General features: G+C 44.7%; 19 protein-coding genes and 1 long non-coding RNA gene across 36 annotated transcripts; 8 read left to right on the top strand and 12 right to left on the bottom strand.

Moving 5' to 3' along the window:
- Window positions 1-14496: 14496 nt before the first annotated feature.
- LOC105696764 (SIFamide-related peptide) lies at window positions 14497-16428 on the bottom strand. Of its 2 annotated transcripts, none has more exons than XM_012419484.2 (3): window positions 16341-16428; window positions 15328-15475; window positions 14497-15107 (listed from the first exon to the last, which is right to left on the bottom strand). In XM_012419484.2, the coding sequence occupies exons 2-3, from the start codon at window positions 15458-15460 to the stop codon at window positions 15013-15015; spliced, it is 228 nt and encodes a 75-aa protein (XP_012274907.1). In that variant the 5' UTR covers window positions 15461-15475; window positions 16341-16428; the 3' UTR covers window positions 14497-15012. The 2 variants fall into 2 exon arrangements, with proteins under 2 accessions (XP_012274907.1, XP_012274914.1); XM_012419491.2 differs by having other exon boundaries at window positions 14497-15104.
- A 1254-nt stretch (window positions 16429-17682) lies between these two features.
- LOC105698681 lies at window positions 17683-21501 on the bottom strand. Of its 4 annotated transcripts, none has more exons than XM_012423155.1 (3): window positions 21200-21501; window positions 20914-21092; window positions 17683-20845 (listed from the first exon to the last, which is right to left on the bottom strand). In XM_012423155.1, exons 2-3 carry the CDS (start codon window positions 20968-20970, stop codon window positions 20009-20011), a joined length of 894 nt encoding a protein of 297 aa, XP_012278578.1. In that variant the 5' UTR covers window positions 20971-21092; window positions 21200-21501; the 3' UTR covers window positions 17683-20008. The 4 variants fall into 4 exon arrangements, with proteins under 4 accessions (XP_012278578.1, XP_012278571.1, XP_012278587.1 ...); XM_012423148.1 differs by having other exon boundaries at window positions 21289-21501; XM_012423164.1 differs by having other exon boundaries at window positions 20914-20998; window positions 21289-21501.
- Window positions 21502-25462: 3961 nt separating this feature from the next.
- Window positions 25463-41974, top strand: LOC105697562 (glutamate decarboxylase). 3 transcript variants are annotated; one of them, XM_012420947.1, is made up of 11 exons: window positions 25463-25562; window positions 26223-26308; window positions 26797-26887; window positions 29900-30136; window positions 35039-35355; window positions 35495-35746; window positions 36297-36364; window positions 40036-40114; window positions 41274-41423; window positions 41498-41692; window positions 41767-41974. In XM_012420947.1, the coding sequence occupies exons 2-11, from the start codon at window positions 26252-26254 to the stop codon at window positions 41938-41940; spliced, it is 1620 nt and encodes a 539-aa protein (XP_012276370.1). In that variant the 5' UTR covers window positions 25463-25562; window positions 26223-26251; the 3' UTR covers window positions 41941-41974. The 3 variants fall into 3 exon arrangements, with proteins under 3 accessions (XP_012276370.1, XP_012276381.1, XP_023289185.1); XM_012420958.1 differs by lacking the exon at window positions 26223-26308 and having other exon boundaries at window positions 25477-25562; XM_023433417.1 differs by lacking the exon at window positions 25463-25562 and having other exon boundaries at window positions 25702-26308.
- A 3714-nt stretch (window positions 41975-45688) lies between these two features.
- On the top strand, window positions 45689-48003 carry LOC105697573 (fumarylacetoacetase). The gene is made up of 8 exons (XM_012420997.2): window positions 45689-45875; window positions 46308-46537; window positions 46613-46753; window positions 46836-47089; window positions 47167-47373; window positions 47458-47603; window positions 47668-47785; window positions 47861-48003. The coding sequence occupies exons 1-8, from the start codon at window positions 45792-45794 to the stop codon at window positions 47932-47934; spliced, it is 1254 nt and encodes a 417-aa protein (XP_012276420.1). The 5' UTR covers window positions 45689-45791; the 3' UTR covers window positions 47935-48003.
- Window positions 48004-48071: 68 nt separating this feature from the next.
- On the top strand, window positions 48072-49861 carry LOC105697605 (fas apoptotic inhibitory molecule 1). The gene is made up of 5 exons (XM_012421063.2): window positions 48072-48246; window positions 48314-48546; window positions 48614-48739; window positions 49053-49102; window positions 49167-49861. The coding sequence occupies exons 1-5, from the start codon at window positions 48227-48229 to the stop codon at window positions 49329-49331; spliced, it is 594 nt and encodes a 197-aa protein (XP_012276486.1). The 5' UTR covers window positions 48072-48226; the 3' UTR covers window positions 49332-49861.
- Window positions 49855-52457, top strand: LOC105697564 (coiled-coil domain-containing protein 113). 2 transcript variants are annotated; one of them, XM_012420982.2, is made up of 6 exons: window positions 49855-50207; window positions 50295-50511; window positions 50737-50970; window positions 51036-51268; window positions 51341-51540; window positions 51667-52457. In XM_012420982.2, the coding sequence occupies exons 1-6, from the start codon at window positions 50030-50032 to the stop codon at window positions 51832-51834; spliced, it is 1230 nt and encodes a 409-aa protein (XP_012276405.1). In that variant the 5' UTR covers window positions 49855-50029; the 3' UTR covers window positions 51835-52457. The 2 variants fall into 2 exon arrangements, with proteins under 2 accessions (XP_012276405.1, XP_012276395.1); XM_012420972.2 differs by having other exon boundaries at window positions 51036-51540; window positions 51667-52456.
- Window positions 52398-54904, bottom strand: LOC111674137. The gene is made up of 4 exons (XR_002762290.1): window positions 54793-54904; window positions 54538-54638; window positions 52592-54318; window positions 52398-52486 (listed from the first exon to the last, which is right to left on the bottom strand). It is a non-coding gene; the product is annotated as an uncharacterized LOC111674137 (long non-coding RNA).
- Window positions 53393-56741, top strand: LOC105696476 (angiotensin-converting enzyme-like). The gene is made up of 13 exons (XM_023433418.1): window positions 53393-53476; window positions 53805-53942; window positions 54032-54190; window positions 54263-54362; window positions 54554-54697; window positions 54804-55107; window positions 55180-55332; window positions 55424-55548; window positions 55608-55783; window positions 55884-56044; window positions 56131-56253; window positions 56341-56525; window positions 56609-56741. Exons 1-13 carry the CDS (start codon window positions 53393-53395, stop codon window positions 56722-56724), a joined length of 1968 nt encoding a protein of 655 aa, XP_023289186.1. The 3' UTR covers window positions 56725-56741.
- A 106-nt stretch (window positions 56742-56847) lies between these two features.
- Window positions 56848-58903, bottom strand: LOC105697574. Of its 2 annotated transcripts, none has more exons than XM_012421021.1 (8): window positions 58641-58903; window positions 58306-58566; window positions 58094-58229; window positions 57933-58018; window positions 57645-57860; window positions 57389-57560; window positions 57233-57318; window positions 56848-57152 (listed from the first exon to the last, which is right to left on the bottom strand). In XM_012421021.1, exons 1-8 carry the CDS (start codon window positions 58660-58662, stop codon window positions 56935-56937), a joined length of 1197 nt encoding a protein of 398 aa, XP_012276444.1. In that variant the 5' UTR covers window positions 58663-58903; the 3' UTR covers window positions 56848-56934. The 2 variants fall into 2 exon arrangements, with proteins under 2 accessions (XP_012276444.1, XP_012276435.1); XM_012421012.1 differs by having other exon boundaries at window positions 58306-58549.
- A 136-nt stretch (window positions 58904-59039) lies between these two features.
- Window positions 59040-62726, bottom strand: LOC105697595 (methyltransferase-like 26). 2 transcript variants are annotated; one of them, XM_012421053.2, is made up of 3 exons: window positions 62669-62726; window positions 60047-60135; window positions 59040-59911 (listed from the first exon to the last, which is right to left on the bottom strand). In XM_012421053.2, exons 2-3 carry the CDS (start codon window positions 60079-60081, stop codon window positions 59278-59280), a joined length of 669 nt encoding a protein of 222 aa, XP_012276476.1. In that variant the 5' UTR covers window positions 60082-60135; window positions 62669-62726; the 3' UTR covers window positions 59040-59277. The 2 variants fall into 2 exon arrangements, with proteins under 2 accessions (XP_012276476.1, XP_012276466.1); XM_012421043.2 differs by having other exon boundaries at window positions 62679-62708.
- On the bottom strand, window positions 60152-62673 carry LOC105697555 (dnaJ homolog subfamily C member 21). Its single transcript, XM_012420933.2, has 2 exons — window positions 60807-62673; window positions 60152-60731 (listed from the first exon to the last, which is right to left on the bottom strand). Exons 1-2 carry the CDS (start codon window positions 62335-62337, stop codon window positions 60322-60324), a joined length of 1941 nt encoding a protein of 646 aa, XP_012276356.1. The 5' UTR covers window positions 62338-62673; the 3' UTR covers window positions 60152-60321.
- A 120-nt stretch (window positions 62727-62846) lies between the features above and the next one.
- LOC105697585 (proteasome subunit beta type-7) lies at window positions 62847-64098 on the bottom strand. The gene is made up of 4 exons (XM_012421031.2): window positions 64037-64098; window positions 63678-63857; window positions 63284-63599; window positions 62847-63217 (listed from the first exon to the last, which is right to left on the bottom strand). The coding sequence occupies exons 1-4, from the start codon at window positions 64096-64098 to the stop codon at window positions 62942-62944; spliced, it is 834 nt and encodes a 277-aa protein (XP_012276454.1). The 3' UTR covers window positions 62847-62941.
- A 332-nt stretch (window positions 64099-64430) lies between these two features.
- Window positions 64431-66255, top strand: LOC105697629 (SAGA-associated factor 29). 3 transcript variants are annotated; one of them, XM_012421123.1, is made up of 6 exons: window positions 64431-64610; window positions 64723-64835; window positions 64914-65171; window positions 65229-65390; window positions 65467-65695; window positions 65843-66255. In XM_012421123.1, exons 2-6 carry the CDS (start codon window positions 64797-64799, stop codon window positions 66028-66030), a joined length of 876 nt encoding a protein of 291 aa, XP_012276546.1. In that variant the 5' UTR covers window positions 64431-64610; window positions 64723-64796; the 3' UTR covers window positions 66031-66255. The 3 variants fall into 3 exon arrangements, with proteins under 3 accessions (XP_012276546.1, XP_012276540.1, XP_012276554.1); XM_012421117.1 differs by having other exon boundaries at window positions 64431-64626; window positions 65843-66030; XM_012421131.1 differs by having other exon boundaries at window positions 64431-64637; window positions 65843-66030.
- On the bottom strand, window positions 66127-88759 carry LOC105697615 (liprin-alpha-1). Of its 3 annotated transcripts, none has more exons than XM_012421104.2 (22): window positions 87242-88759; window positions 84500-84601; window positions 83475-83639; window positions 83142-83216; window positions 82894-82989; window positions 81676-81864; window positions 80216-80503; window positions 79801-79944; window positions 78731-78887; window positions 78221-78579; window positions 77876-78118; window positions 77615-77797; window positions 77465-77557; window positions 77229-77386; window positions 77004-77051; window positions 75106-75361; window positions 74891-75036; window positions 74551-74763; window positions 74160-74423; window positions 73926-74082; window positions 73735-73851; window positions 66127-73583 (listed from the first exon to the last, which is right to left on the bottom strand). In XM_012421104.2, exons 1-22 carry the CDS (start codon window positions 87488-87490, stop codon window positions 73494-73496), a joined length of 3792 nt encoding a protein of 1263 aa, XP_012276527.1. In that variant the 5' UTR covers window positions 87491-88759; the 3' UTR covers window positions 66127-73493. The 3 variants fall into 3 exon arrangements, with proteins under 3 accessions (XP_012276527.1, XP_023289197.1, XP_012276517.1); XM_023433429.1 differs by having other exon boundaries at window positions 79819-79944; XM_012421094.1 differs by having other exon boundaries at window positions 75106-75358; window positions 78731-78890; window positions 87242-87490.
- Window positions 88760-89027: 268 nt separating this feature from the next.
- LOC105698805 lies at window positions 89028-92446 on the bottom strand. Its single transcript, XM_012423379.1, has 3 exons — window positions 92363-92446; window positions 90178-90273; window positions 89028-89811 (listed from the first exon to the last, which is right to left on the bottom strand). The coding sequence occupies exons 1-3, from the start codon at window positions 92364-92366 to the stop codon at window positions 89519-89521; spliced, it is 393 nt and encodes a 130-aa protein (XP_012278802.1). The 5' UTR covers window positions 92367-92446; the 3' UTR covers window positions 89028-89518.
- Window positions 90993-93148, bottom strand: LOC105698811 (uncharacterized protein C45G9.7). Its single transcript, XM_012423392.1, has 3 exons — window positions 92808-93148; window positions 92516-92644; window positions 90993-92448 (listed from the first exon to the last, which is right to left on the bottom strand). Exons 1-3 carry the CDS (start codon window positions 92862-92864, stop codon window positions 92260-92262), a joined length of 375 nt encoding a protein of 124 aa, XP_012278815.1. The 5' UTR covers window positions 92865-93148; the 3' UTR covers window positions 90993-92259.
- Window positions 93149-93362: 214 nt separating this feature from the next.
- LOC105698385 (AP-3 complex subunit sigma-2) lies at window positions 93363-96266 on the top strand. 2 transcript variants are annotated; one of them, XR_002762289.1, is made up of 4 exons: window positions 93363-93513; window positions 93643-94026; window positions 94961-95378; window positions 95585-96266. XR_002762289.1 is itself a non-coding variant. In XM_012422607.1 (3 exons), the coding sequence occupies exons 1-3, from the start codon at window positions 93445-93447 to the stop codon at window positions 95081-95083; spliced, it is 576 nt and encodes a 191-aa protein (XP_012278030.1). In that variant the 5' UTR covers window positions 93363-93444; the 3' UTR covers window positions 95084-96266. The 2 variants fall into 2 exon arrangements, 1 of the variants encoding a protein (XP_012278030.1); XM_012422607.1 differs by having other exon boundaries at window positions 94961-96266.
- On the bottom strand, window positions 95956-98832 carry LOC105698372 (GATA zinc finger domain-containing protein 1). Of its 3 annotated transcripts, none has more exons than XM_012422586.2 (4): window positions 98748-98832; window positions 97924-98279; window positions 97523-97773; window positions 95956-97417 (listed from the first exon to the last, which is right to left on the bottom strand). In XM_012422586.2, exons 2-4 carry the CDS (start codon window positions 98200-98202, stop codon window positions 97204-97206), a joined length of 744 nt encoding a protein of 247 aa, XP_012278009.1. In that variant the 5' UTR covers window positions 98203-98279; window positions 98748-98832; the 3' UTR covers window positions 95956-97203. The 3 variants fall into 3 exon arrangements, with proteins under 3 accessions (XP_012278009.1, XP_012277999.1, XP_012278017.1); XM_012422576.2 differs by having other exon boundaries at window positions 98690-98791; XM_012422594.2 differs by having other exon boundaries at window positions 97523-97725; window positions 98690-98786.
- LOC105698393 (peroxisome biogenesis factor 1) lies at window positions 98810-104181 on the top strand. The gene is made up of 15 exons (XM_012422621.1): window positions 98810-98930; window positions 99409-99624; window positions 99705-99819; window positions 99881-100856; window positions 100947-101161; window positions 101261-101417; window positions 101483-101645; window positions 101765-101924; window positions 101990-102312; window positions 102443-102507; window positions 102584-102643; window positions 102723-102909; window positions 102999-103175; window positions 103850-103962; window positions 104024-104181. Exons 1-15 carry the CDS (start codon window positions 98832-98834, stop codon window positions 104094-104096), a joined length of 3099 nt encoding a protein of 1032 aa, XP_012278044.1. The 5' UTR covers window positions 98810-98831; the 3' UTR covers window positions 104097-104181.
- A 12997-nt stretch (window positions 104182-117178) lies between these two features.
- Window positions 117179-121234, bottom strand: LOC105696473 (transcription factor SOX-14-like). Its single transcript, XM_012418958.1, has 2 exons — window positions 121032-121234; window positions 117179-117902 (listed from the first exon to the last, which is right to left on the bottom strand). Exons 1-2 carry the CDS (start codon window positions 121232-121234, stop codon window positions 117179-117181), a joined length of 927 nt encoding a protein of 308 aa, XP_012274381.1.
- Between the last annotated feature and the right edge of the window lie 14374 nt (window positions 121235-135608).

The raw sequence follows: 135608 nt of genomic DNA, 5'->3' as shown, positions 1-135608 counted from the left end.
CCCAGGGTCTATCTCTCTCCGTCTCTCGTCGCCCCCGATTTCCCTCTCCATCCCCCTTTCCCGGTTTATCGGAGAGGAGGGCGAGAGGACGCGAGTCGGAAAGTCGGGAAGGCAGTAATTGCAGAGGGCAAACGCCCTACCCCCGATGAGTGACACTTCGAGGAGTCCCTCTTTTTCTAGGCCCTCTCGAAATTCTCCTCGGGTCCTAATCGTCGTAATTATATTTTTTTACAGATCGAACCCGCCGTACTTCCTCGAGGCAGCTGGGTCGAACGGGGACGACCTGGTGAGCTTCCTCGCCACCCAGGAAACGAACCTCGAAGAGGTCGCCGAAGAAACCCGACCTGCTTTTTATTTATTATATATTATATACTATATATTAACTATTACCGTCCTCATTACGGGATCATATTTGATAATTTCCACCTGGGGTCATCTGCCTTCCTCGGAACTCTCCATGAAACGTCCATTATCGAGCCTGAACAGGTACGGCTTGAATTGTTTTTTTTTTTTATACCGTCCATTCTGCCGGCACTTCCTTGAACCCTTTCCTCCCTAGACCTACCCCACTGTGTGGATTTTCCAGAGACCTCGACGACATTCCGGATTGGCGTTCGTCAGGGCGAAGGGGCTGCCAGGAACGTCAGCTGGTCGAGTTCTCGCGTGACAACGGTCGGTTTTCCCTTCAGGGTGGAATCCACCGAGTATCCCTGTCCTTCATTACTATTCTACTGTCCTGGCCTAGGTCTCTCTCCGGACTCGTCGCACCTGACGTGCCCTGCGAGGTGCCCCGCGAGGTACCGAAGGTGCACGCAGGACACACCTCTTCCACGGGGAGGAATCGAGGAGCGCGTCTGCGTGTTCCCCAGGAGGAGGCAGGATGTCAACCTTGCCGTCACGCCATTCGGATCGTCCACCTCCAGGATGGTCCCAGGATTTCCTATCCTGGCATGCTTCGAAAGGAGTGCAGCACCAAGGCGCGTTGTCGGCCGTGGTTTCCGATGGATTTCGAGAAACGTTACGCGAAACCTTTACATATTCATTAGGTCGTGGTAATTGCCCCAGCTCGGCTTTACTTTCGCTCCGGTATTCGAGCGAGTGCGCTCGTTTGCCTCGAAAAGGCCAGCCGGTGAGTTTTTCGAATGGCTCGGTACCTCCCTCGGGAAAGGGCGTCCTTTTTCTGGGATAGGTGTCCTTATTCAGGAGGTAGGAAAATTTCTCCTATGACGAAATGTCGCTTGGTCCTTCCAGGAGGGAGGCAGGGCCAAAAAGGGGTGGCAAGGGTTAGTCGACGGGTTTCTGGGGCCGCACCACCTCGCGAAGGGTCTCGTCGTCCTGGACCCTCCTGGCAGGATAATTGGCGGCTGTGCGCTCTAGTCTGGTGCCAGAGGGATTTCTAGGAGTCGGCCGAATCCAGTTTCGGCGGCGTTTATGCCGGGCCGAGGTAGGGTGCCCTGGGGCCTGCGTTTACGGCTGATCTAATAAAACTCTCCGCGGTTTTCTCGGACGTTGTAAACGGGACCGCGCACGCCAGTTAACGCCGAGGATCGTAACGGGCCCAGGATCATCGCGTCCTGTAAATTGCACCCGAAGATCCCTCCAGGGTAACCAGGACCTCGGCTATCCTGGTTCCTGATTCCTCTCTTATGGCAGGATCCCCAGAAAAGTTGCCCGGTCGATAGAGTCCTGGACAAGGAGACCAGGATTCATAAGTAGGGATAAAATCTCTTGACTTCCCACGAGAAGTCACCGGTTATTTGGACTTAACCTAGGGAAAATGGTGGCATGCTCGAACGATTTGGAAATTTCCTCCAGGGATATTTAAGGGCTCCGGAGGAAGGACCTTAATGGAGGGAACAAAGGACATCGGCGGGAGGTGGCAACGAGAGGGCGGTGGAATTATTTAGGACGAATCCGAAGGTCGGGTTGAAGGTTGCAGGAAGCGGCTGGTAGGTCCTGTGATCTTAGGAAGTCACGGGTCAGCCGTGTAGGTTTTTGTCGAGCTTTTTGCCCAGCGATTATTGCCCAGGACCTATTAGCCAGCGGCGTTCATTAGTTACCGTCCAATCAATCAAGCTTCGGAGGATGGAAAGGACCTGATCGCCAGGACTCCGCGGAACCGCAGGTTCCGCGTAGGAGGCCGAGTCGATCCCCGATCGGTATCGATACGATATTGCCCCCGGTACTCGCGATCTTATCGGTTTTAATTGAGAACGAGTGCGGCTAATGAAATTAGAAAATTACCCCCCGTCCTCGGTGGTACTCGGATGGAACGGGATCGATCAAGGATTTATCGGCTCGATCGATTCTCCGCTTCTGGTTGCATCGATCGATCGTCAGGAAATTCCATCATCCAAGGAAATGGAAACACTTTCCCCAGCGATACCGGACGTTTAACGACGATCCCCCGTTGTCTCGGCGATCGACTTTCTTCCTGTCGACTTTCCGTACAAATTGGCGTTTCTGCACGAGGGAAGAAATCCATTTCCCACGATGGCCGGCAGTGCTTTCGCCGGTCTCCCAGTTTTTGATACCCCGGCGATTAATGCTCCACAAGGAAATGGTTTTTAAACGCGTTTAAGACGTTGCCGGAGGTGGGGCACTTCGGGTTCCCGCTCGAGAGTCTGGATGGGCCTCTCGATTTCATCCTTTCCAGGATCCGAACACCACGAGCGGGTTCATCAATCAACCCTGGACGAGCCCTGGGCTGAGTGAGCTGTAAGCGAGGAGCTCCTCGAATCCTGGATAGAACTCTTCTCCTGCGATCCCAGGATGACGCGCCGTCTTCGGGGTCGACCCGTGATCCTGCAGATTCGCCGTCCACCGGTCCTCTTTCCGCGGGCCGAGTGCGAACCGGCTCCGGTAATTGCCCGTTTAAAAGTCAATTAATCTCGCGGGACTCCGAGTGACTCCGAAAGTACTACCGCGTCTACGTGTCCTCCTTCCGGAGAAACTCCTCCGGAGACTCTTCCAATCTTGTCACACCTCACACACATGTCCACCGACTTGCAACCCTTCCCCACTTTTTACCTCCACTCCGAGGCCCCAATGCGTGAATAACGTAATTCACGGGTAAAAACATTAAAACCGCAAATTAAGTAATTCCGCAATGTGGATATGTCGCTTAAAGGTAGACCTTGGGTAGTTACAACGGTTGATTATAATTCCATTAACCCGCAGTTTAATTAGGTAAATAAACAAGTTAAGTCAGTATGTCGCAGCTGTTTATTACTTAATCTAGATACATTTCATTTAATTTTATGTACATAGAGTCTAGGTACAAAGATACGTCATTTCCTTATATCTACCTTAGGGAGAGTACTTACCCCGGCGACGTCTTCGCGGCTTCTGCCGCGCCACCCTCCGCGCCCAGGGATGTCATCTGAATCCAAGGTCGCTGGACGCGGGGTTGCCACTCCCGGTTCCCGTGACGCGGCGCTCGCGCGTTTGTCGGTGGTGGTCGCCGAGTAGCTGGCCAGTCGGTGCACCGGCGGCGCTCGCGCATGATGTATACGGTGTGCGGGCATGGGGGCGGAGCGGAGACAGATGGGCGTGCGGTTGATCCCTTTGAGGCTGCCGCACGGCGCCAGGGCCCCGAGACTTCTTTTACTCTCTAGCCCGAGCCCGAGAGGCGAGGCTGACCGGCCGCCCGTCGACCCGAACTCGGCGGAGAGGTTAGAAATCTGGGACTCGAGGCCCACAGGTAAACTCTTCGCGCACAAGTATCCAACTCCGGACAATGCCACGCTAGTTTATTATAAACACATTTCCTCTGCCTCGTAAGGTTCAAGAAAAAACCACCAGGGGCGCCACGGCCGTCCTCTAGCGACTTATCCACACTCTCCGATGGACGGGAATACCCTTTTTTTCGATTCTCTCGATCGATTTATCGCTATAATTAGATACCTACTAAGATTATGTAGTTAAATAAAGGAAAAAGGCTCTCCATGGAGTGTCGAAAATCCAGAGACCGGGTCGCCGTGGACGGACGCTCGCTCGCGCGCTGTCGGGGTCGTTCGGCAATGTTCGGCCCGACGCGACGGGAGCCGATCGGACCTCGTCCTCGGCCGCCTCGAGGCTACGTCCTCTCTACCGAGAAGAGGGAGCCCGCTCGGCTCAGGAATTTCCCGCGAGGCTCGCGTGTCCCGGATTTCGTCGGCGAGCCTCTCCCCGGGGCGCTCGTCCTTTTGCGCACCTTCGCGGACCTTCGAGGGTTCATCGGTTCGCTGGGCTACCCCGGAGATCACGCGAAGCTGCCGCGGGGGCGCGCCCCGGGCGCTCGCCTGAGACCTGGTCTAACAGTCTCGTAGGAGTGCGCCATTATGCCAGCGCCCGAGGTCCGGGCGAGTTTCTCCGCAACTCTCGAGACGGATGTTTCTTGCCACTCCAGTCTGATCCGATCCCAACCGGACATCGATAAAAGATGGTATGAACGCAACGGAACTTCCAATTTTCCAGGATACGTAAAAACACGTAGAGTTTCGCGCCAAGTACATCCATATACACACAATGATTCGTAAACGCACCAAACACCCTATGTTACACTGTTAAAAAGGATATTATAATTTTATAACATCTTTCTTGGAGGGTTCATTCAGTCAAATTATACTAATTTCATAACACGAATAGAACGTATAACGCATGTTATGAATGTAGCATGTATGTGTAATAAATTGATAACGTATGTACGGATCGCAGGGCGGCGCCGTTTAATCGAGTGGCGAGTGGCTAGGCGTCGTTTCCGGGTGTCGGCGTCTTCGGGTGGGGTCACGGAAGGTGTCGCGTGGCAGAAGAGCCGACCACGAAGCCCGTGAAATAAACACCGTACAATAAACCAACCGGAGAGCCGTGCAAGTCGGGCTAACGAGCGAGCAACCGATCCTCGGATAAGACGGCGCTCGGAATGGTCCGAATGGGTTTAGCACCCAATAAAAATGTGTAAATATTTGATGCAAAAAAGGGGACCACGGAGGGTCCATTCCTGGTCGGCACCCAGAGCGGCCAACCTTTGTAGTCCCGGACTACCCTCGTTTGTGGAACGAGCCGACAGGTTCTTAGGAGACAAAGACCCGGTCCCGAAACCCGGGTATTTAGGAGTCGGTTATAATTGCTTCCAAGCTTGAGGCCAATGATATCCCGACCTCCACCTCGGACCTAATAACACGATTGGTCCACCTTAGCGTCTAATTCATGAATCCTCGACGTGGTGCGATTCGAAGAAATCAAGGGTTTCCGGCAGATCGAGTTCTCTCCCATTAATGGGCCTCGCGTAATCTCGAAACTCATTTCGGCCTGAATGAAAGGACATCGTCCAGGATTCGAGTTAAGTGAATTATCAAACCAGGGGACTGTAACGCGTCCGAAGCTCCTCTCGTTTAATTATATCACCCCAAGTATCTCCTGGATTTTTTTGCCGACCCAAACAACCGTCCTAAACGGGACAAGAGGAGGCACAAAGGAGGTCCTTGCTGATGGACGCACAAACCTGGAGATGATACAACAAATTATGCAGGATGAATTCCCCTGGAATTATTTCTTAAATGCAACGACTTATCGTTTATTAACCATCGTTCTTAAGGGACGTTACGATTATCCGTCCGGAGCGGTCTAATTATTGCAATACGTATTTTCATGTACGTGCGCAGGTTTATGTTGTGCTCCTCCACCCTTGTCGAGGTAGTCTTAGCCGCGGAAATGCCGTGAAAGGGTGCTTCCCAGGTGAAATACGACTAGGGAAGCCCGTGAGAAATTTCTCGGCTAAACCGTGAAGATTCGTTATGCCGTAGGACGAATAGTTGCAGGGTCATCCCGTTTTCATGGTCTTCACTCGAGGATCGCCTTTTCTCGAAAGGCAGACCCCTTTTCCTCCTCGGGGCGCCGGCGCCAGAGTTTCACGCCTCCTCGGTCGTCCGACCTCTTCGGGTTCTTCCTCCCGTCTAAATCTCCCGACGACCTGCTCCTTCGATCGAAAAAGAAACTCCAAAATTATAAACAACGATGGAAAGGACGAAAAATTTGCAACTAACGTGCCGCACCTCGAATCTCCATAGAGATCCTCTTCCGTTGAGCGGTACACCTGATCTTAATACATGCCAAGTCCTATTATTTTTTTTTATTACTAAACTCCGGGTACGTAAATTTCTCTGTCATAAGGTTAATGTCATTATTGGTAGGGATGTTTTATATGGGATAATATTTTAGTATATTTAAAGTACCTGGAAATGTGTCAGTGGACGTCCCTGCCGAACCTCTTCTCTCCTCTCGACGAGTGGCCCACCGTCCCTCTCTCGCTTTCCTTTCCTTTTCTCCCCGCTCTTTCTCTCTTTCTTTCTCGTCTCCTAGCGGTGCAAGTCATTCTCGAATAATTTATAACCCGAAGGATCGGTTAAACGGGCTGACTAACTTAACTAAGCGGCGCGCTAATTTCATTTAACGCTTGGCCTCGTCTTGCCCCGTGTTCACCGTAGGGGTTGTTTATCGAGGTCCTTTCATCCCCTCTTTTCTTGCCGTCTCCTGGTTGACAAGCGAAGGTGCACCTGCAGGTGAGCTTCTCGATGACACACACGATCCAAAGGATGGATCGAGGGGATGATCCAAACTCTTTCACCCCTTTACATCAATGACGGTCGATCGACTCATTTCATGACTAACCCTTTCGAGTTCCCCCGTTGAAAGTAGAAGAAAAACCAAAAAAAAATCCAAAGCCATTTTCTTTTCATGACCATCGTCATTGCGAATGTCATCCGCGCGTCTGGACTTCTTACGATTAATTCTTAGGATTAATCTTGGGTCATTGGATTAAAAATCATTGGATTAATCTTCGATCTTCGATGGGTGATCTTTTTCTTCTTGGGGTTTCGTCCGAGTCTGGGGTCTTTATTTTCTGAGCTTTCCTCCTTCCTTCCAGCTGACTCAGGTGCATAGAGGTGCACCTGCAGGTGGTCTGCTCGATAAAAGGTGACGGTTTATTAACGCTGGGCGTGACTCGATCGCTCGGTAGCGCTCTCGACAATTCTCGGCGGGCGTCCTTTCTTTCGACACGCTACCGAAATTAACTAAACGCTCCCGTTAATGTCCGTTTTTATCGATTTGGGACGAACGTAAATCCGGAATCCTCCGCCTAGCTGGTCCTTGATGAGCTTCCCGAGGAACGACCCCGGGGCTCGTTCCAGACACGTTTAGAGCTTGCAAACTGCCTCTCCGAAAGCTTGTGCCCAAAGGGCCGGATAAATGGAAGGTACCTTATTACCGCGGGTAAAAATCCGGACAATATATCCCACAAGGCGGAATCATTAGCGGAAATCTCAGCTATCTTAAAGCATCTAGAAACGCATTCACCTCCGACTCGAAAAAATGAATCGTGCGGAATTTCAATACCGCGCAATTTCAATTCCGATTATATACGTGTCGGCTTTTTGTCATTTGGTAACGCAAGTTCAAGTGCGAAGACGTAGTTAGATGCAAGTACGGCGCATGCAGTTACCGAGGAGCTCACCTCGCACCTAGCTCCGGAGAAGTACGTCATTTGAAGAGAACTTGTTAAAGTGTCATTTAACTAAGTACGGTTTCTTCGCCGTGCCGAACGCGTTACTGCAGCTGTACCTCGGATTTCATTTAAATTGCAGCTGTAACCATATGCCGGGAAATTACTTACAGTGGCGGAATGCCCGCAACAGCCTCATTGAACGGCCAAAGTATACGCTTTAGCGCTAAGTGTTTTATGCAGGTATTAAAGGTACGCGTTATGAACATGCACGTAGATAATAAGTATCTCCAAAGTCCCGGGCCACTTCGTATCCGCAATTCGAATAAATCCGCGGATCCGGGTCTAACTTTCCACTGAACTTCGTTTCCACTTGAAATTGTAACATGAAAAAAATGAACGGCTCCCTTAGTTTTCATTCGACTTAGGATTTCATTTCGTACACCTTTTTCTCTCCCGTGAACCGAGCGACTCTTGCTCAATGCTCCTCCGCGTTTTTCAAGATTCAATTACGAGATGAAACGTGGCGGAAGAAAATAGAGGAAAACTCGGCCAGGCTTGTTTTCCAAGGAGGGAAGAAAAACTGCATTGCAGCTGGTTGGGAAATTGTAGTTGGCGTGGAAATTCGATATTTCGCGGTGCAAACCGATGTTAGTCTACGTCGAGAGCCAAGGATAACTCCTCGAGCATGCAGAAGTGCGAGGCACATCCTGGAAGCGTGCATTCGTGACAATCGTGCGGATCTCTGGCCCCCTCTTGGCAGCCGTGAGAGAGGTACCTTCAAGGTACCGAGGTACCTCCTGGGGTCAACCTCGAGGTGCTCCCATCCCCGTGAACCCGGCGATACCGCAAACCTACAAAACAAAACCTGATGATACCCTGCGCGGCCCGACTCTCTTTGCAAATTGTAAATATCACCACCCCTGGTACAACAAACACTCGGGGAGTAATCACCTGCAATTCTTTTGTATCGAGCCGAGGTACGTGCAATTATTCTAGGTCGTTCCCGGAGAGATTCCCGTTTCGAGGAAGGACGGCCTTCCGTTGGGACGGCGCCAAAGGATGGCATCGAAACGGATGGTCCTGGCAGGGTGCGAAGGAAGACCCTCTGGAAGGCAAGGAAGAAAAATGAAGGACATTTGCAACGCCTGATAAAACGTGTACATAGGTAAAAATCACCTGGCACCATGACCGGGATCAATATTTATCGATTATCGAGGAGAGGTCCTCGTCGGTTTACCCAGGTCCTCCGAGGATGCCTCCTTCCGGTAGAGGAATCCGCCGTAGATCGCGTCGGGACGAGGAGGAGGATCCATCTCGATCCTGGATCGGCGATCCTGGCGACCTTGCTACCGGAGTCCCGGGTCGATCGACTGGACATCGGCGTGTGGGAGCGGAGGTCGTTCTCGCTCGAAGGGAAGCAAAAAAAGGCTGGAAGAGGACTCGGTCGAGTCGAGCTCTCGAGCCCCGTCATGGCGCGTAATGACGGCAGAAGTGACGCCCTCCTCTTGTCGAGAAGAGGAGGAAGGGAAAAAAAGTCGGCGGAGACTACCGTCCTTTATCCTGGGCCCAGGGGACGTCCAAGTAACGGCATGACGGATCTGCTACCGTGCCTCTCCTCTCCTCCCTTTTCTTCTCGTCTTCCTCTTTGATTTCAGCTCCGCCATTAAGCCGATGGCGCAGTGACGGAGACCCGGTCTCGAGCTGCTACCGTACGCCATTATCGAGCGGTGCCAATTAATCCTCGCGTGAAAACACGAATCTTACGAGACCAGGACGAGCCGCCTATCGCTCCGAAGTCTGCCCTGGAACGCATCGACTCGGATCGTCCTGGAAGAATTCAGCACTTCAAAGATAGAATTTTCTCATTAAATGGCCTGTTAAAATAAATTCATAAAATTCATACGCTTAGTACGTAAGATTGTAGTAAAGTTACTAATTTGATGTCTTAACAGTGAATCGGCATACATTTATTAGTAAATTCTAAATAAATTTATATACTTGTTAAGATAATTATTCCTCTATTTTCTAGTCGTGCCTCCAGGCGCTTCCCGTGAAAATCAAAGACAAGCCGGACTCCAGCTCCTGTACGGGATCATCGGGAGGTGCCTTGCAGCGTCGTGACCGGACTCCGCTATTACGACATCCGATGCCACTCCTCTTACGTATCCATGTAATACATATGTACCTCGTGTACCTACACGAAGCGCCGATACTCCCGTCTTCGGCGACCCCGAGGAATCCCGGCCTAGAAAAAAAAAGAAAAGATCCTAAGAATATTGTAACCTCGAATTCACAACTTCATATGCTAGGAAATCTCCCGGTGGAATAAAAAGGTACAATAAAATTTTTTTCAGTTTTTCCTCCGCCACGAAGGAGGAATCTCTCTCCCTTTTGCTTTCCTACGTCTCTTGCCTGCTCCCTGACGGTGGAGGTACAGATACAAAGTCTTGGCATTTCTTTTTTTCAATCCACTCTTGACGTCATTACTCGCAAGATGTTCCGTCCAGTCGCCTCGCGTAAAGTTTATTAACAATATTCATGCAAGCACCTTTAATTAAATTTAATCATCGAAATAACCGGCGCGTGCAGGACATCTAGAAGTGCTTTCGTTTCAGCTCGAACCGGAACCCGGGGGAAAGGGGGGAATCCTATTTCACTATGACGGGCAAGAAGTTGTATGACGAGGTGCACTTTTCCCACGAGGTATCCTCGACCAGTCTTCCAAAAAGTCGGAAAACGTCCCCGCGGTAGGGACCATTTTTCCTGCCGAGTACCCCTCCTCCAGGTAACGAGACCACCACGTCCCAACTGGATCTCGTCCACCTAATCGCGCGTGTCAGGGCTGAAGCGAGCAGGACGAAGGACTCCTCCTTTTGGCAGCTTCCTCGAAGGACGGCGAGGAAAAATCGGAAGAAAAGAAGAGGGTAACACCGGGGTTTAACGAGTGGACGGATCTCGGCTGACTAACCTGCTCGTTATCAGCGGTGATTAGCTGTCTCGTTATCGTAGTCATTCTTCACAACGCGCGTCTCGTTATCACAAGACCTGAAGAAGGCGGAAAATAATCCGTGACAATCCTCGGATCTGCAAAATAAAAGACAAAGACATACTCTAAACAGGAAATCCGGCAGAATGCCACGTCAAGGTGCTAGGCAAACCTGAAGTGGTTTCGCAAAATCGCGAAAAGAGTTCTGCCGAGGAGTGGTCGCTTCGCTTTGTTAGGAAGCCGCCTTGATATTAGCGAACTTTCTTCCCAGGTGGAAGCTGGACCTACATGGTCGGGTCTACCTGGCCCACGAGGAGGAGAAGGCGCCACTCTCATGGGCGAGAGACAAAGACGGGAACAGAGGCGTCGGATGAGTCGTGCCAACGTGATTCCAGGAACGCTCATCTCTCGCGCTTGCCAATAACGAGACATCCGATGATGAAGCGAGACCCGAACCCCTCGACGCCGCGCCGAGGACCGCCCTTGCTCTCCGGTATCTTCCCTTGCCAAACCGGTGACCCCTCCAGCCGAGAAAGGCGAAACTCTTCCAGGAGGTCCACCTTAACGTCTGCAAAAGAATCATCGCTAAATAGTGGAAGACCATTTGACGGAAAATGATTTCGACACCTTTCCCGACAGTCTAGGAAGGCCCGAAGGATATTTGGGGTCTGCAAAGGGCTCGCAGAAAAGCCAACGCGTCTCTAAATGGACGAAATATTGACCGAAGCGGAGCCTGAAGAAGACGAGGACGAAACCTGGTGCAGACCCCAAGTAATAGCCCGCCTCGTCGTCGGGGTCGAGTGTCGGTTGCATGCCACAAATTGGCTCAAATATTTACGCAATTGGCATGATAACCGCATTACATGATTATGTACGGTCGTTGCGCGCGATCCCATTGCTTGCGCATCCCCGGGGCTCCCTTCGCCATCCTCTTCTGGTATAAACGGCAAATCAGGGTTATTAAACGGGAACCGCTCTCGTTGGCCAGACATTATCCGTGCGGACCAACTTCCGCTTTAACGTCCAGCTGACTCCGTCTGGTCGGGTCTATTTCCTTGGAACTTTAGGAGAACTTCCTTCCGAAATGCCAGCACCTTCCTGGACCCTGAAACAAGTACCCATGAGTATCGTCGGCACGAGCACGATGTCTAAGTACCTGGCAGGGAATCCCCTCTTAAGAGGCTCTCGGTGGCTAATTTTGCAGGAATATCCCAAGTCGCTTGTAAAGAGGATAGGAATAGCACGAGGCACGAATCGTTACGAAGGATTCCTCGGAAAAATACGGTACCGGTACTCGCATCGAAGCGCCGATCTCCGATCTCTTCCCGGTATTTGGGTCACCGTGGCAGGAGAGCGAATCGGCCGCCTCCGTTACCGCATAATGAATTAAAATTACCGGCCGGCGGTGCGAGGCGACGACGTAAACACAAAGCATTGCTTTAAACACCAGAATTATTGTAATTACAACAATTTATTGTTTCTGGGAGCAGACGGCGGAGGGGAAAATCGTTAGTCGGCCGGGCGGCAGCGCCAACTCGGAGAGACGTCGTCGTTCCGAAGCGCCGGAACGGAGCGAGTGGCGCCATCTCTGAACTACTCGGCGAACCTCGTCCGCTACCGTGCGGTAAAAGGAACACCTACCTCAGATAACAGGGAAAATTGATGTTCGCGTGACTTCGCTCGATAAAAAAAGTCACTGGATACAGAGATGAGTTGGGAGATTGCTCACGGGAAGGATCGAGCGACCGCGTCCTGTGCGACCTCCGGTGGAGGATGCAGACGGCTAATGCACTTGCCACATGTTATAACTCTGGGCAGGGCATTGGGGAACTTCAGAGTATGCGTTGGGTCACGAGAAGAGCAGGAGAGATACTCGAAGACTCCTCCTAGTAATTCTCGAATCCACCCACACCTATGACGTCAGTGGTAAAAACGGTCACGTGGCGAGCCGAGGCTCTGCCCCCTCATTACCATAACCGCTTTCGGTACAGTCCTACCAGACATCGGAAATCATTCCAAAACGCAAATTAAAGAACTTACTAAGACTTAATGTAAGTATAATCCCCATTTGATTTTCCAATAAACACCCTGTAGGATAATAAACCGGGAAGAAATACGGGAACTCCATGTATGCCCTTCTATATTTTCCCAACACCTTTCCACAGTTTCCAAACACCGAATGTTGCTTTCCCGGAATCTTCATTATAGAATTTAACTTCTCCCGATTTTTCCTTTATGGTTTTTCCTTAATAAATCTTTTTTTACATTAATATGGTCCGCCTAGGGTCCTTTGCCTAAGCGCTTCTTCCACCTCTTATTTGTCGGTCCTCTTCTGTCTCCTCCATTTATCATCGTCGTACCTTTGTTCCAAAGATGCCATTGTTTTATCATAATTCGAATCCCATAAAATGTTGCTTGAAATCGAACATATCTACCCCTCCATGGCGGAATTTAAAGATGGCGAAGCTCTTGAATTCTCGGCGAGGGCTCGCCAGAGTTCCGGTGAACCTTCGATTGCGTGCATCATGTTATCCCAAGACCAGGTGTCAGTCTCTGTTAATTAATGAAACGTCAACAAATGTCCTAATAGGAAATCCAGAGATAGGAAAATTGATTTAATAATTACCTGCAACTGGGGAAAATTCAAGCGGTCTCTTAGATGGTTGAGCCATTGCGTCGTTATTTTCATATGACGGCAAGGACTCATCGGATTCTCCACCCGACTAAAAAAAAGAGAAAACAATCAGCGATTTTCTAAAATTTAATTTCCAATTAATTAACGAGAAAGATTAATCCGTAGCGATACCGGTTGATATTCCCGTCTTCCCATTCTTGGAATGCTCTTCGTCATCTTCAGGAAAAAGTCTTCGAAGTTCCCTCCTCTTCGTCCTATACGTGGGATGGATTTGACTTTTGTTAAAAAGTACGATGGGAATAATATCGTCTTTTCTGTCTTCTGCTCCTGCTCCGAATCACTTCCGTTGATAAGGAGAACCACGATTGCGAGAAATGCGACTGGAAAATTGAAATTAGAGGAACAGATTAGATTAATCTCTTTGACTTTTCCCAGGAATTCTATATTTTTTATGTAGGTTTAACAGTTTCTCATTGTTATCGAATTTTAGTCCAAGTTTCGCGTCGACTTTGGGGGCTTACAGCGTTCTCAGAAGACAATAAATACCTCCGGTAAATAAATTTATCCTTGGGAAGAGAAAGTGGTTGCATTTGAATGAATAATGTCCCTAGGACACCCTTTTAAAGGCTGCAATGGCTTACCGAGTCACCACCCGCGTTAATCAGTAAATGACCGCCATTACCATAATCAGCCAGTTGCAGTGCTCCCGTATATTTTACTACATAAGCTTACATAAATTATACCACAGCAAGTATAAAAATCCCGGCACAAAGCAGGAGAAAATGCTTACCCGATCGCATGAACTCGATCTTGGAGAACATCACATGTGCCGCCATCTTGACGTAGCAAACAAAACTTCACCGAACAATTCCACGTTAATAATATTTCCTAAGCCAATATATAAAATCGACACTACTTTTAAGATAATTAGACTTACCTGACAATCTTCCGTCGGTGTCAATGGTAAAGTTTGGAAGCGGTGCCCTTATTTATACCGGATTTGCACTTAATTAAGTATTTTCATCCTGTCGTCGTGTAACCCGTGTACGACTGAACAAACAGAGAGTAATCCAGCACAGTCTGCTGCGAAACTATCGACCACTTCCAGTCAACGATTACTCGAAAAATACGAGGGCAGAATGGACTAAATAATTTGCAAGATATTTTACACGGTTACTTGTTTATTTATTCATCTACGTCGACTCTTATTATGACATTTGACAGGCTTACAATGAACGGTAACATTTCCACGCTTAAACGGACCATCGACTACGGCATGACCTTCGCATATGCGTATACTCATTCAAATTGATAAAGATGAATACATAATTAATTAATATATATATAAACTAAAATTGCGTCCCAAAGAATGTCACCGAAATTCCCTTCCTCTAACTTGGACGTCGGTTTGCGTCAATAGTTCTGCTTTCGTATGCACACGTGGACGATCGCATTTTCATTTACACGTAATGCGCGGCCCTTATCTCGGCAGGTGAACGATACGTGCCCGAAATGCGAAATGATTACATCTAAGTCATCGACATTCGAATAACGATCGGTAAATTCGACAAGAGTCCTACCATGCGAAAGGGGGCATTTTACCTCCTCTCTCAACCCTGATTAAAATCCCTTAATTCCCCGTACCTTATCATTAACGCATCCCGCCTTGCTACAAACTAAAAAATAATTAAATGAAATGACATAAAAGCTAAAGTCTTGATTACATTTAAGGGTAAATTCCTGCGAAGCGTGAGAGGGCCATTTAGCGAATCTTTGCTCGTAGACGAAATTAAGGGGAGATTCGTTTAAAGCGTCGCGATTAATCTCGTTTAATTAAATGACTAATCTAAGCCGGAGGATTTTCTTGTGGATTAATCGAGTCGATGGGAGCGGTTTTTATGGGCTTCAGTTTGAGTCCTGATGAGCGAACCAAGCGTTGCAGGTTTCGCTGGCGACCTCGCACATCGTTGTCAGAGCTCGGCCGGTAACTTCGTAATCTGCTGTTGGGATTGAAAATAATTTAGTAAATTGCATTTGGGTTAGCCTCTCCACCTACAATATCGTGTGAGATGTGGTATATCAATCGGACCAAACTTTCAGCCAAACCGTGAAATGGCCCGATGTATGACCGACATTTTAGTTGTTTATGGCACGCGATATTGGAATTTAAATCGCAAGGCAGGGGTTAAACCGAAGCCAGAGAGATACTTGGAGGTTTACCCGTAATGGTGCTGGATCGCTTCCCGAAGATGCTGCCATTGAATGGCGGTTTTCTGTAAGCCGCCTCTGCGCCAAAAACTGCCACCAGGACGAGGATGGCAAAGAGGGCGAAGACGATATCCTTGGATGCCATTTTGTCGAATTTTTTCTGGAAATATATTTCGACGGATATTTCAATAAAATCTATCGGATATTCCGAAGCGTAAAATAAAATATTCCGATTATCAAAGAATACGACGTTAGATTTATTCAAGATGAAGCTGCATATTGAAATGTTGTCAATTTTGCGATGTAAAGTCCTACCCCATTTTTTGCTCACGTGCACCGAGGTATAGATCGCTGGTATTATGAAATTAACGAGTGTTATAATTATAAACCCATGCAATTGTTTGGTTGGGGAGAGAGGGAGGAGAAGTAGTGGCGCCATCTCTGGACGATCTGTTCAAACTTCTCGTCAAATGCCTCCGCTACGTATCATCGGGTAACGAGTAAGTCTCAAAGCGCGAGAATAAAAAATAACAATGAACTTTCATGATAAAATCGTTGAAGTTGATGAAAAAAAATATATATGTAATATCGGTAAATCTAGGTCTACCTGGAGGACGGAAACAGAGGTTAGTCGATGGCGAGTTTCGAGGAGCACTGTTCAAACGAGAAAGCTCCGAGCTTTTATATCCCCGAGAAAAAGCTGCGGTCAAGTGCTCCTGTCGAGGGCAAGCGTCCCTCATTTGTCAGGAAAGAAATGTCTGCATAACTCGCTCGTGAACGAAATCGCCACTAAATTATTATAAGTTTCCTGTTTGCAAAGCTCGGATAGTACGTAACAGGAGCGATACTCGGTGGCATTTAAAAAACCCCAAGCTCCTTTTGGAATTGCTTAAAATGTCCGGGGGCAAAAACAGAGATTGTTTGAAATAAACCTGGGCGGCGAAAAGGACACGTAATAGAGTCTTAATCGACATTTTGGACGCAGACACGTAAAGGAAACTTTAATCATCTTGTCGACTACGTACCGTGTGCCGGGGCTTGGAGAAGAGAACACTTGTCGAGGATGGACCGAGAACTGACTCTTTTCAGGAAGAAGATCCCCTTTTATAAGAACCATAACTCGCTACCACATAAAAGCTGAGGCAATGACATCGTAAAAGAACCCTATTAAGAGACCTAACGCGATTTGAACCACCCCTGATTGTCTCGAATCCACTGGGAAATAAATTCCGTCTCGTATCTGTAACGAAATGCCCGAGTCATAATACTTCTATACAGAACGCCGCCTAAAAAATAAATACACGTATAAATAAATAAATCAATCGGAAAAACCTCCGAGTACGACCGTCCAATTAGCTATCTTGAAATACACCCGCTAGTTTCTTGTTTCTTTTCGCATATTGCAGCGTTATACAGCTTCGATAAGGGAGTATGAAATTATGCAATAATCTGTTATCTTGCGTATGCTACGAAAATGGGCCAGTTATGATCACTTTCGATTTACTATTATTCGTTCAGTGCGAACTACGGCAAGAATTCAACATTTTTGTCATACGCTATTTCGGAGTTACCGTGATCGATACGTTGATATGACAGATATTTTCAAGGGGTTATCTTTGGGATTTTTAGACTCTTTCTACGGTATTATCGACAGAAGGAGAACTCGGCCCGATGGTAACAAGAAGACAGCAGGAATCTGCTACCACGACTGAAGGGAAATATATATTCCGCGGGGATGATTTCTCTTACGGTGGATTGCAGATGGCGCTTCTGTATTCCTGTTCGATTGCGATTGTTAAAAAAAAAGAAAAGAAAAAAGAAACGTAAATATTCACGAATATGAAGAAAATTCAAGCTTACTCGGTGATGCGATTTTTTTCGGCTAAGATCTATACACTTAAACATTGAATTTTATATGCCAAGACGTGTGTCATTCATTGTAATCTAATCCACTTAATTGCACGTGGTGATAAGGATAATTATCTAATCATTTGATACAAACAATTATGCACGATCATAACTCTGCTTACTCGATCGAGCACTATACAGATCACGATTACTATCACTAATGGTTCAATAAGATATGAATCATGTACCGAGCAGTAAGTAATAATGATTTACCCGGTCTAATGACTTTTAGACTTTCCTTTTCACGTTGTTATCGCGGTCGCTCTTGTACTGTCAACAATTAATTAAAAATTTTCGGTGATTAAATCGAAGATCACGATCAACGATCCCGAGGAAATGATACTCGATAAGAGAGATTGATTATTTTTTTCAGAGATTCCTGGTGATCGATGATCCAGCCGGACATTTTGCTGCGAAGTAATTCATGGAAGATTTCAGGGTAAATGATGAAAACTCGACTTCCAATTACCACATCCTTTATTATACAGGGTGACAAAAGATTAGTAACGGCCTCGATACCAGATAATTATTTATCACGTTATTTACACGACTCGAGTGATCCCTGTCACATAAAAAAAATGAGCATATAGAATTAAAAAGTCAGAGTGACAGTAAGAGGGAAGCATCCCTATTATTGAATCCCGAGGAAGACCCTTATCGATTATTATGAATTATCGTACCCTCACCAAGAGTATAGAATAAATTGTAAAATGGCATGACTAAATCTAGTATAGTATAAAAATCCAACGCATGCAACTTTATGATATTCGGGCGACGATGTTCCATCTTAGAGTCGCATTTGCAATCTTACTCTCTAATAATGATATTGTCGTTCCGGTTGTTCTTTTTTTCTCTTTTCTTCTCTTTTCCCATATAAATATTTACAGACAAAAGTGCGCTTACATCCGCGACCTTCGCAATGAATTATCAAGGCTCTTAAGCGAATGCCCTTCCGACATCGAGAACCGCATTTAACAAAACTGCATTGTTTAACAAAGCTATCGTCTAACCCTTTATTCACCTTACGTGGACAATCCAGGAATAATGTTAAGGGGATAAGTGAAAATTCTTTTCGCGTTCGAGGCTCGATGTCGAAAAGGCACGACACGCGGATGGAATGATACAGGAACGATTGTTTAAACATTAAAAAATTCTCTGGACCGGTCTGTATAATTCCCTCCGAGTAATCGACGCTTCGCAAGGGCTTACTAAAATCTACGTTTTATTGTCGCGTCACAACTTGTTCGGTGGCGTGGCCTTATTAAAAATTAAAATATGCAAATCGGCGCCATATTGGCCGCCGTTAACTTATTAACTAATCGCTACGCCGATAGGGATTACGAGGAATCGCAATCGACGTCGCTATGTCAATCTGGAAGACTTGGATTTTGTGTCTCGCGTTTATTAACATTGTGCAAAAAGGTGCGCGGTTAATATACTGCGAAAAGTCTTAACCTAACCTAACCTTAGCGACCACTCGCGAATACAAGTACAGAGCACAATTGGTATATGCATTCGCGCGTGGATAGTACATGTATGGTTTATTGCATAATACACATATTGCACACCCGCGGTCGTGTTAACACGCTAGGAGATATAGATATACAAAATCGGACGACTTGGTCGCCATTAATCTACGGGTTGAAATTATATCCTAACTCCCATTGTTAAGGTTAAACATTAAGGCTCGACATTTCTCGTCCTCGAGAGACGCAAAGTATAGACAATTTATGAGACACTTACTTATAATCCCTTGACGTAATTAAATAATGGCGCCAAGCAGCATAGATTCGCTAAAGTACCTTAAAACTACGCTAGACGTAAATTCAATTGCAAAATGGATAACCATCTCCGGCGTCGGTTTTGCAACGCTAAGCCTAAGTAATCAGGGAAAGTAATGATGTTTAATATTCACGCTCTTATCCGCTACCTCTTAAAAAGATTTCAAGGTATGAGTTGAACATAAACAATCTACGATTGACGAAGCGCAGTTTACGTCCGATTGGCAAATTTCTCGAAGCCTTGAGAGCATTTTTTTTTTTTATTTACATGTTAATCCAGATATTAATGATCTGATGAAGAATCTAACTTGTGATAACATCCTTGCTATCATTTTCGAGGATGATGGACGTTGTATAAGCGAAGGTAATTCCAGTTGCTCTATTTATCTATAAGCCTTGAGATTTCTTGAAAATCGCCTCCTGTAATTTTAGCTTGATTTTGGTACTTCTTGAAAATAATTGCAACACTATCGAACGAAATTTACCAATCGACCCGGCGAACCGACCAGAACGACTCCTAACGCTAAAAGGATATGTAAATTCATTTCTGACGAATCTCCATTCCTGGGTATAATGTCGCAGTCGGGTCTTCTACTGACATTTCCATTGTTATCCTGGATCATACATTACACCGTACTCCCAGTAATAATCGTCCCGCTCGCATGTCGATTCCGACCCGCAATTCATTTTTTAAATAAGTCAACATCGGGCCTTGCGGTGTTTTCCTTCTACAGTTTCTGCAAAATAATCCCGCGACCACTCCATCGGCCTCTGATATCTCCATCATATATTCCAAGTATCAAACTCTTGGAAAAAAATCAATCCCACCGATATGCAATTTTCTACTATGATATGCATATCCCAATTGGTCCATAAACATACAAAGCCCGAAATACAAGAGCATCACCGAGTTGAATTCCGCCCATCGTGTATCAGATCCAAGCAAACGATATTTCATACAAGCCACCGAAACGTTACGATAAGTTAATCCACATATTCCTGGTTCAAGGAATGATATCGCAGTTGCAAGCACTGCCGCCATTCCCGCTTCCGCATTGGACCATGCACCACATTTCCCAGTTGACGCCATTATCGTTTCCCGGTGGTTCGGGAGGAACGATGCCATTTCCGGCAGCATCTTCGAGCAGATTCTCCCCGACCGGCAGATCGGCGTCCAGAATGTCAAGGAGACTTCCACCGACTCCCAAGTTATCCCTACCGTCTATTTGGGAATCCAGGTCCAAGGATTCCGAGGGCGGTCTCCGCTCGCGGGTCCTGGCGAGGCCGGAGACCTCAACGCGTGGGTCCTCGAACAGGCGAGATCGCCAAACCCTCTCGATGGACAAGAACCGCAGGACGCGCTCCATGTCATCCTCCCCGGCCCCCAGGACGAGGTTCAACCCGGTCTGCTCTTCGGGGTAGGTCTTCGGGGTCGAGGGTCGGTTTTCACCCCCCGGACCCAGTCGATCCAGGACTCCGAGTCGGTCCGAGGACGCTTCGAAGGCGCCGCAAGGACATCCCTCTCCGGCGAGCCTTACCCTCTGCAAGCGGCGACACTCCTCGGCCTCCTCCACGGGGACGCACCGGCACAGCTTCCGGCAGTCCAGAGAGGAGATCTCGCCGTGGCCGAGGTCGGCCCCAGACTGAGGAGCCTCCGAGACGCCGAGAGTGCAGACGGCCCTGCACAGGGTGCGAAACTCCGCGGCGCAGACGTCCACGCAGCCGGCGTCGCGCAGGCGCGGGGACGTCGTCCTTCCGAGGGTGGACGCTCGTCCAGGATACGTCCCTGAGGCCGAGCCCAACAACCCCAGAAGCAACACCCACCGGCGACCTGGCGTCATCTGAAAGTGATGGCAAATCAATACCCCGCGCGGCGACTCCACCGGGCGGAAATCGAGATCTCTGATACCCCGGAAGTGCATTGCGATGCTGGGACCCGAGGATGAACGGAACCTTCCGGGGTCATCGGAAGAGGACGACCCACTTCGGCTGAGCTGCGGATTGCAGACGCGTTATGTCCTCTAGCCGATAGGGAAATGGAGCAAAAACGAATCACTAGGCTGGTGGCGCAATGGTGTCTCTTGGAAGCTATCGAGAATAATTCAAATCTCTGGGAAAACTATATCAGGACGTAGCTAATTTTGGTTCTTGACATCAAAGAAATGATATATCTAATTAATAGAAGGATCAATCACCGGAGGGAAAGTCCAGGTTGAGGGGTATCGAAGGCCCGAGGACGACTGGGGACTTTTTTATATCCTTTTGGATGATTTTTCAAACTCACTTTCCGTCCTATCTGGACGACGATTACCGGTGATTTTGAGAGAGGAGACTGTCTCGCCGAGGTTTACATCGGGCCAGCTCCCGGAGCGTTTGATTGCCGTCACTTTAGCTTATTAATGCCCAATCAAGTCGAGCAGTCCTGTGACACGTCGAGTGAGCACCCCGAATAAGTCTCTGCACGATAAAGTCCGCTCTCCACGACTAGCTCTCACCGATCGGCGGGATTTCGCGCAGAACCTCGATGGCAGTGATAATCTACCCAATTTTATCGCCCATCCTGATAACGCTTCTCCGTTTCCCCCTCCGGATTTCAGATCCCGCGATAACGCGCTCTCGTTACGCTACCAGCTAGTAAACGTGACGCTTTATCGAGAGGACGTGGGGTATCTTGAATTTTTTTTTTCCCCGATATCTGTCAATCGCCATAGGTCAGGTGCAGTTGGTCATTACGATAAACACTTTGCGCAAGATGCCTCGATAGAGTGGAAAGCCTTATTAAAAAATTTCCGGAATTTTTTATTTATTAGAAATTTCTATTGAAATTAAGTTTCCCTTATTTTCACTCAGGTAGATATGATTAATTTTATTATGCACCTCAGAAAGACCTTGCATTCTCGGATGGACGCGGTACATACCGCGGTGTAAAGTTTCCCGAGTTTACGGAATATTCAGAGGTACAAAATGGACCGTAATGCGGTATGCACTATAAAGTGGAAATATTTTTCCTTGCAAGTGCATTCCCGACCGCGTCCGTGAAGTCTCTCAAAGCGATTCGCAACAAAAGGCGAAATGCGACGTCCGCTGCATTTCCGGGGTAGGAGCACGTAACCTGTCCGAAAGATGGAAATAACGGATGGAAGGGTGATAAATATCTCGGTTATCAGAATTCCGGACATGGCGGGGATTTATGCTTCTCTCTGATCGAGTCGGGATGCAGATTTCGTGGGTGCACCTGATGCACATAGAGTATTTATTGCGGTAGTTGGACGGGCTCCAAGACGTGACGTTTTGCCTGGAACGAGGGGAGGCATTAGCTTCTCCTTTGCAGCAGCTTTATCAGAGGCTGATAAGGTGCTGATTTTACAAAACGGCTCCTTAGAACATGCCCGACCTAAATTTGACAGATAGAGCAGGTACAGGAAAAAAGCTTAAAAAAAAATGCACAATTTACCTCACCCTCAAATATCCCTAATAAATGTCATTACGATCATCTATCCCCGCGCGATGATTCTCTAGAAAATGATCCACGTGCATCTGCAATTAAAATGCAATTCATGAGTAAAATTCCAAAAAAGTCCTGGTTTATTTATCGGAGGCGAATCGGACGACGAAAGATTTTCATTTTTTAAACACACCACGAGTTCCTTTCGTAATCCTCCGGTTGAATTAACACCCTGGGTTAGTTAAAAACCTCGGGGGGAAAGTTCATCCCCTCTGGAGTAGCCACCGAGATGCAACGATGCACTTTTCCTTGAAGGAAATTCGGAGAGAGGATTCCGAGGGCAAGTCCGAGAGAAAAGGCGGAGTTCCCGGCACTCGAGGGAAATTTCTCCCTGCCGCCTGGAACAAGTGGAGCAATTTAAAAAGTTCGCCCTAAAGTACGTCAGCGCCTGGGTAAAGAGGAGCTTAATTCATCCCCTCCGCGTTTCCCGCTCTGAGGAGCGACGAGGGGGCGGAGTGGGAGGTACAGAGGATCGATTCCATGCCGCGCATTAAATCACTGTACCCCCCGGACCCCCTTGGACCATTTCCGACCACCAGGAACCATTTCGCCACCGCCGATCCGACCCCCAGAAAGGATTTTCTTGCCTCGGAACTCTTGTCCCCGCTTTCTCAGGAGACCCTTTCCTCCGGCTGGTCCAGATAGGAGCTTGCCAGCTGGAAAAATCTGCGGAGCTTAATTGACGGGACATAATGCCGGATTTATGGAGTTTCCTTTTAAGCTACACCACTGTGGACGTAGAAAGAATGACACATTTTTCAAGCAAAAGTACGGGTTGAAATTACAATTTTATCATGATTTAAGGTACATCTGATAACCACGTGTTTGCTGAATACACTAGGGTTAAAATGTCAACCCGATCGGTTCAACTATTTTTGAGAAATCACCTGCGCCAGGTGTAAACAATTTCCTTCTACGCTGCGTTTGAAATGATCCTCCCTCGAAATGCAAAGTAGTTTCCTGGAGGCAATCCCACCTCGTCCCGGAAATAAATCCTGAAATATGGAATCCCGATTGATATCAAACCACCTTCGAGCCAAGCTCACCAGGAGCTTCCCTCCCAGGGGGTGAAAACCCTGGGCACCTCTCTCCTTCCGGTACCCACCGCCACCTTGAAGGTCGAAAATTCTAAAAGCCTGTCGATATCAATTTTTGATAACGAAACTACTATAATTGGCATCGAGTCCGAAGAGGAGTCGCATCCCGATCACGGGTTGATATGAAATCTGCTATCGGGGACCATTTGGGCAGGGGGTAGATACGTTCCTGGAGGTCCGAGGTTCTCGCCGGAGGGTGCTCCTCCACCCCGAAGGACGGAGGAGGTATTGATTAAATCCTCCGCCGGCCATTTTGGACCGGGACGCTATTGGCCGGCTCCCATTTTGTGCCTTCCACCCTCTTCTCGGCACTCCCATCCGGCAACGCGCACGCGTCGCGACATTTCCGCCCGAAATTATCCGCGGACGCGGATTCTCGGGGTTCGCTCCGATGCTCGTTACGCGTTTCCTCGGGGAAGCCTTGACAGGCGCCGGGCGTCGCTTTGTCTGCAGGGCCGCGTCGCCCATGCGTACCGGGGCCGTTAATTGAAATGTTTGCACAGCCGGGAGGTACTTTTCATCTCCCGGAAGAGGAAGCGTGCCCAAATACCTCCAAATATCTCCAAATATCTCATTTCAGGTCCCTATGTCCGCCTCGAGGTTCGACTCCGAAATAATTATTATACCCCTAGATAGGGATTTTTAGTTCATTTATGCCAGGAAATGACGGCTCGGAATATTGCGTTCGGTACGTGCACGCAATGGAACTTTTGCACCGTAAGAACGTCATTCACCGTGAAAGCTGAAATACGGCTGTGATTTATTTTATGATTGTTGCAAGCTCTAAATTTCAAGTAGACAGGGGTGTCGCGCGATAGGCAGTGAGCGTGGATTTTTGGATGGATTCATGGGCTCGGGATTAATGCCTTTAGTGACCCGCTTTGAGGATCCGGAGGTGGAGGCGCCGGTCGAGGCCGGGAGGGCACTGGAACAATTGCCTCGTCCCGAAAACGAGTAATTCGCCCCGCTGTCGATCTAACGGGGCCAATTTGCTCCCAGCCATTTCGAAGCGCTTCCCGAAATTCCCGAAGGAACCGACGGGCTCGGAAACACAGGATCAGGACCGCCATGGTACAAATGAGGTTTCTCAAAATGAGAAAAATCACCCTCAACGATGAATTTTGGATTGGATTTAACCAAAGTGCAAGAATGGGGAAGATCGTTAACGTCTGCCCCACGGTTAACCCGTTAACCGAGGAATTAATATTTGTACGTCTCGCCTTACAATGAGGACTTTTTTCGTCGCCTAATTTCCACGATGAAAAAAGTTACGTGTGAAGAAGAATTCCGTCATACCCGCGTTAAGGGGTTAATAAAATACGTCAATGGGGATAAGAAATTACAACTGCAATTCGTAACGGCTTTATTAGGCGACTAAATAACGGTTACAATAATGACGTAGTCATCTCGCGAGAATCCTCGGTTGATGCCGTGCCAAGGTTGCGTCATACGTGCCCCCAAAGACGAGCGGATTTCCGTAGATTTTCCGAGCTTCCTTTTTCCCCCGTCCGGGCGGAACATGTGGCGACATGCCTCGGAATGTAACCTAGGACAAGTCCGCGCGAGGGGCGCTTCGTCCGTCTCGAGGTATCGACCGGGTCCGCGGTCGTGGCGTGGGTGCGCCCCCGTGGGTGGGTGCCGAGTGCCGCGGGCACGTCCTCGCTCTTCGGCCGTCCTCGGCGCACTGACGTCACGGGCCGCCGCGCCGCTATTGGCCAACTATGGGGTGGCCTCCCCTCCCCTGCCCACGTGGCTCGCAACCCCCAAGCGGGACACGCCCCCGAGACACCCCCGCAAGCCCGAAAACTGGGTCAGACGGAGCCCAGACGAGGCGACGCCGCGACTCGAGAGACGTCCGCTGGGTTGCGAGCCAGACGAGGCAGTCCCTCCGAATCCACCCCGGACTCCGACACCCTGCGAGACCGACTGCACCAGGCAACCGTCCGGAGAGAACAGGTACCGCAACCACTCCGAGGAACCTTAAGGTGGTATGAAAGTGTAATATATACGTACCGAAAAGTGAAAATATTTATGACTTTTCTCCAAACTGGGTGCACCGAATTATCTGATACTTCGACACGTGATTGTAGAGGCTCTAAGGATGAACGCGCTGCCCGTGAGATTTCATTTTTTTGCAAAGTAGAATCTCTATTTTTCGTTTTCGTCTGAGGTAAATGCAAGATTTTTTTTTTCTCGAAAAATGAAATTTCAACACCAGCGCGTTCTTCTTTAGAGCCTCCATAATCTCCTGTTAAAGTTTCAGGTAATTCGGTACACCCTGTTAGGAGAACAGTTTCATGAAGGAGTCCTCTTTGACGTCACTTTCACATCCCCTTAAACGAGGTCACCGAAAGTTTCATGAACTTTGAGGCCACTTTCATATCCCCTTAAGTTTCTTCAATTTTCGGATATGTAAGATCCGAAGTCCCGATTCGTCTTTTTTTTTTTTTGAGGGAATTCGCAGAGATCGAACATGCTGTCCATGTCTTCTTTGGTCGGTCCTTGCTCCTTCGGGACACTGAGGTCCTTAGCGACTGGTCCTCTGGTTGTTCGGCTCGCCTTTGACTCCTCGGGCTCTGAATCTGGACTGAACGGTGCTGTTGTTGACTGTTGTAGGGACTGAGGCGAAGGGCCACTGCTGAGACATGGACAATGTGCAAATGATCGGCACTAAAATCACAGCGATCAAGGAATACTTATATGTAAGGCTCTCTCGCACGCATGTCACTCATACTCTGTCTTTCCTTATCCGTCGTCTCTTTGCGTTTCTCTTTCTCTGCCGGCCGTATCGATAATGCATATTGTGGAGTAACTTGGGGCTATTCACTTGGAAATCAATGAAAACGATTTTATTCATTGAGAACCGATTTTACCTTTCATTTCCATATCCCGAGCAACAATCAGATTCGATAAAATTAAAATTCTGAGAATCTATCGGTGATTTTTAACGATTTAAAATGATTTCTAGCATTAACCCTTTGAACGTTTCGAGCCATCTCGACATATGGGCGAAATTCGTCGGACCGGGCGGGCGATATTGGACCAAACGTCGGGCGCCTTTAGGCGCTCGAAGTAGCATAAGGGTTAAGTTTCATGATTTCATGAGTGAATAACCCCGTCCCGCGAGCACCACGACCCGTTTCCGTGGCGGAGACTCTCAGGCACCTTCCGGTTTGCTTTCGGATTTCAGAATTTCGCAAGGACGCACTCCCCGACCAGACTGATGAGCTCCGAAAACACTTACGCGCTCTCCAAGGAGCACTGCAATCTCAAGTACGCGGGTGAGTACTCCTTACACGTGTTCACTCGTCGAAATCGATGATCGATGATCGCCAACTAGGTAAATCGTTAATCGATGCCCCGTCCAGGGACCTCCGTTCGAGACATGCAAATTTGGATTTGTAGTGCTTTAATAAAAGTTAATTAAGGGGCTATACCACTGTGAACGTCGAAGACATTACACAATCTTGCAGGCAAAAGTATGAGTTAAATTAAAATTTTACATTATTAAAGATGATGATAAGGGGAAAAAAAAAGAGATTGTCAAAAATGTGCAATTTTTTCGACTTTCACCCTGGTACAGCCCATTAATTTTTTTTTTTGCATGCCTAGCTCCATTGTGCACTCAGTCATTGTATAGAGAAATGCTGTGAACGTCAATTGCCGGTAAATGAGATTATCTTTCATGTGTACAGAGTTGGGAAAAAGTTTGTAAGGAAATGTCATGAAATTTGGATTTTCGTTCGAGAGGGTGGCAAATTACTCGAATGGTCTCCTAAGCGGATATTTCCCTCCCTCGACTTCTTTTCTTCTTCATTTCGCCTTTCCATCCTTTACGGTGGTACTTCGAAGCGTTACGTCCCTTTATAGGTGTCATTTTATTATTCCCCTCGTCGAAGGGAGAACGGGTCCGTGGGGTACCCGGTAGAAAATCTATAAACCGCAATATTTTTCAGATTTTCCGGGCGAATAGGGGGGGGTACCTCCACTTGGGAACAGAGGGTGCATAATAATCGAGGATTTGGGATTGGCCCCGAAGAGTTTGGTCCTTGACGAGTGGCTGAGGACAGATTACACGCCGCAGGGGGTCGGAAGGGTTCATCTCCTCGCGTGTATTTGCAGTAGAGCAAGTGTCATCATACGATAAGCGTTGGGACGTGTCGGGGGCGCCATTTTCCATAGGCAGATGAAATTACCGGTTGCTTGTTTTACCGATCTGATTTTTGACATGAAGATTTTGTGCCCCCGGAAGAGCACATAAAGTTACACAAAAGGTCGCGAATGGTCTCGGTACGAGAATGACGTTTTTGCTGCGTACATATGACACTTTCTATCCCCTCAGCCCATTGGCTACTAAGAGCGCCTAAAGGCGTCCGACGTTTGGTCGAATATTGCCTGCACGGTCAGAGGAATTTCGCCCATATGTCGAAATGGCTCCGTGTTGAAGGGGTTAAGAGGCGGGTCTTGGATTTGACGGGGAAACGTGGTTGGTCTAATGTCTATTTTAATTCGCCGCTACGGAAGAATAGCCGGTCTTCAATTAGCCCAAATCACCCCGTAATCCCGCTTATAAATCGGAGGCAATCCCTACGAAACAACCCCCAGAAGACGATGGGGCAATTAAAGCTCCGTGCACATGCAACGAGGGCGCATCTGGCGAGGAATACCATGGCCGAGCTTTAATGCGCCATTGGTGTGGAATCTCTTTAATCCATATTTTATGATTTACTACCCTTTACATCGGACATAAACATTACCCCTAGGGAGACTGAAAACTGCCCGGAGAACCTGGAAAGGTTGGGAATTCACTTTCATCCCCCATAATAGAAATCCATGGAAAAATGGCGAGATGTTAATTACCACGAGAATAATTTTTAATGACACGGGTAAGTGGTTGACTGCGAGAGTATCATCGAAAAAGGGAAATCCTTAGCCAAATTGTCGGGCTTATTTTTGGGGACCTTGAAAAGAATACCATAAACTCGAGAAATATCGAGGCAGAGAGCTGTTAGATTGATGGGGTGGGATTAGCCGGATCGGGCAGGAAGGATTTCGAGGATTTTCCTTGTCTAACCGAAGGATCAAGGCGATTCAACATACCTCCTTATTCCCTCGGTACTCCCCCATTCTCTTTCTTTCCGAGATACTCATCGTTATTGAAAAAGAGAAGAGGCTATTCGATTCGAATCATCCATCCCGTATTATCTGATCTGGACCAAATGAAATTCAAATGTTAATTTTTTAATGTTAAAAATTATAAATGCCCTTTTTCCGATTTTTTGCGCCGTTCACCTCTCTCGTATTTTCTCGCGTTATTTATTGTAATAATTATTACGATAGAAAATACTCGAGGTTGCGTGCGTTATTTAATCTAATTAAATATCCAACCACATGATGCGATAGAGATATACAGGACTAGTCTCCTTGCGGGGTTGGCTTTGATTGCGGAATTAAATTGCGGAATTAAATTCCGGAGCTTCGGGCTGGGAAATCACGGAAAGTGCGAAGGAACTAACTTTTCTCCCCTCTTGTTTATCCTCGGGATCGAGGTAATGGACAAGGGCGTAAGGGCGGATTTCCTTCGGGATTCTTTATGGCTGGCTCGTAGATAAGGGACAGTTCAATCTAACCAAGGATTTAGCCACGTTGTATCGAAACATCCGACCGCCATCCCTGGAGTTCGAAAATTCTCTCCGACTTCTCCTCAACCAGGGGAAAAATTTCGACTCCATAGGGACTCCCCCCATCGTGGATTTTCTGTATTTTTTTTTTTCTAATTTTTAAATGTTTTGTGAACGATTGAGCTTTCGGATGCCACTTTCACACCCCCTTAAAGTAATTGCGGGATTATCGTATTTTCCTGGGATCCGGAATTTGAGGTATGTACTGCATCTTGGGGTATGCAAGTCCAGGAATTTCGAAGACGTGCATCGATCGGGATGCAAGGATGGGACGAAGTCGTCCTCGACGAAGAGGCACCACCGAGAGACCAAGATGGTGTCATCCCACCAAACAAGTGAGAGTGTGTCAATATAGGTCTATACTTTCAATTGTTTGATGAGGTGAAATCATTTATAAAAGCCGAACTCATCCGAACGAGAACGCCAGTTCCCTGAAGAGACGGTAGGAAGTCGTTGAAGAGGCTTAGAAGCCTCCATTTGTATGCAGCTTCAAAAATATCCTCCTTGTCTCATCCGGTACAGAAGATTTCACTTGATTGACCAATTAGAGGGTTGCTCCGGGATTTTTTATTTATATATGTATATTACAGTTATTATCATTTTGATTTTCAGACATCCTGCCGCAGAATGCCGAAGGACTCCCGGCAACCAGGGAATTCCTGATGAAGGTCGTCGACATTCTCCTCGACTTCATCAAATCGACCAACGATCGCAACGCCAAGGTCCTGGATTTCCATCATCCTGCCGACATGATGAGGCTCCTGGACCTGGAGATACCCGATACAGGAGTGACTCTTCAGCAGCTGCTGATCGACTGCTCGACCACCCTGAAGTACCAAGTGAAGACCGGTAAGAGAACCACTTAAAAAAAAATCCACGAATAAGCGTCGTGTGAAAGAGGAAAAAAAAGAAAAAAAAATTCAATTCGAAAAGCGACGGTCCAGACTTTCGGCACATTTCGGCGAAGTCGACCCTGAAGACGGCTCTTCGTAAATGCGCATCAGGAAAACCTCCAAATTATTCACCGTCCTTTATCGGCGGTCGTGATAAAACGGTTAGTCTGGATCTTGATAAAATATATATTCAATTTAGCATACGCACTCCCTTGGAGATAAACCGGCGAGGAGCTCTTCAGGGTGGATGTCCCCCCGTAACCCCGTAGGATCCTAAAGCACGTGATAAATGACCGAGGGAAGTAGGATTTATTAAAATAAAAACCGAGACCTATCGGGAGGAATAATTTCCCGGCCGCGTCCACAGGATGTCCTGGACCCTTCGGGGGAAAGATAAGGAATCGAAAATATGATCGAGCGCTTATCAGCGCCCGAAGGGAAGACCATTCCCAGCGTGCTTAACTCGACGCCCTTATTCATCCACCATACTTTATCCCCTGAAGAACCAACGTTAAAAAAAAAAAACGTTACAGTAGATAACACGTTATCGTTATTAAGGTGAAGTGAAACCCCCTTCAAACCCAGATCAGAACCAAAATGGCGTCGAGCTCTCATATCTCGATCGATATATAATAATAATATAATATACCGATCCCCAAACAATGGAAATGAGGCCCTTCTCTTCCTCTTTTCTCCAAGGATGCACATACTTTGCATTAACCCCTTTCACCCGTGCATAATTTCATTTTAATTATTCTCGCCCGCGATAAGACACTCCTCGTGCATAATTCAGGGTACTCCAGGGTATGTTTAACTTCTCGATAGAAACCGCCCATTTCCCACGCGATAGCGGCGAAACCTCGCTATCTCGGCTGGATTCGATTACCGGGTTGAATGGATGCTAATGCACAATGCCGCCAGACATAGGGCCTGGTCCAAGTTAGGCGAAATCACGCCTAACTTAACCGACCACCCTCGGTTATCGGGGCACGCGTCCTGATATACGTGCCCGGACGACAAAAACTAGTTATTAGATCATGTACCCCAGAGTCAAGCCCCAATCTGCCCCTCTTTGGCTCGGGATATCCGAAGCCTTCTTTTCCCCGTGCATTGAAAGGGAAATTGAAAGGGCGGGCCACCCCCGAAAAGTCCAACCAAGAGTTCCTTCGCCGGTCTCTTTACTCCTCTCTCCCGTATTTGTTAATAAAAAAGTAGACAGCACGATACCACGGAGTCCTAAAAATATTCCCCGGCTTATAAATGACATTTAAGACGTCTCCAATGTTTGAGGTCTGATTAGAAATTTCTTCCAGTGTTTTTAGTTCCCGAATTATCTCCGGGAGTACTTTTTAGTACACATGTTTATACATAGTTCCTTTTATCATACCTGAGTACCTTGAGGAGGAATTGGATTTGCAAGTTTCTTTGTGCCGATGAAAAAAAAAAAATAGCAGCAGACGCCGACCACTGTTATACGTCGAGTATCGATCTTTCGATATCTCTTCCCCGAGTTTGGCACAGGGCGGATATTTCATCGGATGCGAGGGGGGAGCGATATTGTTAGGATGACCAGAGATTGCGGCTTCGACAATCAGGGGGTAAGGATAGGACCACCCTGTGACACGTGTGCTCTGACTTCCTCTATTTATTTTTATTTTTTTTTTTAACGCGCTCCACCCCCGACATCCAGATAACAGATACCCCTGATGGATAGTCATAATCTAAGTTAGCTATACAATTTATCTAGAGGGTCACTTTCGGTAAAGAAACTCGTGGAGCGTGCACTTGGCGCGAAACGCAGCCATGCGTTGGGAACGATTTCGGTAAGCATCCAAACGGACGGTGTTGCAGTAAACTCCAGACGCTGATATCACGGATATAGGAGGGTTAGGGGGGGTGCAGGCTTCAGGGAAACGTCGAAGGGTCAGGAAAGTCCTTGTTTGTTACGGCGATTATCCTCGAAATAGGAGGGAATGTCCAGGAAAATCCTAGAGAGGATATATCCAGCCCGATCGCGGGAGAAAACACTTTTGCGGGGTGCGCGCACGTGGCTCCCTGCCATGGGGCGGCAAATTCAATGGGATCGGTGTAATTAAGAGCCATTTCTACACGATTTTCCCCCTAGGGTCCGGGCTAAACAGTAAATAGGGGTGCGTATTATGCCAGGGGGTGCCCCATGCGAGGGAATTCCCCCCAAGGGGTCGGCCCTTTCGCGGAGTGACGGAATTTAAATTGGCATCCTCGCGATTCCTGGAATTTCTTTCCGAGAATTTTTTCCTCGGTCATCGTCGAGGGGACGCACGCTTTTCCAGGGGATTTTCATTCCTGAAATTCACCGAGTCAGTCGGGACTTTTTAACCCATCGATTTCACCAGCTGTTGTAAATCTCGATTACAGGGTGCATGGATGGAATTCGAGGGGGACGTATTTTCGGAAGGGCTGCGATATGACATGTTTCAAATTATTTCTTTTCTGTCTCTGTCGCTCTCCCTCGTCAATAATAGTCGAGGTGTTAATGAAAAATTATGAGAATTGATAATCATTTCGGGATAACCTGGACACCCGGTACGTCGACTTCCACCTGCAGACTTTTTCCCTTCTTCCGGTTCGCATGATCGATTGCAGGGCATTAACGTTGAGCCGGGGTTACACACTTCTCTTCATACAAATCCTAAACCCCTAATTTATCACCAAGTGGGGTCTGCGTCGAACAGGTCTTTCTCTTTCTCTCCTCTCCCTCCCCCGGCTCTGTTTCGAGCCAAATTAGTCGTGAAAAATACCCTCGGCGATCGAAGGTAATCGATGATCGAGGGATCCATCCGTGTCCTGGGATCAATTCTTCCTACCATTTCTCCCGAAAGCGTGGAAAATTAATTCCTGGGGGAAAGAGAAAAAGAAAAATCGCCGAAAAAAATGTCCACGACCACGAGAGGTGTCCTGGTATGAATGTTGTCTACCACTTCTAGAAGCACTTAATCGGGATTAAATTAATTCCTTGAAAAAGTAGGACTTTAAAATCGGGGGTCAGGAAAATGGAAAATCGACGGGGGGTGGTCCTGGGCGGGCATTTAAATTAACATCCCCTTAAATCCGCATAATGCGAGCCCGCTTATCTCCTGGACGAAGCCACTCTCCTGTTTGCTCGACAAGCAACCCCGACGTGTCCTTTGGCCGTGTTTGAGAGCCTCTGCAAACAATCTAGTGGAGCAGCGACGCGTGTGACGCGCAAAATGCGGGATCCTCGGACCCCTAGAACTCTGCCCTCCATCCCCAGGAGTCTGCGGCATCCCCTTCGAGGTCCAGGAAAGAGGGCACGCCGACGCCGGACGCGTGCCACGACTCGGCGACCGGGATAATTGCGAGTAACGGCGCGACAAACGTCAGGAGACACCCCGAAGAGGTCCCCCAGGACCCTCTCCAGGGTGACTCGTGAAGAGCGAACCTCCTGAGAGGTTCCTTTCCTTCCCTTTACAAAAAATACCAACAAGTGGTCCGGTTAACCCATCTACGCGTTCACGTCACTTTTCGACTAGCGATATGAGAAACAAGGAAATGATAAGGGATGTAAAAAGAGATAGAGAGAAATTTCAGATAAGTACCACTGTGCACGAGGAGTCCCCGAGGAACCGAAGAGGCCTAGGAGCCATTGGAAGTCTTAAGAGTCCTTAAGGACCGAAGGGTGTTGCCGGAGAGGAAGGACCTATTAGGGACACTCACCTGTCAGGAGATTAGGGATTAAAGGAACATCCTCCTCCGGCGATCTGCCCGGTGGAAGGGAGAGGATCCTTCCCCAAATTCATCCCTGGACGAGACGACCTCGATAAAGACCTCCGGTAGATTAAAACCCGCGAATGTGTCATCTAATGGGCTCGATGCTTGTCAAACCCAGCTGATGCATCAAGGAACAGGGTTTACTTAACGCAGAAATCCTGGGAGTAAAAGTTAGGATGTCCTACTCAGATTTTTATACTTAGAGATGAGACGGTCCAAGGCGATTGATATTTTTCCTCGGGATATAGGAAAGTCCTTTGCAGAATTATCCAGCGCACTTCCTGCTCCCAGGACCCTCCTCGTCCTTCCGGCCTCCACCCTGTACCCTGAAGAGGTCGCTTCGAGGCCGGATATTCAATGAGGAATATCCATCAGACACTGTCCGATCGATCAAGCTGAAGGTTCGCCTCTTAACACTCCACCTGAAAATCTCAATTATTTCCCTGGACGGTATCTCGATAAAATTTCCTCCTCTCATATTAATCGGCTTATCATTTTTTCTCCCGTTTATTACCTCGCTTCTTTATTTCTTGTTTGGCCTGGTGGAGAGAAATCCCTGTACTGAAAATAATTCACCAGCTCCATTCCGTTCTCGAGGCAGCTTTTTATTTCGACTCCGAGCTCCCCGTGGACGATAAGGGAGTCATAAGCCTCCTTCGCCCCCCCTCGGTGCAGGGGTCAGGGTTCCATCAAACAGAAGCATTAGACTTGATCCAAGCGCGATGTTCAGCCGACCGGATGACAACATACTCGGCGAGCTTAAAGCTCTTCGCCCTGAAGAGCCTCCTGAAGTAGCCTCCAACAGCGGCCCCTGAAAGGCGCGGCTGAAAGGCCCGGGACAGATTTCGCGACACGCATTTCGAATTTTCCAACACGTGTCGGCCCCCTCCCCGGTTATTAATTACTCCGGAAAGTGACGAGGAAGTCGTTTAACCTCGAGGCGGGTAAAACCGCTCGGTTGGTTTTTCAATAATTAATAACCACCGAATCGCAAACCGTACCTTGGAACATTTCGATATCATTTACATATCGTATGGGTCATTTAATTAGAACGACTTTTTTTTTTTTTCCTACATTTAATTTTCAGGCCACCCACACTTCTTCAACCAGCTGTCGTGTGGCCTGGATCTAGTTTCGATGGCTGGCGAGTGGCTGACGGCCACGGCGAACACGAACATGTTCACCTACGAAATCGCCCCCGTGTTCATCCTGATGGAGCACGTGGTCCTGGAGAGGATGCGAGAGCTGATCGGATGGTCAGGGGGCGACTCCATCCTGGCACCTGGGGGTTCCATCAGCAATCTCTACGCCTTTTTGGCAGCGAGACACAAGATGTTCCCGATGTACAAGGAACGTGGGTTGGCTGCTGTCGGTGGACAACTGGTCATGTTCACGTCCGACCAGGTTAGAAATAATTAAAAAAAAAATTAATAACCTTACTACCGTTGGTCTTAATTGGTTAAAAAAAAAAATTAAAAAGACTCAGGGCAAGATTGAAAAATCCTGATGGGGTTTTTCTTTATCCCTTGTGTTTCTCTGCCAGTGCCATTATTCCGTCAAGTCTTGCGCCTCCGTTTGCGGTCTGGGGACCGACAATTGCGTGATGGTACCGAGCGATGAACGTGGTCGCATCATTCCTGAGAAACTGGAGGAGCTCATCCTGGAGCGCAAGGCCAAGGGCCATATTCCATTTTTCGTCAATGCCACTGCCGGCACCACTGTCATCGGGGCCTTCGATCCGATCCCAGAGATCGCTGACATCTGCCAAAAGTACAAACTGTGGCTTCACATAGACGTGAGTTGTCATCAAATCTATATTTCTTTTTTTTTTCTCCTTTATCGACGCATTTCATTCCTCCGATCTTTCCTCCTACAAAATTGCAAGGATTAATTATTACCAAAAATTACCATTCCGATTCATGCGTTGCATTTTAATTATTTAATTATCTTTATTTCTCCGCATGACGTAGAGGATTTACGTGGCCGTCCATTTTGCTGAGAAATCAACGCGTATACCGATCTACCTGTTAGAGCTGAAAATCCCACCTTAATCGTTCCCAGCTGATCGATCCCATTCACCCGAATGTGGAATTATTCAAATCCGCTCACCCTTTGTTAAGTGCAATCCGTAAATGCCAAACGCGTAAGGACCTTACCGTAAATAATTAATGTGAGAACCTACCCGACGCCTGGCGGATTCCGGCAAATTGCAGGGAAATTCTGGAAAATCGTCGGATTTGAAAGTCAGACCATGGCACCGAATTGTTCGGTCAGGTTGCCGAAATTATCCGCGACGATGATTTATCGCTCTTTTTGGGGATTTCATCGAGAAATCGATATTTCAGGCGGCCTGGGGTGGCGGACTGCTTCTCTCGAGAAAATACAGGCATCCAAGACTGACCGGCATGGAACGGTGAGTTATTATTAATTATTTACATTTGTCATACAAGAGCGAAAAATAATTACAAAGTTTTGCAATTATTTGCGATCTTACAGGTGTCTTTAATCAGGATTTATGCATCCTTGCATCAATTATAGTGATCTAGCGCATTGCAAAAACCCCATGTCATTCGACTATTATTTATGAAAATTAAATACCGCGTCCTTTAGGTCTTATTTCCGGAAAATAAGGATCGATGGTACTTTTCATGCAACGTAGGTGCCGAAATGAGGCAATTTACAGTACCAGCGATGGTCTCCCTTTGGTGCACTTCTGGATGTACATGCAAAGGGCTTCAGGACCGACAGGGGCTTGTGGGCCAAATCCCCGGTTTTATAGTTTATTGGGGCTTACTTTGATGGACTCGGAGGAAAAAAAAACCCACTTTGGGGTCCTCCTGGTCTTACGTGGGGAAATCAATACGCTCCTGTTGGAATGGTCTTCCTGGCGGAGCGACGCAGGAGCTAGACGTCGTTTTACATGACAATGGTCCGTAGAAAATTCCCAGGATGATAGGCCGGGATGGATAGCTCGCATAATCCTTCCCTTATCTGCACCGCGAAGGTCCTTAAAACTGCCCGTCGTGGAAAGTTGCGGGGAAAAAGTTTTCTTCTAAACCGATGGGAATGGAGCCACTTTGAAAATGCACTGTCCTTCCTCGTAATACCTTCAGGACCTCTTCGGAACTTCTCAAAGTGTGACGGGAGGGGATTAAGGATCTCTCGGGTTAAAAGTGTTTTCCTCCCTCGGTACTTCCTAGACTTCTTTCACGCTTTTATACTTCGCTAGTTTACCTCGCCAGCCTGAAATCCAATGATAAGAGAAATCAGGGAAAACTTGGAAAACCCTTTCACACATCCGAGGTCCAGATGAAAGTTAAAGTTGAGGCCTTTAAGACTTACGTGAAAATAGTCCTCCCCCTAAAAATGATTTCCTCTACGCGATTTTGCGCCAGTCAAAAGTCTCCTCAAATTTTCCCAGTATATATTCCACTATTTTCTTTTTTTTTTTTTTTGGTCAATTCGTAACCAAATTCAATTTTCCCACTTTTGGCTGGAACTTTGTCAAGAGTTTGGGCTAACTCGTTCCACCGGTCTGGCTTTGAAAATAAGGAGGAAAATCCCCCGAATTTCAGGGAAAGTGTTTAGGGTAGGTGGATTAGGTCCCGGGGGGTGGACCAGGATTAAGGACCTCGAAAAAGGATTCCGGGTGGAGAGTGTCGTAATCTGTGACGTGGAGCAGTCTGACTCCTGTCTTCGGCACATGCCGACTCTCACACACAGAGGAGGTCCCCTCGATGCCGAAGCCACCCAGGAAGAAGAGGGTGCGGAACTCGGACGGGGACTCCTATGGGGTCGGCGAGATTAATCCGCGATTTGCATCCCGGCGCATCTGCTACCCCGAGAGCCCCGGATGCGGACAGTCCTGACCCCAGGAAATTCCCCCGGGAGCGATCTTCCCGAGCCAAGGGCTCATTTTGACGGCCATTTCGATTCCTCCACCGCCGAAAATTGATTCATTAATTCCCCCTCTTCCGACGTATACCCCCTAATCGCTCTTTAAACCGCGAGAAATTACTTAAGGTATCATATGCAGTTGTCATAGGAGAGATTCAAGAATTATTATTTTTTTTTCATAAGTAAGATGCATTTTTTCATCGAAAACAGAGCGTGATTTCATAGGACAATTAAACGTGTTTTAACGCGAGCGACAAAAATTCAGATAAATCAAAGGCACTAATTTTGAGTATTCTCCCAAGGACATTCTTGAAACAACACTCGGAGTAATTTCATTCTCGAGATATCTAATTTGACCGATTTACAATTTCCTTTTAACAATTGTTCCCGTCGTGGTGTATCACTTTATCGAGTGCCCAGTGTTATCGTTTAGCGACGCGTTCCGGAGGTGTAAAAGGCCCATGCCGGGGAGCTTTTAGCCGGGGGACAAAAGAGACAGGACTTCCTTCCCGAAGGAAGGTCTTGATTAAAATGGCAAGCGGAGAGGCGAAGGACGGAACAGTCCTGGGCAGGAGCAACAGCTGGATCGGTTCCCTGGAGCGCATTTGCGGGACAGAACTCTCCTCTTATATTGACGCGCTTGCGAGCGTTCCGCGCTTTGCGAGCTTGAAATAAAGCCCGGGCCCCGACAATGCCGGATTAAACTCGTACAAAGGGATAGGTCTCCCCCCGGGTGCCTTTTCTGCGCTTTGCTCTCTCTTTCTCTCTCCTCGCTCGTCCTGTTTCCTTTTTGCCACGTCGAAAGTCGGCGAGGACTCCTCTCGCGTCGCGGCCCGATGAGGCTCGATGATTGCGAGAAAAGGTCCTAAGGGCACGAGCCGAATATTTCCAGGACACCGAAACATTGTCCCCTTTCTCATTGTCCGACACTCCGGGGGATGACTCAAGTAATTTCCAATTTTCACCATTTTTTTTTTTCTTCTCCCACCTCAAAGCGCCGCCACTATTTCCTACGGACCTCGAGGAGGTCCTCCGAGCGATGTTCAGATTTTGTCGAGGATCTTTCATATCGTCTTAAGGGAATTTATATATTCCTCTTCGAGGTCCCTAAATGGAGGAGAGAGGTCGAGGCCGAGGATCGTAAATGGCGGCGGGCCCGAATTCGGTGTCGAGGCGCCATTTACGAGGGTTGGAGTAATTAGCATGGCTGGCAATATATATTGCGAGGGTTTTGGAGCTGGCACCTCGGTCGTCCTGTCGAGGAAGGGTCCTGCGAGGAGGCCACGCGCCAACCCCAGATGCGAATCGCATTAATCACTCCAGCCTTCACTCTCGGCTGTTACATCGGCGCCGAGATCGTCCACGAGTGCCGAACCCGATGAAAACCATCCCCGAAGGGATTTCCGAGGGTTCATTTATTTTTGTTTATTCGGAAAGTCGCTAGGAGTCGGCGGGGATTTTTTTCCGAATTTTTTCAAGATTTTCTCGCTGCCCTGGAGGTACGCCCTGAGTCCTCCAGGAGTAACTAATGGAGGCCGCGAGTGTCATCGACAGGGATCTCTTGAAGGGCTCTTCGGGCTTCGAGGACCCTGCATCAACTGCAGTGTCAAGATACAGGGGGAGCCTCAATACGTGTCACTTGCCACGTGTCGATGACGTTTGTCATAACACGTGCTCCGGGATGCTCCCTTTCCGGCCGCAACTCCAGGTGACGTCGAACCAGCTCCTAAACTGCTGGGAAATATGTATAATCAGTCAAATGGAAGGACACAAGGATTAATGGGATTTAATTACTATGGCTTGGGTAATGACCGCTAGAAGGTTGACGCTTTGATTATTTAAATTTCCCGCAATTTGCGGCGCTTTGTCGGGGCGAAGGGGTTGGCTTGTCAAGAGATTCGGGATTTCCCAGGGTCGAATTAATAGCTGTTGCCGAATCCATGGGCCCCCGGGGAGGGAGGGGATGCGAGGGAGGGTACCTCATATTTCATCCCCCATCACTCCCAGGGGAACGGATAAGAGTTTGACAAGCAGCTGAGACTTTACGTACCGCTCGATGGACCGATCCGCCCACGATGGGAGAAAAATGGTCTCCGGACCTTGGATATCTCCCCCAGGCCCCGAAATCCCGGGTTCTCGCGGTAGAAAGGGCCGAAAGTGAAAATGAAAATGAATCAATTGTTTCAGGGCCGACTCCGTGACCTGGAACCCCCACAAGCTCATGGGCGCCCTGCTGCAATGCTCCACGATCCACTTCAAGGAAAACGTACGGAATAGGATTAATTTCCTAAGCATGCTTTAGCATTCTAGACATTTCATTAGCATCCTTACGATGTCATCCGTTCTTCTTTGGGTTCCTTTTAAACCCTCGGCAAGGACTGTCTTTTAATTCCTGAAAAAGGGAAGGAGGTTGACTCGCCACGGGACCATCATTGGCAGCTCCTGGAAAGATAGGAAAAATAGAGAAAAGTCAGGGCGAGAAGGATTAAGGAATTCTATCGGGAGGGAAAAGAGAAAGAGAACTCGAACGTCGAAGGAAGAAATATCGAAATCCCCCGGAATTCCGATATGCCGAAGGGGGCATAACGTCGCCCAGCATTCCGAAGGGGTGGAGGCGCCTCCGGAGCGGGCACGGCACTGCTGGAATTTAATTAAACTAAGAGATAACATATGTTACCGCCAGCCAACCCGGCTCGGCAGAACTGGGGGAATGCCCCCCGGCAGGGTTGTAGTTATTGCTGGCCCCGGAACGCCCCTTGGATATTAAAATTCCGGGAGCACCGGGTGCGCGCGACCCGGCTGGGGTGACGCCGCCGAGTTTTCCCCCCTTTTCTTCGACTTTTATTCCCATTTCCAACTTCGACACGAGCTCGGAGTCTTTGCGGGATGCGGGGAAGGAAGTCGGCACCCGCGGGAGGTTATTCAGAGACTTCCGGCCGGATATACAACCGGGAAAGTTTCGGGGAGGCGACGCCAAGATGGCGCCCGCGGAGACCGCCGCCATTTTGGTGGCTCGATACTCGCCAATCCTGCGCATCAGTTCGGGCCACCGTATCGACCGCATTCCGACGTGATAAGACCCTGGCCAACGAGAATGTTAATTCGACTGGATGGATTCCCCGGGTCGGGCAATTAGAGCCGACGAGGATGGAAGTCGGAAGTTGGGAACTTCGAAGCGGTCCCCAAGAAGGACGCGCACTCCGAGTCAACTTTGATATCGTTAGATACTTTCTTTTTTTAAATTGTAATAAAAAGTCCTCGAGGATGGGAGGATGGGGAACTTGGAAGCGGTCTCCGGGAAGAACTCCGAGTCAACCTCGAGCCCAAACCTTGATATCGTTAGATATGATTTTTTATTTCTTTAAACTGTAAAAAAATCCTCCCTTCTTTCTAATATCAATTGGTACTACTTCCTGATTATTCAGGGTCTGCTTATCAGCTGCAACCAGATGTCGGCCGAGTACTTGTTCATGACGGATAAACTTTATGACGTGAAGTACGACACCGGGGATAAGGTCATACAGTGTGGCAGGCACAATGACATTTTTAAGCTGTGGCTGCAGTGGAGGGCCAAGGTGGGGAAATGTTGGGTTTATCGAGGCTCCTATTTTTCTGCCATTTCTCACACATTTTCCGGGATATTTACCAGGGCACGGAAGGCTTCGAGAAGCACATGGATCGCCTTATGGAGCTCACCGAGTACATGGTCAGGAGGATCAAACAAATGCCCGACAAGTATTACTTGATCCTTGAGCCGGAATTGGTGAACGTCTGTTTCTGGTACCTACCGACGCGCGTTCGGAACATGCCTCATACTGCGGAGAGAGTGAAGATCCTTGGAGAGGTACGAAAAATCTATATTAAATCCTTCTTAACCCTTTCGTTAGGAGCGCCGTGTGAAAGTGGCTTTCCTTGCAGATCTGTCCCATTCTGAAGGGACGGATGATGCAGGCCGGCACGTTAATGGTCGGCTACCAACCCGACGACCGCAGGCCGAACTTCTTCAGGAACATCATCTCCAGCGCTGCCGTAACGGAAGCCGACGTCGACTTCCTCCTCGCGGAAATGGACCGCCTTGGTCACGACCTTTAAACTGACGTCCCTGAAAGTAGGTAGCGTGCAGACAACCGGAAGTCCCTGGAAGAGTCTGCCTCGACCTGTACAAAAAAAAGAAAAAAACAAACAAACAAACAAAGCAAACCCTGAGGCCAATTCACAACCATGAATATTAAAATAAGACATATGAAGAGGCGCCCAGGGTGCACCGAATCCTCTCGGGTTTGTCGACTCCTCCAAAAAATGATTAAAAAGAAAAAGGAAAAAAAAACACCATAAACTTTGACAATGGAATTATGCTGCTCTTGGATGAACATATTTCTTATCGATAACAGGATGATTACGATTGGGCTCTTGGAAGGATTATTATTCCTATCGACTTGGATTTCAATTTGCAATTTTTTATTCATTATTTTATGGTTTTCATGAGGCGTCCACCGTTAGTAGAGACTTCGGGGCACCCCCTACGGCGTTTACTGTTGATTAGGGGTAAAGGTAAATTCTAGATTAATTATTAATGTTAAATTCATCCGGCCTCGTGGATGTTGCGAGGAAGGAAGGATGTGCCGATTGTGATCCTTTGACAGGATTCTCAGTTCGGAATGGACGTTTATTTTTTTTTCTCTTTTTTAGCCTGGTTAACTTCCATTCCTCGCGAATCACCTGCTGAATGAAGTACTAATGTCGAGAATACTCATTGGGTGTTATTTCACCTCGTAGGCTTTAAGTATAAATTCCTGGCATATATGAGAAATAATACTCTAAGTTGCTCTAGAGGGAACGGAGACGTCTTCGACCTTTATGCAACTAGTTTTCGTTTTCAGGAACAAGGAATTATTCCAATCGTTAATTAATTAACGGTGTTGATGCCTTGGAAATTGATTTTCGCAGGTACCTTTGAGAAGGACAATAAAGAAGATGCGAAAGGAAATACGCCCAGGCATTTGGAGGTAACTATTGGAAATTCTTTTGTTTATTTATTTATTCATGATTTATGGAGGAAAAAAATTTGCCATCTGCGCGCGGCCGCGCAAACCAAAACTAGTTGACAAAGGTCGGGGCTCTTTCGAAAGTGCAATATTTTCTAAACTTAAGGACAACGGCCAAGAAATTTGTTAAACAATAGCCAGCTTAACGGGAGGGTGCGATGCAATTTTTCCGTTTTAATCTGAACGGCTTCGGATTAATTGTACCAATCACAGGCCTTGTTAACGGTAGTTAATCAGTCAGAGCTTCGCGTCGGAAGTTTCGTTGAAGTTTTAACGGAGTTTATGACAATAGATAAAGTTAGCAAGAGACAATTATCGATAGCGCTTCGCCGGTCGTATGATTTGCTGTTGAACAGTTAGGTCACCGTCGGAAATATCAATCTATATACATATATATATATATATACACCACGATATTGAGCATATAAATATATACATATGGATCTATGATATATATATATATAAAGTAAATATCAAAGGTATATTATATTAGCGTTGGAGATTTTAATGATAACGAGGACACAAACCCATGAAAGTACATGCTTATTCCAGTATATATCGTTTCCGGAGACTTCCGGTCTCCGTTTCGTTACTTTTCGACTGCCATCGTCGAATCGAATAGTTAATTCCGTTCCTTTGCGAGTCTTGGGGGGAAATTGACGATGTAATCTAGATATTATTATATACTATATATCGCCGACTATGTCGGCGTGGGAGGAAGAGCTGTATCGAAAAGTCGTTTCCTTTCGCTATGTCTAGCCTCGAACTGTCTTTCCTATCGATTAGTCTTAGATCGTTTCCTATTTTTTTTTTTTTTTTTAATATATTTCCCTTTCGGTCATGGCAGGGATTTCTTGCCATCTCCTATCGGGGAGGGCCGTGATAAGGGAATCCCACGTGGACGTCTTCTCGCGAGCTCTACTCTGCTTAGGTTTCGACTCACTCGCCACTATTAAATAATAATTTAAATGATTAATGATAACTCGATAAGGATAACCGAGGATCTAGGTGTAATTATAACGAGGAGAGATATGTAAATGTATTTATGTACACTCGCGAGCGGTTTCCTTTGGTAGGGCTCATCGTTAGATCATTTTCTTGCATTTAGAACGGAATTCAGTGTGATGGCATTGTTGGCACGGTTTACACCGTTGATCGGTGTTGCTGGTTTACGAAGTGCAACACTTTGTTGCAAGATGCATTGTACCTTCGAGACAGGGCTCTTTCCGGATCTATCGCCCGAACGAAATGTCAATCCAATGTATAAAGACAGATGATATAAGAGGAATGGTATATTTCTATGGAAGAAGTATCATTTTTAAGAGCGAACGATATTACGGAGATAATACGTACTCGTAGGATTAACGTTCGGATTAATTAGGCGCGTGCCAATTTCAGATTCGGATAATGGTAGGACTACTATGACGCGATTCCTCTATTTTTTTTCTTTCCTTAGTAAAATTAGAATCTATTAAAACAATCTAATCTATCGCAATTAACGAATGCACCCGCACCTTGTTAGCGCACTTTAACACGTTTGTACATAACATTTAGGATATTACATCGGGTCGATGAGGAATATTTACAACTTGCATTGAAGCGTGTCAATAGCACTTCCTCTTAGAATTCTGCAACTTCCACTATGCCCTTGTTGTCAATTTATCCCCAGAAATGTCGAGGTACAAGGGAAGATTTTTAAATTCTCCATTTGCGGGTAAAAGTTAATACTATATTGTTTTATTCTACCGTAGCATTGTATCAGTTGGAGGATGGCTTGAAGAAGCAAAATCTACATACAACGACGCGGTGGCGGTCCAAAATTTCAGAAAGTTATATTTAGATAGGGCTTTGAAATATATTTTAATAACTCACACTTCCTCCGCACGACCGTGTACATAAGTGATAACAAAAGGTGACAATAATACACGAGCGGAAATTGGCACGAGCCTGAACAAGAGACGTTTGAAACGAAGTATAAAATAGCGAATCAATGTTCATGGCCTCGGGTCGTTCTTGACCCTGAAGAAAAAAAAAGATAAAAAGGAGTCGCATTAATTACGGAATTAACGTTAGGATAGCGAAGGGCGAGTCGTTTAGGAGGCGACGTGACGAACAACAAAATCTCATGTCTTCCAATCGAAAGGAGTATTAATTAGGACTTTAGCAAGGCTAACGTGAACTAGTCACAATAGCTTATTCACTTGTAGAGGAGTACATACATATGGGTACCTAACTTACCGAAATCTCACACACGTGTACATAACGAGCACATCATTGTTACTGTGCGCAAATTGCGGGTCGGCCATGAGCGTCATGAAACGAGAAACGCAAATAGATGAACATCGAGAAAGAGAAGGAAAATCGAGAGACATCTCGACAGTTGCGATATTGCTTTTGTTGTGACGTAAATTTGTGGTATCATAACTGCAGGCTTACCCACCTAATCGCCATAGTTATCCACTGTATATCAATGTCTAATAAACTGTTATCCCTAAGTCATCATATATCACCTTCTGGTCCGCAGTTTAACGAGTCGTTTTCCATTCCCGTAATTATCATTTGTCAATCTAAACGAAATATCCATCATAACAAAAAATAATATATACACATACACCCTGGAATATAGTTCATAATAAATATACTCGACGTGGAGAAGTGTCATGGACTTGAGAGTGAATATAAAAATGTGCTTTACCGTTTAGTACTCTTCGGGGACATATTCCAAACCAGTCCGTGCATAATTCTGTTAATTTGTAAACAGGCGTATAAATTAGAAGCCTCGCTGGCCTTGAGGAGTCTCCGCCAGTTGCGAGCCGCTTTCTTTCGTGGGTCTGATTTTAATCAGAAGAGTACCATCCATTGCAGCGAGTGCTTCGTGTCGGTCTTCCCGTTTCAACGATGAAAAGTTTCGTTTCCTACTCGGCTGACTGCGATTTCCCTATAGAAAATCTCCCATTCGGCGTGTTCTCAACAAATGACAACGTGAGTTGCGTCATGCTATACTCGTAGGAATAATAACTTTACCTTGGCATTTGCTCCGTCACTTGTGATAAGAAATTACGCAGGCGATAACAGAACTTCCGAACAATTTATGCGTTATGTAGCTTGCTTTCATCTCGTGTTCTTGCTCCAACCGCTTTACCATATTGTTAATCATTAATATTAACGAAAAAAGGAAGCAGAATGTCGAGAGTATTCTCAGACTTTCCGCACGCTCGCGCCATCTGTGAGGACGCTTGTCAACTATACGGCAGCGATCGATGACGAGTTATCATCTATTGGCACATAACCCTTTACCACTATCGGATTCTAGTTACTCATTGCCGTAATATTTAACAGCATTCATTTAAAATACTTTATGAACGGTTTTAATGGGGAGAAATTTGTGAGATCAATTTGGAACTTTTCTTCCAGCCAGAGAAGAGGATAGGCGTGGCGATTGGAAATGAGATTTTCGACTTGAAGAGCGGCGCGCATTTCTTCACGGGACCTATTTTAAATGAACACCAGGATGTCTTTCGAAAGGACTGCCTCAACGATTTCATGGCCCTTGGAAGGCCCGCTTGGGTGGAAGCAAGAATCACTCTCCAGCACTTGCTCGCAGCTGATAACAAAACCCTACAAGAACCGGGAATTCGATCCAAGTACCGATAACGAACGCACATGCATTACTATGAATGTGTTAGCAACATTACCATTAAGTATTATTTTTCTTTTAGGTCTTTTGTGTCTCAAGAATCAGCAACAATGCACTTACCGGCAAGAATCGGCGATTATACCGACTTCTACTCGTCCATTCATCATGCAACTAACGTGGGAATAATGTTTCGAGGGAAGGATAATGCTCTAATGCCCAATTGGTAATAATTCATAATTGATAGCGATACGGAATATTTGATATATTTTTTTTTTGACAGAGTATTTAATTTTATTTTTTTTTAGGAAATACCTTCCAGTAGGTTATCATGGGAGAGCCAGCTCCGTTGTGGTTTCTGGAACTCCGATAAGAAGACCAAGAGGTCAGACACTTCCCGTGGAAGGTGAACCTCCGGTTTTTGGTCCATCCAGGTTAATGGACTTCGAACTGGAAGTCGCCTTTTTCGTTGGCGGACCTCCAACGAAACTTGGCGAGACCGTGCCAGCTTCCAGAGCTTACGAGCACATTTTTGGGATGGTTCTGATGAACGACTGGAGTGGTATTAAAATCCCGAAGCATTAATATATGAATATTATCTTGAATAAATTTAGCGATAACGTGGATGCGTTGTTTCAGCTCGTGATATCCAAAAGTGGGAATACGTCCCACTGGGGCCCTTTGGGGCGAAGAACTTGGGAACAACTATTGCCCCCTGGGTTGTCACCATGGAAGCATTGGAACCCTTCAAAGTCCCGAACTATCCTCAAGACCCAAAGCCGTTTGAGTACTTGCAACACGAGGAGTCCTGCAATTTTGATATCAAACTGCAAGTAGATATTAAACGTACGTTGGGTTTAACATTTTCCTCCATTCGAAATGTTCTTTTTAAAGGTACTCAATCCCTTGTTTCCTTTTTTATTTCAATAGCGCCCAATGGTGTGGTCTCCACCGTCTCTCGCAGCAACTTCAAGTACATGTACTGGACTCCTCGGCAACAGTTAGCTCATCACACCGTGACCGGATGTAACATCAATCCCGGTGATCTGATGGCTTCCGGGACTATCAGTGGCGACGTTAGTATTAACCTTCCTTCCCGTGTCATTTCCCAAGACGTATAACAATATTCAACATTTTTAGACCGCCGACTCTTACGGATCCATGCTCGAGTTGAGTTGGAGAGGCACCCAGCAAGTGTCGCTAAAAGACGGAACTACCAGGAAATTCCTTCAAGACAACGACGAAGTGATTATAACGGGTAAGGTGACAATAAAAGATTCACCATTCTCATCTTCTACCTGATCTCAAAATTAATTCCATTTCTTTATTTCAGGGTACTGCCAGGGAGAAGGTCTCAGAGTTGGCTTCGGTTCTTGCACCGGGAAACTCCTTCCACCAATTGAATAAAGAACTCCATTTCTTCCTCCTAGAGCCACATAAAGTGTGTCATCTATCCAAAGTAAATCCCCCTGGAAATATACGAAACTCCTGTTACTTTTCTTACCTCGCAATAATTTAATGACAGTTGGGAGAGGAGAGCTTTAATTTCTAACCATCAACCGATTAACAATTTATCGCCGCAGCGTTGGCGCAGCTGGTTGCTAAGTTGGGAAATAATGAGGCATCGATTCGCAGACCTGCAGGCCCGATCAATAGAGAGAACAGTCCAGGAACAACCTGAGCCAGGTGTCAAGGCTTTATGGCGCTTGTCCTGCTCGGGTAGGACGACTTTATTTACACGATATCCTCTATACCGAGTCCTGTAAAAATTCGTTCCCTCTCGCAGAACTCTGCGAGCCCTGGAAATGCCCGCGAACGAGCCCACGGCGAAATGGAGCGTTCCTCTGAACGATGGAAATCATGTAATCGAATTCGAACATGGCACTGCAACTGGACGTCGGGTTGTTAAAGTGGATGGAAAAACGCTGGTGCATCGGGATTGGATGTTTCGATTGGTGGGCGACGAAGTTGTCATGTTTGGCGACACGAGATTCGTCATCAGGGTGGATCCGATTCCAGGTAAATTTCTGGAATATAATTAATAACCCTCGTAACGTATAGTTGTTTTTTTTTTATCTTTTACAAGGCCTGAAATATTCCTACACTTTGTGGGTCAACGGGAAGAGCTTTAACAATTTCGTCCAGTCGCAGTCGAAGATCTTGGAGTCGTGGCTGACCAACATCGGGGGAAATCAATATCGAATTGTCCTAGGTATATTTATACGTGCAAGAACCATTATTTCAATTAGTCATATCTCTACTTGTAATCCTACGAGTACGGTAATGCAAGGAGTACCAGCTGCACCTATAGTATAGATAATTATTATTAATTTCAGCAAGACTGTAAATTTATTAACAATGCTCCGATAGTACCATTCCATTATTATAACTGTACCTCCGGAATTCCCTGCAATTAGCCGTATCGCTCTTCCCAAGTTAATTGCACTTGCTGTTTATAATTAATTTCCTTCCACGTGGTCTTACTATGTTACGTGTTATCACTAAAAATAAGCGCATTTTTTCAGATAAGAGCAAGCAATCGGTCTGGGTTAATGGGGAGCAAATCGAGGTGGAGGTACTTCCAAATCTCGTTATTGGAGTAATAGTTTTAAATGTCCAATTAACGCGATCCTTTTTAGAACGAGTTCGTGGATGGAGGAGCAGATATGATGTTTTCGTTGGAAGGACTTCCTGTTGTCATCAGGTCATCGAGTAGTGGAAGAAAGGACATCGGCATCAAGTACACTTTGTACGTGAACGGGGTTCAAGCCGAAGAAAGGGACTCCTTAGACGAAGACACATAAATCTCCATTTTCTTTCGCTAAAATTAAACCTTAAGAATAGGGATTTTTATTCTCACTATCAGTCTAATCAACGATTAAGGTGAACTGAAACCCCCCTCAAATCAGTCGATTCGATTAAGACACTCATTTTTGAAGGTGTAAAAACCAACGTCGGCAACGTAAATATTTAGAAAAACCTTTTTTACTGACGTCGATCAAGTTCCTCGACGTGTTTCACATCACCTTAAGTTTGTTAGACAACTTTTCGAGGAACGAAGGAACGACGTTAACTTTGGCGCTCTGAAGGTATCGATTTAACAATACGTCTCGAGGGAGGAAAACCTTCGGAGTTCCTGTCATGGAATATCTCCAGTCTCGGTAAATCGCCATGGAGGCAGAAATCTTTCGGGGGACTAGTTTTTATTAATAATTTTAATTTATACATGACTTAGAAATGTCGATACGTCGCGGAAGTGTGGCGAGCGTGGGATCGCGTCTGACGCTCTTAGGTTTACAAGAAGAGGAACCGCGTTACGATGGTTTGTAAATAACAATTAGTTTTGAAAAATAAGATATAATAAGTATTTTATGGTAAATAAAATGCCGCTCGTGTATAACCTTGGGGATTTCCAGCAAAAATGGAAACCCACCTGTTGATTGTGAGTTATTATTTACCTTCGGTAGCTGTGCCAAGATGAATTATTAAGTACTACATTGAAATGTATTATCATTTAAAGTCATTACTTACAATTAACGTAACACGAATCGTTTTAGAAATGTCCGATGAGGATCTGAAGGAATTACTCGAGCAGACTTTGAGGACCAATAGAATGCTCGCCTTGGAGAACGATGTCTTCGAAAGGTATCTGACTCGTTACGATCCTCAGTGCTTACAAAGTGAGTAACAAATGATATCTTAATGATACGGGGAGATAATGGAAATATTTGAAATGGCTAAGCTATACCGGAAACCAATTTTCCAAGCAATGGCGCAGATCTTGGAGTCAGCGAAACAAGCCCAGATGGTTGCTTCTCAGCTTGCCCCGATTTCCTCAGTTCTGAGCTTAACCGGAAGTGGGGTAGGCCCTGCGATATCTCGTGATAAGAACGGGAAAGCTTCCCCGAGTATCAGCAGCTTGCAGACTTTTGGAAGTCGACGTTTCACCGGAATCCAGACGATACCTACGCAGAAGGGTTTCAAGTGAGGAAAATAATTGCTCTTATATCCATCCACGTATGAAAATCCATATTAAGAATAATCCATTCTGGGGCGATTTTCACGGGAGTTTTATAGTGCAACCAAAGCCCGGAAACCACCTCGGCAAAAAATAAACGCTGCGTGTCTGTTTTTTTCTCTCGAGACCGGCACCCGAAGTTCCTCTTCCTCCTTCTCTTGACTCAACACCAGTAAAGAAACTCTTTGCAGAATCACTCTGACTCATCGGATGGAAATGGCCTCCCGGGAAATCGAAGAAATGAAGAGGAACCTGCTGAGCCTGGAAAAAGTAGCCGCGAAGAAGAGGGCCAACTTGGCCGCAGAGATCGAAGAGGTCAAGCTCCGCATCATGGAGACCACGGATGCAGCCCTGGAATTAGACCAAGTAGTAAAAAAAGGGCTCGACCCCATAAGTGGGAAAATACCCGCGGAAAAATTCATCAGGTATGCCGTAGTCATTTAGGAATCCCTTGGAAAAAATTCTTTCCCAAGGATTGGATTATTCTCAGATATATGGAAGACTGGCTGAAAACGGCGGACAGCATCGTGGAGAAGCTGAGGCTGAAGAGCTCCACCTTGAAGAGTCAGATTAAAAAGGCGAAGCAGCAGTTGCAACAGAGGGAAGAAACAGGGGAGACCTTGCGTGCCATAGATTTTGAGCAGCTGGCTATAGAGAACCAGGATTACGTGAGGAAAATCGAGGAAAAGAATCATTACCTCCTGGAGATGAAGAAGATCAGCGGTACTTATCACGCGAAGGTCATCCTCGATTTCCGGAAGCTTGTCCCCCATTTAATAGTCATTTTCTCCGTAGGTCGTTACGGCTTGGAGCTCACCGATCAGAAGCAAAAGCTCAATGATCAGATGTCCACCTTGAAGACGATCAAGAAGGACATCGAGGCGAAGAAGCAGCAAATTTCCAAGCTGGAAAACCAGCGGATCAACACCGAGACCGAAGTGCAGAAAACCAGTCAGCAAGTGGCCTCCATTCTTCAGCTGATGGATGAATACACGGTAATACCAGACAATTAGTTCATGGAATTCCTGGAAATCAATTTTACCCTATTGGCCGCGGCTTCGGGTGCGCCCATTCGTCATGGTCCCACTATTTCCACCGTTTACCAAATTTTCCTTTCCCAGGCCCCCGAGGTTCTAGACTTCGTGAAAATTCAGGCCGAATTGCGAGAGATGCAGAAAACGTACAAGCGGCTCGACAGGCATAAAAACATCCAGATGATTACGATTAAAACCTGCAAGAAGAGATTGGAAGGAATTAAACAGGACACCAAGCCCTCTACGAGATCCTGAATTTTTAAAATTAATTTAAACAATTATTAGCAACCTAGTTCTAGTCAAGGAGATATTAAATCCTGTAAATAAAATAATACCATTGTCTGGTATTTTTCATTATAAAATATTCTATTTCTGTAAATATTGGAGATATGTTGTGCCTAAGCGGTACTTTCCGTTCAAGATAGTTATTTTCTATGACTAATTCCATTTTCCCGTTAATGTCCAGGACCGTTGCCTTCTTTTTTCTAGGTTTTGAGATTCCAGGGAGCACTTATTTCCGGTGGAAACGGTTGAAAGTGCAAACACCCCTCTTTCTCTTTCGTTCCCGTAACTGTAAAGCTTCCTGGCTTCACTTGGAAGCTCCCTATTGCCCTTCCACGAAGCGTCCAACGCCTTGGTGATCCTCCGGGAGGAGGAGAGTCATCCGAAGAGGAGTGTACGCAATTATTGTCAGGATAATTACCGTGTGGCCGCACCGTCACAGATTGCGCCACGAGATAATTGGTCACTACGGTCACTCTAGCCCGAGAGAGTCGAGTCGAAATCGTAATATTTTCCAGAATACTCCCCTTGCGACCTCGAAGATGCTGAATTAAACTCTCAAAATACCGTCACGTAATATCTCGTGTTAATATTCTCACAAGAAGCCATAACCGACGAATGGACCCTGGAAAAAAAAAGAAAGGAAATATTAAAAGCGATACGAGGAGGTCCCGAAGAACGTGAGGAATTTCTTCCTTGGAAGACTTCTCGGTGGCGTTATTTTCTTTACCTTCTTTTTCCCCGGCACTTTCGTGAAAGCAGGAATTCGGAAAAGCGGAGGATCGGTCACCGTTCCCGAAGACGATAGCCATCGCAGGCGTAGAAGATATTTTGGCGTGTGCCGGCGCGCGTTAGGTGGTCACGCTTCACGCACCGGCGATGCCTGTCCCTTCCTCTGGTTTTTGCTCGGCACACTCATCCCGGAACACCGTGTGTACCTCTCGTGCAATTCAGTTCGCCTCTGCCCAGTCCGCGAGTAACGGGTCTCCCGTTAGAGAGTCTGAAAGGGTCTCCAAAAGGTCGAAGGAACCGAGGAACCTCCGAGACTGGCCGCTCGTAAGGAGGCGCCGCCGCGCTCATCCGAGCGTTTCCGAAATTTCGGAACCGTCTAAAATATCGAAAAATTCGTAAGTTTCTCTTTTGCTTTCGTTCTCTGACCGTGCATACACGTAGTTTGTGGGTACCATTGGCCACATTGGGATAGGATGAAATTTCACCGAGATTTTAACGCCGAAATGGGATCGTCCGCTCGCCCATGCATCACCGAACGATCTGACCCGCTTCCGGTCTTCGACGCAGGATTTGTTCGACCTGTGTAACTGTACACTGTCGTGAATGATTTAAAACACCGTGACCGCGGCTGATTTAATTCACTGTTTCAGGCCCCGGGATGTGGAGCCAATAATAGTGGAATAAATCGGGAAAGTTAAGACCCGTTTAAGGAATCCGCGAGATGTACACGGAAAGTCGAAGTTCTCCGCCTCTTTAGTCGGGAATTCTCACATTATTGTTGATGGACATTTGTTGAACGATGACAAAGACACGAATTGCCAGAGAAATAGGAGTCCTGGCGATTCTCTTCGTCGTTGTCGGGAACCACGCTCGATATTTGGAGGTAAGTCTAAAAAGCCTACGTACGTCTCGGCGACGCAATTGGTACCCTTTTCTGTTTCCCTTAACGGTCTTCCCCGAAGATGATACAATTCGATAAGCTCTCTTCAACTGCAGAGGTGCTTGGCAAACGTTCATTGTTCTACACCGAAGGTATTTGCAATTCTAATGTCCCAGCTTAGCGTCCCAGGAGATCCCAAATCTACACACCAGTATTTTGTTGCACCATGTTCCGTTTACGCGCACCCACGTTTTTCCTTTTCATTTAATATAGGTAAATATGCCAATATAATTAATCTAATTATTTTAGAGGTATTTGTAATTATTTTCAGGGCCTCAACGTGAACCTGGGCGAAGCGCTTCAATTCCTTCGAGAATACGATCGCGAAGCTTCAATAATGTGCAACAGAGTCATGACGGCACAATGGAACTTCGCGACCAACATCACCGACTATAATCGTCGGAAAATGGTAATTCGATGAAATGCCAAACTTTAGTCAACTAGGAGGTATACAGAGGTACTTGACAGTAAAATAATTCCGTGAAATCCTTTCCATAGTTGGAGGAGCAAACATTTAAGCTAAAATTCGACCGAGCATCCTGGAGGAAGGCGGTCACCTTCGCCTGGAGCAGGGTCCCGGATCCTTTGACAAGAAGGCAGCTGAAAATGATAGCAGTCAAAGGAAGAAGTGCACTTACTGACGACAAGTTCAACGAGGTAAGACGAAGGAGCCTCCTACTTCCTCTGACCCGATGCTTAAAGATAGAATTCAGTTCTTAACGATTTCAGATCCATCACTTGATAGTCGAGATGAAGGAGCTCTACATGAGGACCAGGCTTTGCCCCTACAAGAAAATGGGAAGTCAGTGCGACCTGAGTCTGGACAGAGGTACACTTCATGAATGTACTTCCATTAAACGACGCTTTGGCTCCTAAGAGCGCCTAAAGGCGGCCGACGTTTGGTCGAGTATTGCCTGCACGGTCAGAGGAATTTCGCCCATATGTCGGACTGGCTCCGCGTTCGAAGGGTTAATAATTCTATAGACTCATAATAAAATATTTACCTTCTCATTTATTTAGAGATCAATCGAGTTATGGCCCAGTCGAGAGACTACGAAGAGTTGCTACACTTTTGGAGGTCTTGGCACGAAGCTGTAGGTCCTCCCTTGAAGAACAAGTACATGAGATATGTCCAACTGGCGAATCAAGCTGCAAGGCTCAGTGGTAAAGAATATTGGCATATTGCCCATTAACAATGAAATTTCTTTTAGTACGGCCAACGAGGTAATTCCGTTCCTGCGGTTTCTTTTAACGATTACCTATTTATCAGGGTTCGCCGACGCTGGGGACCACATGAGAGAAGCCTACGAAGACGACTACTTCCAGCAGAACATCGCGGAAGTCATTTCCGCGATCAGCCCATTGTACAAGAATCTGTTCACCTACGTAAGGGCGAGACTAATCGAGAGGTACGGGGATAAAATCCGGAAAGATGGTCCCCTGCCAGCCCATGTCCTGGGGAACATGTGGGCCCAAAATTGGGAAGGTATCTTCGACATAGTTCAACCATTTCCGGCGGCGAGAAGACTCGACATCACCCTAGACATGATGCTTCAAGGATTTACGCCATTGAGGTAGAGCCCTAGAATTTTCCACAACGGTTAACTCGCAATTCCCTGGTATATAAATATTCTCCGCACTTCCAGGATGTTTCAAATGGCGGAAGAGTTCTTTACGTCCCTCGGGATGAAGCCGATGCCCCCAGAATTTTGGAGATCCTCCATATTTGAAAAGCCCATCGACAGAGAGGTGAAGTGCACCGCGAGTGCGTGGGACTTTTGTAATAAACTGGATTACAGGTCATTACTTTCTACCGCTTATTTCTTCGTGAAGGGTAATTAATCTTCTATTTGTCTCTCCTCTCATGGTTCCTGAAACATTCATTTATAGGATAAAACAGTGCACCAGAGTCACGATGGAGGACTTGTTGTCGACGCATCACGAGATGGCTCACATTCAGTATTATTTGCAGTACAAGGACCAGCCATTGTTATTCAGGAACGAGGCACTTCCAGGTAAGTAATTATTAACACCAGGAAGTCTTCAGGTATTTCATTGGAGTCATTTTATCCAGGCTTCCACGAGGCAGTTAGCGACGCCATTGGTCTCTCCGTCTTCACTCCTCAGCATCTTCACCGGATCGGCTTATACAACAACTCTACGGATGACTACGAGATCAACATCAACTTCCTGATGTTGATGGCCCTCCAGAAAGTGGCCTACATGCCCTTCGCCTACATCGTCGATCAGGTTGGCCACTTAAAATCCCCCTGGAACAAAAACACCTTTACATTCGATTCGCTAATTAATCCAGCACTATCATTAAACCTTTTCATATTCACCCGAAAAGTGGAGATGGCGGGTTTTCAGCGATGGCGTAGCCGACATGACGACGAGATGGTGGGAACTTAGACTCCAGTACCAAGGAATCGTTCCTCCCATTACAAGAACGGAAAGGGACTTCGATCCAGCAGCGAAATATCACGTCCCAGCTGATGTACCTTACGTCAAGTAAATTAATAGATTAATTTTTCTCCGTGGCACTGATTAACATATATATATAAATCTTTTCATAACACGTAATGACTCCTCTTCAGGTACTTCGTGGGAATCGTGATGCAGTTCCAATTATTCGAATCACTCTGCGATATATCTGGTCACACCGGAAATTTGCATACATGCGACCTGTACAGATCCCGCGAAGCTGGACGATTGCTATCGTGAGTTACAAACGGCGCATAAATTGATAAGAGTATGTTTGCTTAACGATTAAACGTTAACTCGACAATCTTCCCTGGCGGTCTCAGAGATGTACTGTCAACCGGCGCCTCGAGGAATTGGAAGGAGGTCGTAAGAGAAATGACAAGAGGAAGGACGAACAGAATTGACGCAGGTGCCATGTTGAGGTACTTTGAGCCTCTAAATCAGTGGCTGAAGAGGCAGAACCAGATGGAGCCGGTGATAGGGTGGATCACCAGTCAAGAAGATACAGGTTCAAGAGATTAATATTCTTGCCTCCTATCGCTGCCTTTTCCCGATAAGTCAAGAGAGCTCGGGAATACTCCGTAATCTTAGAAATCTTCGCGTCTGTTTCAGCACTCTTTGCCCACTGGTACACGGGCAATGCAGAGGCTGCGACGTCTTCAAAGGTCACCTTAATGATCTTCGTCCTTATCAGTTATTTAGTTTAATCGCTCGCCCAGAAGTGACAGCGGTCAAGCTACGGTCTCCGTAGAAGTCTAGCATTGACGTAGCTTTTGTCAATATTTGTTAATTAAGTCGAGCTGTCACTAGAAAAATGAAAATGACAAATCTTTTCGTCAAATCTTTTATTTGCGAGCCCGAGCGAGAGGTGTTGAAAATGCGTTTCTTCTTAGTTTAAATCCATGATACGAGGAGTACTACGGAACCGCACAAGCTTCTCCTTCATTTGCCTTGTAACACGAGAGCTTTTCTATCTCGTTAATGTCCACCTCTCGCTCGGTTTGATCGCCATTCTCGTCTACGCAGAAGCACTCGTTCCTTCGACACTGCCAAGCTTGGAAATTCCCAAACGAGCAGCAGCTTGGCAAGTCCACGGTTCTTGATTTTGCCAGAAGCCATCGAGTCCGTGCACACTCTGCAGGTATAAATGAGATTGTTAAACAAAACTCAAGAAAACCTAGAAAAAATTAAACATTCCCTGCTTCGATGACTCACTGCAGTTCATAATGTTCGATTCCATCGAGTTTTCCGCAGCCTCGAAATTCTCTATTTGCACTCCACGAGGGTCGACGCAGACTTTTCTAAAACGAGGAGAATATTAGGGAAAAAATCAAGAGAATGTAGAATAATGCATTCATGGTATGGACTTACTTGGACATCATACTTTGAACTGGAGCGTAATTTCCATCGGGTTGGCAAGACGGAAGTTTAACGTCTGAAATGCCTTTAAGTCCCCCGAGATTCTTCATTCCTTCGTATAAGCTGTTGAACTCAAACTCGCATGACTTTTCGTAAGAACCAGGAATGTGAATCGATGGATCGACTGGGCAGGAAATAAATAATTTACAAATTATATGTTTAAACTCGTTTGCATTTTCAAAGAAAAGGAAGCCTCGACGACACTCACAGCAGAAAGGATTGCTTTCTTTCAGTTCGGAGCCAGGAACAGGCTCGGTGTTCATTTTTGGAGCACCACTCACGGTATCCACGCAAAAGCAAGTTGCATTTATCGCCGAAGTGCATTGAAGAGGATCGAAGAGGCCATTTTCCAGACATCGAGCCACTCGGATCGGAAACATGGGATCCAAAGTGTTCTCAGCTTTCCAGGCATGCAGAGAGCAACCTTAGCCACCGTAAGGAACTGTCAGTATTCCTAAAGATATTCAATAAGCGAAAAAATCCAATATTAAATTACCGCAAGACATTTGCTGGACGTCCCAAGAATTTAAATACGGAATCTCTCCGAAAATCCTCTCGCCGGTTGGAGCGACGCAGTAACATCTGCAAATTTTAATACAAGGACATAACATATGGACATTACATATTATTAAGAATATTATCCTTTCTTCAACTTACGTGAACCCTGGAACGCAATGTTCAGGGACATAATGCCCATCGTCGTCACATCGAGGACGAAACTCGAAACTTCCTAAAGTACCATCTTCTTTGCGCCTGTCGAAAGCATCCTGAGCTTGCGTGCACTTAGATGAGACTAATGTATTTATTATAAATTCTTTCTAGTTCTTCATCAATTTCTAGGTTAGAATGAAAGAGATGAACGGACTTACTGCGTTGACAAGTCGCATGAGTATTTTTATTCGGAGTGCATGCTAAACTTGGACCACACATCTCTTTCGGCGTTAACGTTCCTGGATAACCAATCGAACAGATTTCTCCTTCTGCCAGATTTTTCAGACAGTAATCGCAACAATTGCAAAAGTCCGGGTACGTGAAAAATGTCCCATGGTGGGTGGCGTTCATGACAATGCATTCGATAGGCAGCGAAGGACAACCTTTTTCCTCTACGTATTTCTTCGGTGCATAAGATACTTATAAAATTTCGATATTTATTGGGAAGGCTATTTTAATTCTGGCATTGAGCATTTTTATTCTTAAAACCTACCGCGCAATATTCGGCCGTACATCTTGTGTCCAAATCGGCTTTAATTCTTGCGATACTTAACACACAAAGAGCCGTGGGTAATATGTAATTCATTTTCAAAAGATTAAATATAATTATACTGAAAAGAGGATTTTGAGGAGGTACGTTAATATATTTAACACGCTCCGGTATGATTTCAAGACCTGTCCGACACACCTGAACACTTGTTCACTGATAGGTGACAATTCGAGGGACGTGATATGAGTTATATCTTGATCAGTGAAAAGAATGATAGGTACAGATAAGCACGATTCTACGTAAAATGAATGATCGGATGTTCTTAGTGTAAAGAAAATTTAGAAGCATCGATACAAAAACATCTGTTTCCTGTAAAGATAACAGTAGGGATATAATTTGCTATTTTGGCGTTATACAATTTTTATTATGTACTACTCACATAAAACAGCGAATATACCCCTCAGTATTTACAACCTTTTTACCATTTGGTATAATAAAATGTGAAGTTCTTTTTAAATCGCCAACCAAGTAAATACGGGAATATTAAAACCTATGCGTTAGTGTTTAACTTAATCTTGTAAACATCTTAGAACTTATATGATACAAAACCATGGAATTACAAACGGAGCTTGTCTAAGAGTCAATACTTTTTCCAGATTAGAGTTTTGTTATTAGCTGGCATATCAACAGCATTCAATAGTTGTAAACCACTTTCCTTGGCCAACTTTTTCAAATCGTTAATATCTCGCAAACCCCATTCATGATCCTGCATCCTCAGAGATTTATCAAATTTAACGTTACTGTCCGGAGTAATCTTGCCATCCACTGCGTAAGGTCCATAAGTAAAAAGAATACCATCTGATTTCAATAATTTCCCTGAGTTCTCAAAGAGGCCAATAGTACACTGGAATGGTGAAATGTGTATCATATTCGCGTTGTAAATATAATCAAAACTCTTTTCTTTGAACACCCCATTTCCCCAGGTCTGATAGTCTTTGGTAACATCGATTCTTAAAGGTTCTTCGATGTTGTTAAGTTCGCTGGCATAACTTGCGATACTTCCTAATAATTGACGATCATACTCTGATGGGTAAAATGTCACTTGTGGAAAATGCGGTGCAAAGTGAGCAATATGTTGACCGGAACCTGATGAAATTTCGAGAAATTTTTGATCCGGTCCAGGTCTTATGTACTGGCGAAGTACCGAAAGGATCGGATCCTTGTTCCTTTCTGCTGCTGGGTATACCAACTTCTTTGCTGCTATGGAACTGGCTCTATGGCAAAAATTTAACAAAATTATTTAAGATAAATATTGGTAATTAGAATATAGCAGTGCTATGGTATCAAAATTGCACCTAAAAAATAAGCGCACCATAAGCCGATAGATACAGCAAATAGAATAATCTCACCTATGACTTGCTGCAGAATGAATAATGGCATTCATGATTTTCAGACTCCCAAATCTTTTACATTGAAGACACTGAAGATAAAGCAGGATCTGAAAATCAACAGAAACCTATATTTTCTGGATGGGAAAAAGAAATGAACAAGCTTTGGAATTGGAGTTTAAGAAAAATACGAAATCATGTTTTGTGGATGATTGTTTATTAATGAAAACTTCCTTCGTTCTCTAGTTAAGAGTAATAAATTACTCAAACTTTCTAATGTTTCATGAAATTGAATTTCAATCACTGCTTTTTTCAGCTTTCTTCCATCCTTTAGTTTTCTGAGAACTTTTCTTCTTCTTCATTGCATCGGGAATATACACCGAATGTCCTGTTGTCTTTAAATGTTCAAACAATTGATTCTTGCTTTGAAATTCTGCTTTGCATGTCACGCAACAATGCTCGACATCAACCATCACCCCAGTACTTTTAGCATTGGATTTTCCTTTACTTTCTGCCACTGACTGCTTCTGAGCTTTCTTCATTTCCTTCGCCCTCTTTCCCTTCGTTTTCACTTGCGATGGTGTTTTAGAATTATCTCCTAAAACAGCACTATTCGATTGTTCGACTGTACCTTTATCGATAACTCTATTATCAATTTCCTCTTCTTTACTCTCATCTATGATTTCACTTTCATTTTCCTTTACACCTATATCGGTTAAAGTTTTTTCATTATTGACTGTAAGCTTCTCTAACGTTGCTTTCCTAAACTGCTGCTTCTTACGTTGCTTTTTTGATAATCCAAGCAGATTATCCAGATCCGCGTGCTCGTCGCTGTCATCATCTACCACTACTTTTTGGATAGATCTTCCCTTTTTCTTCTTCTGCTTCTTTGGTCTAACAATTTCTTCACCTTCTTGGTCCGATATTAATTCTCCTTCCGAAGTTTTAGAGTCATTTTGTGCATCGGATGGTTTTGAAATTACAAATCCAACATTGTCCATCTGTGATTCAGGTACAACATATCCTTTTTTTGTAGTAAAATTTTCTTTACTATTTCCATTATAATTAAGATCATCGCTATTGGACTCCGACCCTGATATCCTTTCACCTTCCGAGGTATCATTACATTCAATTTTAGATGTAGTTTGAATTGGATTAATAATAAAATCTGGCATTTCTGGACCTGTAGCCAGCTTTACATTTTCTGAACGAACATTACTAGAGTTTGAACACTTTAATTTATTTTCTAAATCCGAATCACTATCACTGATATCACCGGTAAACTCATTGTCATCCTTGATCAATGATGCTGTCATTGTTGATACATTATCTTTATGTTTCTTTGAATTCTCATGGTTAGTAAATGCCTTTTGAGTTTTGAAAATTTTATTACATGCAACACAGTAGAGAGCATTGTTATCTTGAATAGAATCCTCATTTTCAGAATTTCCAGAGGAAGATAACTCTTCGCCAAACTCGGCAGCTAGATTTGACTCAATATTCTTCAACTCCTTTTCAATATTAGAAAACTTGGACCACTCTGACTCGGTATAATTTTTCATCTGCTGTTGTCTTTCCAATAGTTGCTGTTTTTGGCGCTCCTGTGCCTTTTTTGCATTTTCTTTTGCCCGATCTGCAAGTTTTTGTGCATGTGCCTGTACCCGTTTATCACGCTTTCGTACAAATGCTACCAAATTTCTGACTTGTTCGTTCCTCTCTCTCTTTGCTTTTTCTCTCACTTTCTTGTTCTCCTTCTCCATAAGCCTTACCACCCTCCTATTTTGAGCTTCCCGGATATCATATAAATCCAGCCAAGCAAATGACCGTTTAGTGCTATAACTTTGCCAGTAAGCATAAAAATTATGAACTACATCTTCGTACGAGCTGGTAGAATTACCAAAACCGGGGACTTCCTCGTCCGAATCTCCTTCTTTATGAAAATCTGCATCCTCTGCAGCTAACTTCTCAAAAACGGTCCTATAGACTGTATAGAAACCTTTTTCATCATCTCCATACCCTTTGAAACAACTTGTCGAAAAATACTGAAAGAGGTCTATAGAATCGTCCTTGTAATCCTTGCCTATACCTCCTTTCAAAATAGCTTCCCGATGATTGTCATACCAAGCCCTTTCGTGTGGATCGCTCAATACTTCCCATGCTTGCTGAACGAGTTGAAATTGATCCTTAGCTTCTTCGGGACAATCTAAATTCTTATCAGGGTGCCATTTTAGTGCAAGCTTCCTATAAGCTTTCTTCAAGTCTTCTCCGGAAACATCTCGAGGAATTCCTAGTACTTCATAGTAGCACTTCATGATACGTTAACCTCTTCAAGTATTGGTACTTTTTGCACTCGAAGACGAGGTTGTACCGAAGATCTTGGTAGAGTCTCTTTGAAACTTAACAATACTTTCTTGATGTTTTTAATTTGTTTACAATTGTTCTTTAAATGACGTTTACTCACTACCTCTGGCAGACAGAACTTAGAGGTTATGAATGTACGAACGCTCGTGAATTTAGCATGGCGACATGGAACTCCTCCGATTAAAGTAAAATAAAGTTTATTACGTGTAATTCTACATAAAACTGATGCGATCAAATCTAAATATAATTGCAAGTATGTATGCAACAAATGTGCTCTCTGACCTGCCCTTACCGCAGTACTTAAATACAGCGCCTACCTCGCATGCAAAATTGAGTAAGTAAAATACCCTAGGTAATTTACGTAGTTCTCTACAGTAAATTACTAGCTGCTAGGTATTTTATTTCATAAGTTTTGCACGCGATGTGAATTACGTGACAACGGGATTTTATGTTTCTGAAATTCCTGTACCATTTCACTTTCTTATTTTCCAATTAATTGGCGATACATAGCATAGTGTTTTAATTGTAACAAAATTATGTCTGTAACTATGTTATTCAAGAAGATGTATCCATTGATTCTGGTTCTACTTTGCGTACAACTTCTTCTTCGATAATAATGGGCCGGACAGTCTTGGTCAGAACAGCGGTTGTACCACGTTTGTAACGATACGAAATTTGCCTCTCTCCCCTAACACAGGATTCCTGGTATGGCCGGTAGTAATCAGCGGAACCTTTCCGGATAACACAAAGATCGACATTGGCTCCGGATGCTAAGTCATGAAAGATACCAGCCTGTATAGCATTCACGACTAATGCCTTCCCCTCTTCTTCCTACAAAATAAAATAAATGGGTAAAGAGAAAACCTTTAAGGAATCAAAATTCATTCTTTTACGTACTGTCATATCAGGTTTCCACTGACTCTCAATGACAGCCATTGCTCCTAAAGAACCTGAACCCATAGTTGCATACATTAAATGATCGCTAGATCCATGAGGAAAGATACAATAAACATGTGGTCCATCCAAATCATATCCTCCAAGAATTAAGGCAGCACCAATATGACCCTGATAACGGAAGAGTAGCTGCTTAAGCATCGCGTTTGCTGTGCAGACAGGGACAATACGTCCTGTATTAAGTCGATGTAACTCTAATTGGCTGGCTATCATCTGATTAGTCATTTCGGTATCGGCAGCAGTTCCAGCACCACAGCAACTATTTGAAAAGAAAGAAAATTAAGTTATCAAAATAGAAACGTATATTCTACACAATCATTTGTCATCTATTACGTACTACATATTCGATGCAAGGTAATGAATCTTCTTTGAATATTTGTCTGCTATAATGGAATCCTCGGTTGCTCGGGTATCTGCTCCGAGAATGACACCATCCTTGTAAATAATGCCCACAATAGTTGTACCAGTTTTCGTCGCCTTTGGTAGTGCAAGACCTTTCTTTATCAGCGTTTCATTTCTACAATAAAAATTGAAATTGAATCTAATTTTATGAACACCTAATTGTTAAAAAGTGACACAGCATTATCGACTCTCGTACAGGTTATGTATCTGTCAAGTATTTATTGCGAGTATAAGATATCGGCGTTACCTGTACGCACTTATTTCACAAAGAAATTAGCTTAATAAATATTTTACCTGTGACAAAGATCGAAAGAAAATCCGGGAGCCGGAATTTCAGGCACAAGAACCGATGACATGATTGTACGATTTTTGCGATTGTTACGGTTATTCTGTAGTGAAGCTTCTGGACTAGAACCACAGAATCTGGAGATCTTTATAGAAAGGTGACACAAGACACGAGCACGTGTACTCGAGGGCTGGGTCGTTTTAGTAGCGACGCCAACGGCATGGCGACGCTGAAGTCACGTCAATTTGTATCTGTGGTGAGAATGCTCACTTCTCGCACTTTCACCCCGATTGAGTTTATTCACCTGATTTTCTTCTCCAAAAACACGAAATCCCTAGATTTGCTATTTCGTTTCTTTCGACATGTGGAATTTGTCGTTCGCATCCTAACCATAGACATTCATAAGTCTATGATCGTAGCCGATTTCAAAATATTTTGATAATTTATTTCGACAATTTTTTTCATCGTTACTAAGTTATTTAAGAGAGGAAATTTGCTGAACGTTTTATACAAGCCTATTCGTAAAGAATAATCACATGATTCTATGAGAAGGACAAGTTTACGCGACTTAACCTCAAAGTGGTAATCACTTTTACTGGTACTAGTTTTGTACGCTACTGTTCATAATGTCTCGTGTTTGTGTTCATACAATTGCTGCAGAAAGTTTCAATTTATTGATGTTCTACGTTCTTAGATTTTAGATTTTACCATTTACAATTGAAACTGGTACCGAAAGTCCAGCAATTTATTGATAATAAATATCGTACGATGCCATTTACTGCTGATGCAGCTGCTCATCAAATACAGGTATTCGTTATTCAAGCTGTTTTACAAGTCTTTCATTGTGAAAGAATTAGCATGGAATAATATTTGGTTATTGCTTAGGATCGATTGAAAGATATTTACCAGTTGGTGCACAAGATAGAGGATGCCCGTAATCGTTCGGAGCACAATTTGGGTAACATCGCTAAGGTCCATGAAAAAGTAGCACCCGAGGACAAGGTTTCTCCTTATTTTCAACAGAAACTAAAAAACCTTTATAGTACCGCCGTGTCGGACACTCAACAAGAAGAAGAATTATTACGCAAAGCGCTTACAAAGATTAATGAAATACGAGCTATAAGAAATGAACGTCGGATACAGGTAAATTATAAGATAGACGGAATTTCAAATAAAGATTTAAACACGACCTTATTCTAGGCCAGAAATGCCGGGAACAAAGAGACCATCAGACGTGGTGCTCTGATGAAAATGTTATTAATTACTGCTCAAACGCTTCCTCTATACGTTGGGAAAACACCGGAAGCCAAGGCACCTCCCTTATGCGGTGCGGTTCCAGCTGAACCAACTTATATAGCAAAGGTTTCTTCATACAATGTCGATGACAAAAAAATGTATCGATACAACTTTACAAAATTATATTCTTGGTCAATTGTAGATGGGAGATATGGTAGCGGCATTAGTGAAGGTTTCAGATGAGGAAGAAAATTGGATCCTAGCTGAGGTTGTTCACTTCAATCCAATCACGAACAAATACGAAGTCGATGATATTGACGAGGAGCAGAAAGATAGGCATGTCCTTTCTCGCCGTCGTGTTGTTCCTCTTCCTCTAATGAGAGCCAATCCAGAAACGGATGGCCATGCACTGTTCCCTAAAGGATCAATAGGTAATCTTAACAATACTAAAGCATTCTATCCTATTTCTTAATCCTATCTTAATAAATCCGAAGGCCCATGAATTCATGTTGTAGATTTATAATTCAAATTGTTTATGAAGTTTTTACTAACTCGTCCTCTTAATTCGGTCTTTCCAGTAATGGCACTCTACCCTCAAACAACATGCTTTTATAAAGCTGTCGTAAACCAATTACCAACGACTGCAACTGAAGAGTACGAAGTATTATTCGAGGATGCGACTTATGCCGATGGGTATTCCCCTCCTTTAAACGTTGCTCAGCGTTACGTGATTTCCATTAAAGAAAGTAAGCGAAGCAAAAATTAATCGCCCATATTTCCAAGATTCTATCGAAAGCACGTAGCCCTCTGAAAGTATTTTTCTAAGTAACAGATTTAGGACACGAGTTGGTAGAACGTCGAGAATTTCTCAAATAATTTATTGTATCATAGGTATTATATATAAACTTAAAGTGTGTGTGTGTTATCATAGTTACTGTACAAATATAATGAATTCAGGTTTTACGACAATACACGATGTTAAACCACGGGAGATCCAAGCGAGTAAGCCCTCGTATCCGCAACAATTTTATCGATAATTCTTTATTTATTATTTATTTAACCATCCGCTCCTTTGCCTGCGATAAGAGTAAACCTTATGGCACCGTTACGGAAATGTGCTGCACGTGGAATATAATCGTTCCAATCGTTACTACGCATTCCCACTCGCGTTCGCTCAAACACTCGTAGCCTTTTTATACTACAGTACAATTAATCGAGTAATCAACTAATCAGTTAACTAGTAATTTAATCGGTGAATTCGTTTGATTCTTACAATTTCCTTATCACCCGTTAAACGAGCAATTCCTAATGCCCATCAGCGCTGTCCTCTAGTTAATTCCCTCCTAAATGCAACAAAACTGTACAGGGTACTGGACTCTTATCCCCTCGACTCTCAATCCTCATTTTCTCCCTCCGTCCTTTACTCTCGAAAGAAATTCAAACTGAACGATTACAAATTGTTAAAACGCGTGCAATCCACACCGCAGAGACAGCAGGGTTGGGTATTCGAGTTGACAACGAATTATGTACAATGCGCAACTGTTCAATTCCTTAATCGTTAGCATTAATTTCCAACTACCTCACAAAGAGAACAATGGCTGTACAAAAAATATATGTATGTTGATTTAATTTAGCTGGCTATTTAGCATTCGATTGGAGATAATTCGTATTCTCTCGACCTAAGGTACATTACATCAGCACTGATCTGTTTACATTTGGAAAACATACACCGTACTATGCATTTCTGTCCCGATATGATTTAAGAGGATCAACTGTTATTCAAAGCACTGAAAATAATACAAGAATCACCCCTAACTGCGAAGTAATACTGAACATAACCTCTACGCATGGAGATATTGCAGTTGAGAAGCGTTCGCTGACTTAAAAATGTCACGTTTTTCCTTTTCTCTCCTCTTTTATTAACGAGGAGCTGCTTCGTAACTCTTATTTCATGATTATTAATCATAATGCAGCCTACATTATGCATCGTTGCAGATCTACCCAACCCTGCCGGGTGCAACAATAGCGACATAACAAACGTAAGGTTAAATAAAATGCTGCTTACTTGGTTGATATGTAAAATCTAGACGAAACGATATGTGCGGCGTGTCCGATACTGCAATTGAATTCCACTGTTTACAACTAATTACATGCCCGCAAAGCGCATTTCACGACACCTCGAGGCCATTCGCGAATAATCTCGAACACGCAACGATTACGAATCTCGCAATAGAAAATAAACTTCCGAGTGATCGTTCCCCGAAAAGTCGATCAATCACGTATCGAGCTATCGAATTCTCGTTTAAAGAAAAACTGAGAAACCCATTAACCCGTTAAGTAGCGCGATAAGATATGGCGCCGAAATACGAAATTCCCGCTGCTCGCTGATTGGCTGTTCCCGCCGTCACGTGGTCAAACATAGCCGCGAACCTTCAAATTTACTCTCTTAGTTAATAGAAACGGAACGTCAAAGGATGCATTTCCTCAGAAACATGACATCGAATTAGACTTGAGGATGAAAATATAAAGTAGTAAAGTTTCTCGCGCTCGCTTAACGGGTTAACACTCGTCCTCACTCGTAGGAATCGTTAGTGTTAATCGGATAATTGCTCCCATTAGCGGATTCTCAGCATCCCTCGCCTGGCCGATCAAGAAAATCCGAAAGCCAGGTTCTCGGACGAGGTTATGTGAAAAACGGTCTTTCCATCTTATCACGTACTTAACGCGAAAAATCACACCGCCTGGTCGAAGGAACGTTTCGTTTTGTATTCATCTCCGCCTCCCACGTCCTACCTCTCGATCGAAAAAGAAGAGAGAGAAAAGAATCCCAAAGAAAGGTGGAATTAAACCTCCCGTTAGTTTCCTCGCAATTTAACTTCATGTAAATATAGAAATCGCCCATTCAGTCTCGAATGTGTCCGTCGAATCCGACACTAGTGTCGGTAGTAGGATCGGCCGAGCTCGTGGAAAGACAGAGTGTTATCTTTATCTCTCTCTCTCTCTCTTTCTCTTTCTCTTTACACCCATTGAAGGACAATCGCAACGATCCTGTACATCGTACCTAACCTGTACGGCCGTATCGAAGCACGAATTCGCCGGGCGAGACACGCCGAGTTTCGCCGAGCTCGAGTTTTCACTTTTCGCAAATTCACATTTCACAATTTCACATTTCGAATTTGGCGCCCCCTTCGATTCAACCATCGTACGAATTCGGGCGAAACTCGTAGCGGCCTTGCGCGACGGTCTGTCGTATTTAGAGTTTTAAATACATAGAATGCGTCGAAGCTGCTACATATTGTTTCTCACGATGTACACATTTATATGTGGTTACGAATGTGGCTTGCCTTTGGAAGGTTCCTCTGGAATGTCCATTAGGTGTAATTATTAGCTAGCGTTTACGATTAAAAATAAGTTCAGTCATTTACATGTACTGCAGACTCTTCCGAAAGGGTTACGCATGTCTCGGTATAAGAATGTCCCCGATTTCTCGATCCCCGCGTTATTTTTCCGTCTACTCCGCTAGGTTAGGGTCCGTTCACAACGCGCGTTGCGAACGGGCCTTAACCCTCCGCTTCGTTTCCCCGCTATCTACGCGATCACCGGTGACTTTTCAGGAATCCCCTAGGAGTCCTTGGCGACTCTCCCTGCACTTTTGTGTCCTCGGTTGCACCCGAGGCGGAGATTTCCCATTTCCCGAGTGCGATTAGGTAGTTCGATATGAAATTGCGGGTTTTTAATCCACAAGGAGATGATAAAAGTCCGGAACTCCATATCGAACCCAGGGGGAATCCCACCTCGGGCTTAGTTTAGTATAATTAAATCAGTCTGTGTAACATTAATGTATACACGCCCATCACCTGTAATTAGGTCGAGCTTACGATTACCTTACGAGAGAGAATATTGTGCCACGTCGATTTGTGCATAAGATCACCGGTGACATGTAACGCGTCCCACTAATCTCGGTACATTGTACCCGATGTCGTGACAAAAATTCTCACATCTCACATTTAGCGTTAAAAAAAAAAAAACATCCTTTATCTGCAGATGGCCAAAAGACGTCTATTAACGCTAAAATTGTAGCACGAGTCCGAGCCAAAATGCGTTTCTCGTTCATATCGAAGCGAACTTGTTAAGGTACTCGGCGCCTTCGCGCCTAATCAGTGATTTGGTGCGAAACTCTGCCGAGTCCCGTGATTCCTTTCCCGAAGCGCACGAGAACGAGTACTTAATCGCTAACGTCGTTCCCGTCATTCCCCATTAAACGTAACGAGCGCAAATTCCACGTAATTATCCGCAAGGGATGTGTACACGGTCTCGCCGGAATACATATCTAAAATATATCCTATTAAATATAGATCTCGGAACGAAACGAATGATCCACCGCGTTGTCTGCAAAGTTCCCACCCGAAAGCCTTTCAACACGCGGAATTGGGCACTCTATTGTACATTGATATACCCAATTATTATCGGCGCGCCCCGCGATATCGGGGAGATTATCCGCGAATCCTGGAAATCCCATCCCGTAGGAACATCGAGTTACATTCTCCGATATCGGGAAGGGCGCGCATTGATATGCACAATCTACAGCAATGTACAACGGCTAGATATTAATATCGAATGTCGCGGCCTCGCCCTACAATTAGGTTCAATTGTCTACCGATCAAGAGACGGCCAAGGAGCGCATAATTACAAAGAGTCGTTCTCGATATACATTAACATTAGAGTCCCAAGGTCTTTGGTCGAGATTATTTGGTACGTTTGCGCCCGTTCGGAAGGTCGTACAGAGGCGCGAGGAGCCACTACGAGAGTCCATGGCTTGCGGGATTCTTTGCAGGGAAACAAACATCAACAACAATGATTCCTCAAGTATTAACAACATTAACAACATCAGCGCTCATAACTTATAGTTCTCCGTTATCTTTACCGTCGCGATATATCGGTATAGTGTGTGTTTTCTCGCGGTACTTCCGTCAACGTCGACGACCCTCCCGCTCTTATAATCCCTTTGAAAAAGTCTCACACGATCCAGGAGTTACAATTAATATATTCTACTGGCAGACATTTCGTCCAATCGATTTCCGAACGCGCCCATACTTTTTCTTAGTTTTCTCTCCCTCGTTATCAAGGCGTTATCGCGCTTGACTTTATTTTATCCCCTACTTTGCTAGACGAGTTGCGATACTCCGAGGACGCGCGTTATGGAAAGTTGCAAAATTCGGACCAAATAGTTCCTTATAAAATGATATATAGTAGACTCGCGACTATTCTAGCTCGTGTGATGTCAAGTTCATCTCGAGTGCACGCGACAAATAAACGACAAAACATTTTACGGAACGTCCCTCCGTATAATATACGTAATTCCGTGGTCATGGGCGCAACTTTTCCATATCGTGCATCCCGCGGCGAAACCACATCCCGATGAGAAAATGCCTCTTCGTGCAGCGCAATGCGCTCAAATTTCACCAGAGCTTCCTTTAAGGTTGTGCGAAAGTGGCGTCAGATCCCGTTTGACACTTTCCTCCCAACTGGGTGTACCGAATCGTGTCAAACTTTTTAACGTGAACGCAAAGATTACAAGGGAGGTCTCGACCCTCGTGAGATTTTCAATTTCTTTAAAATTCGTTTATAAATATTTTCTAACTTTATAAACCACGAAACTTCAAGGGCGTCAGGACCTTCCTTACAGCCTGCATGTCCAGATTGTGAAGTCTGTAAAGTCGGTGCACCGAATTCGGTGATAAAAGTGTCATTTACCGCTTCCACAAGCCCTTGACACTTGGTTTAAATAATTACAAAACTCCGAGACACGCCATGCTAAAATGTTAATCGACGCTCGCCTTTAACACCGAGAGCCGTCGTCACCGCCGCGACGCTCTTATCTCTTCCATTTACAATACGCACCTCTACAAGTATTAATAATCTACAACCATCGACCGACCAAAACTTCTGCGCATTACATTGCAAAGCCATTGTGCGTGTGGTTCGCGTATTACGATTAACGTCGACATAAATAAACATCTCTACGGCCACGTGTACGCCTCGAAACGTCATTACAAAATGATAAACCGGAGAAAAAGGCGCAAAAAAGGAAATAATTAGCCAAACGCGAGACAAGACCCAAGTGACGAGTCGATTGTCGCTCGTGTATCGCGAACGTACAAACAACGTGAAACCAATTGAAAGTACATGTACCGTAGTCAATACATTAACATCGGTAAATCGGCATACCTCTTTCTCGTGTCCTAAACTCGAGTCGTACAAATTCATCGAAAGATACGAGAGACACGATGCGCGTGTGAGTGTGTATATATATATATATATATAATATATATAATGTATATATAATATATATAATCATGTCATATCATTAACCGGCCTCGCGCGTTCTGTATTTACAAATTACAGTATCGTTATAGTAACTTCCATTGAGTAGCGTTACGTCGACGACGCGTATTCTTTTTTCTTTTTATCCTGTGTACTGCGAGAAGCATCATTTTTTTTTCCCTTTGTTTCGTTTTGTTAACATATTCACACAAACGCGCCGGTAATATCCGCCGAATCAATGCCGACATCCCTAACTAGTTGTCTTTCATTTTGACGAAAAGGAAGCCTCGCCCCGGTTATTAATTCGTCAAATCCGAAGCTGTACGACCGCGGATCTTGCGGATTTTACCCAAAATTGGGCTCGATCTCAGATATAAGACCTACTATATCCTTATAGTTGTACACCGTGCAAATATTTTGGTATAAAATGTCTGGCCTACGTTCCCCGAAAGCGAAGCGAGCCCTCGGACACGTCTCGGAGAAAATAATCTAAACCTAAATCGATCCGACGACGTCTTCGAAGACTCGGATTATGGTTCCGGTACAATTTAATACAAGACGGCGGCAGTCAATCGGAAACGCCTAAATTCGTCCCTTGATTTTCGGAGGGAAACGCATTGACAAAAATACTAGGAAGCGCAAAGTATCGGGTAATCTCTAGACATCGTTAATTCATCAGCTCGCGTTTTCGATACTCCGAGCTTAAATAAATCTCGGACTCGGGACAATTCATACTAACGCGGCTCTATTTTGAGAATATAATTGTAAATGAATATCGGAAGGGTTTGCGCAAATCTGCATCGGTACTAATTTATAAAATAAGCGTTCCCAATTGCGGCCGCCATCTTGTGCATAAGATCTCGAAGGATTAGCGGTACAAGAAACCTACGGAGACTCGAAATGTCCAGTAATAGAAGAGGAATAACGATTAGTCTATGAATTCCCGCGAATAATATACAAGTACGCAGAGTTTACGTATACGTTTATGCTTTCATGACGTGGACGCGCGTAGTAGGCGTGTCAAAATTCGGGGCCTCATCTCGAGTCGCCCTCCTATAAACACAGCAACATAGGACGCAGTTTCTTTCTTTCCGATTTCTCATCCATCCGGATTCAGAGAGACATCGAGTCCACGTGCCCAACGAAACTTTTCCACGTTTTCCGGGTTTTGGATTCGCGTCGCGCTCGAGATAAATCATTCGCGCGTCATGACGAACGCGTTGCGACAAGACATACGAAACGTCGACTCTTCGCCATCCGTACAAATATCCGTCTATAAATCAGTTTAACCAACGCAGAGGAACTTTTTCTTCGATTCGATTCTTCCGGAGGGCTTTTACGGAATGCGGTAATTCTCGTTATTTAATTTTTTCCTTGTCGCCAATAAAGAAAATTAAAAAACAAAAGAAATAAGCAAGTAGGTACGGTATAGCTCCCGCGTTTCCCGCGTCTCTCGAGAATGGCGCGCGCGTCGATACGCGGGAACGTCGAACCGGACGAAATTATTGTCACCGCAGAAGTCTATAGCTGTTGTACTGGCTCTCAAAAATCTAACGCTCGTCCCCAGACCATTTGGCATCCGTCGGAGCCCTCCAAGTCGGATTTGCGTACTACATTTCGGTATCTATACGAAGGATTCGAAGAACACTCGGATCGTCGCGGTACAATGTCACTTAGGCGTAACCGGTAATCGTCACCGCACTCGATTAGCGTTCCCTTACCACGCGGAGAGTATAAATACCCTCGGAACGAACGAGAGTGCAGGTACCCTTAGAAACGATAGTTAAAGCTCGCACTCGACTGATAGTTATGACACATTTGCGCACGGATAGTATAGTAAATAGCTGGGATATTCGACTAGACGTGATGGGGTTGGAGATGAGGCAATCTACTCGAGGAGCTCGATCAAGACTTCATGCTGTTCGACTCGTCGGATCGCCTTTCAGTCCCCACCGCCAAGAGATTTGAGAACTCCATTTCTAACACCTGCCTTGCCTAAAATCAAACTCTTCGATATGGATCTGCCTGACTACGCAGTCACTTCGAGCCATGATTTGGGCTACGCAGAAGGAATCGATGCTGCACCGAATGGATTCCAAGAGACCGTACCTTTATAATTAACTAACATTAGATACAATTCACTAACCTGTGTATTCTGCATTGGGATTTGTAGAGCAAGTGCTAAGCTGTTAGCATCGAAGCTCTCATCCAGGGCTATAAGGGCTCCGTGGACTCCAGACTCCAACAGATTGTTCCCGTACTCCTTCGGAGAGAGTGATATTTTAATGGAAATGTAGAGAGAAGGGTTTTAGTTTAATCGATGAGAATTAGCAGTACCTTTAACCCGATCGACTGTACCCATCTAATCACGCGATCGTTACTCCACACGAGAATGTCAACGTTTGCAGTCTCTGCTATTCGTCGCCTCTCCTCTAATTGTTGCCTATCGTAGTTTAGCCTTTTCAAGCACGAGATACCGTATTGTAAGCTCGTTCTGAAAAAGATTATCCTCCATAAGATGTGTATTCCTACGAAGATTAATTACAAGGTTCACGTGAGTAAAATACGCACCTATGAAAACTATCGACCATTTTGAGTTGCCCTCGAAGATCCTTCTTATTTAGATGGTCCAGCATTCTGGCATCTACAAGGCACTCCATAAAAGTGGACCGATACTGAGGTAGACCCAGACTGAGCAGCCACACGTTTCCAATCCATTCATGGTTCATGTCACCGAAAGCCAGGGTGGTCCGGGAGGTCTTTGGTGCGGAGGGGCTAGTCAGCGAAGCCATCTCCTGGATTGCCAATCTCAGTTTCAACCGATGCAGTGGATTGCTAGGAAATAATGCCACGATGTAATGTCAAGGTACGAATTTTAACAATTTCTTTAGAAAATTTACAATTTATACGAATTTCCACGCGCAAAACTCCACCGAGTTTCTTAATGAGAATAGCTATTTACCTGATTCCAATCTCTCGTTGTATCTCGGTATCACTGAGAGCACTCATGATGGCTCCGCTCTTGACATTGGCCCTACATGCTGCTACGTACCACGCAGGCATTCCCACCCAGAGCTCCAACCAGGCGACTATCGTCGGTCCATTCCACAATGCAAAAGGTGTGCCTGCTTTCATTGCTTCTGCTAACAGCTCGTGCCTTGACGAGTCCAACATACTGCATCAAAAAATAAAATTGACCAGAGCGAAGCAGAAACCTCTAAGTGTCTCTAATGACTTGCACCTCCGAGACCTAAATTTCTATGCTTCGAAGGTGAATACATGTTTCTTGGATAAATAATTACCTTTTCTTTTTTCTTCGATCAAAGTCACTCTTCCCACCAAGGGTTCCAGCGAGGGACACATTGTCACCGTAGTCTGGATCAGCTGGTGTGCTTACTCCGACCATGCCTGGCATGTCTCCTGAGAGACCGCTGTCTTTCCCCTTGATCTACCAACAGAAGTAAGATGTTTCAGTTCAACCCTTTCATCGGTAATAACGTTCGTTTGTTACCTTTACCTTTTCCTTTTTGCTAAAAAATCGACCGAGGCTGCTCTTGAGGCCCTTCTTCTTTTGGGCTGCAGCGACTGCAGCCGCAGTTGCAGGACTCATACTCGATTGCATGTGCAGATGGGAGCTGGAGAGCTGTCCGATGGGCAGCCCGACGCCGGAATAATTGTTCTTGTGCAAACTGTCCTGGCTGCTGTGGCGTGAGGACAATGGGGAAGGAGGAGTCCCAGAATTGAGTGCCCCGTTGTTATGTTGCCCATGCCTGCTGCATGGAGCGCTAATCTAGTTTCTAGTTCTACTCTAACGACGGCTCGCTACTACTAAAGCCTGATACTACGAATTTTTCTTTGACATTCTCCGTCATTTACTCCATTTACAATGGAGGCCGTTAGAGTCAAATAATTTAGAGCTTAATTTAAGGCGACATTAAATGTCCCAAGTGTCGAGAACATCGCACGCGAAAGCTGTTGAATATTTCTACGAGATATTAATTACCATGCAGTACAGTACTTCCACGATTAAATCTCCTTTATGCGAAGTCGAATTTCTTCATGATTTTCATCTAATGTACACAACACTAAACAGCATTGCAACTTTTTTATGCATCTTTGATCGACACCGTAGAAGCATACACCCTGAAGCTGCCGATAGCTTTTTTGTTTAAGACTCGAGAACTTACAGAAACTGAGAGGCTGGCAGCGAAGACTAACTTTAATTAACAATTACAATTTACAGGAAGCTGGCTGTCGCAGCACCACCATATAAATTAAGTCTTACAAGCAGCAAATGTCTAGAAGTATTCCGGAATTAAGCGATACACATGAATTCAGAAGTCAATGAAATGACAAACGACTTCGATGAACAAATGGGAGGGGGTATCGATACTTCTGATAATTACAATTCCCTGTTCCAGGGACATCCAAAGAAAATTAAATACGTTACGGGAAGACAGCAGGTTTCTTCTGTAACTTTTCGGTTTGATAAAAGCCATGTATGAATTGACTAACTGCGGGTTCAAAAAGGAAATCATAGAGAGAGAAAAATAGAAGGAACATTTATTCTAGTGGTGGAGCAGCAATGAGAATATTATTTACAAATGCTCGTCACTGGTAAGAGACTTAGCTGGACATCATAGTCGAATGTTTCCTTGAGAAAATCAAAAAGTTACAGATACTTTTTGGAGGAAGAGAGAAGAGAAAAAAAAACGTATGAATAATATACATACTCATCGTAACACGCTAGACACAGTAACCTGAAAATACAACTGATTACTGCTTATGAGACTGTTGATGTGGCTTTCAACCTCAAAACGGTAGACAGAAATGACATAAGTGAACTTTCAGTACTCCTCAATTGACTCTTCGGTACCTTTGAAATCCTTCGCATAAGAACCCTGTCTGTGCGGAAACTTGTAGAAACTCATGCACCTCTCTCGGACCCATAAGTTCCCTCGTCTGTTTGAGACAACGATGTCTGTCGTGTACAGGGCAGTACGGAAGCTGCAAGGAGCTAGTATCGATTGCTTCCAGGGATCTATACTTATCGGTCTCTTCGTCCGTGCCACTGTGTCCAAAGGCAGAGACCATTAGCATATGGTCTATCGTATCGTCATACATACTTGCTTCCGAAAGAGACATTAAAAGAAAACAAAGAAGAAGTTAGGAATAATGTCACAATTAATTGGTTCCTTAGGGTCAATATTATTTCGACAGTACACTTAAAATAAAACAAAAAAAAAGAAAAGAAAAGACCGAAACACCCTGAATACTTTCAATATCCCATTACCATCGGTATCGATATGACTCTGCCAAATGCTGTCCGATTCGCAGTCATATACACTGCTCTGACAGGAGGTACACAGTGGCACGTCGCAGGTATTACATGCAGTATTATAATTAGTTTTAAACCTTTGTGCGGAGAAGTCACAGCTAGGAAGTCCACTTTGTCCAGTACGTCTGGTAGCACGAATAATAGAGAATGATAACGATGCACGAAACAAATATTTCATGCTAGCTGAATATTATAGCTAATAATTTTGCAAAGGAACCTTCTCACATACTTGAAATATCAATAGAAAAATTTTCTTTCGCTTCAAATTCATCCTAAACACTTGCCCAAATATTGTATCATACCTTCTCAATTCTTCTTGGCTGTGTGCTAAAGCTTGGACGACTCGTTCCAGTCTGAGTGATCTCGCAGTCAAGGGTGAGGCTGCGTCACTCCCACTGCCTGCTCCGACAGTACTGTCTCTTTCGCTCACCGAGTGCAACTCTTCACCGGACAGCTGCAACTGCCATAGGCAGAAGGTTTTACTCATCGCCTGTCTTTGCATAGGCGTTAAAAAAATAATTCTGGATTGGTAACTAACCTGGCTCGCAGGAAGAGACTCCGACAACTGGCCAGGACTAGCTAACGAGGCAGCGTACTGATGGAGGTGTGCAGGGGACATCGAGGCCGGTGCCTAAAAATTGACAGCCACTGTTCACTGCATTACTTGCCAAAGCCAAAGCACACTCACCGTATGGTATTTGTGCAGGTAATCTCTGTTAGGACTATGGTGAGACTTTGGCGTGGAACGTCCACTGAGAGGAGGAGATGCCCGTTCCAAGCTTCGGCCTCTGGCTAACAAATTCATGTGTTCTAAGCTGCCGACTCTGGACTCCAGCTCTTCTGCTCTAGCCTCCGTGCTCTGCTTCTCCTCCTTTTAAACATAGAATTTTTTTTTAAAATAAAGTATAAGAGAAATCCACATATTCATACGTATTTATAATCTAGCAACCTGAATCAGTCTGATTTCTGTATTAATAGCGTCCAATTGTTCCTGCAACATCAGAGCTAGAGTCTGAGCATCTGTGTGACCCGTTGGACTTATGACATCAGCAGCGGAGCTGAAGATGCTCTCATTGTCTCCATCTCCTTCGGCATCGCTGGATACATCGAAAGCTTGTTGAACATTCGCGAGAACATGCGCTTGCTGCAACTTTTCCCACTCTTGTTCAGCCAAGGTGCGCGCCACATAGTTCTGAAAAACGATCAGAACCAATTGTAAATATTTCACTGGTATAAAAAAAAAATGATTTCTTTCTAATTATCGACACAATTTGTTAACATAAAATCAATATACCTTCGCGCTATCATCTTCCATCGGCCTTTTGGCTGCTCTCCTGGGTAACGAGTGCGTATCGAAACTGCTGTAGCTTGCACTCCTGGAGAAGGTTCCTGGGTCAACAGCATTCGGCGACAAACTTCTGGTCAAGGCATCCGTTTGTTGGATGTTAAACGCGATCTCTTGTTGCAACATTTGCCTCTTCACGTTGTCGATCTCCAGTCGAGCCTTCCCCAGCTCCTTCACGATCTCCGCCTTCTCGTTCTGCAGGTCCTCCGCGATTTTCCTTGTTTTCTCCAGTTCCTGGGTAAGTGCATTCTTTTCCTCCAGAGCGTGCATCCTCTCCTTGAGATGCACTTGCAACCTTTCGTTCGATTCTGGGAAAAGTGCGATTGCAAATAAATCACTTGGCTTCCGCGTTCAAATGGTGTACACATTAGATCTCGTTCTCGGTGGCATAGTGTTATACAAATTAATCGAACTGGTTGTAATTATTTCCAGGCGTTTTAGAAGAAATTTAAGAGTTACCAGACAAAAGTTTATCGACAGTGGTGCTGAGACGAGTGTTGTGCTCCTCGTTCATCTTCAGCCGTTGGGTCAATCGCATCACTTCTGCGTTCTTTTCGTCCAACTGAGTCTCCAATCTTTGGATTCTATCCTCCGCACTACCATGCCTCTCCTGAGCCTGCTTATTAAATCAAACCGTCGGTGAATTAAACCAAGACACAACTTGTTAATCAATGAATCGGTTGAAAATGTCGATCGGCAACAATGATCACGATTCCTTGGGATAAGAAAGAAAAAAAAATTCTACAACTTTCCGGGAAGACTATCTAGTTCGGATAAAAAAATTATGCATTCACTTTTCAAGTACACATTCGGAGGCCACAAGTGAAAAACAGATCAAGCTATACTTGAACATGTTTTAAAGATACGCGAAAAGTTCGGTACTTCGATTCGATAAATATTTATTTCTCAATTCAGGAAACTTATCATGGCTCCATGTTTGGCATGATAAAAGTACGCTCCGCCGTTTGGAAGAGTCTATAATTTTTCTTGAGATTCTTGTCATGATAACGAGGGCGTAAAGAGTTATCGTTTTCTCCGTGCTCCTTAAATTTGATGACAACGATTAAAGGGACACGCAACCTCGTCTGTTTTTTCCTTGTTATCTCGCTTCTATATTAAAATTATTAAAGATACCCATGGGGACTAACTAGATATCGAGAAGTTGAAGGCAGAACCATCGAGCAGAGAGCAACGAAGGCAGAAAATAAATGAAACTGTTGGAGATACACTGTATGTCGTAATTTCTATGCAAGATAGGCGAGCATGGGGTGATTAGTAACTTGTCGAAATCTCTGGGTAATGACTCCCGTTTGTGGTGGAAACGTGATGGTTGTGGCATTATGTCGGAGAGTAATTGGATCTTGTAAGGATGTAGCACTTACAACTGTCGAGAGCAGTACTGAGAGGGAGAGAGAGATAGAGAGTTTGGCCTGAGAGTAAGTTATGCATATTAATAAAGAGAGGCAAACAGAGAAGGGTAAACCGACAGAGATAACTGGCGATGCAGTGAAATGATTTCGCCTGCGTACCTGGTTGGGCCTCCTCACCTGGGTCAGAGCCTCCATCCTCTGCTTCAACTGTTCCTCCATTTCCGGTAACTTTGCATATTGCGCTAGTTTCTGTTCGGCCAGCTCCAGTTTTTCCTGGATGGCCGCAATCTTCTCTTCTTGCAGCTGCGGCATTGTACAACCGATTTAGTGGGATTACTCGAGATATATCTCATGAGAAATTCCTAACTTAGCTTAAAATTAGACCAGGTCGTGAAATGGATCCCAAGGCGAGTTTAAAAGAGAGTAAAAAGGTATTGAAAATATCTGCCTTTTGAAATCAATTTCACCCACCGACTCCATTGAAACGTATAATTCTATATTTTTTTTCCTCTTATCCATGAATTTTTTTATCTGTTAAAAAAAATATATATATTAAACAGGCATCGTAGATCACCTTGAGTTGAGCCTCTTTGTGCTGCAACTCCTGTTCGAGTTTTTCGTTAAGATCGTGCAAACTGGTGGATTCTCTCTGAGCGTTGAGGTATCGTTTCTCGAGAGTCGATATCCTCTGTTCCTGGTCTTCTTTTTGCGCGGCATTCTCACGCAAATCCCTTTGCAGATTGACATTCGTCTCCTGGGTCTTAAGAAGGTCTTTCTGAGCCTTGGATAAGGTTTCCTCCAGCTCTGAAACGCGCCCACTAAGCTCGGCGACACGACGTTGCCACGAGCTGAGCTCCGAACTCTGGAAAACGAATGGAATGAAATTCACTAAAAAAATTCCCCATCACCGATGCCCAATATTTCAAAACTCCCGGATTTTTCCGATAACCGTACACTACCGTACAACCGTCTAAAACAGGAACAAGTCCTGCATTTTATACGGCGAAATTACCAAATCGACAATTCCGTACATACAAGCCGTCGACCTAGCAACGAATAAATTAACATCGAGCCTAAGGTTTAATGGCTTCTTTTTTTCATTACCCTTCTGCCGAATTTTTATCCTAACAATTTCATGGGTTTACCCCCGAACAATAAAATTTCCCGTTTTCTACAATTCAAGACGTCACTTTTTTGCAATAACAATCACACCGTTAATTCCTGACATTTCAATATGAGAGAAGCTAGGTACATGGTGTACAAGAAGATTCTTGTAAATGCCTGGAACGATATTCTGATATCTCATAGCTGTACAAGAAACTATATACGAAGAATATAACTCTGTTCGGTGTATAATGTTGTCTTCAATTTGTACAGTTATTTAAAAGAATGTGTGGCAAGGCACAGTACAAAGGATAGCGAACTAGGATCAATGTTCAGCCTTAGACACAAATCATGCCAGTCATATAATAATATACAATGAACATGAAGTCTCATTCCATACATGCCACTATACCGAAGGTGCCATACAATGATAACAGCACTTTAATAGTTAAACGGTTTCTTCTCTAGTATCTCGTTTACATAAATTTGCATGTTAAATCCCTCTCCTTTACAATTTCTCGGACATGTACGGTATAACATCTTGAACAGTACAATACAGGAATGCCGAAACAGTATAAAGATCTAAGCATGGCAAAAGCGTGTTAAACATAAACCTCCGAAAGCGACGTTTCCTCAGCTCTCGTAATTATTACTCAACGAAGAGAGATTAAAGAGCGACGTTTTACCTTAAGTCGTTGGTCCTCTGGCGAAATAGCAAAAACGCATTAAAATAAATCTCTCTCTAAAACTTGAACATCTCTAAAAGTCGTGCTTCGAGACCGCCCCGAAAATGTCCTCTGCTCGAGTCTCTACCTTCTAAGGTGTCTATCGGAATACCCTCGCCGCATTTTTCTTTCTTTTTTTTCTCCATACACATTTTCTCTCATTTCGTTACAGAAACGAGGAGCTGGCGTTACTGCAATTTCATACCTGCTTGTCGAGAGTAGCTTGTAAGTCAATTACTCGAACGTCAGAGTCCTGATCGGTAGGATCTAGGCTGCCATTGCTCAGTCTGTTCCCCACCTCGGGCTGCTTCTCGGTACCTAGCTTAATCGGGTGCTGTTGCTTTTGTTGCTGCTGTTGTGGCTGTTGCTGGTTCGCCGCCTGCTCGGTCTGATTCTGCCCGATCACAACACTACATTCAGAATGCCTCGTTCGGTCCGGCAGGCTTGCATCTCGCTCGCGCTTATCAAACACTACATTAACACGACTACTGAATCTATCAGCTGACTACCGTGCATTGCGAACATAATCCCGGATGCCCTCCTAAACGGATGCAACGAGCGACGCCGGATTCCCCGGTATATCGGGGCCATTTAAATCGTACCGTGAATATATTCCCGAGATAACGCGAGTCCCGAATTATCGGCCAATATGCGCCAGACTGTTCGGAAATTCCCGTCCGAAGAATCGGCCCCAAAGGGAAAAAGAAATCGTAACTGGACTCGGAGTTGTTGAAGTAGTTAAGTTACCTCCAGGATAATCCGAACGAGCCGCTAAATTTTTCCCGAAAATTGGAATAATTTCCCCTATCGAGCCCGCTCCTTGCATCCACCGAAACGCATCCGGGGCACAATCATTCGTTACGATGCACTCGTTTCCCTCATTCATTGATGAAGTGGCACTAGATGGGACAGAACGACATGATCAATGCCCGGCGAAACCGACGTGATGACCTTCCACACAGATCCGCGAGCCGCGCATTTCATAGGACGGCATTTCCTAGGACGACACCAACAGAGACCCAGAATTTCTCGCGGGATTTATCGCCGAGGGAAATGAAACTGCTATCACAGATCGAGAGGGGGGGATATACATGGAATACATACGTACAATATACGTATACATAGGTTAATGTGTATATAGATAGATAAATAATGCTCTACCTAGTGATCCTACAATGAGGCTAAAAACATGGGCATGCAAGATGATAACAAAGTCTCGCATTAACACTTCCAAACTCATCCCTTCCCTTGACGGCGATCTAAATGTATAAATTCGGCAGTACATAAACATATATACCCGATGGCGATGGACGAAAAAATGGCGTGTGAATGGACATGAGTGCCTTGTATGTGAGTGACCTCGTTAAAAGGAAAAATGTCCACACATCCGGAGGGGAAAAGGAAAAAAAAACAAAAAAGGTACCTTGCTCTGCTGTTGGGCGTCATCAGCCTGCCCGTTTTCTTTGGGCCTGTCCTCGATGACTTTGGCGGGGTGTCCGCCTACTTTATACTGCTGGAGCTGCAATCAGACTTCCTTTAGATCGGGCATGATCAAAGGATTTCGAGAGGCTGGGCCTCCTCGTAATCAGCCCGACACAGATTTGACTTGGGTCTCCATCGAATGACTGAAAGATTAAGAGGTTGACCGAGGTCAGTTATTCCAGACCTTACCTCGTCTTTGGTGTGTGCCAGTTCCTCCTCCAAGCTGGTGTTCCTTTCTAGGGCTAGTCGTAATCTCTCCCGGACCTGCACGAAAATGTCACACGATCAGCGTCGATAGAGATACCTCCTCCCGTCACAATTAACTCGGCTCTAAGACTAGAAATAGATCTCACAGCAGAATAAATCCGGCCTGTCACCTTTAAGGTGGGGCGAAAGTGGCGCCACAGATCTCGTACGTGAGACTTATCTCTGAACTGTTTGAACTCTATTTTACCGGGAACACTTTCATTGTATCGGTACAATTAAATGTTTCCCCGTGTGTAGGCGGGGTGTTAATAGTACCTTCTCGTCCAGAGCCTTGTGGTGCTCGAAGAGGCTCTTTAAGGCTTTGAGTACTTCGACCTCGGACGAGACCCCGGATTGCGCCGCAGCCTGCCTCTTGACCACGGTCATCCTGAGGGACCTCTCGTGCCTCGCAACCAGACATTCGAGGTGCTCCAGCAGAAGCTGTCGAGGGTTCAAAGTCGGGCATTAGTCATACAAATATCTAATAATAGTACACGCATACATCACGACCTAAGTAGCCGCCAGCTGATCGAGCTTTTGCGGGTATATTTTTATGCGGCGGTACTCTCGGTACGGCCTTGCCAGAAAAAAAAAGAAAAAAAAAATATGTATCGCCGACTCTCCTTGCCGTTGTATAAACCAGGAAAAGCGTCGTGATCGAAACGGCAACGCTCGATCGACAAATGTTACTTCGATATGTATATAAATATGACGGCTTTCATAACGCCTTAATTGGTCTTCCCTGATCACACATTTACATAGCCCAGGACATGCGTCGTTCCCACCGCTCACGTCTAGGAAGTGATTCGTTCTTTTTCTTTCCTTTTTTAATTCCACCGTATTACGCATCGCCGTGTAATTTAATCCGACACGGAGATGCACATAATGCAACCGATGGTACCCGTTACTCTTTCCGATCACGAGAGGCTGATTCCACGGTGGGGCTCTAGATTGCATACTGATGATGTAACAGCGCATGTCCTTTCTACCGGTCTTTTCTTAGGCGGCTCTCGGGAAGTCGACATGGGTGTGGGCCATTGCGAGACTCCGGTATCGCTTTTCAATGGTACACCTGAAAGAAATCGAACTTCTGTCCCATCCGAGAGAAGCCTCCGGCGTCATACCCGCGTCACTCGGGTTCAGGTCCTGGACAGCTACTCTTGGGAACATGCAAAACAGACGGTACAAAGCAGTCTCCCGACTTCTCCACATAGGATGACCCAATCGTAATACCTTAAGTCGCTGGGAAACAACTTGCGGTTAGTTTCAGTTATTTGGGGGTCGATAATTAAGAAATTTACCCGGGTATTGTTGCGCTCAGCCTTCAGCTCGGAGATCTCTTCCTCCCTCTCGAGGATGCTCTCCCTCGCGGCGGTCAGCTCCTTCGTCAGCTGTGAGAACTCCTGCAACAGGGAAAGAGAAAATTTGCATAAGTAACCGGGATTTTCATTCCCCCCCCAGTAATGAACAATTGTAAGACCAGGACTCACATTGCTCTTAACGATAACGATTGCGCCAAGATATCGATCATTAACAAAATAATAATCGCTTTGATATCGCCTTAAGGCGTGCCCTTAATCCATTTTTACGTTTCCCTCTCAAAGGAATCATCACGAATTAGTCTAACCGTGTCGAGCATAAAATCTGGGGAACAGCGGGGATATCTCGGATGCACGTCGGAGGAACGTCCATCCGAACCAGTCCCGGTGGTTTACGACGATGACGGAGTCGCCAAGGAATTAGCTAGGTTCACGGCGAGTGCACACCAATCCCTGGAAACAGGTGTGTCTATACTCACGAGCAAGGTAGACGAGGACAACGCAACATCTCTCTCTTTTCCCTTTTTCTTTCACATTTTTTTTTTCCTCTATCCCTTTATTTATTTCCCTGGTTACTCCTGTTCGTTCCCCTTCGTCCGAGTTTGGCCATTCGATAGTAGCTCGGATCGTAGTGGAAAAGGCGGCCAGGAGTAGGAGAGAGGTGCCGAGGTTCATTCATGGAGAGGTAGTAGTGAGTGGGTGGGTTTATTGATCGACGCGTATTGCGTACACCGTACGTTGCACCGGGTCTTGGTCGCCCTGCTAATTTTACCGATTTTCCTCCTCATAAACAGGACATACTCGAGTCTAGACTCCTTTTCGATCTGCAACTCCGACCTCTAGGCTGAGAGAAAAAAAACCCTTCTTTGATTCGATGAAAATGATTTCATCGAGCAATAATCATTTCGGCCGAATAATAGGGTTTTGGTAGAGAGAAAAAAAAATGAAGAAACATCCTAACTACCCCTAAACAAATATTTGTTTTTCATTCAGAGAAATGATAATTAATGATAATCCAGTAATAAATATTCCAGCAATAAAAAAGAGATTCATCGAACCTAAGAAATATCGCTCTGAACGGTACCAAAGGAACATTTTGTTCATTAAAAGGAATTCCACTGAAATAAATTGTCATAATTCCAAAGAAACTTTGCATGTAATTCATTCGAGCTTGTTACAGTGTAATAATAATTTTTTTAATCGATAAGATATTCCTTAGGTACTATTAGAATATTTCTTTGGTTCGATGATTATTTCTTTCTCGGTGCGCGTCCTTCTCCCCCGATCTTCGGATTCGATATTTTTTGGCCGAGCTCGCCTTACTCGGCCAACCAAGGGGAGGCTAAAACTGGGTGAGAGAATAGGGAGAATTGACGTAACGATTCGGTTTCATGCATGTGCCCTTCGCACTCCAGTTGCCGCCGACGAATCGTGTATGTACCGCCCCGTGTATTGGGCATGTATACCCTGTACGTACACACACGGTGGGTACACCACACAGGGTTGCGTCACACCACGTACTCGGATATCTATCAATACCCGTGTGCAATCGATCGCTCGGTCAATGGCAATAGATTCTGTCACTTCGATACGCTCCCCATTTACGGCCGTAACTGCGTTTCGCTCGTCTAATTGCGCGTAATTCGTGGGACGCGCCGTAACATTATTACGCGCTCGGGTAATACAATTATCACGTATATCGTACTCGCAATAAATAAATGAAAAAATAAAAATAAACAAAAAAGTATGAAATAGAGAAAAAACGCGTGACGCGCCGTAATATTATTACGCGCTCTGGTAATATAATTGTCGCGTATATCGTACACGCTTTAGATAAAAATCACCTCAAGGTGATATGAAAGGGACGTCCGAAGGGTAAATCGTGATAAGTGAAACTTTTCCCCAAACAGGGTGTATCGAAGGTTTTCATACTTTACCCTCCCCCCTGATAACGAGTTATCACCTGTTCGTGATCGGCGATTCGCGTCCTGTATTTTTATCAACGCACGTGATTTGCGATTAAGGACTCCCGTGGATTGACACTCCCTGTGATATTTACAACCCTGTTCTGCTCTTTACTGTTCGCGTGGGGGATCCTTTTGTCGAGGTAAACACAATGCCCGAGTGAAATATCGCGGGACTGCGAATGAGTTTACCGTCAGCCGTTGACTGGTCAGCGGTGTAATTAAAATGTAAATTACAGACCGGAGGGAAAAAAAAAAAAATCGCCATATCCGAGGAGATCATTTTTTGCCCAGATCCAAGGAAACGGAAGTCGGAGCGCTGGCTCGATGCGGAAAATTTTGCAACTATCTGGAGCGGAAGACTTTTCTTTGGAACGTGAACTTTCGGATTTAATAAACCGCAACGCGATCAGTCAGCGAAAGGATTTTTGTCGATGATTTAAAAAATGTAACTGCCTGTATCAATTGCAGTTATTTCATTGAAGCGTAAAGGCCACTTGTTGAAGGTTTACTCCAGTTTATTTTCAGATGATATATCAATTTCGTTACTTCTGTATCACCTAAAGACATGCCATGCTTAAGTAATTTCTAGGCTTTCCTTTGGAAGGAATAAATTGTTCAATTTGTCAGAGCGTGTCGTTTTGTCACAGGGTTCACGTTCCTGTCAAATGAGCGTGGGAGTGCACACCTTGCGGTGCAATTAACTTAACGAGCCTTGTCGGAAGGCATAATTGCAGTGAATTAAAGAGCAACAATTTACCTGAGGAATGTTGGCGTTGATCTGACGATTGAGAGCATCCCGCTCCTTCTCCAGCTCCTGGAGGCGGGATTCGGCTTCCTGCAGTCGTTCCTGGCTCTCCCGCAAAGAGTCCATCAACTTGTCTCTTTCGTCCAGCATCGACACCATCAGCTGCTCGAAGTTCCCGTCCTCCGCCGAGAACTGCGAGCTCCGCTGACTGATGCTGTCCTCCGAAATGGTAGGCATCACGTCGCACATCATATTCCACATTTTCCCCTCGAATTTCTTCGAGCCAAGTTGACGTTAATACTTAGATTCCGCCGGCCCAATGTCCACGAAATTATAAGCAGTGGAAGCAGATCTTGCCTTTCCACCGAATTCACTATTCCCCAAATTCTTCTATTTCTTCTCCAACATAACCAACTTCCTCAGGCCAGGAATAAGCACAGATTTCCCATCCAAAGTTGTACAATTTATCGACCAGAGACTCAGTTCCGATTCCACTCGTCACGGTTCATATAAAGGTCCTTATCCGACAAAGATCGAGTGATCTCGTCGGCACTATGACCAACCGCTAATGACATTCCCGGCATGATCAGAATTATGCGTTCACAGTCGATCTCATTTCCCAGGGCTCATCCACCATTCTTAAGTTAGTGAATAATTCTTGCTTTACAACCAATGATTACGATTAAAGAACCGATTATTCTTACTCCAGCTCAAATCCACAAAGCATGGACAAACATCGCACTGCAATTTCTTGGTCAACTACCGATGAATGAGCCTTGACGGTCCATCGATCTCTCCGAACGTGGACCTCATCTAGCTCCGATAACTCACATTACCCTATCGCCACAAATGACATAACCTGACACAAATTGCATGGCCTGCATCCCGTTTTTTTTCTTCATTCGTGGAGTCCTTGGTGTGGCAGAATTCTGTGCACAGCGGTGTGCAGGGAATTTTCTGCAGCCTCGCCTTCGGTTCGTCGGCCTTTTACTTACTCAGGAAATCACTGGCGTCGTTCTGTCCCCGTAGAAGATGCGGTGACGAGATAATGCGACGAAGCGATGACGGGATGATGCGATGATGCGATGACTGGGGCTGGGTCCTCTCCCTCGGCGAATATTTCCGGTACCTGTGCAGTCTGTACTAGACTCGGGCGCGCCGCGCTGCACTTCTCGGAAGCCGAGGCGACGGGCGCGGCGACGCAAAGTCGACGGTCGGTGGGCATCCGCCAACCGGGTCGAGCCGATGAAACAGTCCGAGCGCCGAGCGCCGCTCCTCAGACTCATGCGTTCTCCCCAGCACTCGGCGATCACGCTCCTCTCACTGGCCACCCGATACACCTAACCGCACCTAACCACGGGCGCAACGATCGGCATCTCGATGGCATAATCAAGGAAGAGCCGACACTTGACACACCTACGGTCCCTACCGCCCACTCTCCTCTCTCTCACGCTACACCATTTCCGATACTGACGGCCATCTTGGACGTCGCCGAAGGGGCCACCGAAGACGCCCGAGCGCTCCCGAGCCCGCCCGAGCAGCCCGCCAATTGGAAACGAACTTCGCGAATTTTTTAAAGGGTGCGTTCCGAAATGTTTAAGGATTCCCAGAACATGATTTCAGGTTCTTGACTACTTTTCATACCTTCTCAGGTAAACATTTCTGGAATGGATGCTTTTAGAATAAGGATCCCTTATGGGGTGGATAAATGTGAATTGAATTAAGTATGTGATTTACAAGATTTTGTACAGGCTGCCTCATCCGTGGTCCTCCTTAGTTCCGCGAGTGACCATGGTATCTCTCTCTCTTATTCCTCCTTTATATGCAAGAGCAAGTGAGATATAACTATTTGAAGTTACCTTGCAGTCTTTCTCATATCCCGGTTAACAGTCAACGGAGTGAACCTGTAATTGAAGCAATAATGTGGTTTACTCAATTGGTCGAAAATTCAGAAATTCCGAAGACGGGGGAATCCTCTAAATTGTTCATCCGTTCACACACCGTACAATAATATATTTACAAAAAGGGCCTACTTATTTTAATTTACATTGTTCTGTCTTTTTTGAAGTCGAGACCAATGCCGAGCTCGGGACGAGCTCGATTATTTCTTCATCCCTCTTTTACGTTTGTCTTATTAAGTATTTAACACGATTATTCGTACACAATATTGGGTCACCTATTGCCACATTTTTCGGGTATTTACATTCCTTATTGTTACAATTGCTTGGGCTGTGTATCGATTGTTCGTTTTTTTTCTTTTTCCCTCATTTCATAGTCTTGAGTCCCTCGTTAGAGTTCCGTATGGCGTGAGGGGAACTTTTTAAGAACCGCGTGGTACAAATTGTAAAATGCATAAAAGCTGACACTTAAAATAACGACAAGAGCCGAGCCGAAAATCCAGGATAAAAAATTCCCGTCGATAATATCGGACGACTCCTTCCTTTTCCGAGCACTCAGATCTCCCAAAGTACTTCCTTTCCTTTCTTCCATCAACCTCTTCATATTCGCCAGTTTCATCCGCAGCTCGTCCACGGATTCAGCAATTTCTTCGATTGATTCATTTCCTTGAAGCTCGCCCAGAACTGAGGACAAAAAAAGGAAACAGTTTCCAGTTAATAACGCCCCTCTGACTTAACATAAACAATGTCCTCCATTTAATACACAATCCACTCGAAAACATGACAAAGATGATCTCATGCTGTTTCTCTATCCGATTATCATTTCTTTATCAAGGAATAAATAACGGCAAATGAAATATGAAGTGGAAGTGAAGACGTTCAATTCCATTCCGTTAAATTCTTCCTCGCGGGAGGGGAAATCTTGAGAGCGAGCCCGCTGTTCCAGAATTCTAATACAGCTTCGTGGTATAGGAAACTAAAATGAAAAGGGATATTGAAAAGCACAGATGGAGATGAAACAAACTAAACGATTAATTTCGACTTGCTCACCGGCGCTCCCCGGGATGCAGGTGTGCGTGCCCGTCTGCATGATGCTGCTCCGCGTTGCTCTTCTCCGCTCCGCGCTGGACCAAGGAGTCTGCCCACCTGCAATGGTGTAGTATTGATTATACACCGTCACCTACTCTCCACAAGCCCGCGCAGTCTCGATTCTTCCGGAGAGGATGCTCTCACACATCTCCCTTTCCGAGACTCACGTCCATTTTGATACGTCCCATGCACATAAATGCAAACATAAAATCTAACAATAAACATAATTATTAACCGCCAGAACAAGAAGAATGTAAATATGCGTCCTAAATACGCATTTCGGTTTACTCGCGCTTACGATACGATAAAAGTAGGTAATAAAATTATACTCCTTGAATTGGAAAAATATTTCTTCGACTCGATAAATAGTATCGGCTCGGTCAAGTTACGGTCTTTCAAATTCACGGATGAAGATTAACATTCAAAAGATTCATTTGAAAAAAAAAGCGCCCACCCGTGGCGCGTCGCTGATTGGTCGACAGCGTATCGACGGAATTTCTAGACCGCTGATTGGTTAACGAATCGACCTATCAGAAGCCGAGGATTCACTACCAGTATCGACACCTATCGACTGCTAAATTAACCTGTACACTGAATTCAAAAGTTTTCTAATAAATGATCGCGCCAAATGTTTATTTATGAAACGTCTCGGACCATACTGTTAGGTAATGAAGGATTCTTTATTTGTTCTCTTAATCAGTCTTTGTTTTAAGTATTATACAGTTAAACGAACTTAACTCTAAGTATTTAGTAGAATTAAGACGTATCGAAAGTTATAAAGTATCACGAATTTATTATCCAAATGTAATATCATAAGCATCAGGCATTAGATAATTCAGCGATTCAAGTGTGGCAGTGACACCGATTGTTTCACCTGATATATAGCTTATTGTCTGTACAATCTTGTAAGTGAAACATCAGAGAAGTTCATCCAGGTCTCTGTGTATAATTGATTTTACACCGTGTACCAGATTAGTAATTGACTCTTTGGGTTTCTCTGTTTCCCTTGCTAGAAAACCATAACCCTCGTATGGTTGAAACTTGAGAAAATCTAGAGTCTAATGTGATTACAAAAGAACAGGCTTCTTAATGCTTTTCATAGTATTAACGAACAAAGTAAATATAAAATGTTCCTCGATGGTTTGGGCTTTGTGATGTCGATGATTGTATAAAGGTCATGAACAAGTGAAATCATTGATTACTTTTTATCAAGTAATTATGGTATTCCACGACTGACCGAATGTAGGTAAAAGTGTCCGGACATCCAAATGTTGGTTTACACCTATTTACGACCACATTAAATGCTAACGTTATTCTCCTATAAATAGTTGATCTAGTTTACTATTCTCTACGTACATAAAATTGAATATTTCAAGAAATATCAAAAACGGATTAATACTTTCAATAAATTATAACGTTACTTCACATACAAGCAGCTGGATTCCAAATGAGGTCGATAAAAGTACATTGCATTTGGCTTTCATGGTAACTGACTTCACGATATTATGTGGTTCTACTTCTAGATTCTATTAAGTTAATACCAGTGCTTGTACGTTGCAAAATAACTGCGATCTTGTCACTGCTGTTGTAGGTTGCACATCAAAAGGCCATATGTAGTTTATAACATTATACATAATGGCGATTCAAGTAGTAAACATTGAGTTTGTTTACTCGTGATTAAACATGATTTACCATTCATCATCTTCCCTAATAAATGCTGACATTTTTACAATAAAAATGCTACTTTTAAATATTTTCAGTCCACAATTGCTTATGACCTGATTCATTTAGTCATCGGTGGATTTACCTAAACAAAGCTTAAAAACATCTCCATATCGAAATTGGTCCAACAAATTGATACGATAAAGAAATATGTATAAGTTTTCAATATATAACTTCAAATGCATAAATTTAGCAAAGAATTCCTTAAAAACAAGTATTAATTCTTTCAACGTATTAGTATATAAAAATTCAAAGACACTTCCAGGCTTTAAGCAATGAAACTTTGAAAATAAATAAAATGCATCCCTTCTTTTCTACAGCTTAAGTACTAGTCACTCCTTTGCGAGCGACTAATAAATTTAGAACCGGATGCTTCTTAATATACCCCACAGCTTTTTTGTGCGTGACCATTGTAAAGTCGTACCCATTGCACTGTAAAATTTTATCGTGTATCCTTAACCCACTTTTTGCAGCGGGGGAACCTTCGTGCACATCCGTAACGTATATCCCCTACAACAAAGATAGTTTTTAGGAACGATCCACTAAATCCTACAAATATTACTTCTTTATCACGTACATTGTCCGTGTAACCTTGTGGACTCTTTCTAAAATCTTGATCAATTCCACCGCCTATTTTGAAGCCGCATTTCATAACCTCCTCCCCGTTTGCACTTATTTCTGCTTCTTTATGAAGCGTAATAGGAATCTGAAACATATATTGACATAACTTTATTCCGTTATAATATTAAACCAGAGTGTATTGTAATACTTCATGAAATGACATGCGCAACCTGATAAAGTATCATTGGAGAACATTTAAAGAACCAGAGTCTGATAAAGTGTATAAATAAAATTTGTGGAATACATACGCTGAGGCACTGCATAGCAGTGCCCGCCTGGTGTTGAAATGCCATTTTTGCGCACATGTTGACGATTTTCTTGTTTCAACAATATATTAACAAGAAATCTGGAAGTATCACTTACAGGACACCTAACCCAAAAAATCACGACTTTGTGATCGAACCTTATTGCGATTGCTTGCAACTTAAAATCGCTAATCAGCACGTAAAGCGACGTAAAAAAAGTCGAACAGATTCTCAATTTGTTCAAGCCGGTGACGAATCTCGATAAGAATCATGTAATGACAATTTCTAAAGTGGGTGGAACCTGCATAACCTTTCCCGATGGTTACAAACCTAACTCAGACATCCCAAGATAACCTTAAATTCGTTATAAAGTAAAGCTCTAGGAATAGTTCCTTCTAAGTAGTGCTGCTTTATATGGCATTGAGTTTTGGTGCCATCTACCGATTGGTAGAATTAACTTGAAATTTTCGAAACGGGACACTCTTCGCTGAGGATTCACTTAATTTAATTTCAGTCATTTTTTTAACAACAAAAAATTCATTGACCAAAACGTGACATAACCTCACAAGTAGACAGAGATGACGTAGTGAACAGAATTCCGGTTCAGTTATTCTTCTCTAGAAACAGACAACAATTCAGTATGATCAAAGCAATTCTGGTGTTCAATAATCATGGAAAACCACGACTTTCAAAATTCTACCAATATTTCGTAAGCGCACATTCTAGTAACAAATGTATTTATGACGAAGCTCTACAAGTCTATTTATTTAAATTGTATATCTGGTAAATATTGAAAGTAAAGTCGCTGGCAGGGCATAAATTTGAATGTTATTTTCAGAACGAAGACATGCAGCAGCAAATTATCAAGGAGACTTTTCAGTTGGTCTCCAAACGGGACGATAATGTTTGTAACTTCTTGGAGGGTGGGAGTCTTATCGGAGGCTCCGATTACAAGCTAATCTATCGACACTACGCAACGTTATATTTTGTGTTCTGTGTCGACAGCTCCGAGTCCGAACTCGGAATCTTAGATTTAATCCAAGTGTTCGTTGAGACACTGGATAAATGCTTCGAGAATGTGTGTGAATTAGATTTGATCTTCCATGTCGATAAAGTTCATTACATTTTGAATGAACTCGTAATGGGTGGCATGGTTCTAGAAACAAACATGACTGAAATACTCACAAGGATCGAAGACCAGAATAAACTGGAGAAACAAGAGGTAATTTCTCATTTTGCTGACCACCCGATGTACTTGTTAATTTGCACCTAATTTTATAATCTCAAAATCTTTGACCGTAAATTAATGAATGATTAATAATATTTGAGTTTCATATAAAATCAGTGCACTTCTATGAAATCCCTGTTGTAGGATCTCACGTATCTCTAACATATAAATCAGATGAAGCATGGTAATTCGAATAACATATCAAATAAAATTTTTCATTTGATACCATTTTGCCAATGATTTATCGACAAAGCATGTTTGGCATGAACTATTAACTGGCTCCAAAGTAGTAGCTAACTGATTGAGCTGACGTAAATTTTAGGTAGTGTACAGAACGAGACAATCATGTTCGCCTCGTCCAGTCATTCTTCTGGGACCTCCTCCCTAAGCCTAAATTGGCATGAGGCAAATGTCTGGTCATCTGATGTATAAATCTCATTTCTATTTCTATCTACTAATTTTAATTCGCCCGTACAATCGGGCAATCATCTTGATTTTTTTACATACGCATTATTTCTCTACAATAGCAACACCGAATTTTTCGATTTTTTCAAAGTCCAACTGCTAGGTACTTATGTTTTGCATGCTGTGTCGAGTGTAAGATCTAATTCCATGAATCTCCTTAGTGCCTTATATGCAAATGTATATATCGGTGAAGTTTAGAAAGGAGCTAGAAATAAAGTTATTGCATTAGCGTTTGGCTACCTGTATACCATCCTTTGATTACTTCCTACGGAGACTACAGAAGGCTTTTCAAATTGCATTTGCACTGTCGATGAACTATAAATGACTGAAAATAGTGTGTCAGGTATCGATTGTTGGTATCAACAGTTGGTTTTCCACGGTCTCATCTCAACGGATGAATTCTAACATTCTGTCAAGGGAATTGAATTTACTGACTCGAAACTTCGTTTGTGTGATTCCACAGGCTGGCATCACGGCAGCACCGGCACGTGCCGTTTCAGCTGTCAAGAACATGAACATTCCACAGCAAATAAAGGATATGAAACTGCCAGATTTACCGCAGGCAATCAAGGATCTGAAGTTCTGACCAGCCGTCTCCTCGTTGGCTCCCAGCTGACTGGTCTCGTCTGCTATCCCCGAAGCAGACACTGCTTCGAGGTCACTATTCCAACCCCGTCGAGCTAGTGAGAATGCACCGATGCTGCCTGGCATTTCTCCTTTCATCATGTCCTCGACTTCATCCCATCGCTACCAAGGCTAACCCCTGAAGACTACAAAGGATCGATTATGGTGAACTGGTTCGCTCTGTCATGGAACCGATGTGCTATGCTTTCTACAAATTAATCAGAGCTGAGTGAAATTGTGCTCAAAAGACGGATCAAGTAATTATTACTCTTCTATCGATTTAAATAACATTTAATTAGCTGACATTTACGTAGAACATTGAATGCAATGTGTAAATCATTGTGATTATTTAGGTAAACTTGATTTGAATACGTTTCGGGGCATGCAAAGTGGCTCAAGTTTCTAATTGAATGGTTGTTGATTATATGGTACAAAAGTAGTGGATAATTACTTTTGATTTCAGTGGAAGGGAATTCAATGACGTCCGCATTCAGTGACAAGCACTCGAGGTTACATTATTATAATTTAACATTTCATTCACTTATCATTCAACTCATCTTTAACCGAACTCTGTCAATACCTTGTTAGTTTACTAAAAGATAGATTTTGTAACCATGTCCACATATATATAACTGACAGGATTTAAACATTGCGATTCAAAGGGCGTGAAAGAAGAATGATTATCTGAAATTTCTTCTGAATGACATCGAAGTCATGTAACATAATTTATTTCGCACTGAGATAAAATGGTTCTAGGGAGGTTATATTCAGATAAAAATATTCTTACCTTTGAAATTGTCGTTAAGAAATCGTGAAGCATTACCCAAGTGAATATTCCGAATGATTGTAAATTGTATGATATAAAAGTTATACATAACGAAGAGCACATTGTGAGCAACATTCATATTATGTGTCAGTATAATTGCTCGATTATTTACATTACTCTATCAATCACGTAAAACTAGATCGACGTAAATATTATGTATTATTCTTAATAATATTACATATTATTTAATCTGTTCCGACACCATACATAATATTAGACATTAAGGAGACCTACCAATGAACGTACCTATTGAAAACATTGAACATGAATGTTACATCGTATGAAAGATGTATTTAATAAATATTATATTGTTAAATAATCACTGAAGTGAGTTTACAGAAATAACTTTATCTCTTCTTGCGGAAACCTACATTATTCTAACACCTCTTTTGTTTACCGTTGCCCAATATTTTCACAGGGTTTAAATTTTTATACGAAATTAAATAAGCCCGATCGAGATTCGTTGCACTCCTTGTAATATTAATTACCTTTCCCCTGGCAAAACTAGAAATGACCAGCACTAATTACACTGTAGTGTAATAACAATGGTATTATAAATTACATTTATAAAGTACACTATATAGTTAACATAATTTCACAATTAATAAATAGAGTTAATAAAAATAGAATAGATGCTACTTATTTTTTTATAACTCATTAAGTTTCCCTAGTTCACCAGTTATAAATGTAATCATTGCTATCCACCCTTTGTTGCGTTACGATACTCGTTAAATTTTTTAAGAAATTATTACTTTGCCGAAAATTATTAATGTCAGATATGAAGCACGAGAACCAAAAATAATCTAGTTTAATATAAAAGTGTGAGAGTCTACAGTTTCAAAACTTGAAAAAATTGACTTGTTCTGTCTAACCTTACTTTTTTAATGATGTGATTAAAGCAGCTGATTTTGAAAGATATAATTGGAAACTTATCAGAAACGATTTTCGTTGTACTCTGAATTGTTAGGTACCAATAGGTAGCGAACATAACTTAACGCGTACCCTTGTTATCTAAATCGTCACAATTACGCCCTGTATCATACTTCACTTATCATTAAAATTTCGTCCTGATAACAGAACGAGTTAGTTTTGAGCATTACCTCTTTTATCAATTTCCAGGTACCAAATGCAGTAGATGTATTCGTCTTAATCTATCAATAACCCAAACAGGAGAATATCCCAAATGTGCCATAATTTAACACACGTTTCGTTTTTTATGTACATTATTTAAGGGAGATGGGAATTAAACTAGGAAATCACTTTTTGCCAGCAATTAACTCATTCCGTAATGTCGTCCATGTATAACCAGCACCATTTTCTGTGAGTGGAGGAGGATATGGAGTATTCTTCAATTTATAGTAATCGGATGGTGCATGCATTATGAACTCCATGCATTCCAGTTTACGGGGCAAATCCTCTTCCGGTCCGATAATGTACGTTTCCGGACTGAAACCTTCTTCGGGTGGTGGGCTATATAATAGTTTCGGTTAACAACAAAGCAATAAGACCAATGAAACGTTTCACTATTCTTATCAGAATAACATATACAACATTGATGCTATTTATGAAACATACCTCGCGGTCGTGGGCAGTAACCATGTTACTGCTGCACTCTTCTCACAATACTGATCCGTGAGGAGGCCTCTGATTTGAGCGTAGTAAAGACCTCCATCCACGTCTCTCATAGAGACTATATCACCTATTTGAAAGTACGATCCTTTGTAAAAGACAAAATCACTGGTAACTGGCGTAGCCACAGCTGTTGGTGCTTTTATGGGCTGAAAATATAAACTCTGGCATGAATCCTTGCTCGAAACATAAGGGATCTAAAAATTGTTAAAGATACATTCGTTGCTACATGGATGAACATTATAATTGTGAATTTGACTCATCTCGAGCCAGACAATAAAATTTAAGGATTACGACTCTTAAAGCTGTCGTTACTATGCAATTATAGAGAACTGTAGACATCATACCGTCTTCTTAAATATGTGACGACGACCTTTGCCTTTCGGCACTGCTTTTACAGGGGCATTAGCCTTCGGCTTACAATATCGCGTGACCCTGGTGCTCTTCCTCGCAGGCTTGGACGATCCAGCTTTGTCTTCCTCCTCGGTCTTTGAAGAGGAATTTTCGCTCGTATTTCTTTCATCTTCAAGGCATTGATTGCACAGGTTACCGGCCTCAGTTGCATGCCACAGCGGGGTTTCGCGAGCCCCGCACTTTACACACTCTGGCTTCACCCCTAAAGGCATCGGATTCTAACCTCTTCGTCGGTCCTCAATTTCCATCTACGATACCAAGAGGCCCGCATCCATAGAATCTGCATCAGCTATAATAAAATTGTCATTACCCTTCATATTGTTTACAAGCATAAACCAACAAACACCCGCGAGACGCGCAACTCAAGATACTCGACGCGACATAACCTAAAAGAGCGATCTACTAACCGCAACACGTGCGCCACTGTACGGAATTCCCCAGAAACTTATATACTATTTTACAAATTTAATCTTTACCAAATAACTACTCTTAAAACTGTGCATGTATAAATTATTTTTCTAAATTAGGAGTAAGTGAAATTCTCTGAACAATTTTTTACCCTTACCATGTACATGGCACAAGATTTATTCTATCTTGGAATCGGTTGCGAATGTAAAGATTACGAAAGAGTTTGTCACTCATTTTGAGAAGTGTTTAATACATCTTTAATATTTATATTTTTTTATATATCTTACTTGCCTTTCGATAGTTATGTGCCATCTAGCACCGTCACTGTTAACTAGTAGTGGACTCTAACCTCAAAATAACGTTCATCGAAGAGAGGGCAAGATGGTCTTCGATTCCTGATTAAAAGTGGAACCTGACGAAACATATTAAGACGATGATGCAGGATGAACGCTTTGTCGTTAGATACATCGCTGTGAATAACTGTTTCGCCCATTTGCCGGCAGTTTGGTTGAGGAGACTGTCAAAAACGAAGGTACTCTTGTTATCCTGTTTTACCATACAACATGCACATTCAAGATGGCGAAGTTCTTCGCTGCCTTAGATAGGAAATATAATTCTACTCTACCGCGTCAGAGGGCAGTTAAATTTTCTTGTCGATAATATAGATAGTAAACAATTTTCCCATAAATTAGAACCAAAACTTAAATGATAAATCGCAGAAAAGACGTATCCAAATGAAAAAAAAAGAAAATCATGAACGTATGCAAAATTCATGAAATAAAATCAAAGGTATCATTTAATTTACCGAATAAAGAGGAACTATAAGCCTGTCTTATCTAACCTTACGCTTATAATACAAATTCCAATACCTTTCTCCATGTCTTAATTTAAATAAGATTTTATTCTTAGTCTTTAGGTACCCGAGACAATAAATAAATAGAAGACTTTTACATTCGACTTGTTCATATGAGCCGTAAAATTATTTCGAGCATAAAATTCTTTCCTTGCAGGCAAACGCGATAAAGTTGTCGCACAATGGAGAGGTTTATTACTTGTCTTGGTTCCCAAGACCGAGTGCAGATACCAATGTGTGTTTTAGTGCAAAATTTGCGCATTCTTTGGGCATAACAGAGGGAGATGAAGTTTTCGTATCAAGTCTACCTGATTCTCCAAGTGTGAGCAATATCACAGTGACTCCTAAAAATTCTCAAGATTGGGAAATCGTGGTGCGTTTCAGATAAAAGTATTAAATTTAAAAGACATCGATTAGAAATTAACGATTACAATGGAGATTTAAATATTCAAGGAACTGCAAGCTGATAAAATACAATCGACATTGTTGGATCAGATCACTGTAGTTGCGAAAAATCAGCCTATTGTAGTTTGGGTGTCCAAGTCACTTTGGGTGATCCTTACAGTGGGTCAGTATAATTAATTCCTTGTCAATAATTATAAAGAATAATAATTAATGACGTCTTTCAGACTCGTTGGAGCCCAACTACGTGTACGGGAAATTAGAACAATTTACAGAAGTTATGGTGTCGCCGGTTTCCTCCTCGCGAGGAGATACGTCTTTAAAAAGTGCGAAATTATTAACAAATTTAGAACCGACGTCCGGAGTATGGAGTACCATTAAAAATTTATTTCCCTCTAATAATGACTCGAATCAAAGTGTTCCTTGTAACGACGTTCAACCGTCATTGGACGAGTATAAAAAGAAGAGAAAATTCCTGGATACGTTTCGGGTTATCAATTTGCCAAGACTGGACATTGACGATTCTCTGTTTATGCAACCTTATCACGTCTTTATTCACGAACGAAATTTGATGAACGTTTCATCTAGCAGAGAATTTCAAAGTATGATTTTTAAAATGAAAAAGGTCCGGGAGCATCTTCAGCACGTTAAAGTGACGAACACTAATTTTTTAAAAGAGGACTCTTCGTCCCTTCCGAAAGAGTCTGTAGAATTAATTGTACAATTTTTCGTCATCGAGGATGTTTTGAAAAAATACTCGAACGATCTCTCGAGTCATTTTGAATTAAAGTCCATTCACAAGAGTGTTTACGTGTCGGAGGATTTGTTAAAAAATTTGAAACTCCGAACAGGCAGTAAAGTGCTCGTCGAAACTGCAGATTTTCAGGAAACTAAGATAAACCTTATCGAGGTCTTTCCTTTCGACGAGAAAATTACCGAAGATAGTTTTAGAAATTACGTGCAGAGAAATTCGAGGTTCGAGAAAATTTTGCTCAACTCAAAAACGGCTCTGTCTCTCTATGGCACTCGCGATTGTATTTTAAGATTTTCGCCCGAAAGTCGCTCTTACGTTTTCCTTGACGAGGACATTTTGAGAGGAATTTCCGTAAAAATTAATAACGTACAAGATAATCCATATCAATCATCGACCGAACAAATTGATGACTTGGGAAGCGGTGAAGAATTCATTGTCTCTTCTTTAAGGTGTTGTATAATATTTCGATGATGAACTAGTTAATTTATGAAAATCAAGAATGGTAAATTTTTAACGGTAGAAATAAATGGCAATTTCAGCGGACTTCAAGATCTCCTTTCAAAATGCAAATTCTGCTTAACTCTCTCTTTGGGATTACATGAAACAAGGAATTTTCTTCACGATAGAGAGAACATTCTTATCTATGGCGACGTGGGGTCGGGGAAAACGACATTTTGCAAATCTTTGTTAAGGGTCTTCCGAGAGAAACCCTATTTTGTGCATACACATTTTGTCGACTGTAAGGCACTAAAAGGCAGGTCTTAACTCTGCTTTGACATTGCAAAATCATATCACTTGTCCATGAATTTATGGGCGTAATAATAGTACAATTTAACGAGGGACGTAATTTTAGGAAAGAAGGTTGAGATGATGCAGAAAATAATGTCTTCGGCCATGTCTGATTGTTCTTATCACGAGCCTTCGATTTTGTTTCTGGATGGACTCGAAAGTGTGGCGAGCAGTCCTCCAAATGACGAAGAAAATACCCCAGACACAATTAATGCGGCTCGGTGCGTACAATAAAAAAAGAAGTACCTATAAAGTACAAAAAATTCATTAATTATTGTCAACCCAGAATTGCAGACATGATATTCAGCATGACTTCGGAGTATCAAAAGTCGCGCTACATTTCCTTGATAGCAACTTGCGTCGATCCTCGAAAATTAAGTCAAAGATTAAGAGCAGCTAAGGGGACACACTTTTTCCAAACTGTCCTGAAAATACCAAATTTGAAAAAGGTAAAGATTGAGTACAAAAGATTGCGCGAACTTGTGGGAAAACTCAGCATAAAAGATCCGTGGCCTTTTTGTTGAATGCAAAGTGCATTTTGCTCACGAGTGTGTTCCTTTTCATCCAGGAAGACCGAATAGAAATTTTGAAATCGATCCTGCGAGGAAAATTGCACATTTCCGAGGAGATCGAGTGGGATAATTTTGGAAATAAGACCGAAGGTTGGGTGACACAAGATTTAGCAAATATGGCAGAGAAAGCAGCATTTGCAGCTTGGAAACGACATGGTAAAGAATTTCCCAACAATCTCGCTATGACTTTTCAATTTGTCATTTTTAATTTTTTCTTATAGTTAAAAATAAATTAATTTCCCCCTTGACGCTCTTGGAAGAAGACATGGCCAGCAGTTTCCAAAATTCCCTACCGATGTCTTTACACGGCGTAAACATTTATAAAGGACTTGGTCATTGTTGGTCGGATATTGGCGGATTAGAGGAAGTAAAGAGAGCCCTCACGGAGATTTTGCACTGGCCTCTGAAATATTCAGAAATATTTAAAAATGCTCCAATTAAGTACCAAGGAAGTGTTCTATTATACGGAATGCCAGGAACCGGGAAGACGATGTTAGCTGGAGCAATCGCCAAAGAGTGTGAACTTAATTTAATCAGTGTCAAGGTAGACCTGTAAATCTCGATAAACTTCGATTATAAACACACCCTGATCTTATTTTTCAAATATGAAAGAAGAATGACCTGAAATAATGAAGAATTAAATAGAATTTATTAATATAGAATTATTTCTACAGGGTCCGGAATTATTGTCAAAGTATATAGGAGCGAGCGAAGAAGCGGTGAGAGATATCTTCGAAAAGTAGGGAATTATTTACTTAACATTTTTTAAACACTCGACAATATTAATATTAGCGCAAAAATATCTTTTATTTCAGAGCCCAACGCGCTAAGCCGTGTGTTTTATTCTTCGACGAATTTGACAGTCTCGCGCCCAGGTTAACAATTTCGCATTTATTGCTTATTAAAAATGGATCACTTGAAGATATTCATTTTTTTTTTAATTCTGAATTTTAGGCGAGGTCACGATAGCACAGGTGTGACAGATAGAGTCGTGAATCAACTTTTGACACAGTTAGATGGAGTTGAAGACAGAGAAGGAGTTGCTGTTGTTGCAGCATCTTCAAGGCCCGATTTATTAGATCCTGCATTGTTAAGACCTGGAAGATTAGACAAGGCATTGTTGTGTCCTTTACCCTCGGAAGTACGTCCATAATCGTTAATAAAATTCCCCCCCTCCCTTAATATTTATTGTGCATACTTTCCGTAAAATTTAATGTTTATAAATTTTAGGCCGATCGCGAGGAGATCCTGCGAGCATTATGCAAGGATCAAAACCTTGATACAAAGGATTTGGATTTAAGGACATTGGCAGAGATGTCTTCAGGATTGACAGGAGCAGATTTAAAGTCAATGTTGGCCCAAGCCCGACTAACAGCAGTGGAAGAAGTCCTGCAGACTCTTTCTCCGGTAAACAAGGAACAATGAGATATAACATCTACCATGAATTAAACATTTCCTTAAAATTGTCATTTTCCTCGACTGAAAGCTTCTTCGCGAAATCGTCAGGTAAACTTGGATTTTTAAAAGACTTCCCCAGCCCGAATCCCCGTAAATCAGAAATACGGTAATGAAATTCTCGTCGGACATTATGAAAACCATAAACCGGATTGATTAATGCACATTAGATGGTAATGAAAGGCGCTTTGGAGGATCTTGGCGAATCGTCCCTAGTGAGTTCCCGAAGCAAGATAGGGTGTAATGACGATAATATCGTTAGCTACCTTCTAGCTACGTAGGTTGGTAGGTGTGTAATATAACTGGGGAAACCGTTGCCAGGTTTATTAGCACACGCCAAGCAACCCCATCTCGCTCCACTTCATCTCTGCCTACGCTTCACTTAACGCCGAGGGGGTTATTATCTTATGCCTTATATCGATGGACTTACATAAACGACTATATCCGAGATTTTTCCACCTGGGATATGAACCCCCTTAACGAACCCTTTTTCAATTACCAATGCACATTTAACGTGCGATATTAAAAAAATGCATGATATTGAAAGTGGACCCCTCTACAAAAACATTTTACATTCACCGATACATATTTAATACATGATATTAAAAAATATATTACACCCTCAGGGAGAGCAAGCGGATTTAAAGAGGGTAAAAATCACCCAGGAACAATTATGCAACTCGATGAAATCGACACGACCATCTCTGACGACCGAAGAAAAATTGAGATACACGAAGATGTAAGTCATCTTCATTCCTCTTAACGTCTCATACATGTGTATTAATATTTCTCCATTGCAGTTACGCGAGGTTCTCGAAAGGAGACACATCTACAGATGACTTCATGCAGAATCAACGATCAACGTTGGCCTGAAGGTAAATGGCAAGAATAGGGGTAATTTTTATAAATCAACTTGGACATTTCTATGAATCACTTGAATTTTATACAGTGTCTGTTTGACGGGAAATAAATTCTTAAACAAGGAGGAATCCCTGTTAAAAGCTTTCGGTCTTATTAACGTCCGTTTTTCTGCGGTGACGCTTTTCCTAGATTAGAGATTAAAATTAAAAATCGGTAGTAATACATATTTTTATTATTAATGTCGTAGTGAAATTGAAAGATAAGTAAATTGTTCATTGTTTAGCAGACTCCTTCGGTGCGATCGTTAACGTCTCTTCCTGTAGAGCGACGCCTTCCTCGGTTTTCGCATTGGAAACCGTCTCGTAGTGCATCGCTTTTCCGTGCTATCTTAATTGGCTCGCCTTAATTGGCAAGTTTATAATGAATTATAACTAAGCGTTATTCTAACTAAGCATAATCCGGCGCTCACGGTTTAGCGAGCTCCGATGGCTCGACTAAACTTGCTTCACCAACAGCCGAGACACCCTGCTCGCTGTGGCATAAACTTTTCGTATTAATAATCGGTATAATAATTAGTATTTTCACGCGCGACTTAGCAGGAAGGATGCGCCCCCACCTAGCTCCCAACTTCGAGGATCTTGATTTTAAGTTCTCCAGAAGGAGGGCATATTTCACCCGCTAATGTCCCCCTAGATAAACTACAATATTAGCTGCCTTCCCTGTGATTTAATTTAACTTTGCCCCAAGCGACATCCGCCATCGCTCTTTGGCAAGAGCACATGCATTACCATCATTTTTTACTCCTCTATATAAAGTCAATTCCGACACTTTCGCTCATTACGGTCTCGGGCCGTAAGGACTAATTCCCGTGGAAAAATGAACTTCCGCCCTCCCTTTTAATTCCTTCTTCCGGAATTACCGGAGGGGTCCTAGCGATTAAAAGCTCGCGCATTTCGCGCGAGATTTCCAAAAGGAATTCCCAAGGAGGAGACCTTGTGCAGCCATCTCTCTCGAAGCTTCTTCCCCGGTCCCTGCGAAAGCTCGAAAAGTATATAATCCCATTTTCCCTCGCGGAGACTTTTAAAAACGCGCGATTATTCGGGAAGAATTAGGCGGCATTCAAGCCGTGAGAAATCACGAAGACATTGTCGAGACGCCGCGCCGTGTCTGCGTGGGAGTGAGAGAGAGGGGACGAGGGGGAATCGCGGGAGCGCGAGTGAGACACGACTAGCTAAACCGGGCCGGCGAGGAAGAGAAGCTTTCGGGCTTGTCGCGAGCTTCGCAGCCCGGGAAAAGAGTCAAGTTGCGACGGTAATAGGATTAACTTTTGGAGAAACGGTAATCAGGAATAAAAATGCGAGGACTAGCGGCATTTAGCTTAACTAATGTCCTTCAACCCGCTAACCGAGTTAGCCGCGGGTTTTACGCGCTGCAGTTTGTTAGCCGGATAATTGGCCATTTTTATGCTAAAGACCGGCTCGTGAAGGAGCGGGATAGAGACCCTTGTCTTCGTTCATCGTGGACCATCATCGCCTTGGCTGCATCCCCGAGGAGATAAGATCCTCTAAGAAGTAAGGCGATTATTCTACCCCGAAGTGCACCTCGACAATGTACTCCAAAAAGCGGCATGAAAGGCAGAAGAGGGTTAAAATGTTTTCCATTCTTTTTTTTTTTCATGATCCTTATTTAATAAAAATTATATGTAATTATCATTCTAATTTTAAATACACCGTAGAAATAACCTCGAAAAAAATATTATCAACACGGTGACATGCTTGAAATGGTTTTAGGGTGGCAAATCCGATGTCACTTGACGTCTACACTGAACCGTGAAACGAGAGACTGATCGACACAGGAGGGTTGCATACAAGAGGGTCGATTGTTTACAGAGGGTCATACATGCATCGGATGCACTTCACACGACAAACAATGATTTTTACTCGAGTGGTTGCATTAAAACATCTCAAGATTAATTTCCCCGTGTTGAAATCCCTTCTTCCAAAATCAAATTACGATTAAATCATATACAGCGAAGAAAAGAAATTACGAGAATATCGATCAGCTGATCGCCATGAAAACTATACCAATGTACATATATATATATTTTTGTTTAAATGAACGGGGTTGAATGTTTTTTATTCCGACGGGATCATCGAGGCAAATGGTTGTTTCCGACAAAACTCCATCGAAACAACGAGGCAAAATCCATCTAGTGATTTCACAGGCAATTATGCAATGGCGCCAGAGCATGCCCGGGGTAAGGGGGCAGCGAGGGTGGGGGGCAAGCCCGTCGGGGGGTGGGTTACTCTTATTTAACGCCAATGTGCGTCGAGCGCATGCCTCGTCGAGTTGCACCGCGATCCTATTTGCGCGAAATTGTCAATGATAGAATGCCAGATTGAAAACTCCACATTCACACCGTGACGTTTACCGGGCCGAGGTTTATTCCGCGATGGAACCTTCCACGGGGAAAACGTTCCGCCTTGGGACATGGGGAGTGTTCCCACCCATGAGCAAGCTGAAGAAAAAAAAATAACCATCGAAACCCATGCCATTTGAAATTCGTTACAATTTTTGTAATCGAGAAAAAAAAATGAAGGAACATGTTTACTTTGTATTGTTGCTTTTTGCAATTATCGATATCGAGAGGTGTCTTCAGTTAGGAAGAAAGCGAAGATGTCCGAAGTTACTCGAGAAGAGAGTCGAGTGTAATGGAATCGAATGGTCATGGTGTATTTACGTAGGCCGGTGATAAACGAGTTATCTCCCGCTTACCAGTGCTTTCTTTTCATTCCATTCAGGGAATGGAGTCGGCCGGCACATTCGAGGGTGGTCACTGACATGTCAAGGATGTTTTTTGATACAGGACCTCTCCGAAATATAATATTTTTCCCCTAGCCGGACAAATAATAACTCCGAGGTATCATCGATCTCGCTTATCAATTAAAATCCCGAATCACCCGAAAGTCTCGGAGTTATTGCAAGTACATCGGGACTGAGGATTACCAAAGTAACGTGAAAATCCAGACCCCAAAGAAAATCATTTCGAATTTTCCCTCTTAAATTCAGAATACCTGGGATGAGATCTAATCTCTCCCTACCAGGTGTGAAGGAAGGTACCAAAGATAATGGATAACCGTAGATATAATAAATCCATAATCACCGAGGCTATCTAATCTCTCCCGACCAGGTGCGAAGGAAAGTACCAGAAATAATAAATAACCATGGATAATAAATTCATGGTCACCCAGGCTATCCTATTGTCCTTGATAAACGGAGAAATGGTCATAGAGTTGGCGGGACGTGAGTAAATTTATTCGACCATCGCGAAAGTTTGCCATAACCTCCTTTTCGGATAGCGCTTATCGGGCGGCTCGTCTTTTAGTCCTTTCAATCGGTGCGCCCCGACGGTCTCGTCATATTTACGGGGCGTCGAGGCGTAGGTAACTCTGTTTGCGGCAATTTCTTGTTTCCATTAGGTTGGCCGGCCTGGAGGGTAGATTCCGACCCCCCTGCAGCGGTAACGTCGTCCAACTTGAACGGCGACGCTCTTGCACGGTGGTGTACAGTGGTGTACAGTGGTGCACACTCGTGCGCGACCGGCCAGGGGAGGGGGCGAAGCCCGCAAATGGCGCACACAGCCTTAGCTTGCCATCTCACTGTGCCGCGATTAAATGACGCGCGCCATCGCCCACAATAACGCCGCCCCTCCTCTCCTCCACCCTCTGCGTCGCCCTTCACAGTATCCGCATTTCCTCCGTGGTTCCGTGCGCCATTTTCCGGAAAACGGGGGTCGCCTAGATTCCGGATCTAACCACAAGCGAATAAAAGTCCACGGAAGAAATGACCCGTATCCATTTTTTTTTTCGACACCCTTTCGACCTTCTTTCGGGTAATTGTAATCATAGAGCGACCCAGGTGGGAATAATCGAATTCGTGGGTAAAAATCCAGTCGAAAAGTTCTGTATGGCTTTTTCCTAAGTTGCATAGTTTGACTCTGGTGATTAATTGAAAAATAGCCAGGTGCATCGATCAGCGACCTAGCCACAAACGGAGGAGAGGCGCGCTTACAAAGTCCGGTGGCGCGGTTTTCTTTTCGAGGGCAGACAACCGGTAAAGCTCTTCAAAGGTTCTTCCTTCCCTCCTTTCCCGATTCTCTCGACACACTTTGACGTCCGCCGTCCCTTGGTTCCCCTCGAAAACCGATCGGGGAACTTCTATTTCTCGGCGTCGCGTTGCGGACGCCATTTGTATTCGAGCCGCCCATTCCTCCGGGTTGGCTCTTCGCGCTCTTTTCCCCGATTTTCCGCCAATTTTCTCCGCTCTTCCCAGGAGTCCCTTGGGAAGAAAATCCTCCTAAAAACATGTATAATGGATGCCATTTCCTTCCGCCATCTTTAAACGGAGGGATTTTAATTAAATTCCCCTTAAGGCCTGTCGAAAATCAAAACTCGGACGTGATAGAGGGAAATCCAGCGATTTCCTCGTTCTGCTCGCTTTGGCTGCAGACTCGGAAAGTCTTTTCCGGTTTATTCTGCGCGAGCTACCGCAGTGTCGGGACTCGGGAAAAGGGCCGCGAATAAAGCCGGAGAAACGGGAGGAAGGATGAAAGGAAGAGTTCAGGAGGGAAAGAGAGGGAGAATGTCTTTGCAAACTGCAACGATCCCTTCGTCCATGCTCGTCCGCGGAGGTACAAGTGGATGCTGCGCTTTGTTCCCTGCCCTACATTTCCCTTGTTGCGACGTTTTTGGATAGCTTTTTCCGCGATGAGAAATTCACGGCTAAGAGTTTGCGTGCCGGGAACACCTCATTGCATTATTTTTACATGTGCAACGTGTAATTAATGTTAGGTGCGACGACTCAAAAATTTGAGGTCATACAAACAGAATGAAATTATATATTATTAAGGGAACCAATGTTACTCTGAAATTTGTACTCGCGACGGTGTTAAATAATTTCAAGGAGGTCGACAAAGTGGAGAGATGAAAGTAACGCAGGCGAGACAATTCCGTGTAAGTCGTGTACATAGGTGGTGAAGCTCGATGCAAGCTCAGAGAGCATGCACGGCTGGAGCGCACATAAAGGAAGTCTCTGGTGACAAAAGAAGGATTTGTCGAGCTCGTTCAAGCTTCGCACCAGTCCTGACAAAACCCTCCTTTGCTACGATACTGCACCCACGTGGCGTCGAATCTCGGTAGACATTGCACCTGTACGACAATCGATACCCGGGAATTAATCGAGAGAAGATTTCCTATCGACGCCTCGAAAGTTGATACAGGAAATCTCGTTTAACGTACCCATGCCCTAAAAATGTGCAATTTCTGTTTTTAAATTTCCCGGCCAGCGCCGACTAATCGAATCTTCGTGAAGATTGCTCGAGTCTCCTCTGGAGTTTCCCTAGTCCGTGGTTTAGCCCCGGGCTTATTTAAGATAGATTATTCTCCGGCAAGGGGCATCAGCGAAAATGAAAACGCTCCCGTTCACGACGGGGGATTAATTCCCTGAGAATCACTTTCGAATTACCGCTTTTAACTACCCCGGGGATTGTTAGTGTCTGGCCATTAAGTCGCCGACATTTATCCCGAAGACATCCCCGACAAGAGGAACAATGTGCATTCATCGTTACAATTTAACTCCCAATTCCCGCGAGCCTTCGCAACCAGAAGGGCCATCCGACCGCCGCCATTTTGGTACCTTAATCACAGCCATGTATATCCCAGAAGGAAAAAAATAAAAAATCTCCTGGGTAACTCCTGGTTAATGAATTAGAAAAGAAGTACATCAGAATTTCACGTAAGCGAGGGAAGCGTTTACGCACCTCCCGTGCGGTGACATTAGGAGGAATTATGATTATTATCGTGCGTACGCGAGGCACGCATTTGCATACGGGAGTTCGTTTGACTTTATCGCGTTAAGTACCGAGAGCTTGAGCCACGTTTCCCGTACATCCTCCGTACGGTGTAATTCAACGTGTCGCGTATTTTAAGCGAATGAAATTTAATCATTTCTACTTTCAAAGGAACCCACGCGCTCGAAAATAAACCACATTTCGAACCGAATGAATACTTACCCGAGCTTGGCTCGTCCAATTACTCTAACGAGTTAATTACAATGTCCTTCGTATTGCAGAATCTGGACGAATTTTTGAATTTGTCATATTTTAAATATTAGTTACATTTTTTTTCATAACTCAATGTCAAAATTTATATGATCGTCGTGAGAGGCAATCCAGGGGAATTTTTTAATTGAGCATATTTTAAATATCAATTACCACATTAATTTTCAGAATTCACTGTAAAAATTTATGTGGTCCTCGTGAGGGGCAATCTAGGGGAATTTTTTAATTTATCATATTTGAAATATCAGTTACCACATTACTTTTCAGAATTCAATGTAATAATGCACGTGGTCATCAGAAGAGGAGCCAATCTCGGCGCATTCGTATGACTTAATTGCACGGCTCGAGCATCGAGGTCTTTCCATTCGCGCAATGTTCTGGGCGATCGTCCGATTGCGGAAAATGACGGATGCGGTGGGAGTGGAAGTTTTGAGTGGGCGCCGCTGCCACTGACAATGAGGCATTCAACGGGGCATTGTCGAAGAGGGTGCTCGGCAGGGGACAACTGCGTTAACGTAGACAAACCCGAAATCACCGGCGCTATCGCCGCCCGAGATCCGATTATGCGAATCATAAAAACCGTATCTGTGGGGATAATGCCGACGAGACCCGCCGCGAGAGATACATATTACCCTAGGATTTTCCCCGTCTATTCATCGATTACCCATCGTAATACATCGAATAATAGGAAAAATAATGGATCAATTATAGCGGCGCATAAATTTCGTTCGAGCTGGATTAACATGGTATAAGGGTACCAAAAAATTCTCCGAGAGGGAGGTTAGTTTCCCACGTGGAGGAGATGTTCGATCCCCTGACCGGTCAGCGCCCCTTGGAGATCTCCCAGAAAATAGTAAAATACTAGGCGGGCCACATTTCACGTACAGATTGCCAAACCCGCAGATAGGATCGCCGCATTTCCCGTGGACGCTCATATATAAGGCGAACTTATGCCAAGCGTAAATTCCCCCGCTTTGGCGAGATATCTTATCGCGAGGACAGTTTGCAAGGTGCCGGTAAACCAAACTGGACATTATTCGAGATTGAAAAACCGAGAGGCACGTCCGACGACGATGGACGTCCGCGACTTCCGGTCAGAGGCGCCCTAAAACCCCCTCTCTTGATTCCCAACGCGAGGTCGAGCTCGATCTTGGATTTCAAGTCCCCTTAAGGCGATACGAAAGTGCCCTCAATCGTGGAGTGGAGTTAAAACTGAGTCCTCTCAAACTTGACAGAAGGAAATCGTTTTCCCGGACTTTCGAGTGAGTGGTCCATCGTCATTTCTTATTGTTTAACCCCGGGAAAATTTTAGCGAAAGAAGGAGCAATCCAAGGTCTAGTGTTCGCAAGTTGGCGACAGTTGTGCGGAAAGAGGGGAAGGACTATGGCTAATGCGGAGTCACAAGCGAAAGCGTCGCCGTTTGTCTCTGGCCGGGCCTGCGATAACAATAACCCCATTGAGCTTGTAGGCATTTGACAGTGGGGTCAGAAACAATGAAACAATGAAACAATCAGCCGCTGCCGCGGGCGTCCGCCTGCGTTTCCGCGGCCCGGCCACCGGAAGTCAACAGTACCGGACAATACCGGCAGCGTCTGACTACCGGTCCTAATTGACCAAGTTCGCCAACTTTGTGAGACTTGGCTCTGTCCTGGAGAGCTTTGACTTTTGTCCCCAGCAACAGCGCTTTCGGGACCAGGAACAATCGCGTCGCGAGGAACCGCTCCGGAACGGCCGCAGGACCATTTCCGTCGCCCTGCGAAGATTTTCCGCTCATCTCGAACATATGATCGACAGTTCGATTCTGACTCCTCGTCGTGATAAGAAATGTTCACAAAACAAAAAAAAATAGAAAAAATGGTCTCGAAATATGAAACTCGAATTTTTATTTTTTCCCGCTATTATTAAGGGGATGTGAAAGTATTCTATGAATTGTAACAATTTCTTTGACATTATGTCACGCGCATTGTCGGGTGGTCGAAATTTTCATGTTTGCATCCAGCGGGTCGATAAATAGTCCGAATCGTTTTTGCATTTTGTTGAAGTCGGGAATATATCCGCGAGAAGGGACGCGGGGGAATATCTCGATAAGCCTGGATACGGATTGGTAAAGGAAATAAAATGAATTCCGGGGGTTGGGGTGCAAAATGGCGGACCCAATGAGGGTGTAGGTCGAGCCGTCCAGAGAAGCTCTGACGGCGTGCAGAGCGACTTTCGAAATATCTATTTGAAACAGCCGGGTATGCGTCATACTTCCACCGCTCCATAATGGCCGGCTTTCCATTTTTATTTATATTTACCGAGCCGTATCCCAAACCGCTCGGGACTTATTCCGCTCGTTCGATTTTACACCGATCGCCTTGGCCCATCCCCAAGAAAGCCTGCCGGGGAGCTCGATAGTTTATGGCATTTTGTTTTCGATTTTGAGCCTCGAGATTGCCGCCAGCGCGGCTATCCGGATTTTCGACTTTTATTACCTTAAGCCGTGATGAAGTGCGCTCAAAATGGGACCGAACGCATTTTCTTCTCCAGGGAGACGCGATATCCGGAGCACTGGCCCCATGAGATGACAAAACGCTAAAGTCGTTATTTTTTACCGTAACCGACGTTCTAATACAAAGGAAAGTTTAATTACCTTCTTGCATTTCCACATTTCACGATCAAACCAATTTTAGGTAGTTTAAAGTGTTACCGCAGCTTAAGATTGCACATTTCTTTTGAAATAAATAATTGTTTTCCCGGTACGTTAGAAATTAATACTTAAAACGCAAATTCTCGACAATAACCTAATACTTCCTAGGACAATATTTTCTTGATTTCATCGTCCTGGCGGAAATCAGTGATGGCCGTGCGCATGTGCCAAAATCTTCTATTCAGGTTGTTAGGATAGAATAGGTTAGGTTTCGTGTATTTTTCACAGCAGACTTTCTAAGTTTACATATTTAGTTTACATATGCACCAACGCGTGCCAAAGAATAGGACAATATTTTGTTGACTTCTTTGGCCCCGCGGAAATCAATGATGGCCGTGCGCATGCGCCACTCGACGTTCGTAATCTTCGAGCAGGAAGATGCTACGACTGCAGCTCATCGGCTGGCATAATGCTTTCGATTCCATTTGACATCTCGAACGGCGTGCGCCTCCTTACCGACGGTCAGACACGCCGCGACGCCAACGAGGACATTCTTCTCCGACAATGCCGGGCTACAATCGAGCGAGCGAGCACTTCCGCGCATACTAATGGAGAAAGCCTCTACTCACCCTGTCCCGTCCCGCCTCTTCGTCCCGCGGTCGGGGGTGCACTGCGTCTCGGAAAACTTGCACGGCTTCGTTCACCCGCCGCTCCCGCCGGCCGCGCCATCTTGCGAGACGCGAACAATGGAGCGCCCCGGAAAAGTTAAGGTGATATGAAAGGATCACTCTAAATAAATATACCGTGAAAAAAATATATAAAACCTTTCTACAAATTGGGAGCGCCGAAACTTGAAACTTTAGCACGTAATTATGTAGGCCCTAAGGAAGAACGCAATGCTTATGAAATTTGATTTATAAAAAAAAAAATATATTTATATGTTCTTAATTCAAGCCTGGGATAAATAAATAAAATCTGTTTGGAAAATTAAATTTCACGAGTTCTTCCTTAGGGCCTCCATAATCACGTGCTGGAGTTTCGAATGATGCGGTGCATGCAGTTTGGAGAATTTCATGACCCCTTAATTGCTCGTATAGCGCGTTTTTTTTAACTAGGATGTGCATGGCCCGAGGGATATCTTGTAAACGTGGAAAAGCACCGTGAATTTAAGTTATTGAAGAATATTTGTAAGCGGCGCATAAGCGTTCCCATTTTCGCGAGTTTCGCGTGGAAAGTGCAAAATGGCGGAGGTCGAGGGCAGGATAGGTAGGCAAAGATACGGCTCTTCGTTCTGCCGTTATCTCGGCTCGGAGAAAGCGTGATTGCCTTTATAGGGGAAGAAAGGGTCTTTTGCGGTGGCGATAATGTCCCGTCCGCGGCGGCGTCGCGACGCTATCAGAAATAAAGCACGACGCCTTCGAGGAGGGCGCTCCGGCAAGGTTGAAAGAGGAGGGCAAAAAGGCTCCCTTCTCTCTTTCTCCGACTGAAAAAGGTTCTCTCTTTCGCCGACCTGCAGCCTCCCAATCTTTTCGCCACCCTTGCCGAAACCACCCCCGACTTACGCCCCTTTTCCTGGGGACGTGTCAGCAAAAAACGTCCCACTATTTCCCCCAATAGAGAAAAATATTCTTGTATCGAATAGCAATTTTTTTAACACTGGGGAATTATTCGTAACCACGTAATTATCCGACTGGACAAATTTCTAAAGGTTATCATCTTTTGCTGCGAAACAAACCACGCGTTAATAGTGCATTCATCTTGTCACCCTGTTAAAGGTATTCATAAGATTTTCAACACATGCATATATGTTATTTAATAATTTCTTGATTAACTTATGGAACGATCCAACATACTAACCTAAATATGCATGCACGACGAACTGGGAATCGGTTTATCAATTTATTCAAAGAATGTGGTATTTACAAATGGCACTTTATGTTACAATATCCCAAGAACGAATGGAAAACGTTGCGATTGTCTACGAAAGAAATGAAAATTCATGGTAGAGTGCACTTGTAAATTCGTGATAACGAGGAGATCGATTTTAATTAAATCCTCTTCGGAATCGGCGATCACGCGATCCTGCAAATCCCTTTAAAGTGAATTAAATCAATAGAACGTCCTACGAGGATCGAGTAACAATTATTAATACATAGATTCTACTTAATATTAATTGTATGTACATCGGATAAAGATTCACTATCAACAACTATGATATGCGGCCGCAAATGGTATTTACAAATATGGCGGCGGTTTCATGGCTGGTAAAATTTGGAAATTATCCTACAGATCAGCCACGATTGTTAAGCTTATTGTTAGATAATTGCACGTCTACTTGAAACACTTCTTTCTCGCACCTCGCAATGTAATTTCTAAGTGTGCCTTCTCTTTTATATCTCCTTCTCTTTCCAAAGATTTGCTTAGAAATTATTGCAAGCCCTGTGGAAGGTGTCAGTGATATGTGCTTCGCGCAGTTTACATCTTTCCCTTGATAAAAAAAAAAATTAATATTAAGGCAATGCAGTTAGCTCCACGACCGATAGAGTCTCAAACGAGTTAACGCGTTTAATATATGCTTTATATTGCACTTATTCGCATGTAAAAAGATTTTTATATATTTCATTTACTCGTACTTAAAGAAAGTCAAATCTACTGACGGGACTTCCGTCATTGTAGTAAACAATAAATTTCCAACAGAATTCTAGTTTGTCCTGTACACTTCCTGAAAAACTTCCAGACCGATTCGAGACAAAGGAAATACTTTTTTAGCCTAACTTTAAATATTCCTCTTTTCATGGTCGCTCCATTTTGTAATTTCTATGGTGCTTTCCCGGTTACATCACCACCCCCTTTACTTTTTCCATTCGGGGTTAAAAACGCGTCCTCGTCGTGCTAGCCGAAGAGGATTGCATATCCTAAAGAATGATCAACATTTTATATTTTATAAGGAGATAATCGTAAAAAATTAAAAACAAAAAATATATATATAGTGATCCCCTTGAGTTTAGTTAAGTCAATTATTTTCCGAATTAACAAAATACCACAAGAAAATATTATCTTGGTTGAATGAATTTCTTTTCTTTTTTTTTTGTTCAGCATATCTAGTTTCCCATTTCTTTTTTCGCTGCCCGAACTTCGAGATTTTCGCTCGTGGGAAATTCCCGGAGTCTTGAAAACGGGCAGGAAAATTTCGGGAGAGGCGAACACTATCGATGTCGAAAGGGGCGAAATAAAAGCGATTGGTCGAAATCGAGGCCCGATGTCAAGCTTCCCATCGGCGGTGCAGCGCGCGAGATCGCTCGGCCGTGCGTTTAGCATTCAGAGCGTTTGGCTTATTTCACATGGGCGATCCGCAAAGAAGAGATTTGCTTCCGTCGGGAGGGCTCCTTTTTTCTTCGGCTCGGTTTCGTCGCCGATGCGGAGGCATAACGTACGAGAGGGTTGGCTATCTCATCAAAATTGGACTCTCCAGGTCCCTGGGCGTATATCACGTCGCCAAAGGGGGAGTGAGGTCTCTTTGTAGGATTTAACCGCGGCCCGGTATCGATTCGATTTTCCCGTGCATTTCTCTGTGTCGACTTATCGAGTGGTTCCACCGAATCGTCCGTCTCCCTCTTTCTCTTCCCTCCCGCGGAAACGTCCCCTTCCGCGGATTTTCCCAAAAGAGTCTTTACATATTTTTCGCGGCCCGGGCATATCGCCCGACCAATCGCGGAAAATCGCTTCCCGGGTGGAAAAGGTCTGGATACCCCCAAGGATGGAAATCGGATGGTGGAAATTAACCCGCAATGATTTCCACAGAGGAACTCGCACATTTTCCCAGATACGGAATGATCTTGCTGGAGGGCCTTCGGCCCTGCTGATAAGCACCATGACCTCCATAATATACCTCGAGGACTTTTTACCGAGAGGCTATTCACTCGGAAATCAGTGATAACGATTTTCTTCATCGAGAGCCGACTGCCTTTGATTTGATATGACGGACAACAATGCGGTTCGGGGACAAGCGACGTCCGGCCTTAAGATAGTGACAGCGTTTTGGTGATTTCCGAGCATTTCGAGGTTAAAATCCACGATTTTCTGAGTGAATACCTCTCCCTTCTTGCAATTCCATGTAGACGTGGACAGGGATCGATCTCACTGGACCACAGCCGCCACCGTGTTGGTCCTCGTCACCCTGGTATCATTCCTCTCCCCGTCATCGTCATTCCCCGTGACACTGGCCCCGGTAACCGTCGACTGCGGGATCGGCGACAACATCGGCGGTACCCTCCACCAATCAGGTGCAGGCCAGGTGGAGACAAGGTTCCCCCGGAAGTTGAGATCCGGGAGAACCGGAAGCGGCCTTCATATGACATGACTCCTGTTGGTCCCAGCCCCCCCAGTCAGACTCTGAACGGAGAACGCAGTGTCCTGCTTCCTGGGGACCTGTGGGAATTTATCGAACCTCTCGGCGAAGAATCTCCTGTCATCCGCCTTCTCCTCTGGTCTGAATTTGCTCTCCGCCCCGGAAAAGGCCTCCTCCAGCTTCCGGTACCGCTCGTCCCTGTTCTCGCCCTCCGACTCCCTGGCCACCCTGGACCCGAATCGGTCCTCGTCCTCGTCCTCGGGTTTGCCTCCCATCAGGAAAGGAGACCTTTTGGGGTCCTTCGGAGGACTTGGACAGCCGCAGTTTGGCTGAATGCAGGTCGGGCTGGGCAGAATCGGCGGCCATGCAGCTGCAGCTGCAGCTTGGGAGTAGAACGTACTTCCGTATATCGCCTGCAGGGCCAGGTCGGCAGCCAGTTTGCCTCCATTTAGGTCATCTCCTAGTTTATGCTGCAAGGGGTAGAGTGGGTAGGGGAATGGAGGGAAGAAACGCGGGATTTTTAGGTCCTCGTGGGATACCAGGGGGTGGTGGGCAGGAGGGACCAGGGGCGGTAGGAGACCTCTGGAGATGTTGCTCAGGGTGTCCCCTGGGGACATCAGCGGCGACAGGGAGAACCCGAATTTGTTCTCCTTTTTTACCAGCGATTTCGGTTTCCTCCGAGGTCGGTACTTGTAGTCCGGGTGCTCCTTCATGTGCAGCGCCCTGTAAATGAAATTCATCCCTGATGAATTCTCCCAATTGAGAAATATATATTTAGCAATATTAAGTACCGAACTACGGAGGATTTTCCAGGGATACAATTTTAAGGGTAATGCTTTTAACAAATGTCAATGTGGCTTTTCCATGTTTACCCCCCTGTGTACATTCTGGAGTTAAAGTCCCTCGAGATAAAACATTCGACAAGTCAGGAGGAAGGTGAGAAATATCTCCTGTGGCCGGGCTCGAGATAAAAGTAATCGCGCGGAGTAAAGGGATTATTTCCCAAACGGAAACGGAACTTCTCGGAGCCTTCTCGGCAGACAGCAAATAAGACTTATCAAGGGGCCTCTTCACGGCTATCTTCTCATTATTTGCCTTCGAATCCTGTCGATAGGATTCCCGATAATAACAAATTGCACCTCTACTCTCGGCTCCATTGACGGCCATTTGCTTGGAATATATCTCGCGCACTGGATGCAGAAAAGAAAAAGAAAAGCAACCGACTCCCGTAGAGAACGAAAGAAACCCAAATATGGGAGGAAATAAATACAAAAATTGATGGGGGGGACTCCGAAATACAGCGAGGACGGACGCCATTTTATGGGAACAATGTGCGCTCTCATCCGATGGAAACTCTTTAATCCGCAGCTCGCACAATTCCCGCATTTTTTCGCAAATTTCTCCCCGAGCAGGAGGTGCCAGATTTTTCCTACCATAATTTCCCCGCCGTGTCGGAAATTTCGAAAGCCCTTTCACGGGAATAATATATTCAAATTTTTTACTCCTCCGCGAAGCGGCGCAGCGACCGCCATTTTCTATAATTCGTTTCTTTGAAATTCCCTCTCAAAGTCCAGGTTAAGAAGCGAAATTCGTGGAAATTGAAATGGAAGGGCACTATCAGGGCGTCTTTAGAGCCAACAAAGAGGTGCATTATCAAGGTATTTTTAAAAAGCTGACAAAGAGGGGTTTTATCAAGTCACTCGTGTGATAGGACGAGACACCATGGGCATTCGAGGTAAATATCTTGTGCACACAATTAGGTCGACAGGGGGCACCCCTCGTATCTCCAGTATATAATACCCCATTATGTACCCACCACCGTACAAACCCGCCCCTTATTTATGTCCGACTGCGGTCTGATAAAAGAATACATGATAGGAACAAAGTGCCTTTAACCTCTTTCCTGATACAGGGAGTTTTCTCGAAAGAAATTTTTTTTTTCTATCAGTTGCCAGGAGCCAATTAATTTTTGTTTAAGAAAGATCGGTGAAAGAATTTAAGGATCGATATGTGAATTTCGATTTGGGGAAAAGTATCGAGAAAGTGAGTATCGAGACTTCCTCCCTTCCGGAAGGGTCAACGCAGGGAGAAGAGCGAGATAGAGGGCGGAATAATAATTCTGGGACAATGTGTCCCAGCAGATAGCATAAAGCGTAAATCAGCATAAACATTGGTAAAGCCCCGACAATAATTCAGCATAAATGCATAAACACCGGGCGTAATCTTTACAATTCACATTCCACGCGATAAACAGGGTATTCTGTCTTCTCTACGACATAAGCCACCGGCAGTCGGCGACAGCATCGCGGACAATAACTGTTAGTTACGAGCTTCGCAAGTTCATCCCTTCAAGTGCCATTAATTCCCAGATCCTCGAAATTTTCGGGAAAATTGGGAATGGTTTTCTCTAGCTTGACACCAAGGCATGTAGATATCAGCGGTGAGGGTGGCGAGGTGCACATCGTTATGATAAAACCTTCGATTCTTAATAACATATTCTTAACAAAGATAATATTGCCAATTGTTGAAATTTTTATCGTAATCTGTAATTTGCGGGAAAATTGGGAATGATTTTTTTCTAGCTTGACCCCTGACACCAAGGCATGTAGATATCAGCGGTGGAGGGTCGCGAAGGGCAAGATAGTGGAAACGGAGGCGGTGGCGAACACGCGTGTGCCGTTCCGCGTCCGTGTCGGTGTCACCCCTTAGTCGGTGGGGTGTGTGCGACTAGAAACCGACGCGGAGGCAGACAGAGGGAGAGAGAGAGAGCGCGAGAGCGGGGTTGAGAGGCTAGGCGGAGGAGCGCCAGGCGCAAATCCTTTTAAATCCACACAATTGCGACAATGGGGCTTTATTTGTTATCTCGAGGGCCACATTGTGAGTCGCCGTGAACGAATGGACAGATTACCGCGGGCCACTGACAACGCGGCTCCAGCGGAACGGCGCCCTACGGCCGGCCGGCTCCAACGGAACGACTTTATCGGAGCGGCCCTTTTTCGTTTTACGACACCTCCACCCGTAAAAATGGATTTTGCATTAACCCCCTCCGCATCTCCTCTACTTTTGTTTCAGACGAAGCTGTACAACCTCGGTAGGCCCCCCGTTCTTTTCTTCGAGGCACGTAAGCGCGACTTTTCATTTTTTTTTTTTGCGGTTTTTCCTTTAACAAAAATTTCTATGTAAATTCTTATTTTCACCCAAAGTGTGTATCCACCTTTAGGAGGGAAGAAGTTCCCGATAACGTTTACTTAGGGAAAAGGATCTGCGAAGGATAATCATACCCCGAGTTTGAAGGAGCTTTAGTGCTCGTTGAACTAAATAAACTCATAACAGTGATTAAATATTCAGGGTCGGTAATAAAGATGTCCGTCCCCCTGAATATCGAGGCGCTCAGCAACGCCACCCTCGGAGCTTAGCGCAACCCGCCCTTAGCTTTATCGTACAATGTACCGTATTATGAAGTACCGAGCCACCCCTAGCCCTTGCTACCCCTTGGTGCAATCATTTCTCCGATATAGGTGGCTAAAGGACAATTACTTGGGATGAAACGATCGAAACGATCGAAACGATCGAAACGATCCCTCGCAGTCGGCACTTTCGCCCGAAGGGGATTTACTAATCCGTCAATGGAATCGATTAAAACATTGTTATATACAAACAAGGTTTTATTTGCTGATTTTTTTTCTTCGCATAATTTAAAGTAAATAAAAAAAAATTACGACCCAACGTAGGACTACTCAATTGACCGAATAATGAAAAGTTCACTATAACCGCAACGGAGAAAATGAAAATTTGATCTCTTGGATATGCAATTTATTGATATAAAATAAATGTGATATTTTATCGACTCACCGCAATCTTTTGGCCTCGTCGATGAATGGGCGCTTCTCGCTCTCGCTGAGAAGTTTCCACTCAGCTCCCAGTCGTTTAGAAATCTCGGAATTGTGCATTTTCGGATTCTCCTGTGCCATTTTCCGGCGTTGCCCCCTGGACCACACCATAAACGCGTTCATGGGTCGTTTAATGTGTTCATTGTGAAGCGCCTTGGACGACATGTCGCTAGCCCGGCACTTCGAAACTTCGCGAACTTCGACAGTCAAAAAATGATACCTTCTTCTAATTTGATATCGCTCATTTAAAGTCCCCTTACCCACGAAACCACCTTACCGAGGGCTCATATCCCGAGCGTCAATTTTACGTATAATAAAATAATTAAAAAATCAACCCGCAATCGGATTGCCACTGCTTATCACTTATCAACATGCTCAAGAGATGCACCGATAAGAGCCGCATCGCGTGAACTTGAAAAATCTACTTGAAATCCGAAAAAGTCCAGAAGTGCACCACCGGGATCTTCCTTCTTGGGAGTTAAACCGGGATAAGAGTCACACTTTTCGAGTATCTTCACATTTCTTCAAGTGCCGGATAATTCGAGGCGAAGCGAAAACTGGCTAATCAACCGACAATACCCCGAGATTGGCCTTCTTGTTTCAACTTCGTGTCGGAAATGAAGTTTCGGGGGAACTTCAACTTCGGATTAGATGGGGCTGGCGAGGTCGAAAAAGTCTCGCTGCGAAGTTGGAGGGCTCCGTGAGGAACTGAAGTCGGGCCGGAGCCCGCGGGAATGCGTGCGCGGTCTCTTTGAGTCCCTAGGGAGAGCAGGGAGAGCCGGGAGAGTCCAGGAAGAGCGAAGACTCGCGGGCCAACCAGACGAGTTCTGCGACTCCCACCAGAAACCCCTGCTAATGGACACCCACGATTGGCCCTTTCGCCGACATGGCGCCCGGGAGATACAACCTACGCAACAGGTGTGGCCCCCGGTTACTCCTCCACCCGCGAGGAATACCCTTCTCCCGTTTCTTTGCTCTTCGGACTTGGAGCGTTCCCGTGATACTCAACACTGAACGCAGGGGAAAGATCTTGAGTGCGCATCGGTCAACAAATTCCTATCCCGAAATATTTTTTAATATGCTGATTTCCTAATTTAATATTTAATATGAAAGATGTTGAGTGCGCATCGGTTAGTAAATTCAGTATCCCGAAATATTTTTTAATATGCTGATTTTCTAATTTAATATTTAATATGAAAGACGCTGCGTGCGCATCGGTCAGTAAATTCATTTCTAACGGAGATAGCGAATTGAAAAATCCTTTTCGAAGGTGGAAGACCCGAAGAAGGGGGAAAGGAGAATAATCGATGAAAAGAAGGCCGAGAGAGGCCAGGTTAGTGCAGATACAGGGTGGGAGGTAGGAGACCGTTTATGGGGATGTATTTACAGAGAGACTCGCGCCGAATAGAATGCGGCCACCTATCGATGCGTCCCACCGAGGCGCATAATGTCCCTTTTATGTTGGCAAACGTGCCTCGTAAAGTTCCTATCGCATGCCGGCAGCGACCACCGGTGCCTTGGAATCGAGCAAACCGATGCGAGGCCACTTAAATATTTGTCGTTTCTATCACTCCAGGACCTATGGTCCAGGCTGGAGATTAAAAAGGGAAAAGAGGGGCGATAACAAATTGAGCCGCCGGAAAAAGGACCTCGAAAGGTGTTGACGGAATAAACTTTTTAACGGAGAAAAGTTTTTACATTACCTCCTCTAGGCTTAAGGAGAACCCTAATCATAGCTTAATAGCTTAATCCTCCAAAAACTCCAGATGTAAACGTACCAACACCCTTAAGGTGACGTGAAAGTGGCGATAGAGGTCTGGTCTATAACACTTTTTTTTTTTAATTGGGTGTCTCGAATTGTCTGAAATTTTACAATGTGAATATCAAAGAAAACATCCCCTTAAGGCAGCGATTTGCGATCCTTGCCGTTAAATCGAGCCTCTTCTTATAGACGTTCATAAGACGTAAGATGAGGATTTCTTTTGCGTTAATTATTGGTCGTGAAATGTTTGTAAAATATTGTTAGATGAGAGAGAGACTCTTCGGTTCACTCTTTTTCGCGCTCTCTTAACTCCTGGCTCCTAAATCTGGTTGATTTGATCTCTATTTGGGCCTATCCCTTGGATCCGCCGATAGGAGAGGCGTGGATGGATTTTGGAAATGGGGGATGGTAACAGGGGATGGAAATAGGGTGCCACGCGACCGCTGATTATACCATTCATAGGATGCCGGACGAAAGAGGGTGCGAGTCATAAACGCCGTCGCACCCACCGCTCTTCAATGCTTGCTCATCAATGAAACAATCCCGCCTTTTGCCGGGACACTATCTCTATTTGCAGTCTTCTCCCGACAATTTTTAACAAATTATCTCGCCTCTCTCCAAGACGCCGGGAATTTCTTCAAACGACCCTGCCACGTCCTAGTGACTCATTCACAATGTGCGATTAAAAATGATCTCATTAAATGTTACGAATAATTTAAGACTGAATTACTTCTCCAAAAAAAAATAAAAAACCATCGTAGACGTGGTGATATCTCTCAAGTAGCGAAATTTCACATGGTGAGATTTTTGAGTCGAGGGATATCATGAGAAATCATTATCAAGGCGATCGAAATAAGAGTAGATATCATTATACAGTCGGACAGTGCAACAATAGGGAAACAATGGTACCAACATCGAGGCATTGTTGCGATTGCTGAGGTGACAACAACGCGTAGCTGGTTCAGGAAAAGCTCGCTGATTACTCCATTGTTAAGCCGATGGTTTCGGTTAATCATGACGTCCGCCGAGCCCCATTGTCGATTTATTCCGCGACACGTTTCCAAATTATATTCGACTCCCACGCTCTTCGATTTCTGATAACGTGCTTCGGGCCCAAGAGACCGTCATTCCCTTTATCGCGTATCATTCGGAGATAACAAATTCTGGCCCTACGCTCCAAAATATAAACCATACAAAAATTAATAAAAATAGGACCTGCACATTAAGGTGGTCAAACTTTAGACGACTTCATCCCGCCTTAAGTTACCCTATCGAGTCTCGCGAAGCAAAGGGTTGATTTAGAAGCGCGGGTGAAAATTGAGGGAACGCGGGTAAGTCCGCAAGAAAATCCGGAAAAGTCCGCGCCGGTTCGAAAACTAGTCATTGTTTGCCACGCCAATAGAGTTTTCTTCCGGCAAATCGGATTCCGCGTTTTGCTCGATGCGGCCCGAAGTCCGGCCGACGAAGTCGCTCTGTATTCTGGACCGGACGCGTCGGCGTTGCCGTATCAAAATAGAGCACGCCACAATAAGTTATTCGCCCGAACAAAATGGGGTAGTATTTTATAGGAGTCCCGTTGGGTTACATACGACGAATACATCAACGAACGGTGACGTGTGACCGGAATATCGTAATCCCTCGCTTGGAAATCCTCCCTTACGGCCACCCCTCTCTTTTTCCCAGCCCGTTCATTCGGCACTCGGGAATTCGCACCCTTTGCGCTCACCGTCCACCCAGGCCTATTGTTGCGAGTGCCAATCGGTTCATTATATGTCAATTAAGGTGACGGGGAAAGAATATAATAGGTATTATTCTCAATTTTGTTAAAAAATAAGGACAATTGTACATTGGTCACTCGAGAAATCCCATCCCTTGCGTCCCCTGTCCACCCTGGATTCTTATCACGAGTGCCAATCGGTTCATTACATGTCAATTAAGGTGACGGGGAAAGATTGTCATTGGTACTATTTTCAATTTTGTTAAAAAAAACAAAAAAAAGACAATTGTCCATTGGTTGGAGGATGAAACGGTTTATTGAGCCACCCTTAAAAACCCTGATTTATGCCATAAGAGTAACCGGTAGGTGCGTGCCGTGATTGCGTGCCACGTGTGAAGATATCTGCAGGCAATGGGACACAATGGTGGACTGTCTGCTCTATGGGGGACATTGTCAAGATTCGATATGAGCCTCGTGGCCTCGGGTATACAAGCGGCAATATCGGGGATTCTTCTCTGTGCTCCCCTTTACCATTGACTTTGGATCAGCCCGCGGCTCCGAGGCTGGCAAAACTCTATCTGGCAGGAATACTTTGTTTATTTTCCCTGCCATTCTCCCGAGGAAAGAACTAATCGATCGATCGATCGCGGTATCCGATCATAATTGGCATCACCTTGCAGAAATGTCGGAACGTCTCGCGGAAACGTCATAGGCGTCATATTTATATCTCAGTTTACCTTCATGAAAATTCTGGCTGATCAAGCTTCGCTTCCTCCACTTCCTTCGATTTATAATGAAATAAAAAATTAATGCGATTCGATAAAAAAAAATTTTATTCACGCGGTTGCAAGATCATGAACCGAGACGCCGCGTCTCTTTACGTCACCGATCGCTATAATGGCTACTTAATTTTCAACTGAGCGAATGAGCTCGACAATTAGATCTCGGGACTCACGGTGTGCATTGTCGTGACAATGGACAAGAATGCGCGAGTGCAATAAGGCAAGGGAACATCCCTTCAGAAGTCAATACACGAGTTTCGAATCAACAGTCGATACAGCCCGCGGAATCATTTCTCACAATTAGAGTCGATTCAGTGCCGGCATTGAAACCCCTCCATGCGAGATTTGGTGACCCTAATTATTTTCCGATTACGATTAACAATTCGACTTACAACTAACCCAATCCAACGGATCCCAACTTCGGCATCGTCATTTGTTCCAGTTCCCCGATTATGGATAACGCCCCTTAACAGCGATGAAACTGCTCCGCGTTACTCTGACAAATCATTACCCTTGAGCTAAAAAATTGTTTCCTTCATTCAATGAATTCTCTATCGCGGTGCATAAATACCACGTAGTGGTATACAAAAATGGGATGGAAGAATAAAAGGTGAAAAAATAAAACTGTCAAACCAGAAGTGGCGGAGGCAGCTGCGGCGCCTAATTCTCGGAGTGGAGTCCTGGGTGAAAAAGGCGAGCGAAAAAAGGCGGAACGCAGGGCTGTCGGCGGGTTAAAAGGCTCCTTTGTGAGAGGAGGGCACCGGCGCGGCGTTATTCAGTTATCGAATCACGGAAACACGGCCGATAATAATACTGACGAAGGATTGTGACCGGGTCCGTGACGGGAGCCGGTAGGGACGAGGGGAGGACGTTGCGGCAGGACCTCCGTGCGTCGCCTTTCATCCTGCGGGAATTCGATTACGTTTACCGCTCGATAAAGCCGACTGTAACGTTGTTAGCACGATTGTTTACCTTTGAGGACAACTAATTGTTATTAAGGATCTCCCTCGTTTGGGCGCGATTCAACGAATGTCAGGAAACCGAGCCTGCCGAGTCTTCGGCGTGGGTGGACGGTCCTGTCGATTTTAAAACCTGACAAAAGTCCCGTGACTGGCACTTACCGAACAATCCCTAGATTGTTGCTTGAATAATAAGGAAGTTTCGACAACGGATCCGCGCGGAGAGAAAAAATTTATCATTCGACCAGAAGAATATTTTATCGATTTAATGAATACTCGGACTCGAATGAATTGGATGGACATTTCTTTTTTTCTCTCTCTCCAATTGCGACAGTTTATTTCTAGAAAAGTTCGATAAATAAGCGGGAAGCTTATTGGGGGTGACTTTCTTTCTTGCTTTGCCGTTTAATTCGGTATAATGCGACTTAAGCCGAGCACGATCGCGAAGGGGGATGGGGCGAGGAAAATCACACTTGAAGGGTTAAATTACGGGCTAATTACACGGTCTTAGTTCCGTTTCAAGTTTCTTCCCCGAGCCGACTCGAAGTTCACTATCTCGAAGACACACACCGAAACTCGTTAACAGAGATCAGGGGTGGTGTACCGTGTGTACGTACTCGGTAATGATTTCCCCGGAGATTTTCCCATCATACGAATTTTCCTATTTTTTCATATTAATTCCTCAAATTCTAGTCAGAAGGGATTTCCTGGGGATTTTCAGGAATGCGAATTTCTTCCCTTTCTTGTTAAACCTGGACCTATTATTTATTAAGCAAAGTGGCTTGAACGGTTCTCTTCCCGTCGTCGCAAAGCTCCCGAGTTACGACAATGGTTTTTAATATAAGAATCCGAGGTCTTATAATAATTCGAGATAATAATTATTAGCGGACAGTAATGCTTCTTAACGGTGGTCGCTCCCTTGACTGTTTCGCCCCCGAAGAAGCGCACCTTATAAGAGGGTCCGAAATTGTAAAATATCTCGCAAAAAATAAAGGGACAAAAAATTGATAATGTAACATAAACAACAATCCTAATATAATAATGGCCTACAATATTCATTAACAGACTCAATGTCTCTGACTCTGTCGTTTTTTCGAGATTCACTTAGCTGGTTAATGAGTCTTGCCACGTTAATTTTTCGGTGATTTTTCTTGCGACGATGGAAGTTTTTGGATAATATTCCCCAGTCCAGTAATGGATTTATTCTATGCGCGTAACTTGGGATTTCATCGGAACGTCGAAAACAAAATGGCGGCGGTGCAACGGGAGACGCGACGCATCAGGAGATAAAGTCGGTATCAGAGAGTGGTAAGAGCGCATAAATGGTACTCCTATCGAGTACGTACGTCGGTGCGGAAATGAAGGAAATCGGCTGATAGGGCCGAGGAACATTACCGCATTATCTGCAGGAGAGACATTTAGGAATTACCGATGAAACACCGCCATCTCCACCTCTCCAAACTGTCGCATTAGGCAGGGCCCCTCGTAAAAGAAAAGTTATAAAAAAAGGTAACAACGGCGCCGAAATTCGACGACAATGAGAACTTCTTGTTACAAGTGGTAGGTTTTCATAAGTTTTCTTTTAAACGAGGGATTTCCCTCGGAGAAAGGAGCGGGGAAAATATAAACCCCGTTAAAAAAGCAGCGCCAAAGCCGCCGAATGACCGCTTGGACAGGGAAGAGCTTAAAGCTCCCTTTTGTGCTTTTGTGGTTAATGCGATCCAATTCAGATCTCCCTACACTTTAGCACGAGAGTTGTGCCGTGGTATCGGAATCCTTAAATCCTGTTTGCCGCCATTGTCCGGCTTTTCGTCCAGCTTTGGCTTTCCTGGAACCTTCGTCGCTCCGAAAATTTTCCCGTAACATCGTAATTATTTAAACCCTTTTTGCATCCCTTTCATATAGATCGCGAGATAATATTTAAATAAATCATTTGAGACCCTAAGTCAATTTGTTGCCGGCTTGGAAAAGCGCTCATTAAATATTTATCATATGTCTACATATGATATTAAAAATATCACCTTAAAATTAATATATATGAAATATTTCATTACGCCTGCGTGACTGTTTGAAATTTCTGCATTTTTTTAAATGCTTGAAAAAGAAGAGAATTATTACATACCGACAGGTTCTAATGGAAACATCTACAGGTTTATGATTCACATCGTAAGGTGGCAGCATTTTAGTTTCCACATAGATTCACGGGAAGGATCGAGCGACCGCGTCCTGTGCGACCTCCGGTGGAGGATGCAAACGGCTAATGCACTTGTCACATGTTACAACTCTGGGCAGCCGGAGAACCGGCTGAAAAAGCAGAGATGAGTTGAGAGATTGCCATAATGGTAAGCCCCCACCGTCAACTGTCGCATGGTATTACCATCAGGAATACGTGAGCCGTCAACGGCAACTGATAGATGGCACAGCCATCGCGAGTGCGCAAGCCCCTACCAGAAATTCGTTGCGCCGCCCTTGGGGGTAAAAAACGGTGAAACCAAACGTACGAAACCAGAGGGCAGCACACGATGCGATCGCGCGACCCTGCCCGTGAGCAATCTCCCAACTCATCTCTGTAGTAGATTGCACCCCAGTTGAGGAGAAGAACAGAAGATAATACGACCTCGTCGGTAACCTCGTGCATAGGATTGATGGACTTTGTCGAGAGATGGCGCCACAATATAAAGTTCTCCGAAAGTGCATTCGATGCATAGTTCCATAAAATGCACATGAATATATATATCACTTCATGGTACACCATGATACCCAATAGGACCAGCTGTATTTAATTGGCTCGTTACATTAATTGAATTCGTCCTGATAAACGGTCATTCGTTAAACGAATGATATTTAATAAACAATCGGCATGATGGCGCGTATTTAATTGTTAAACTATTTTACACTCTTTCGCTTGTTTCGAAACAGAGACCAATTGCCGGAATGATGGAATTTAGCACAATTTAAAACAAACGGCAGCATAAAACTGTACAAATGGGATAAACAGTGAAGCATGAAATATTTTTTACAGGGGCGAGGCGCGACCGTACCTGTTGATCTCATTCTAAGACAACAATTGATGTTTTAAAATTCAGAGCAGGTCTCCGTGCAATAATGGCGACAGTGGGAGCCATTATGCCGGACGTTTTGTTTCTTTAGTCACTTGTGAATAGATGTGATGGAAAAAGGCATATTTTCATAAGGACGCCTTAAGAAGGAGGCGACGAAAATGAACACGACATGGAGAACATATAATGAAGGTGTGATATAATCGCGGAAAGAATGATTATTAATCAATTGTAAGATGTCGGCGTGAAAGATGGCATTTTCATAAGGGCGGCTCGAGGTGAGAAATAAGAAATGGGAGGGAGAAAAAAGGGAAAGAGGAGACGCATCGACAGAGGACCATCCTTCCCGGCGACATCTTGCCGAAATTGATTTATGCCCCGGACGGCCAACGCCGCCATTGTGCCCTTCGGCATTATTGTCCATTGAACAAATTGACCACCGGTGACCGAATCCATTGTGTCGCTCGTTGAACGATCCCTCGAGAAAAATGGAAAACGCGCTTTGGCCAGATGCAGGAGCTCGTATAAATTTCCTTGCTTTCAATAGGCAGTGTTGGCACGTCGTGTGTCTTTTAGTTTTGTCCGGCGTACACGGCTGGCACGATTCGTGTGACTTCTCTATCACCCCAAATGACGGAATCGGCAAAATGGGCGACTCCTATTCGGAGGTAACGATTAAATATTAATCTTCCCCCCTGGAGTGGAAAATGAATTTCGCCCTTTTCAAAGAGGAAATTAATTCTCGTGGCTGCAGTTCGGTCCACGATTCCAGGAATCGACCGGCTATTATGTCGCGCACAATTCTCTATATCCCGTAATTCTATAATTACAAAGGATAAAAATCCCCCATAATAAAATGCGTCCTCCGAGCACACGCAAAAATTAAGTTAATAACCACAGAAACGTGAAGAATTATTTATAAAGGATTTTTATTGAGATCATCCGATATATTCCTGGAAAGGCAGGTTCACGTCGCGGGTTAATGAAAATCAATATTAAAGCTAATAATCGCAGCTAATAAATGGTGCATGGAAAGGGTACCTATAATCCATTCCGTTGTGGTTAGCTTTTTGAGAGAAAAAAAAAAAATGTTCGAAATGTAGGGGAAATTGGAAATCGTCTCGTCCCAGAACAGAACGCGACCGCTAGGTAACACGACGGGAGGGTGTGCAAACATATTCATCGGGAGGAAATTCAATGCCGCGCCACGCGGAATCGTCGAGGCACGGAACAGCAGGAATCAATACGGCGAGAACAATGGGCACAAAACAGTGTTGTCGACAGTCCCACAATGTAATTTGTGTCGTTACGAACTAGTGCCGATGAGCGAGAGCCGTTCGATACGTTTCAGGAGAGCAGGCGTCGCGTGGCTGAAAGGCCTCGCTTATCCACCGACACATAAGGCTACCCCTCTCCCCTATCCCCAGCACGTTGCACCATTTTCCCTTTTTCTCCAGGTGGATCAAAAACAAAAGCGCCGTGCATTAAAGAAAATTGATCGAGCACCCCCCCGTTTCTCCAAGTAAATGGGAACCAAAAATGGAGAGGGGTCTCCTCGTAGAAGGGAATCCAATGATTTTAAATCCGCAACAAGGAACTCAACGGTTTTTATTTCTTAAATCTACTTATCAATTGATTTACAAGGTAACAATCTAAGTATAGATTCCTAAAAGTGTTCTAGTGCTCTCGACGGGATTGTTCCCTGGAAATTTGTCAGAGGCTCTTGGTACTTTAGGCTATGTTTGCTTTTATCGAGGATACAGGAGATAGTTCTTGGGATAGTCTTGAGGTCGAACGAAGAGGTCCTAAAATTGTAATTAAACAATGTTATAGCGTTTTTCAAGATACTCGCGGTACCAGTTTCTGGGAGAAATCTAGGAAAGCGTCCATCGATTCGGGCGGCGCAAGGTCGCGCCGATCTCGGTGGCCACGACTGCCGATCCGCCGGTCTCGGCGCACGTCCTCCCTCTTCGGCGGTCTGCCTCTCACTCCCGACCACGGCCGCCCGCTCGCGCCGTCCTCGTCGCTCCCGACTCCGACCCCCCCACCCCTCGGTCGGCTTCCCGTCTTGCACCGTCGTCCCGGCCGGCCCCACCATCTTTTTCTTCGCCGGGGCTGCTTTATAAGACGACAAAAGAACATCGCGGCGGAGTCAAGATGGCGGAGATCCAGGAGGCAGCGACCGACTGTGGCCCATTGTTGCCGCGAGCAGAGAGACAAAATGAACCCGATTGTTAGTCCGGGAGGCATCATAATGAACGCCCATTCACCGCGAGACACCAAATGAGCTCCCGCGTCTTGTCTCGCGGCTTTGTCTACGATACTTTTAATTTTCTCGTTTCACCGCGGCGTCTCTCTCTGGCGGAGGCGAACCCCCTTAATGGCGTCTCCCTCGCACCCGCGCGCGAGCCGGCCTTTGTCGCCGTTCCTCCGTCGGCTCTTCCTCCTCGGAGAATGAAAATATTATTGCTCGATCCGCGTCATGCATAAATGCATCGATGGCCTTCTTTGTCGCGCGTCACCTCCTACTGGCGGCTGAACAAACAATGATATCCATAATATAAAGTCACTCGGCTTATTACGGGAGTAGAAGGCCTTTCTAGGACTCCAAACCTCCTGGACGAAGGACCAGGTGGCACCGGGACTTTGTTTATTGTACCTGGTCACTTGTTGCTGTCAATTCATCGAGGAAGGATCATCGATCTCCTCCCTGGGTTCGATAATTTATGCTATCCTCGATACCTTGCACAATATCTATATGCTATGAAGGAGAAAAAATCAGCAACGTGGACCACGTGCGTCGCGGGTTCCATTATTAACGTTGACTTAACGCCTCTTCTTGTCCTCGCGTTTAGGCGTCCAGTCGTGCGGATCAGCTCCTTGCCGACCTCTTCGTAGATGCAAAAAGCGAGGTGATCTCTCCATTGACCTCCGCCATTGTTGCTGATCGCGCCGAGGTAAATCGATCCACCCAGGTTCGTGTTTCCCCGCAGCCGGCATTTTCCTAGATCCTAGTTTTTGCCCAGCCGGGAGCAAACGATAGAAGGTACTCGGTCACGTTTTCAATTAGTCTTGGAAGGTTGCCTGCGGCATTTAGGAGCTGGATTTCTTCTGCAGGTCTTCTAGATCTAGATGTGGAGGATGAACGGTCCAGTGGTCGCTGAAACACGGAGACCGGCCGCATGGCCAAACGATTCGTTCTTGACGTGGCCATCATCCGAGTGGTCGAACTAACCGAGACTAATCTTAACGCGGAGCTGGATGGGGCTCCAATCCTTTCCCGTTTGGGGTCCAGGAATCCCATTCAGAGACGGGGTTGGTCTTCCACCAGCGATCGAGGGTGTGACCTATCAGATGTAAGGGGAAGATGGTCCCGATGCCATGCTCAAATAAATCCTAAATGTAACATAAGGAAGGTTCCTACACCCATGAAATGGATCAACGAAACTTTCCTATGAAAAGTTCCATCAACGATTGATCCCTCACATCCCCTTAAGACTGTATCCCTGGTATTGCTCATGTCGATGACCATCGCGTTCTGTATCTGCCGGAGTGGATGGATGTCGAGTGAAGTACATATCTACACTTGGAGTTTTTTTCCCCCCACTTAAACGGTGTAGCGGCGCCGCCATAAGAATGGGAAAAACGTTTGGAAATGCGTAAAAACGTCCCCCCATCGTCGCAGAAAAGACACCAGGCACGACCCCTCCGTTCCACGTGAAGAGCCATGGCGCGACAAAAAGACCCATGAATCCCGATTTCCGATGGCACCGGGTGAACCCGGCGAATGAACACGACGCCGATTGTCCCTGCGCGACGCCGTGGCCAATCGGCTAAAATCGGTTCGAGAATGATCGATACCCTAACACAGGGGTCCTTCCAGAGACGCCTAGGAACAACTCGGGGTTGTTCCGCGCCGGCCGAGCAAATTGATGCCGTTCCCACAATGGCTAATAAATTGCCTTCGATCATTGCCGAAGCACGAAATGTACCCTAACAAACGCGGCCAGGATCCGCGAGAGATCGATCTACTCCAGGAAGTCGACTCTAATCGACAAAGCCTGGTAGGGCTCGTCTAGAATCAGGATCAGCCGATACAATACCGCCGTGATTACAGAGACACGTCTGCCTCGACGCGTACTTAAGGTGATACGAAAGTGGCGTTAGTTTTGTTTATGAAACCATCCTCCGAACTGGGTCGTACTTTCGCATCATCTTAATAGTCATCCGTAGCGATTGCCGATGTCGCGATCATTGGTCCCATCATGACGGAGTCCGCGAAAGGCGGATGCCCACGTGGAAAGCCCGGTTTGGGAAAATGGCCCTCACCGAGAGCGACGGTCATCGGGGCAACGGATGCTGGAGGAGAGCTGGTGGTGGTTGGTGGTCGGCACCAGCGCGGACGAGCATCGGGGCTGCCACCACCAATAATGAAAACAGCTGCGCGCTAATAGTCGGATACTGTCAACACGGACCACCTCCCCTAATGGAAACAGGCTAGCTCCACGTGAAAACGTGTAGTCACGTCGTTATATTGGCCAGAGGCTCTCCATTCCCTGCAGCCTCCCACCTCCGACCTGCCGTGACTCTAGTCGAAGTCCATCCGTCGACGGAGCACGATAACCTCCACCGGATGCATGGAACGTAAGACTTGTACCTGGATAAGATTTCAAACTTCACCACTTGAGTATGGGGACCCTAAGACCCATCACCGACGAAATTGGATTTTTCAGCGGGAATCTTAAAAACACCCATAAAGAAATTTTGTTAAAAATTGAAATTTCAGGGCTGTAGGGACCTTCTTTATGCTTCTACGTTCACGATGTGAGGTTTGAAACAATTCGGTCCACCTAGTTCGGGGAGAAGTGTCGTCACTTTCATCCCGCCTTAAGGGTGGAGAACACGGTTAAGTCTGGCCCTGGCTTCCCTCGCTAGGTCGAGGCGACTTCGTGGGAAGATTTCGAGCCAGAGCAGATGTCCCCAGGTCGAGGGGTCGCGGAATCATTACCAGAGCTCCTCTGGATCTGGCCCGATCGATGGGAGATCGATCGGGCACGGGGAAGGGAGCGATCCAATCTTCGGGCCGACCCTTCTTGGCCACTTTTTCAGGCTCGCCACCAAAGGGTAAGGCGCAGCGCCAACCCTTTCGCTCGCAGCCCGCCGAGAGGGTATTAGCAGAATGGCGCCACTTTCCAATTATTCGAGTGCCTCCTGATTCCGTCCTTACCCCCGCCATGTTTATTCCACGAGGGACTCGAGCGAGTCGGGGAGTGCTGCCTCTCTTTCCCACCTTTCTCTTTCCCTCCCACTCGCGCGAGCGGTCCTCCCTTGCGACAAAGTCCCTCCCAATGGTGGAGGCAGTCAGCCAGTCAGGCACTGAGGCGAGGGAGCTCTCCTCCACGCCAAGGAATCGACCCTGAAATTTAATTAATCCCAGCCTGCGGTATGATAAATGTCATGAAATTAATGAACACCTTGATATAATTTAAACGGGTTAAGGTGTTAAGCAAGAGTCATCCCGTACACATTGAAACGTAAAAATATTGATAAAAATCCACCCACACGTGTGCCAGAAGTGATGCCAATTGAAATTATTCTCTGCGGTGTCCACCCTATCTTTCCTGCAAAAACACTGAATTTTTCTTCGCGAATCCCCACTTACTCGTTACGTGTACACGTACACACCTGGATTTACACTCTCCGAGTCCACCCACACCACACCCTAGGATCCTCTGATCGGCAAACGCTGATTCCACCCACGTGGCGGATTCACCGACTCTAATCCAAATCGGGCAGAATGTGGTTTTTGCCGAAGGCGCTCGAGACGCAGCCTGGCCCCGGAAGTCCCGGGTGGATTCGCCCCAGCCCCAGCATCCGGGATGGTCTTTCTCTCCCGATGCGGCCGAGTGCGCGCGAGTATCGCGAAAAAGGCTCTCCCAGGGTCCCGAGGGACTTCGGGACGCCGGGATCGGCCTTGCCTACCGTGTCACCCGTGGAAATCGCGACATTGTCAATGGAATCGGCGGCCCGCGATTAAAGCACTTCCTCTAATAGAAACCCACTGACGTGCACCACACGCCCGCCGCGACGCGCACACACAACGAGAAAGCCGACGCCCGCTGGGCGTTTTCATCGTGCGAGACGCGATCCAAAGTGCCGTTTACCTGCAAGTCGTTATTTTAAGGATGAATCGACAAGCTCGACAATGTTCCTATCGACGAGCAAGCGCGATTATTGGGCGCGGTGTTCGCGATTAAGGC

Source organism: Orussus abietinus, unplaced genomic scaffold (assembly GCF_000612105.2).
Source record: "Orussus abietinus isolate OABI.00-Male unplaced genomic scaffold, Oabi_2.0 scaffold13, whole genome shotgun sequence".
Taxonomy (NCBI): Eukaryota; Metazoa; Arthropoda; class Insecta; order Hymenoptera; family Orussidae; genus Orussus; species Orussus abietinus.
The sequence above is the reverse complement of the archived record's forward strand: the minus strand, read 5'-3'. Positions and strand labels throughout refer to the sequence as shown.

Excerpts from the sequence above, each read along its gene's own strand:
- LOC105696764 (XM_012419484.2), bottom strand. The coding sequence starts at position 15,460 with ATGGCATCCAAGGATATCGTCTTCGCCCTCTTTGCCATCCTCGTCCTG. Across the intron at positions 15,108-15,327 it reads GCGATCCAGCACCATTACGG|CAGATTACGAAGTTACCGGC; the intron begins GTAAACCTCCAA and ends CAATCCCAACAG.
- LOC105698681 (XM_012423155.1), bottom strand. The coding sequence starts at position 20,970 with ATGACCCCGGAAGGTTCCGTTCATCCTCGGGTCCCAGCATCGCAATGC. Across the intron at positions 20,846-20,913 it reads CATCGCAATGCACTTCCGGG|ATGACGCCAGGTCGCCGGTG; the intron begins GTATCAGAGATC and ends CATCACTTTCAG.
- LOC105697562 (XM_012420947.1), top strand. The coding sequence starts at position 26,252 with ATGGACAATGTGCAAATGATCGGCACTAAAATCACAGCGATCAAGGAA. Across the intron at positions 26,309-26,796 it reads CGATCAAGGAATACTTATAT|AATTTCGCAAGGACGCACTC; the intron begins GTAAGGCTCTCT and ends TTCGGATTTCAG. Across the intron at positions 36,365-40,035 it reads AGACTGACCGGCATGGAACG|GGCCGACTCCGTGACCTGGA; the intron begins GTGAGTTATTAT and ends CAATTGTTTCAG.
- LOC105697573 (XM_012420997.2), top strand. The coding sequence starts at position 45,792 with ATGAAAAGTTTCGTTTCCTACTCGGCTGACTGCGATTTCCCTATAGAA. Across the intron at positions 46,754-46,835 it reads AATGCTCTAATGCCCAATTG|GAAATACCTTCCAGTAGGTT; the intron begins GTAATAATTCAT and ends ATTTTTTTTTAG. Across the intron at positions 47,090-47,166 it reads TCTGATGAACGACTGGAGTG|CTCGTGATATCCAAAAGTGG; the intron begins GTATTAAAATCC and ends GCGTTGTTTCAG.
- LOC105697605 (XM_012421063.2), top strand. The coding sequence starts at position 48,227 with ATGGCGCTTGTCCTGCTCGG. Across the intron at positions 48,547-48,613 it reads CAGGGTGGATCCGATTCCAG|GCCTGAAATATTCCTACACT; the intron begins GTAAATTTCTGG and ends ATCTTTTACAAG. Across the intron at positions 48,740-49,052 it reads TCAATATCGAATTGTCCTAG|ATAAGAGCAAGCAATCGGTC; the intron begins GTATATTTATAC and ends GCATTTTTTCAG.
- LOC105697564 (XM_012420972.2), top strand. The coding sequence starts at position 50,030 with ATGTATTATCATTTAAAGTCATTACTTACAATTAACGTAACACGAATC. Across the intron at positions 50,512-50,736 it reads CCTACGCAGAAGGGTTTCAA|AATCACTCTGACTCATCGGA; the intron begins GTGAGGAAAATA and ends AACTCTTTGCAG. Across the intron at positions 50,971-51,035 it reads CCCGCGGAAAAATTCATCAG|ATATATGGAAGACTGGCTGA; the intron begins GTATGCCGTAGT and ends GATTATTCTCAG.
- LOC105696476 (XM_023433418.1), top strand. The coding sequence starts at position 53,393 with ATGACAAAGACACGAATTGCCAGAGAAATAGGAGTCCTGGCGATTCTC. Across the intron at positions 54,363-54,553 it reads CGACCTGAGTCTGGACAGAG|AGATCAATCGAGTTATGGCC; the intron begins GTACACTTCATG and ends TCATTTATTTAG. Across the intron at positions 56,254-56,340 it reads GAAGCTGGACGATTGCTATC|AGATGTACTGTCAACCGGCG; the intron begins GTGAGTTACAAA and ends TGGCGGTCTCAG.
- LOC105697574 (XM_012421012.1), bottom strand. The coding sequence starts at position 58,733 with ATGAATTACATATTACCCACGGCTCTTTGTGTGTTAAGTATCGCAAGA. Across the intron at positions 57,561-57,644 it reads AGAAAGCAATCCTTTCTGCT|TCGATCCATCGATTCACATT; the intron begins GTGAGTGTCGTC and ends TTTCCTGCCCAG. Across the intron at positions 57,319-57,388 it reads GTTCAAAGTATGATGTCCAA|AAAAGTCTGCGTCGACCCTC; the intron begins GTAAGTCCATAC and ends TCCTCGTTTTAG.
- LOC105697595 (XM_012421053.2), bottom strand. The coding sequence starts at position 60,081 with ATGAATGCCATTATTCATTCTGCAGCAAGTCATAG. Across the intron at positions 59,912-60,046 it reads CATTCTGCAGCAAGTCATAG|AGCCAGTTCCATAGCAGCAA; the intron begins GTGAGATTATTC and ends TTTTTGCCATAG.
- LOC105697555 (XM_012420933.2), bottom strand. The coding sequence starts at position 62,337 with ATGAAGTGCTACTATGAAGTACTAGGAATTCCTCGAGATGTTTCCGGA. Across the intron at positions 60,732-60,806 it reads TGGATTATCAAAAAAGCAAC|GTGTAAAGGAAAATGAAAGT; the intron begins GTAAGAAGCAGC and ends TAACCGATATAG.
- LOC105697585 (XM_012421031.2), bottom strand. The coding sequence starts at position 64,098 with ATGTCATCGGTTCTTGTGCCTGAAATTCCGGCTCCCGGATTTTCTTTC. Across the intron at positions 63,858-64,036 it reads TCTTTCGATCTTTGTCACAG|AAATGAAACGCTGATAAAGA; the intron begins GTAAAATATTTA and ends TTTTTATTGTAG. Across the intron at positions 63,218-63,283 it reads AGTGGAAACCTGATATGACA|GAAGAAGAGGGGAAGGCATT; the intron begins GTACGTAAAAGA and ends TTTATTTTGTAG.
- LOC105697629 (XM_012421123.1), top strand. The coding sequence starts at position 64,797 with ATGCCATTTACTGCTGATGCAGCTGCTCATCAAATACAG. Across the intron at positions 65,391-65,466 it reads AACCAACTTATATAGCAAAG|ATGGGAGATATGGTAGCGGC; the intron begins GTTTCTTCATAC and ends GGTCAATTGTAG. Across the intron at positions 65,696-65,842 it reads GTTCCCTAAAGGATCAATAG|TAATGGCACTCTACCCTCAA; the intron begins GTAATCTTAACA and ends CGGTCTTTCCAG.
- LOC105697615 (XM_012421104.2), bottom strand. The coding sequence starts at position 87,490 with ATGTGGAATATGATGTGCGACGTGATGCCTACCATTTCGGAGGACAGC. Across the intron at positions 77,558-77,614 it reads ACCTGCACAAATACCATACG|GCACCGGCCTCGATGTCCCC; the intron begins GTGAGTGTGCTT and ends GTCAATTTTTAG. Across the intron at positions 77,052-77,228 it reads AGCCAAGAAGAATTGAGAAG|ACGTACTGGACAAAGTGGAC; the intron begins GTATGATACAAT and ends TCGTGCTACCAG.
- LOC105698805 (XM_012423379.1), bottom strand. Across the intron at positions 89,812-90,177 it reads CTGCATCCCGGGGAGCGCCG|TTCTGGGCGAGCTTCAAGGA; the intron begins GTGAGCAAGTCG and ends TTTTGTCCTCAG.
- LOC105698811 (XM_012423392.1), bottom strand. The coding sequence starts at position 92,864 with ATGTGCGCAAAAATGGCATTTCAACACCAGGCGGGCACTGCTATGCAG. Across the intron at positions 92,645-92,807 it reads CTGCTATGCAGTGCCTCAGC|ATTCCTATTACGCTTCATAA; the intron begins GTATGTATTCCA and ends TATATGTTTCAG. Across the intron at positions 92,449-92,515 it reads CACAAGGTTACACGGACAAT|GGGATATACGTTACGGATGT; the intron begins GTACGTGATAAA and ends TCTTTGTTGTAG.
- LOC105698385 (XM_012422607.1), top strand. The coding sequence starts at position 93,445 with ATGATCAAAGCAATTCTGGTGTTCAATAATCATGGAAAACCACGACTT. Across the intron at positions 93,514-93,642 it reads CAAAATTCTACCAATATTTC|AACGAAGACATGCAGCAGCA; the intron begins GTAAGCGCACAT and ends TGTTATTTTCAG. Across the intron at positions 94,027-94,960 it reads ATAAACTGGAGAAACAAGAG|GCTGGCATCACGGCAGCACC; the intron begins GTAATTTCTCAT and ends GTGATTCCACAG.
- LOC105698372 (XM_012422586.2), bottom strand. The coding sequence starts at position 98,202 with ATGCCTTTAGGGGTGAAGCCAGAGTGTGTAAAGTGCGGGGCTCGCGAA. Across the intron at positions 97,774-97,923 it reads GTCACATATTTAAGAAGACG|ATCCCTTATGTTTCGAGCAA; the intron begins GTATGATGTCTA and ends AACAATTTTTAG. Across the intron at positions 97,418-97,522 it reads TTACTGCCCACGACCGCGAG|CCCACCACCCGAAGAAGGTT; the intron begins GTATGTTTCATA and ends ACTATTATATAG.
- LOC105698393 (XM_012422621.1), top strand. The coding sequence starts at position 98,832 with ATGATGCAGGATGAACGCTTTGTCGTTAGATACATCGCTGTGAATAAC. Across the intron at positions 102,508-102,583 it reads GTGAGAGATATCTTCGAAAA|AGCCCAACGCGCTAAGCCGT; the intron begins GTAGGGAATTAT and ends CTTTTATTTCAG. Across the intron at positions 102,910-102,998 it reads TGTGTCCTTTACCCTCGGAA|GCCGATCGCGAGGAGATCCT; the intron begins GTACGTCCATAA and ends TATAAATTTTAG.
- LOC105696473 (XM_012418958.1), bottom strand. The coding sequence starts at position 121,234 with ATGTCGTCCAAGGCGCTTCACAATGAACACATTAAACGACCCATGAAC. Across the intron at positions 117,903-121,031 it reads GACGAGGCCAAAAGATTGCG|GGCGCTGCACATGAAGGAGC; the intron begins GTGAGTCGATAA and ends TTTCATTTACAG.